This window comes from Rattus rattus, chromosome 5 (genome assembly GCF_011064425.1).
Source record: "Rattus rattus isolate New Zealand chromosome 5, Rrattus_CSIRO_v1, whole genome shotgun sequence".
In the NCBI taxonomy this organism is placed as follows: domain Eukaryota; kingdom Metazoa; phylum Chordata; class Mammalia; order Rodentia; family Muridae; genus Rattus; species Rattus rattus.
This window is the reverse complement of record NC_046158.1, coordinates 13,660,900-13,802,790: the sequence shown is the minus strand read 5'-3', so window position 1 is coordinate 13,802,790 and position 141,891 is coordinate 13,660,900. Positions and strand designations below refer to the sequence as shown.

The 141,891-nt window shown below is 51.1% G+C and overlaps 2 protein-coding genes across 12 annotated transcripts in view; one reads left to right on the top strand and one right to left on the bottom strand.

Moving 5' to 3' along the window:
• Dab2ip (DAB2 interacting protein) overlaps window positions 1-62,621 on the top strand; it is a 170,744-nt gene extending 108,123 nt beyond the window's left edge. For 2 of the 11 annotated variants that reach the window (XM_032903189.1, XM_032903184.1), the window contains exons 4-16: window positions 39,540-39,693; window positions 40,664-40,762; window positions 41,569-42,123; window positions 44,597-44,741; window positions 44,833-44,977; window positions 46,978-47,214; window positions 48,790-48,991; window positions 50,315-50,493; window positions 51,447-52,335; window positions 52,976-53,128; window positions 54,807-55,000; window positions 59,139-59,226; window positions 59,727-62,621. In XM_032903189.1, the coding sequence (XP_032759080.1) occupies window positions 39,540-39,693; window positions 40,664-40,762; window positions 41,569-42,123; window positions 44,597-44,741; window positions 44,833-44,977; window positions 46,978-47,214; window positions 48,790-48,991; window positions 50,315-50,493; window positions 51,447-52,335; window positions 52,976-53,128; window positions 54,807-55,000; window positions 59,139-59,226; window positions 59,727-59,894 (3,208 nt within the window). In that variant the 3' untranslated portion in view covers window positions 59,895-62,621. Of the gene's footprint in view, window positions 1-22,633; window positions 22,830-23,318; window positions 23,807-27,780; window positions 28,592-29,044; window positions 29,113-39,539; window positions 39,694-40,663; window positions 40,763-41,553; window positions 42,124-44,596; window positions 44,742-44,832; window positions 44,978-46,977; window positions 47,215-48,789; window positions 48,992-50,314; window positions 50,494-51,446; window positions 52,336-52,975; window positions 53,129-54,806; window positions 55,001-59,138; window positions 59,227-59,726 lie in introns of those variants that run through there. The other 9 variants (XM_032903183.1, XM_032903192.1, XM_032903191.1 and 6 more) reach the window with 8 other exon arrangements.
• A 19,998-nt stretch (window positions 62,622-82,619) lies between these two features.
• Window positions 82,620-130,302, bottom strand: LOC116901346 (tubulin polyglutamylase TTLL11-like). Its single transcript, XM_032903182.1, has 3 exons — window positions 130,062-130,302; window positions 118,987-119,093; window positions 82,620-83,865 (listed from the first exon to the last, which is right to left on the bottom strand). Exons 1-3 carry the CDS (start codon window positions 130,292-130,294, stop codon window positions 83,606-83,608), a joined length of 600 nt encoding a protein of 199 aa, XP_032759073.1. The 5' UTR covers window positions 130,295-130,302; the 3' UTR covers window positions 82,620-83,605.
• Window positions 130,303-141,891: the final 11,589 nt, after the last annotated feature.

Sequence of the window (141,891 nt, the reverse complement as noted above, 5' to 3'; positions counted from 1 at the left end):
TTTCTTCAGTGATATGGGCCCTTTCCCTAGTCATCCCATGGGAGGGGCACATTCCCTTACCCCAAGCAGAGGCCTAGGTAGTTGCTGTGGCCAAATCCAGCAAGAACTGGCTTCTTGCCCTCAGACCCCTTCAGTACGGAGTCTCCTGTGGTCCCGGAGTAAGGTGAGCCTGGACTTCGTCATGTGCTGTCATCTGTCCCTTGGACGATGTAGATGAGCCATCTTCCTCAGTAGCCCATCGTCACCCTATGTGCCTCTTACCTAAGAAAAACTCAGAGGTGGCTCTCTGTTACACATGGCATGGAAACTGTCCGCCCACCCCTGCCGTGTCTGCTTTCCCATTCCCTCCTGAATTAGAGAGTGGCTGAGCTTCGTGGGCCTGTGGCTGTCCACCCCATGTGCTATTCTGCATGTACTAATATTAAACACTTTTCTTGGAACTTGGGATGGAGGTACTTGTGGAAACCATCACTTATGCACTACAAATCCTGTTTATGCTAGGCAGCTAGTGGGATAAGATCCCAGGAGAGGAAGGAAGAGAATGTCCAACCTGACACCCTTCCTGGGGACTCTGTACGGTCTTAGGCTAAGTGATCCTAATCCTGATTCTGGCAGGATGCCAAGAATGCCTTTGCCCGCTCAAGAGGCCTGCGTGCCTCTGGCTTCTGACAGCCCTTCTGAGGGGTGGGAGCAGGAGGGGTGCTGGTGTGACTAAGCTGACAGTGCTGCGTCCTGAATGGAAATATTTACTATTGCCAGTGGTAACTTTGCATATGCTGAGAGATGGGCCAGTGGACAGCCTCAGGGTCCTGCTCCTTGTACTGTCCCCCAAAAGGTAACCTGGGGGTCTTTTGCTAACCACCTGCTGGCAGTCATGGGTACCTTGGACAGGCTGGAGCAGGGGCTGCAAGTGTCACAGGCATTGGCTTTGAGTTCAGCTTTCTCATCTCTTGGGACCATGGTGTATGTAGTAACTGACATCTTCCACCATCTTACCTGCCAGGGGTGTGGTAGTGCTTCAGTCTCCCTCCTCCTTTTTTTCTAGTGGGAGGCTCACACTGGGGATCTGGGGTGCTCTTCAGACCTCTCTTAACTCCCCCTTCTCTGTTAGCCCCCTTGCCTGCTGTTCTGACCTGTCTTGAGCAAGCAGGGCTCTGCTTGATTGTACAGTCAGCCCAGCCTGGTGGTAAAAGAGCACACTGGGCAGGGGTGTAGATGATACCAGGGTAGCACACGCCCTAATGTGATGTGACATTGTCACAGGGAGTTTTCATGCTGAGGGCAGTGAATTAGTGTAGCCTCTCCCTGTGCCCACTGACTAAGGGGAAGTTAATTTCATTCTCTGTCTTTTTGACATTCATAATCAGAGCGTCGTATTGCAGCTGCAGATTGTTAGCACGTGAAGAATGGCCAAGCCTCAACAATTACTGTTTCTGGCTGGGGAGGAGATTTATTAATGGATTGTTCCTCCCTCCCCCCACCCCCCTTTTCCTTTATGCCTTCTTTCCAGCCCTGGCCCCACCCCATCCCCCACCCTTAGAAGGTAGTCAGAAAACTCAGTTCCAAAAAAAAGTGGCTGGGATGGAGTTTGTCTTAGATGCTCATGCTCCAGGTAGAGGAAGAGTCATCAGATAAAATACAGGTTCTCGGGCCCCACCCAAGACTTGCTGGATGACTCTCTTTATTGGGTAACTGTGTTTCCTCAAAGTCTGAGAACTGTTGCCAAAGTTGAGAACCCCTGTAGAGGGGCAATGGTTGTGACCCAGCTGGTAGCTTATGTAGCATGCCTGGTGCTATGTTTTTGACTCCTCACAGCAAGGGGGAGGGGGTGTGGCTTCCCATTTTACAGATATGTAAAACTAAAGTCCAGTGTGTGTGTGGCCTTATATCACTCTTGAGGGGGGCACCCTGCTCAGGTAATTCATTCATTCCCTGGCCAGAGCCCAGACAGATTTATCCTCATCTGGTCCTGCCATTTGCTTTAAGGCAGTAATGCTTTTTGAAAGAATTTCCCAAACCAGGAGCCCTCTTGTTAGAAAGAAGCTCAGGGTCAACAGATGAGACCAGCACTTGTGGAAGTGTCTCCACAAGGCACTTGCTCTTCTGTTGTGGTGACTTTCTCACACTCGTGTTTGCTATTGGACCCCCACTTTGTTTGGAAAACATAGTTGTGCCAATGCTCTGGGCTGCCTGGAGGGGCTTGGGTGAGCCAGGCATTGAGACCCTGGTCAGCAGGTGAGTAAGCTCAGAGAGGGAGAACAAACCTGGAGCTGTACTTGTCTCTAGCTCCAGGTCCAGTACTGAGCCCTTGCCAGTCACCAGGCTCATTCTTTACTCCATTGTGGTTCTAGGGATGAAGCTGAGGTTCATAGAAGTGACTTCACTCACCATGACAAGTGGCAGCCATGCTATTCAGACCGAGTTCCATTAAGTCAAAAGCTCCTGGGGCAGGACGTGCCAGTGTTTTAGGGCTGGGGGCGTCCTACCCTCACCAGAGAGCTCTTTCAGCACAGCCTGTATAGGGGAGTGTGGCTGCCAGAGTTTGTACCAGCTCACCTATGAATGGTGGGTGAGGGAGAAGGTGAGGGGATCTGGCTTGAGAGGCAAGATCTTGGAATTTGTAGCCGTGGCCCCATACCTCAGGCTCTAGCCCCTATAGTTCCCATGCTACCACATTCTGAGGAGTCATGTGTCTGTCTGAGGCCCCAGTGCCACCTGCTGTTTCCCTCTGAGCCTCAAATTCCTTGTTTTAGCAAAGCAGGCCCAGGATTCCTGGAGGACAGGCACCCTGGAAGGGCCAGCAGGTAAAGTCTTTGCGAGGCTTCGAGGCTTCGGTTCATTGCGTTTAGGTTGTGAAGCCCCTGGAGCTTAATGGACCATTGTAGCTGGGCAGGATGCAGATGTCTGTGACCTTGCTGTCTACACCGCAGGCTTCTCTTGGTGCTGGGATGGCCCCACCCACTACCATCAAGTAGCTATTCAGGATTGGCTATGCTGTTAAGTATCTCTGTGTTTCATCCTTTTGAAGCACATGGATAGGAGCCACTACTATCCCCACCTCACAGTCAGGCCCTGTCTGTAACTTCCTGGTTCTTGTCTTCTTGGGACTGACCGATTAACCGTAGCTGTTGGGGGTGCTAGGTAATTGGCTTTCACAGTACCCCAGTCTGAACATGGATGTGGCTTTGCTTATGCCTTGGGGGATCAGGACAGAGATTATGAAGCTGGTGGGTGTTAGCCTCTTGCTCACTTTACTCTGGGTCTGTAAGAGGGGTGAAGTGCTGAGAGCTCGCCGAGCGGGCTGCAGGCCACAGGCCTGGTCCAGGTTACCTGAGGTGGTCTCACCTTTGCCCTAGAGTTTAGGGCGTGCAGCTTTGGTGCTCTACATAGGGGTCATGAAAACCTACTCCGAGGGATTTCAGAGCCTGTGGCCAGCTGCCTGCAGGGAACTTAGTGACATATACTGTCTCTCCAGACTAGGAGAAGGATCTGCTCTCCTGTCTGCCGATAGGAATGTTTTCCAAACTAAGTTCCAAAGAGTACCATATTCTTTCTGATGGTAATGGGTTGGGGATGAGGGATTTTGTAGCCTAAAGCCATCTGGGGTTCGGGGGTGACCTCAGAATTGGTTCCAGAGGCTCCTAAATATGGGACTACACATTGTCTTCTGCAGGGGACATTTGTTTCTTTCCCTCAAGGGTAGAGCCTTTTGAGAGTTCCTGCAGTAAAACAGCAGTTCTACTTTATCTAATCCTGGGCTTCCTGCCCCCACCCCAACCCCGGAGCAGCTGGAGACATCTGCAGGAGTGTTCTGCAGAACGTCATTTGGTAAACATTAGCTTGAGGTGTTCCCTCTCGGCAGAAGCATGTTTTTAAGACGGAACTTTGGATGCATTCCCTGCCTTTAGGACCTGCAGGAGTGAACATTGCATAATGGCGTTGCTGGCTCAAGTGGCAGGGTGACGTGTTGGAAAAAGTTATTATAAGGTACTCAGAGTTGCTCTTCAAAGCAGTTTCCAAGTCTCGAGTGTGTGTGTGTGTGTGTGTCTGTCTGTCTGTCTGTCTCTCTGTTTTTCAAGAGTTAGTGGCTTGACCAGTTCTAATCTTAGCTAGGATATTGGGAGTTGTTGTCCGTTTTGTGGGCTGAGTGACTCCTCTATACGCAACTGCTGTGGCTCTGGGTCTCCCATCCCCCTCAGGCACTCTCCGTGGAAGGAAGTAGTTGGGCAGAGGTAGTCCACAGATTTGCATAATTGTACTGTCCTCTGAATAATTAATAAAGCACTGTCCTTGCTGGGAGCAAAATCTGCGCCATTATGGATGGGTCTGCCACAAACGGTTTTTCAGGAGCTCTTCCTGAGGATGCAGTGGTTCTTGGCGTCCTTGACCTTTCCAGGAGCCCCTTCTCTAAGAGAAAAATGGGGACACTGTGTGTTTTGGGGAGTTGCCAGTGTTCTAACCAAATGCCCCTCAGGCTGGCCATGCACCTTCTGGGATCCACAAATGGGAGCTTTGGTACATATGGGTTATGTGTTTGTCAGACGTGTGGCAATCTGAGGTGGGGATCTAGCCCCGTTTACTGGAAGCTGAAAGGTACTACTTGCCTATGGCTAGGACAGGGAGGAAGGGAGTCATATCTGCTTTGCATCCTTTTCCTGAATTCCAGTTTCTCAGTTTCTGGACTTCCAAAGTAGCCTGGAGGAGAGTCCTTTTGAGAGTTCCAGGCCTTTTTATTGCCTCTTATTGAAGTGAATGTTCCTTCTGGTATGTGATTTCTTGCTTCTTCCCATTTCTTCCCTAGAAATGGAAGCTGAGGCTTGGAGCTGTCCTGACACGCTGCTGGAATTAGGGAAAGCCTGTTCTCCAAGCCTGGGTCTGCTTCCCTCACTGCCCAGTCTGCAGGTGTAAAAGAGGGACAGGGCTGAGGCAATCTCACTGAACAAGCAGTGAGCCGAGGAAGTCAGTTTCTTTTAAGACATGATTCCTTAACGTGAAGTGCTAATGTGTGTCTGAATCTGCAAGAGGGAGTACAGGCTGCTTTGCCTCCTGCCCACGCTGACTGCACAGCATCTGTCTGCATACCCCTAGAATGAGACACCCTGTTCATAGGGTGCTATACAGCTGAACATGCCAGCCCTGACACACCCCTACTCCTTTTCTGAGCTTGCCTTATATGTGGATAGTATGTTCTCTCTCTCTCTCTCTCTCTCTCTCTCTCTCTCTCTCTCTCTCTCTCTCTCTCTCTGTGTGTGTGTGTGATGAGGTGTGAGAAAGTGCATGTGTGCATACTGGATCATCTACCTTGACTTTCATACCAGGAATCCTCCCATTTTACAGATGAACTAGAAAGGCCCAGAGAGAGAAATTATCACACCCAGAGGCACAGAATTTGCATGTCAAATTTACATTCACCAGCTGGGCCTTGGGCTCTTTCCCTTGCAGCTACCAAGAACCATGTGCTCCCTGGATAAATGTCAGTCTGTTGGCTAGGGTGGGGACCTGTTGCTTCTCCAGCTGTCTTCTCCACTTGTTTGGAGTGTCTAGGGGTGGGAGATTAGGAAAATCTCCGTTTAATAGTTTTCCCACTGTGGGGTTGGCTTTGGCATCTTGTGTCAGTGTGAGCACCAGGCTACCAGATGCTCTGCTTATCTGGCTGTTCCTGACAGTCTACCTCTTCTTCCTCTTGCTTTGGGATTTGGATGGGTCAGGTATTTTGAAATGTCCTAAAACTATGAGGAATTTGTCTGAGACTGTGATGGTGGAGGGAGAGGAGGAGTATCCAGATGGCTTGTCTCCCTTCAACCCTTTCTGATCCTAGAGATTGGACAGGCGGCCTGAAGTGGACATGGGTGGGGATTGTACCGAGGTGGAGGTATGAGTCAGGATTTGGACCAGCTGTTTCATATATCTGGAACTGGAATGGAATTTCCATTCTCATCCTATTGAAAACAAGCAATACCAGGCCTCACTGATGAGCAGAATTCTGCTTTGACACATGGACCTGTGTCTGGACCAGACCCCATTTTCTTGTGTGATGAGACAGGTCCCCTGGGGTTTCGAGGTCTACCTGAGAATTTGTATGTGATCATTCATTCTGTTATTTAGTGGATAATGTTTGAGACCCCAGAATCCTGACGGTAGATCCGCATCAGCACCCCCAGGGTTTACCCCATCATGTAGGAAGAGAAGGACCAAGACAAGCAGGAAATGATGTTTGTGCTGACATTTCTTCCACTTAGAAAATCAATATTCTGTGGTCTGCCTAATTGCTCTGTTGCTGCTAAATGAGTCATTATGGAAGGAAAATAGCAAATGCATTGTGAGATTAATGGGAGAAAATAGTTGGCAAATGACTTTGGTTTGCTTCCGAAACTCTGAGAAGGTGTTACTATGAGAAATCTGGAGAGCCGTGCAAGTCTGTATTCCAGGCCGTGGGGAGTCAGCAGCTATTGGGTGGTGAGGTGTTAGAGGTGCGACAGGTCTAAGATCCCTGCTAGGCCAGGACACCGCAGGGACTGGAGCCTGTACAGCACAGTCACTTTGATGGCCTGGTCTTGAGGGGAGGGTCACTGTTCAGGTACGGTCACTGGTCAGGTGTCAGGCGAGGCTGCGAGATGTCATGGTAGTAAAACTAACCTCAGCCTCTCTCCTAGTGAGGGAGAGAGGCTGGGGTAAAAGTGTCTCACAGGCAAATTACAGTCCTAGTGGCAGAGTTTGATCTGGTGGGAGTGGGGTAGAGACAGTGAGTTAGTTTCTAAAGCTCCCCGGGCAGGTACATGTTATGCCTATTCTGTGGTCTGGATACCAGGGACTGAAAGAATGTGTGACCCTAAACCTTAGACAGCCTAAGAATATACTTCTTGCAATTGTGGAAACCAAGGCCGAAGGCAGCTAAGGACTTGCCGAAAGTCAGATAGCCCCTAAAAGCAGGCTGGGTTTAGACCTGGACCTGTATGCTCCCAGTCCAAAGGGATGCTCCTCTGCTGCAGGAGGCTGGCACCTAGAGTCAGAGCTTCATTCCTGCAATAGGGCTGGCAGCCAGCTGCCTAAGGCTGTTGAGCTGGGGGTCTGAGACTATGCCAGCACAGTGTTGACCTCAGCATCCCCAAGCCAGACTTTTCTTCCTCACTCTGTCTTTAATGGCAGCATGACAGTTTGGTGCTGTTCTAAGTGCTGAGAGTCTTAAAGAATCTTGAAAAGACTGTAAATAATGTGTCTCTCCCTCCTATGAGACCTGTTTACTCCTTTAGTACTCCAGCTCACCTGGGGCTGTTGGTCTGTCTGCAGAGGGGGTGGAGGAGGAGGTGTGGTCAGCTGATCATGGTTGGGGATCTCTGGACTCCCCAAGGTTTCAGAAGTGGCAGCAGCAGATGGGAGAATTGGCCTTTTCTGTGACACCAACTAAGAGATGTTGAGAGTACCAGAGGCCATGCTGCCTGCCCTGTCTTCTGGAGATAGTTGAGTGTCTTCATGCTGGAGAAACTGGGCAAAGAACCCTAGCCCGGAATGGCCAGATCCTTGTGTCTGAGGTCCGCTCTAGTGTGTGTGTTCCCATCAAGTTCTAAGTACTCCAGGGATCTGCTCAAGCATCAAGATCCAGAGAGTAGCCCTGGGTCCCTCCTCTCCACAGTCCAGGCCTCTGGGGCATGGGGAGTGATGGTGTTATATGCTGGTCTTCCTAGATGCAGAATTACCAGTCTACGGACTAACCTAGTGCTGGGTGTGCAGGGCCTGCTTGCCACAGGGAGCCAGGCCTCAGTGTGCCCTGAGGATGCAGGTAGTAGGGCAGAGCCAGGCGGGTCGCTGAGCCTCCGAAGACTCAGGGACTTGCTGGTTATGCTGGCTCCTACGGCTGGCTAGATGCCAAGCAAGTTTCAGCCCCAGCTTGGGTTTGATTAGCCCCAGCTTAGTCTGATTCTTTGTCCCTTGCCCACCATAAACTACAGCCCTCCATGGCTGGAGGCTAGGTGTTTCTGTGGGTTGGTTAAAGAGCCCAGCCAGGGCTCTTCCACTCTCATTTCATTTTCCCAAATCCTGCTTAGTTCTTTGAGTAAATAGCGAAGCAGGGATGGGACGCCCAGCCTTACCCAGCAGTCCGTGTGCTGCCATAGGGACACTGAGGCAGCAGCTAGGAGGGGTGCTTAAGGGCTCCCATCTGGTCTTCTCCTGCCTCTTTGGAGCCAGACCTCTTCCTCTCCTGATGAACACTGACCAAAAGCAGCTTTGAGAGGAGGTCATGGCAGGAGCCTGAAGTGGGAACTGAGGCAGAGGCCATGGAGAATTGGTGCTTACTGACTTGCTCTCTGGTTCATTCAACTTGCTTTTAATTTAACCAAGGACCATACCTGCCCAGGGGTGTCGCTGCCCACAGAGCAGACTGAAGGAGGGAAGCATCATCTTAAGTGAGGCTCCCTGATCCCAAAGATTGTAGGGTGTCAGGTTGACAAAATCTAAGCAGCACAGCCAGCCCCTTGGGATCTCTGTGTGGTGTTTTAAGATTACATAGCAGCTCTGACTCTAGGTACCAACCTCGATGCTCGTCATAGGCTTGTTCTGGCTTTCCATAGTGACAGACTGCCAGAACCCAGGAAGATGTGAAGTGGAAGGCACCCGGTCAAGGCATCACCCAACCACATACATCTATGCGGTGTCTCTCTGGACCATGAGAGGATCTGAGATTCTTTCTTCTCGTTTCTGTTCCAGCCAGGCATCCCATACCCCATGCTATATGTATTAGGTACCCAGCTAAGTCCAGGTAGGCAGTGGCTATCCTCAGACTCTCGTCTCAGGGTGCCCACCTGCGCAGCAGTCAGAGGGGCTGAATTTCTAGTCTCTAAGATTTGCCATGAGTAGAGAACATGAACCCCTTCCCACCCAGTGAGGTCCAGGATACTTGTCGCGGTGGTGTCAGGCAGACTGCTATGGACGCATAGAACAAGCGCTCCTGCGGACTGCTGCTTGTGCTCTCACCTTCTAAAGAGCACCGAGTGGTAGATCCTTCCTAGTGTGCAGCAGTGTGTTCATAGCAGGGACCAGAAGCTTCCTTACTGGCTCAGGGGCCGAGAGACAGTACTCCAGACAGAACCTGAATGCCATGGGCAGTGCTAGTTTGCTGACTTGCCTGAATTTTGGGGCAGGTTCACACAGGGTAGTGGCGCCTGTGTGGCCAGTGTGAGGCTTCTCGGGAGCACTGCATCCTTCTAGTGTAGTTTCAGAGAAAACTGTTACAGCCCTCTGGTTGCCACTCCTGTACATGGGTTCCTGGTTTTGAGGGAGTTTGTGAGTCTGCCCTTGGGTGGGGTCAGTCCAGGTGCACATGTTTCCTACAGCACTTGGAATTAATTCATCTTTCTGTGTCAGGTTAGACTGTACTCTGGACTATAACCACCCCACAGGCCAGTCTGGTTGGGGCCTGTTTTTCCCTCACCCTCTCCTCCCAGCTCTGCTTTTCCCTGCACCTCACTCCCACACCCCAGCAGAGGCAGGCATCCCATGTGGGAGATGTCCTGCCCATGAGCCATGGTCACTAGATTTCTCTGGCTCGGGAGCACCGTAGCTGAGCTTGCTGCTGCTTGTCGCCCAGAGAGAGCATGTGCTAAAGTGCTCTGCCTCTGAAGGCAGACTCTTCAGCTGCCCTGGCAACAGCTCCACACCAGCCTGTAGTGTGGCCACTGAGCATGCCTCCTGACTGGCTGCTTTCTCTGGCTTCTCAGCAGCAGCCTCTCTCAGGCTTCAGGCAAATGGTGAAAGAAAGCTCAGGGGCTTGGGTGCTCAGACTGTGTCTGCCAATGGCCCTCATGCCCTGGCCAGGAACCCACCCCACCCCCACCCCACCCCTGTGCCCTGGGCTTTCTTCTGTATATACTAGGGTGGATCTGCAGGGACAAGGGCTTCAAGGGCTTAACAGGCTTCAGGAACCTCCAGACTCTTCTTGTCTTTGTTGCCCCCCACCTTGTCCCCTAGGCTCCCCTGTTTACTCCTGCAGATAAGGGTCATTGTCAAACCCAGCTCTACCATTTACTGGTAAGATGACGATAATAGAAGTTCTCTACTGAGTCTTGAGAGGAATAGATGAAATTTACAGCAGGGTGCTCGGCATGGAGCAGGTGTTTGAGGCCAGTAAGACACCATCATGCTGTGTCCCCCTCCCTTGTGTCCCCTCTCTCCAGATGCCTTCTGCTCTACCCATCCTTTAAGCCCCGACCCCTTTTACTTAGAGCTTGCTTCCTTGATGCCCCTGCCCAGCCTTTTTAGCTGTTCATTTGAGTCTTTATTGGATCTGCTCCTTGATAGTAGTAGGGCTTCCTAGGACACTTTGGAGTCCAGCTACTCCCCAGCCCTACAGATAGCACTCTGTTCCAATCTGATAGCAACGCTGAGTTATAGGCTGTACAGGTTAGCCCCACCGAGAGGGACACTGGGGCCAGGTGTGGAAGGGATGTGCCCAGTGGAGCGCTCTCGCCTGCTTCTTCCTACTGCTGTCTGGCACAGTGTGACAAGAGTCAGACCAGCTCTCAGGAATCAGAGGTGAGGTGGTGATAGCATTTGAGGTTTGAAAGAAGTAAGTCTCTCAGGTAGCAAAGCACAGACAGGACACTGAGACAGACAGACGGAATCTGGAGCCTTTTGTCTTCTTGAACAGGCTGTGGGAGGTGCAGAGGGAGCTTAGTACTGGGAGAGTGGGAACCAGTTCTAAAGGCAGTAAGCAGGTAAGGAGAAGCAAAGACAGACTAGGGAAGGAAGAGGATGGCCCTTGCAGGCCCCTGTGTGCCAGCTGCTTTGGTTTTGGAATCAGAAGTGTAAGAGGCGAGCTTGCTTCAGTGCTGGGCAGAGTGTGGAGTGCTGGCTGAGCTGTCTCAGATCTCGAGGCTAGTGTAGAAGAGCCTCACTGCTTCAAAACCCTCTGTGGACGCAGCCTGCTGAGGACCGGCTGGCATCTCCGCACAGCTGAGTAGGTAGTCTGTCCTCTTAAGCATGCGTGAGAACTACTGAGGGACCAAGAAAGCATGGCACACAGAGTCCCACAGCACTTCTAGGTCACTGCACAGACGACACAGATGTACACGTGAAACCTTCACATGGGCCTGACCTGCTGAACTAGGCCAGACCCCTGCCCATGACCATTGTCTCTGTAGCTCCTGAAGGGCAGACCTCCCAGAGACAGCCCAAGTGCCGAATGAACACATTCATGGAGCACCTACTGCATGCCATGCATGGTGCCAGGGGCCGGCATAATTAACTTGGCATGGCACTTTATGGTTCCCACAGCTTCTCTGGATCTCGTTAGGAGGTTGAATCTCTCCAGTTGGATATTTATTTTCTTATTTTCCAAGTGAAGAGACTGAAATAAACAGGAGAGTGGCTCTGAGGTAACACCCTCAGCCACCAACAAGAGGACCAAGCCCATCCTGAGCTTTGACCTCTCTCTCAACCTGGGCTGTTGGTATACTCTGGGGACTGGCAGCTGTTTCTTCCCAAACTGCAGGCTGAAATGGAGTTTCAGGAAGCCAGGCCCACAGAGACTTGTTTCCAGGAGAACAGGACTCCTGGGGGCCACAGGAAGCACCTGCCTGGTCCTTGTCTCCACCCAGCAGGAGTTGGTTGTTGGGGACAATTGTCTGTGTTTGGGGCAAGTCTGAGGCAGAAGAACAAAGAGAAGAGCCCTGCCTATGCAGTTCTGACCTTGAAAACCCTGTGGAGTTTCATTTATTGGAAAGAAAGAGGGAAGAATTGGTTACCAGCTTCAAAGAGGGGCAGGCCTCCTGCAGTCGTTGGAAGCCTTGACTTTGTGAGTTCTTGCTGTTGAATTTCTCCTTTTCACTTTGGCTGGGGTCTGTCTGGGCTGCCGGAAGGTGCAGACAGGCCAGCATGACCGCTGCTCACCTGGTCTGGCCACTCAAAGGCCTGACCTTCAGACAAAGATCATACAGTGAATGGTTCCAGATGTAAACAGGCTGAAGGTCACCAGCTCCTGTGTCCACTGTTGGAGAGCCCACCTGTGGGAGGGGCCCAGGGTGAAGTGCATCCGTCCGCACTGGCTGGGGGCCGGACTTTGGCAAGGCAGCAGTGTGGCAATGGGGACATCCTGGGCGTGGTGAAGCAGGCTTGTCTTATTTATATGCTGTCTTCACACACACTGGCGAGGCTTTGTTGTGTGTGGGGGCTGCTGTGCCCCTGGGAGGGGTTGGTCTGTTGTGGGCCCTGCCTTGCCTGTGTGACATAGGAACCCTAGCTGAGGCACTTCCCAGCTGTGGTGACAGTTTCAGCAGTTTGTAGTTGTGTCCTTCTGGGCTCAGAGGCGGCTGCCGGTCTTTGGTGGAAGAACTTTAGGTTTGGAAGAGAAAACTCTAAAGTTGTTTTTTGTGACATTTGAAAATTTCACATCTTTAAATGTTGGCAATTGATTCAAAATTTAAAAATGTCATGTACTGTGTGATTAAACAAAACATGAATGTTGACCAAATACAGCCTGCCCTCCAGTAAGAATCCTTTATGGTATGGCTGGCAGGAGTCCAGGAGGCTGGAAGGCATTAGGCCAGGCCTTCTTGCAGAGGAACAGGGCAGAAACAGTGGAACCCACTCCCATCTATTCAGTAGACTGTGCTTGCCTGCCTGTGGGCTGGCTTGGTCGAAGTGGCGTGCAGTGCTGCCTGAGAGCTTCCAGCCATGTTCACTGCCCCATGGGTACTTTACCAGCCTTGCCACATAAGTAAGGTCCTTTGGCCAGGGAAGGAAGGCGGCTTCAGAGACAACCTGGTGACACCTGCATCATGAGCTTAGGCAGTGGTGCAGCTGCACAGCTGTGGGATGGCACTGTCCACACGTGTTAGCTGCAGTTAGCACTTGCTCTCCTGCCAACAGGGCGGGTCCTTCCTGTGCTGCTAAGGTGGACCTTCACAGGAACCTTGTGCCCTGTTCTCCCCACCCTGCCATTGTAGGTTCCTGCTGCTCAGAGCCTTGGTCACCTCTGGCCTGGCTGAGACCTGTCCAGGCCTGTAGGCATACTTTTCCTTTTTTCTTTCTCCATTGCCTGCCACACCTTCTATGATCTGTGTCTGATTTGATAGAAGATCGCCTGGTGCCTGGTCCTTCAGATTGTCCTCCAGGCTTAAGAAACTTTAATTATTCCTGTATTGTATGCAAAGCCTTAGGGCCAGAGCCAGAGGCAGCTGACCCTCAAGGCATCAGACTAGTGGAGCAGCCAGGCAGCCAGGTTTTCAGCGTCAGTGTGCAGAAGCATGAAGGAGAATGGAGAGCACCCCACCATTGCCCCCATATGGTCTTGAAGGGTCTGCCACCTCCAATGCTGGTATCTGAGATGGGCTCCTGAGCTTCCCAGCCCTGCCTTCTGGGTGCTGACCTGAGGTCGGGCAGAGGTCAGGGGTGATGGGAGCCATATTAGCCAGTTCTTACTCAGAGCACACATCTTGTCCTCCTGTTCTCTTTTTCTACCCCCACTTATCTTTTCAGTGCAGAGATAATTAAAACCAGAAGCACTCAGCACAGATTCCTACCTCACAGAAAACACTGTCCCTGTGCCTGGACCAGATGCCATCCTCCTCCCCTCAGCTTACTTGGTCGAAAGACAGCGCAGTTTGTCCGCCCATCAGTGAGCACTCCTGCCTCACCCACAGCCTACAGCTTATGAGGCAGGGGAAGTTCTAAGTATTCCGGTCCATGGACGAGTGTGTTGGGGGTGAGGTGGGGAGGTCTGGAGCATGGCTTTGGAGCAGTCTCACACAGTCCAAGGCAGGCAGGTTGCCTGTCTCATTGTCTGCTGCAGACAGAACTTCCTCAAGGGATCCTTAGGATTGAATTATTTCTGTTTCTGTTCACCTGTGCGCTGCCCTGGGGACAAGGACAGACCTCAGCTGTGGGCCCTCCCTGTGCTGGTGTGGGAACAGTGCCTGCTGCTCTTGGAGGTTTGTTCTAACACAGCTTTACCCACCAGGGTCTTTGCTGCTACAGAAGGAGGCCAGGCCCAGGCAGGAGCTGGCCTGGGTTTTAGGTGGGCCATAGAGGAAGAGTTTACAGGTTGTGGTTCCCAGGAGTGCCTGGCTCGAGCGCTGGATTAAGACCAGCTGGGTAGGAAGTGGAGCACTGGGCTCTGGGTGGGGAAGTGCCGGGAGGTTCACCTCAGTCATTGCTTGGCCTGAGGCTCTGTAGTCCTGCCTGCCCTGAGTAGAGTTTAAGCTAAGTTCTTTGTCAGATGAAAAGTGTACTAGAGCCCAGCTGGTTCCTAGCGCTCTCTTGAGGGTCAGCCTCATGGCTTTGGGTGTGTGTGTGTGTGTGTGTGTGTGTGTGTGTGTGTGAGAGAGAGAGAGAGAGAGAGAGAGAGAGAGAGAGAGAATTAGGGGTGGCGATGAGGTGTTGGTGGTGATGGATAGTAGGATAAAGAAGAAGTAAATAGAAGATTCGCCTGTGCCTCTAGCTGACCCTAGGGTAGTCTCCCCACTTCCCTCTTATTCTGGTCTTAGCATGAGAGCATGGTTTTGACTATAATTGTTGCTTATTTTTCAAACAAGGTCTCCAATATATCCCAGGGGGCCTCACACTCTCCATCCTCCTGCCTCTGCCTCCAAGTGCTGGGTTTGCAGGTGTGGTCATCACTCCTGGCAACGCTGGATGATATTCTCTTGGAGAACTTGTGAGGGCAACTCCTCTCTATCTTCCCTTGCTCTCAGCTGCACTGGTCCTGGACTCTGCACGGGCAGCTGCATCTGTCTCTGCTGTTCCCACCTCCTCCAACACTGTCCTCTCGGCCTTGTGCTTCATCTCAGTCATATGCTAATCCAAGACTAGAGTTCACATATCTTATTCCCTGAGCCTTTGTGCCTGGCCCACATTTGACCAGGAGCCTGAGAGAATAGACTGTCCTACCCCTTCATGTGCCTCTACCTAGGAGAGGGGCTGGTGTGGAGTCAGTGAATGAACAGCAGTTCATCTCATTTTACCCCGAGATAGACACATGCTCTCTGAATTTTACAGACCAAGAAACTGATTTGAGAGAAGTGGGTTCACTGGACACAGGAGGGTATGAGCAGAGTGTCCTGCTTTTAAAGCTCTGTTTTTAGCCACTAGAAGCCTTTCCTGTCCCCAGCCCCCAGCTGGTCAGACCTGCCTCTTGGACAGATAGGAATGCAAGGGTCCCAGAAGAGGTGGGCGGAGTTTTACCTTGGGAATGTGAAGATGAGGCCAAGGAGGAAGTGATTCTTAAAAAGGTGGGGTTCTGAGCATGCCAACAGGTTGCATGTTAGGGACTTTATTGAGGCTCAGGACTGAGAACTCAGCAGTGGTCCCTAAAATGTCCCCAAGGTACCAGCTACTCTTTAAAAACAAAACAACAAGAAGCTGTAGCTGTATTGCCCACCCTCCTCAGGCTCCCTGTGCTGGCTCTGGCTCCTGGCACATTTTCTGTTTCCCAGAGGAGCTCAGGCCTAGCCAGGCTTCTCAGGGCAGAGAAGTACATGGGTGTGTGTGCGTGTGTGTGTGTGTCCAGCCTTGCTGTTTGCACTGCCCTCACGTCGTCTTAATCAGTCTATTTCTGGGAGCGATGACTTCATCTGCTATGATTCTTGACACAGACATTGTAAGGCAGCCATGGGAAGACTGGGCCTGGCCTGTTCTCCTAATGAGCTTGGTTGGGAGAGCAGTTGGTGGTAATACTCTGACTTGCTGCCTCCAAGACACCCTGCTTCCTGGGGTTGTCCTTAGATCTGGCCCACTGACCTGTAGCAGCTAGTCTACCCATCTAGTACTTCCTGTGGGTGCCCTGTGTGTATTCTGTCAGAGCACTGACTGGGAATTGGGCCCAGCCAAGGTTCCTCCTTGCCATAGGTGTTTGTGTAAACCCCATCTAGGCTGTGGAAGGCATCAGTGTCAGCCTGGACTTCGCCATGGAACCCAGAGCCATACCCTAAATAACTGCAAAGAGGGTGAGCAGGGGCTCGCCCTTAAAACCTTCCAGTGTTTGGTTTTGTTTCCGAGCAAACTCAAAGCTTTGGAGCATATAGGCCAGTGTTCTGTCACTTAGCCACATTCCCGCTCCTTAAAACCAGTGATTCAAATATGTATGAGCTTCTGTCTGCCTTTATGAAGTAAATGTTTGTTAATGAAATTAATAGTATAAGCAGGATTTGAGGAGGGTGGGCAGGCATGGGGAAGGGTTATTTAAACATACTTCAGACAATACTGGTTCTAGCTGCGAAGAGCACATTTGCATATGTAATGACTGCTAATTATAGGTGGCTCAGCTGCTAACAAGCTTGCCTGGCTGCACTACGTTGCTGTAGTCACCCACTCAGGACTCCGGCGTGCTTTTCACTAAAGATAACACAACAGGAAGAATACTACCTATGAGTGTTGATCCCTCGCTATGTGCCAGACATCCTACCAAGCGCTCGGCAGGGATCATCTCGTTTCATCTGTGCAGCACTCTAGTCCCACAGTCTCATGTGCATAGAGCCTGAGACTGAGGCCGAAGCTGAGAGCTGTGAGAACTCCTTCTTTGAGGACACTTGCTCTCTCCTGTCATCTCTAAGCCTTTTCTCTTTCGTGACCCTCTTAGAAGCCCACATTTTGCTAAGGAGGAGGCTGAGATTTGCCTTAGGAGGAAAGTAGGCCCTATATCTTCTAAAGTAAAACCAGGCCAGGCAGATGCCTTCCTCCCTACAGGCTGGAGGTGAGGTGAGGGTGGGGTCAGTCCCTCAGAAGCCCCTCCTAAAGAAGACTGCTTTTAGCTGGAGGAGAAAGAGGAGGAGCTTGCCTCTGAGCTCACTGTAAAGCAGTAAGCCAGTGGGAGGACACTGTCACCGCGATATTAACTCAACACATGAGGTCATTAAGGTAGAGGAGGCCCACAGTGTCTCATGACCAGCTGTAGCTCACCTGGGTCTCACCTGATGGTGTGGAATGGTGCTAGTTTCCTGGTTTCTTCAGTGGCTCCCAGCAAGCACTTCCACATCCCTGAGCCATTCACTTAAGGCATTCCTTTTGGTTGAGAGGTCTGGATTCTCTTGACATAACATTCAACAGCGGTGGGCCTGCATTCCCATGCACCTGACCCTTTCTCCCTGCTGTGTTTCTCCTTATCTATGCTAGTCGTGCTGGAAGGTAGGGAGTGTAGGATTCCCGTTGTTCCAGAGATAAGGAACCCAGCCTCAGAGGCGGCCAACAGGGCTGCCCACAAAGCTGCTGGGGAAGCTGAAATCCATCCTGCTGTCCAGCCCATGTCTCTGCTTTCCAATTGTCCCCACAACCCCCACCGCCCGCCACCAAAGCAAGCAAGCACTTAACCTTTCCCTAGGCTCATGACTCAGAAATAGCCAACAGTGGGGCCAGGAGACAGTTTTGGTCTCCCCTTCTCCATTCCATCCCTCCAAAGCCACTGGGACATGGGGACCTATTCATTTAAACTCAGTCATTCTCTTGAAGACAGAATGGAGCTGAATTGGGTCAATGGCTCTATTTGCTGTGCTCAGCTGTTTCCGCTGAAACACCATCACTACCGGGTCTGCTGCTGGCTCCGTGCCACCAGGCTTGCTGATTGTGGCTCCATAACTTTGGCCATCCTCAGTAAGCCTGACTCTGGCAGAGAGAGATATGTAAATCCACTGACCCAGTGTCATTCAGGTTCCCAAACCATATGACCTTCACCTCCAGGACACAGGTGCCCTGCTTCCAGTGGCAGTTTGTGCAGATGGGGACACTAAAGCTTAGTACTCTCTGGGTACAGTCAGACATAGGTGGTCCTGCAAGCCTCACTCAGGGCACCTACCTCATGGGACTGGGGTGCCCTGGTGCAAACAGGACATGGCATGTCAGTGGCCAGCCTTGGGCTAATTGACTGGGATTGAGTGTCCTGTGTACTAGGAACAGTTTGGAAGGAGTCTTAGGACTCGGGTGAGCTGGGCCACCCACTCCCATGTAACCTATCCCAGTTCCCTGCTCCCAGCACTACAGTGTGCCCGTACTTTTGATAGTCTTTTTGGTGTCAGACCCACACTGGAATCTGACGCAGCCTCTTTGGGGACCATAGCCTGTTATGTTGTTTTAGTCAGCACCAATTTGGTGTACCTTTGCAGAAACTAAGCTGCTAGTTTCCTAAGGGCAGGGGCAGGTGGCTCCTTCATGCTTGGGACCCTAGCTAGGTACCCTGGCAGGTTGTTTGTCTGATGGATCTGTGCACTCATCTATAAAGGGGGGCTGTGCATGGGATGGGTGACAGGTGCTCATACCTCTCTGATGTGTGTCCTGCTTAAGTGGTCAGTGGCAGCTAACAGCAGCACTGTGCATGGTGCCTGTTGCACAGGCTCACAAAGCCCTAGGAAAAAGGCAGGTCCCAGGCTGCCTTTCCACCTCCTGAAGAAGGGCCTGGTGGAGTCCTGGGAGAGACGGTTGCACAGTAACTTTGGCTCCATGTAGCAGCAAGGGGAGCTGGTGGCTGTGGCCTTGCCCTCTTCTGTTTGCCACAGAGCACAGAACTGCTCTGGTTTAGCTCTGACTGACCAGGAGCAGGGCACTGTCTTTTATGGACCCAGCAGTGGTGTCAGGGTGAGTGACTTTTTTATGGCAGCCCCCAGACCTGAGAAGAGAGTAGTGGGATTACCCCATGGCACCCCAGTGGTATTGTTTGTTACTAGTGCTCCCAGGATTGGGGACAAGGACACAGCCTAAGGGATTTGACTTTTAAGAGGCATGTTTGAACTTGGACATGTAGTGATATAAAGTGATGTTTGGGACCCACAGTAGTGGGGTTAGGGACAGGATTTGGGGGCTGGTAACAGCTGACTTAGGGATACAAGTGAGGCACTAGTCAGACTCACGGATGGGGGACCTTGAGCACCGTCTAGTACTCACATAGTCATCAGGAATAGATTATGCCCACCCTGTCCTTTGCCTCGTGGTAACATCCAGTCCTTGGCTCAACATGCATTGCTGCCCAGCTCTTGGCAATGTGACAGCCAAGGAAGGGAAATACTGACCATGTCTCATTGCTTGTTCAAGTAAATTTACTCTGTATTTTCAGAGAGGTGTCACATGGGTGGGAATTTACTCCCACGAAAGGTTTTAATGGAAACATTACATTTAGCGAGCCAACATGTGTTAAAATCTCAGTGGAGGAAAAAGTTCCAGGCTTCTATGCCAGCCACAGTAATCACCACAGAGCCCTGTCTGGAGGTCTGGCAGATGAGGGATGCATCCAGGCTGGTGGGGGCAGAGACAGCAGCCAGAGGCTATGAGCTCTCTGAGCTTATCTGGAGGAGGTGGGGCTTCTCAGCAGGTGGAGAAGAGTAATGGAAGTCAGGGCGTTCCTTAAGCTCCCATAAGGTAAGGGAGTCTAAAGACAGACAGACCATGGGCCCTGGGGTAAGGAGTGCTGGGGAACCCAGAACTCCAGCTCCCATTAGTAATTACCTGTGTGACCTTGGGGATCAGCCCTGTGCCCTCTGCTTCAGCTTCAGTTCAGGCAGATGTTGTGTGGGTGCCCATGCTCACAGCCCGCGGAGGTGTAAGGAGATAATGTATGTAAAATACCTTGCTCTGGGCTTGGCACTGAGTAGGTGCCAGGACACATTTGTGTTTTGTTGGTGATGATAAAGCCGCACATGCATGGATGTGCTCACATAAATTAACAGCTGGGCTGTGTGGAAACTGCTTCCTAGAGTTGGCCCTCAGTCTAGCATCCAGCTTGCATCCTTCCAGTAGCCAAGTGTAGACAGAAAGTGTTTTAAGAGGTCCTTGCCCAGGAACAGCCGAGCCTGCTGATTCCTCTGCAGGGGTTCCTCATTGGTGCTGTCCTGCATGACTTACAGATTCATCCTGAAGTGGTCCCCAGGTTGTGGCAGCGTCTCCCAGAAGGGGTTTCTGACCTTAGAGAGCAGTTCGTGGGAAGAAGAACAGAATAGGTAACTGGACTGCTTACTGTTTTGTTGCTGTGACCAAATGCATGGAATAGCAGAGGAAGGGGTCATGTTCTTGGGTATTGGCCCCCTGATTCTTGACAAGATCAGCTTAGGGATAGAGTCAGGCAGGGGAATGCTGTCCGCTTCATGGCCAGAGAGAAAGCAGAGGGAGGGCAGGTGCAGCGCTACACACAACTTCCTCTTCTTTCTGTAGGCTGCCAGTGGGACGGTTTCCTCTCCCTCTGTGCCTCCTTCTTGGAAATACCCACCTACCCACAGGCGTGCCTCCTCACCAGTCTAATCTACTCATGGTGACAGTGAGAATAAGGCAGGGACGTGCAGGCAAGGCCTCCAAGTGCCTTCACTTCTGCCTCACAAGGAAAGGGAGTTCTTGCGGGTGCTATCCAGTCCTACAGAGAGCCTTACCTGCTTGGTAAGGCCACCTTCAGATGATGCCAGGGCCTTGATCCCAGTGAGAAGACGGGCCTGAAGGGTGTGGAGGGTGTTCATTGTGTATTATGGAGTCCTTAGCCTTGAAACAGAGATGGATAGACGACACCCCCCCACCCACCCCCAGTGAGGACCTGGAGATCAAGAAGTAACATGCAGGCCCATAAGAACCCAAGGTAAGGGGGAGGGGATCGGCATATTCTTGTGGCTGGGGGTGGGGGGGGGAAATGGGGAAGATTTATCTTAAATGGGAGGATCCGAACTGGCCTCTGAAAGGTAGCGTAACCAGTCAGGAGGCTGTGGCTATAAGGAAGGGAAGAGTCTTGAACTGCTAACCTTGGTTGTGAAGGTGAGGCACAAGCTGAGGTAGATGGGGCCTTTTCAGGAAGACTGGGCACTCAGGACTGTTTGTTTTAAGGCCGTGTGCACCTCCAGTTTGGGTTGAGAGGGTGTGGAAGATTCAGCTTCTTCAAGGCTAGATAGCTGTTGAGTATGGGAACCCAACTTAGGACATAGTCCAGCCTCTGTTTTTGTTAGCTGTGACCCCTTCCTGTGGCTGCATCACACAGAGCAAACAGTCGTGCCCGAGGGCCCTGCTTACCACAAGGAGATAGTAGAGCCGGGAGAGGCACATGTGGCACCGTGCATTCATAGTGTCCACAGTAAGCCATGCTTGCGAGCCTGGGGCAGTGGCATTTTGAATTTGAGGCCAGCTTGGGCTACAGATTGAGGTCTTGTCTTAGAACAAAAATATAAGTCCACTGTCGGGAAATGGCTTCCTGCCTGGAAGAAATCTAGGAGGCTTCCAGTTGGAGGAATATTTGAATGAGGCACATCTGCTGTCAGTTGGAGTGGGAAGTGGCTGTCTTGCCTGTCTATTACATGCAGGACCATAAAGCTGGCGGTAGAAGGCCCGGCTTGGAGCCACACCCTGCTGCTTAGAGGATGGACTCCATGGGCTCTGTTTGCTCATTTCCTGTTGGCTTGGCCACTGTGAAACCAGGGGCCCTTTTCTGGTCTCATGTTCTCTGTGAGTAATTTATCACCTCTCCCCTCTAGGAAATGTTACTGAGACTTGGAAACTAGGAGAGCAAACCTAGGCCACAGAGGAAGGCCGCAGCCGGACAGGAAGGAGCCTTCCTTCAGTGTGCTCTGGGGGATGGGCAGGTGCATGTGTGGCCAGTTGGGGTGCTGTTGGGTCAGCATGTCCAGAACACAGCCAGATCTGGGGACCAGATGGAGTAAGGGCCCAAGTACAGCCTCTTCACCAGGCCTGCGCACAGTAGGTGCTGAACACAGTCCAGGCAGACCCTAACTGCCAGGGATGCAACTGGGACTGTGTTGATTACAGGAGACCATGGCCTGGGCAAGGATCTTCCCCATTTCAACTTCATTTTTGTCTCTGTTTTTTTCGGGGACTTGAAGCTCTTGACGTCATGAGCTGTAAGCATAAGCTAGAGGAAGCTCTGGGCGAGCCCTCCTACCTGGTGGCTCTGAGGGAAAGAGGGTTGACCTATTGGTGTCAGAGGTTTGTTTAGCAGGTGGAGCCTGGTTCTGTGGCTTGCTTTTGAGGTATGGGAAAGGGTCATCCAGGCAAAATTGTCTGCTTACTGAGGGTACCTTCCCAGAGCTAGCTGTGTTGTGGTGAGGACTGGGTATTGTATGACCTAATGGCCTAAGGACACATCTCCAAATAGTGGCAGTTGGGCTCCAGCTTCCAGCTTGTCTACCTCTTTTTGACTCTCTCCTTGCCCTGTCGGCCCAGCCAGATACTTTCTGCAGTAGAGAAACCACCCCAAAGGAAGAATTTGCATCTAAGACAGTTGTCTGGGGCTCAGCAGCCTTCTCAGCTGGAGGGCTCCTGACTATGCCCACTGTGTGTGTGGGGAGTGCGGAGTGGGGGGGGGGCAAGTCTCCCCTCTATACTTCTGACCTATGACTATGGACCCCAACCACCACCTCTCCCCCAAGTCCTTCTCCAAACCTTTAGATTGCTTTGTAAAAAATTGGTTTCTGACTGGGAGCAGTGGTGTTGCTAAGAGGGAGGGTGTTTGCCCTAGCTGTGCTGGCTGTGCTGGTGTGAGCCCAGGATGGGCCTGTGTCTCTCTCACCTCCCTCTGCAGTGTCAGTCAAACTATGGTTTTGGAGCTCAGTAGTAGTCGAAGGTGCTGTTGGGATGGACGGGAACCTGGGGGAGTTTGCAAGGCCACGTGGGGACCAAGCCCCAGTTCCCTGGCCGCCGTTTCATCCAAATTATCTCCCATTCACACAGCCTCATCTCTCCCTGCTAGGCCTGCTCTGGAGGGCAGCCACATGTCTCAAGCCAGTTGCAACTGAAGACAGCTGACCTGGGAGGAGAGGGGAGAGGCCCACTCCAGGCTTGGAAGAAGAGAAGGCGGGAACTGCTACTTCTGGCCTGGAGAGAGTTCCCGGGAGCAGTACAGACTGGTGGAAGTTGGACTGCCTGAGGGTGGGGTGAGAGAAGACAGGTCTAGGAATTCCCTCAAATCTCTGATTGCTCCAACTCCTTCTTAATCTAGCTCTGGCTGGCCAGTATCAGACCAGATAGGAAAAATACAGTAATAGATTCCAAATGCCTATCATGCTTCTGCTTTTTGGCAGCTGCCCAGCAAGGTGTTCTGGGCTTACTGGCCTGGACTGGTAAGGTTCTTGAGGAGGGGCAGGTGGGGGTGGGTGGTGGAGGGACTATAGCAAAAAAAAAAAAAAAAAAAGCAGGATGACCTCAGATCCCTGCTATGAAGAAAATGAAGCAGGGTGATAATTGACCTGAGGGAGGAGGGTGGGAGAACCCTCCCCTCCCAAGACTGATCTTTTGATCTGAGACCAGCATCCAACTGGAGCTGCCCTGCATTGGCTAGCACAAAGGCCCAGGGGCGGGACTCCAGAGGGCAGAGCCAGCACTTCAGGGGAGGTGCTAATGGGACTTCTGGGCCAACGTTCCAGCTTCCTGGAGTTGCTCCTGCTAGTCCGGCACTCAGCACCAGCCCTGGAAGGTCCCTGCTGCTACCTAGGAGAAACTGTTTACTTTCAAGAGCACTTCTGACTTCTTGGACTGGAGGCTACTGTATGGAAGACTGTAATTTTCTTTGTTCTCTGGGGAATCTGGAAATCACTAGATGTTGTCGCCTCTGTGTGTTTAAGACATTTTGAGAGTTTCAGCGTGGTGGACACGGACACAGTGTGTGCTCTGTGGTAAGAGGGAACCCTTTGGGTTCACCTCTTAAATGTCCACACTGGCCACTTGGGTCTATACCACCCTTGGGAATGGGCCTCTGTGGCCTTGGACTCCTCGGTGACAACCTTGGCAAGATCCTGTGCTGGTCTGGAGGTGCCACTCTCTGGAAGCCCAGCCATCCTCAGAAGCCTCATCTGGCTCCTGGGCCTCAGATGCCCAGGTCGGCAGAGAGGTCTACACTCCTACCATTGCCAAGGTCTGTGACTGGATGTGCAGGGAAGGAGAAAGAGGGCAGGGCTGGAGGCTGAGGGCTAGTTATCCTTGGAGGTGTGGCTGTAGGAGGAATGGTCGGCAGGTACTGTAAAGGTGAACTGAGACCTAACCCAGATCTCTCCACATACTGCCTGCTTCTGACAGAGAGCTCTGGAGAATAGGCATGGGGCTGGGGTTCCTGGGTAGATGATTCTCGTGCCTTAGGAGTCAAGCCCTGCCCTTGGGGAACAAGGACAGGAAAACCAGCAGGTGAAGCTTGGGGGCACCTGCGAGTTGGCTGCCCCATGCCCTGGCTCTTGATCCTGGCCCAGATAAGCTGCAGGTCAGGAAGGCAACCTCTGAAAAGGGGGTTTTCACCAGCATCTTCCAAGGCTACATACTACCCCAGCCCCTCTGGCTCTCCCTGCCACAGTGTCTTGGAGGCAGATTTAAAAGTCTCTTGTGGTCGCTGTTGGAGGAGAGAAGCTTTACTTGTGAAACTTGTTCTGATGCAAACACTAACAAGAAGTTAAAGGGTTTTCAGAGCAGAGACTCTCCTTTTCCTGCTCGAGCAAAGAACATCAGAACCTAAGACAGAAGTTTGCTTCTCTCTTCTGTAGGTTGAGAGTTAGGACTGACTTTCTCTGAGCACTCTGGCCCTTTCTCCAGCAGCTAGATGGAGCTGCCACATGTGCATCTCATCCCCCGGGAACTGAGCCGCAAGACCTCTGCAGCTCTGCCTTCTCGTCTGAGGGTGGTGGGCTCTGGAGTTCTTGGCTTTCTGAGTTTGGTTCCTTGGCTACTCTGGTAATTGATTTGCATATGGTGGTTCGTAAATCGAGTTTACATCATATTAAACACTCTCTTAGGACACATACGACAGCCATGGCCCATGGCCACACAACTTCCCTTATAGAAGACATAGGTAAAAATAAGTAAGCCACACCTGGCTGCAAGCCCAGGACTGCCTTTGTTTAGCACCTGTGCCTAACCCAGGACCTGACACACAGTTGAGACCTAGTAAATACTTGTTGGCTGAATGAATGCACAAGCTGTTCTGAAACAAGCCAGGGCTTTGCTGAGGAATGATGGAGGCAGGGCAGGACCTGGCCTGGCTAAGAAGTCCAGGAAGGGAGGGTGAATCCAACAGGACAAGAACAGTCTGTTTTGAAAGTGAGATAGAGTAACTCTTATCGCAGGTACAGCATCCCCAAGACTGGTAAGGACACCAAGGCCAGCCCAGACACATGCTGTTAAAAAGTAAAAGGGTTTTAGAGCAGACTTCTGGCCCTCCCAGTTGGAGGAGGGGGTCAGAGATTGCCTAGTCCTACTGCAGTTACCCAGGAGTCACCAGATCTCTGTTGTTGTTTTAGTTGGATTTTACTTAATGTGTGTGAGTGTTTTAGCACATGGTTTATGAAAGTGAATGTCTGTGCACCACGTGCCTGGTGTACACAGTGGTCAGATACCTTGGAACTGCAAAAACAGATGGTTGTGAGCCACCATGTGGGTGCTCGGCGTCGAACCTGGGTCCTGTGCAAGAATGCTGGACCACTGAGTTCGTAACCACTGAGCCAGCCAGCTCTCTAGCCCCCATTGGAAGGTTTTGTTGTTGTTTTGGTTTTTGTCTTCCTAGTGAGCTTTCTGACTTCCTTGTGGAGTGGGGGAGTCTAGTACAGAGAGGCTACTGGCCCTCTGGGCTCCTATAGGAGAGGAAGGGTTGGGGAAAGGGGCCTTTTAGGCCTGAGGTTCTCTGGGGCATGAAGATATTCCTCCTACTTGAGATAGGAGTTGGGAGGATGTGGTGCGGAGTTGGAGTTCGGAGCACACTGGAGTATTTAAAACTCCATGTGGATGACATCACCACAGGGAAGCATCTTGCTTCCAAACCCAGAGCCCTGAAGAGACTGGAGGACAGTTAGGACAAAGGACCCGTGAAGAATGAGGGGTCCCTGGTGTGGGTAAGGGTCTCAGGGTGGTGTTGACTATGGCAACCCAAAGACTGTTGGTCAGAAGCCGGAAGCAGGAAGAGGGGAAGCCTGGTGGCTAGGGGAAGTCTCAAATGATTCCTACCTGTGTACTTCAGGTGACCTAGAGGTCTGACCTTGGTAGACCATCCAGAGAAGTGGTGTCCCTATCCCCCAAATGTCAACAACCTCCCCTCACTGACGCTTCTCTAGCTGTAAGGACCCTGCAGCCCCTGCCCCCTGCCCCCATTCTTTACTTCCGTGCTTTCCCCTGCCCGGATCCAGGCCTCCATCTGGGCCTTCTGGGTTTGTGGCCTCTCAGGGGTCTTTCTCCAAGAGATGTAGACTTCTTTTCCCTAGGAGTGTCCAGCTGAACTTGGGGTCTTCACAGGCTCTGGTTGCTAGCTCCTTTACCTCTGTCTCAAGGCCTTGCTGGTTCTGGGGAGAGTTTAGAATGTGTTTGGTTGTGCACGGTGAGGGACAGCCAGTAGCCTAGTGGGCAACAGGCTATGGCAGGTTCTCCATGCCTGTTGAGACGTCTTGAGTATTTGGGGATCCCATCTGCTTGGTTAGTGCCTTTTGGCATTTGCTTTTCCATTGCTTTCACCTGTGCTGTCCAGGTGAGGCTGTATTACTTAATTTTATACATGAGGAAACTGAGGCACTGGAACGTGAAGGGCTTGCAGTTACTAAGTAAGAAACATGGCAAGAATTGTGGCTGAGGCATAAAGGCCCCAGTCAAGTGCTATGTCTCTTGCTATATTTCAGGACTCAGACATAAGACTGTCCAGGCAGGAACTGTCCAGACTGTCCAGACTGGAGGCCTTCCTGCTACCTTGGACCTGCCCTACATGAAAATCAGAGGCATCAGGCTCCAAGGAGCTGTAGACCTCCAGCTCAGCAAGCAGTGGGGTGTTCGTGTTGAAGGGACCTCTGGCTGTGGGGGAGGCTCTATGCCCCACAGCTCTAGGTTGTTCCTGAGCTTAAGCAGCATTTTATATGTACTAACTAGTTAATCTAAGACCAAAGCCAGGCATGAGATAGGCTCCACCTGGGGAGTTGAAGTACTGTGCTGCCCCAGCCCCCAAAACTCCCAGGCTTAGGGCTCCTTCTTTCCCTCTGCCTACTCAGTGGGCCTCAGTTGGGCTGGACACCAAGCAGGCTTCTTCAAAGGACTTGGCTCCCATCCTCCCTCAGGCCTTACTCTCTCCAGGGAAAGGCATCCTAGTCATCCTGCAAGGGATCCCTGAAAAATCTTTTCCCAGAGGGGAAAAAAGACTTGCCCTGATGACTACCCTGGAAGCTTGTCCCTGATTTGCGCCTCCCAGCATGCCCACCTCTTTGAGCCAGGCTGGAGACCAGCCTTTGCTAGGTGTTCACTGAATGCCAGGCATGTTCTGTGTCCTGGGAAGCAAATGCTGATTTGAAATAGTCCATTTTACAAAGGAGGAAACTGAGGGAGACTCAGAGATGTGTCGGCCTGTTTAAGCGTACGTGGGAGCAAGCGGTACAGCTCAGGTCTGAGTGCAGACAGCTGCAGACCCTCGGGCTTACTTCCAGATTCTATGAGGAGTGAAGTTAGGTCCTCAGGACTGGGCCCTGTGTGGTGTTGGGCTGAGGCTTCCACCTGGCCAAGGGGAGGCATCCAGCAGCCACTAAACCAGACACCCAGGGCCAGAATGGCTCACCCTTCTTGGCTGCCTTCTCAGATCAGGTCTCAGGGTCCAGACGGTCAAACATCTTTCCCTCCCTCTTCCCTTGCTCAAGCTTGGGGGATGCAGAAGAGCCCCCGTTCTGTGGCTCCCCTCCATCCTATGAGCATACTCTGTGTCTGAGTCTTGGCGCTCTCCTCTTGCTCTGTCCACACAACCTGTTTGTGGAGTAACTGGGGGGACTGTGAGGATGTCATGCATCTGCAGAGCCTGCACCCATCCTCTTCCCCTTCACGACTCCTCCTGGCATTCATCTCCTTTGGGGTCTAGTGTAAGGTAGAGGATGTGACAGAAGAGACTCGAGGGTTGTATGGCTCAGCCTGAAAGCCCAGTGGCCAGGCACTGTAGAAACACGATTAGTGCCATCTTGTCTTAGTGGAAGAGAAAGATACTGAAGGATGTGAATCTTGTGGGACCTAAGGCTGGGGTAAGAGAAAGTTGGTCTTTTGGAAGGGAGCTGCTACTGCAGGGGTGGGGGGTCCTCAGCTGACACTGGCCTGTGAGCAGAATTGTGCTGTGGAATCCTGGAGAAGCTGTCTTTCTCTTGACCTCAGCTTGTCCATTTGGGAGTTGGATGCTGGTGCTGCCGTCCTGGGGAGTAAAGCAGGCAGTGCTGGGAGTGCTAAGTCTTGGCCCTGGTAAGCTGTGATTTTCCAGAACTGGCAGTGTTCCCCCCCCATTTATAGTCTCTACATGAGAATTAGTTTTACTGTTTCTGTTTCACATGCTTTGGAACCTTTAAGTGAAATTCAGATTTTGACTCTTAGAAACTTTGCCTGAAGTCTCTGTTAGAAGCCGAAGGCCCATATCTGATGATGACTCATGGGCTGTTTCACTTTTCCTGCTTCCTGTAAAGAAAAAGGGATCTGTAGCTTTAAGGTCTCACAGACTTGGGACACTGGCCCTTTAAGAGAACATTACAGAGAGTTGGAACATTGCTTTTTGTTTAACTAGCTTGCCATGGTTGGTCCCAGTGGGTAGGACTAGAGTGCTGTGTCTAGAACTACAGCACAGAGCTGGACTGAGTTTGACGGGAAACAGCCAGTGGCTAGGTGGCTAGGCTAGCCTCTGTCCCCAGCCTGGTGAAACCAGCAGCTCTGTTCAGGCATGGTGAGTGGCCTTGGTAGAGGCTGAGCAGAAGGGGGCCAGTTAATCCTTCTGGGCCCAGGGAGGGGCTGCTACCAGTACTAGATGGAGTGGTTGTCACAGGTGCCCGGCCTGCGAGGGACTCACGTTTCCAGTAATGACAGCTCTACCCAGACAGTCACTACTAGCACGGAACTTGGAAGCAGTTTGGATAGGTCTGGCTCAAGCAGGAGACCAGCAAGTGGGGGGAATGGTGATGCCGCCACCGCTGCTGCTGCTGTTAGTTCAGGGATGAGGGTGTCAGTGCTGCTCTCTGCAGGCCCCATGGCCTGTGAACAGGGGAAGCAGGAACTGCTTGCAGCATTCTGATCTCTGAGGAGTCTGGCCTTTGCTCTGGTTGTCCAGCTGGGCTGGGTGGAGCTGCGCTTGGGCCTTACCGCCTCCCCTCCAGCAGACTTGCAGTTGCTCACCTCCCTTCTGCCTGACTCCTGTGCTGTCTGGTGCTAAGAGTGTTGGCTACAGCTGGAGAGGTTGTCAGAAACCAGATCTGTTGCTGTGGTAGTCTTCAGGGGGAGCCTTCTTGGTTCTTACTTGTTACTGTACTAGGGGCAGGTAAGACAGCCTGCAAGATGCCCTCACCATGTTCCAGACAGGATCACCAGGTGACAGGCCAGGGCCCTGCTATTACCTCAAGTTCCTATAGTTACTTGACAGTTGATACATTTCAGTACACGGTTTCTGTAGGGTTGGTGAACCCGATGCATCAGCAGACAAGCAGAGAAGAGTTTGGGATTGGAGCTCTTATAACCAAGCCTCCCCTGCCCTGGTGGTGCCTATGAACTGTGACATTGGCTAAAGTCAGTTTTCAGTGTGAATTGGAGAGGCCTATGGAAATGGTAGGATCTATGTTTGATTCTTTCTTCCTCCCTCCCTCCCTCCCTCCCTCCCTCCCCTCCCCCCTCTTTCTTTCTTCATTTTTTTTCTTTCTTTTTACAAAAGCATCTTGCTCTGAAACTTAATTCTCCTGCTTCAGCCTTCTGAGTGCTAGGATTACAAGCATGTGCCACTGTGCTGGACGAGTGACCACTGAACAGGGCTCAGACAGGAAATGAGCAGGCCTACCAGGAGTGGCTCACCATGAGCAAAGGTGAGCTTCCCCATAGAGTGGTTACTGGAAGGGTTGAGCTGGCCCAGTTGCTGGCCTGGTGCACACACACCTGCTTTAAGGGGGTTGGTTTGATCTGCTGGGATACCTTGGACCAGATGGCAAAATGACCAGGCGAGTAGTGTATCCAGCCCCCTAGTGTGGGAAAAAGAGGGACTGTGATGGCCATCTCCAGTCCTCTGTTTCCTTAACCATAGTCAGGTACATCAGAATCAAAAGGGATGTGAAGCCAGTGGTTGGTGTACTTCCTAAGTGCACGGCTTAGCAACAGATGGCTACGTGGGGACTTGAGAGCACCCCCTGCTTTTCTTTGACATGTTTTTTCTCCTGAGGTTCTAGTCTTGCTTGTAGTGTAGGAGCATGGCTTGCTGGTAACTGTCCTCTTACTGATTTGCTACTCATGATGCTCCTGGCTGCCTCCTGCTGTTATAGTTTGAGGCCTGGTAGCTCTGTTGCTCTCTGGAGGTCGGCAGGCTCAAGGATGATATAAAAGGGAGGCATTCAGCTATTATATTTTTGCTCAGAAAGGGTAGGTACCAATGCAGTGTAACCACAGGATAGCCCATTTGATAGGTGAGAAGGCTGGCCCACATTTCCTTTATTCCGCTCCTTCCCCCACTGTGTCTGCTGCTTCTGTCTCCTAGAGGGTGCTGACATGGAACTTGTGTGGCCAAAAAGCCGTCCATCCCTGGTGGTAGCTATACTGCTTAGAGCTGGCAGCTCAGTGTACGTGCTTATTCAACATGTGTCCTCCATAAGTAGAAATCTTTGGGGCTGGAAAGGTGGCTCAGCAGTTAAGAACACTGACTGTTCTTCCAGAGGTCCTGAGTTCAAATCCCAGCAACCACATGGTGGCTCACAACCATCTGTAATGGGATCTGATGGCCTCTTCTGGTGTGTCTGAAGACAGCGACAGTGTATTTATAAATAAATAAATTTTTAAAAAGAAAAAAAAGAAATCTTCAAGATGTCTATCCAAAGTGACCTGTCCTTTTGAGCCTATTTGGACGAGGGGTTCCGCTGTCTGGAATCATTTGTCAGAGAAGGTTTTTTTGGGAGCCTTGCTGTAGGAACAGGGAGGATAGATCTGGACCAAGTAGAGAAAGGCCTTTAGGAATGTCAGTGGACCAGGGAGAAACCAGGAGCAGCAAAGAAGTTGACAGGGAGGCCTAGAAGGCCTAGAATAAGGCAGGGCATGGAGGCCACCAGGGCTGACTACAGGCCTGCAGACCTACAACACGCTGTTGGGTAACTTGTTCAGCAACAACAGGGCCCAAACGGCAACATTTGGCTTACTAGTTTGGCCCAGGTCACAGCATTTTGCTTATTGGTTTTTGTTATTGAACTTTCTATGTGGTAGAGCCTGTCCTTGGGCTCTTGGTCCTGCCTCTGCCTTCCAGGTTCTAGGATTGCATGTGCTTCCATGCCCGAGTCTGATCTGCATGAGATCAGTACGTTTAACCAGTTATCAGAAGGATGACCCAATGGGTTGGAGAGGACAGCAGTCCTCAGGTTAACTGTCACTCTGATGCAAACAGCCAACTGCATAGAGTGGCACCTGGATGGTCTTGGGTAGAGAAGATGAGGCTGTGTGCATTCCCATTTTCCATCATAAGGAAGGACGGCCTCCCAGAGGTGAAGGCCTGTAGACTGAGTTAGTCAAGAGAAGCTGCTTTCTATGGGATGGGAACACTCCCCTTTTAGCTGAGTCTTGATTTTTATTTTATGGTCATTCTCTACAAGCATTCTTATTTTCAGGGCCATGGAGGCTGCTCTGGGAAGTATTTGTGGCAGGGTTGGGAGGCAGTTACTATCCCACACCAGACTAAAGGGACACCTAGGTATGTCCCTGGGCATACCTGTGGTCCACTGAGCTCACTTACAGAGTCAAGAACACCTTGGCAAGGGCCTTGAAATGTCCCTAGACAGTCCAAGGAGATGATGGTGTCACGGCAGGATGACACGCTGAGGTGGCTGGGGTCAAGCTCTAGGTGTCCACTGTGCCATGCAGGGATATTGGACTCTGCCTGGGGATACAGGTGGAGACACTTTCCCTAGGGAGACGAGGCAGGGTGAGAGCTTGGAAATGCCCTACTGCCCTGGTTTCTCCTGGGAACCAGGGGGGGGTGTAGAGCTTAGGTAGCCGGGGCCTTTGGGCCTCAGCTCTCTTTGGAATCGCTCCTCCATCCTGTTCGGTGAGTGTTCTTGGGTTCTCTTTTAAAATTCAGGGCACTTCGCTGTTCCACTGAGGTTTATGAATGTTTAAAAACTGCTTTGTGGTCCCCACAGTAATTTGACAAGTCTGACAGCTGTTGATTAAAAACCCAAAATTATTCAGACTGCAGGGTGATGGGGAGATCAGATGGAACGGTTTCTACTTTTGCCCCATCCCTGGGACTCAAGTAAGCTGTGAAGGCGAATGTGACCTCAGAGGTCTGCAGCCTCTGTTGGGTATGCTGGGTCCTGGGAAGGGTAGGCCGGCTTTCTGAGAGTTGCCTTCTGTACAGGAATGAGATCAACACTGGCCTCAGTCGCCGCCAGGCAGCAGGGAGGCTTTACTGTTCACTGTTGCTAATGGGATCAAGAGTGTAGCCCTAGAACTGGTGACCGTCCGCTGGGTTTACTTTTGGGAGAGATGTAGGACTTTCCTGGTAGCTCAGCACATGAGGAAAGAACCCAGAGAAAAGAGGGAGCTTGCGTACGCTTGACCCAAGGTCTCAGGTTGATTAAGGGTGGAATTAAAATGGGAACCCAGAGCTGCTTGGCCTGGTTCTCTGTCTTGCTGTGTGAGATGAGAGGCTCAGACCTTGCTTTCCCTGAATCTTGGTGTGTGGCAGTTACCACTGAGTTGGGTTCATTGGGCTTGAAGCCCTGCTGTCCTGTCTACTTAGGATGCCACCTTCTGTGTGTGGTTGTGGGAGAAGACTGTGAGATGATGTGTGTACTGGGGTAAGCATTGTCAGCATCCTTTGGACACCACTGGTGCCCGGCCTTAGGTTGTTTGGTAGCCAGTCATGGGCTGTCCTGATTTGGTTGTGTTTTCTTTATATTCTCAGCCCTGTGGTGTGGAGATCTCAGGGGTAGTGTGGAGGCAGGAGGCCAGGGTCCAGTATGTATATGAAGGGAGGTGTCATCCAGGTTCCTGATGAGTCTGCTGGGACCTACTTCAAGTCCTGTATTGGGAGAACTCAGGCCTGAGAAGGACACATTCCTCCAGGCTTTCTTCCCAGGAAATTCCCCAGGCTGACTGGCCAGCCCCTGCCTTTTTAGGATGTTGTTTGTCATTTCAGGACCTAGGGAGCCACCAGGCAGCTGAATTCTCCCTCCCTCAGGCCTGACAGGGCTAAGATGTTCCCAACCAGGCCCGGCACAGCTTATGTCCAGCCCTGGATTCCCAGGAGGTCAGTGCCCTTGTCCTGACATGCTCCAGGACCTGCCTGCTACACAGAGTCCACTGGGCTTTCACTCCAGAGCTGCTCAGGCTTCTCTTGGGTGGACATCAACTCTAGAGACCAAACTTTGCTCATCTCATATTTTTTTTTTCCTCTGTCCTAGGACGGTATGGAATCCCCATGTATACTTTCTTTCCCTTTAAATTCACTAAAGGAAATTTATGGCTTACAACAAGTTTTTAGAGGCATCCTGGGAGTTTAGGCAGCTAAGATTGGTCCTCTTCCTTAGATGAGGAATTAAGGAAGTTGGGTTAGTGAATGAATAGGTAACAGCTTGGGAAATGCCAGAACGGTAGCCTACCCTGGAATCGTCTTCACTCATGTCCTGAAGCCTCCATGGTTGAGAGGTGGGTAAAGGGAGAGGGATGGCCACAAGGGACTGATGGCGATCCTCCACTGACTTGTCCTCATGAGCACACCCCTGTGCTGTCTCATTTGACTTTAGAGTGGCCGCCATGAAAGTTGTGTTTGTTTCCTGCTAATAGATGGGAAGCCGGTCTAGCAGGTTGAATGACTTAGGCACTTAGAGCTGTTTTTATTAGGGATAGACGTGGCTTGCTGCTACTGCTGACAGCTGATACTCGGCTCTTGGTTTTGCTGCCCGCTGGCATTCAGTGGTGTTCCTTCACGTGGCTATGTTTACTCCAGGTTCACTCTCTACCTGTCTGCCCCGTTAGCCAGTTGTGCTGGTACTCCTCCGCCACGTGGCTTTTACAAGTATTTTGTGTGAATGGGCATTTCATGTGCATGCAGATCTAGGTTCTGTGTGTGTGTGTGTGTGTGTGTGTGTGTGTGTGTGTGTGTGTGTGTGTGTGTGTGTGTACACGCAGAGGTCAGAAGAGGGCACTGGATCTACTGAATTGAAGTGACAGATGGTTGTGAACTGCCGTGTGAGTGCTGGGAATTGAGCCCAGGTCCTCTGAAAGAGCAGCCATTGTTCTTCACCTCTGAGGCATCACTCCCATCCTCTGTCTTAAAGGGTCTCCCGGCCTGCTCCTGTCCTCTAACTGCCCCATTTGGAGATGGCCTGCCTGCACTGTGCTGGCTTCTCCCTATCCCAGCCATGCCCTGGGCCACACACAACTGCTTCCTCTATGGCTTTGAGGTTTGGAGGGTGACCTTGAGCCTCCCCCTTACTCAGCTCTTACTGTAAACCCACCTACCCCATAGCCAGTGAGCCTACTCCTGATCAAGTGAGCTTCTCTATTGTCGCAAGTTTTGTTTCCCATTTTTGGGGCACCCTCCTTCATTAAAATAATGGAAAATTTTTGTGTCTTTAACCTTTAAGAGAAAAAGATCAGGGTTGAAACACCACTTGTGGGCTGGCAGGAGGCCGGTGGATAAGGCTTGTGCCCCAGGAACCAGACAATGCCCTGTTGTTCCTGCTTCTGGGCCTTCCAGTAAGCTGCTGTTGGACCAGCTCCCCCTCGCTGTGCCTCCATTTCCTTGGCTGTGGAATGAGGAGCTCACAAAGAGCAGTGAGCCCCGCTCTGGCCCTTGCCCTCCCTAGTGCCCTGTGGCTTCTGTGGGGTGAGTGAAAGGCCAGGTTGGGGCTAGGGCATATACTAACAAAGTCAGCCTTGGGCTCCTCTGAGCTGTAGTGGAATCTCCCACAGTTGCTTGCTCCTACAATAAATTAGGCAAGTTATATTTGCCCTATACTCTTGTATCAGCTGCTGTGGCTTAGTCCTGACAAGACCATGGTGAGAATTACAGAGAGACAGGCAGGAGTGTGGCATGGATAAGCCACAGGCAGCATGGATGTGGGTTGCTTGCCTGGAGACGGGCAGCATGGGCTGGACGTTAAATGATAGGATTTTGTTAGAAATGAAGGAAGAGTGGTAGCAGGTGTCTTGATCTTTTGTCAAAGTGATTTTTGATGTGTGCCTGGCCACTAGCTTGGGACCCGTGGGACTTGATGCACAGGGGCTGTGAGGGGAGAGAAGAGTAAATGGATTGAACCATGCTATGTACAAGAGCAGATTCAGTGGAATGTTCCAGATGGGGATGGCCATTGAGTCACTCCCTTATTCCTTGCAGTCCTGTAGACCCTGGTCAGACCTGCTTAGCAGCAGAGTTCAGTATAGAGCTTACTAGCTTGTGGTCTGACTGGCCCGTGAATGACTGAGGATCTGCTTCCCAGAACCTGTGTGACTCCATTCCATGGGATGTATGGTGACTAGACTTCTGGTTCCTAGAGAGCTACTGTGGGGCTACAGAACTACTAGGTAGATGGACCAAAATATTGCCACAGAAGATTCACTGAGCCCCATAGGGTCCCTTCAGGGTGAGTTTAGAAATTAGCTTTGAACAGGCAAAGAGTATCTTCCTCACCCACTTTTGAGTAATATCTAACACCTCTCCTAGCAAATGGCCCCTCCAGCAGCATCTGAACTGGAGAGGTCTGTTGTGTCTTGGCTGACCTGACCTCCAATCAGATATGGTTGAACTTGACTGCTGGGGTCTTGAGGACTTTGGCCCAAGAACTCTGAGGCTTTGAACACTGGAGCTGAGACAAACACAGCTTACCCACAGGAAGTCCCCCAACTGGCAAAGGAACTACGAGTGATAACCATTGGGAACCACATGGTCTGGCAGATGTCTCTGCTTACTTAGGGGATCTGGGAAAAACTTCATGGAGGAAAGGGCTTGAGGCTGGATGTTGGATTTGGTTGGACCAAGGCAGAGCAGTCGGAAGCCGAGGACACACAGCAGGGGTCCCTGGGGTGGGGCAACCCAGCAGGGGGGCCAGTGAGAAATGGGCCTGGACAGGTGGGACAGGCAGAGGGATGCCAGCCAGCAGCCCAGAGTGTGGGGCCAGGGCTGGAATGGTCTTTAGGGGGACACCTTAATCTCCATCACAACTCACATATCTGGGAAGTAAGTGTGTGCCCCAGTCTGTTGTTCTTCACTTGGGACAATAGTCCCTCCTTTCTCAGATAAGGAAATGGACCGGGGAACACAAGAGTGGGCATCTTGGCCCCTGTTTCTTAGTAGGCTGAGGTCAGCATTGTCTCTCAGGCTTTTGAAGAGTCTATGAGGTGATGTATGTGATGTGGCTGGTATCCCAGGGTTAAGGCTTTTCCTAGGTTACTGGTTCTTCTCTGAAGAGCCAGGCATGTGGCTTGAGACCTGGGCCTGTTATAGACCCCTGACCCAGTTTTTTTGAACATGGTGTAGTTGTACAGTATCTTAGTTGGGGTTTCCATTTGCTGTGAAGAGACACCATGACCATGGCAACTCTTATAAAGGACAACATTTAATTAGGGCTGGCTTACAGGTTCAGAAGTTCAGTCTATTATTGTCATAGGGGAAGCATGACAGTGTCTGGGCAGGCATGGTGCTGGAGTTGCTGAGAATTCTACATCTTGTTCTGAGGGCAAACAGGAGGAGACTGAGCTCCTCAGGCAGCTAGGAGGAGTATTTCAAAGCCCACCCCACAGTGACACACTTCCTCTGAAGCCATATATACCTCTTAATGGTACCACTTCCTATGGACCAAGCACATTCAAATCACACACAATTCCTGTTGTTTTGAGATGTTCCGACCTTGGCTGTGGAGATGGTGCAGGTCCAGCTGGAGGCTGGAGCTGATCCCCAGGTAGACCTCCCAGTTGGAGGGAGGTGTTTTGCCTCCCCTGGTGTCACTTTGCCAAAAGGACTGGGACTGAGATCTCCATGGACTACAGAGGTCAGGGAAGGAAGTCATCATGAGCCTGAGCTAGTGCCTTCCAACTGGCTGCTTTCAGCTTCACCCAGCTTGGTCAGCCGGGGTGGGGAGTAGCAGGCCCTGAGAAGGGGACTGAGCGGGTCTCCCTGCAGGAAGCCTCTGACAGATCAGATAACTTCTTGAGCCTGCTTCTCTTTCTGTAAAGTAGGTGGGTAGGTGAAACTCTTGGCAGGGGCGTGCATGTGCAGCTAAACCAGCTCGGTGTCCAGCCTGTGCTAGTGGGGCATGTTTAAGACTCCTGGGAGTAGAATGGGAGCCAAGTGGGCCAGTGCCTGCGAATCTCCTTCCACCTGAGCATTCCCATAGGGGAAGCTGTGACCACTCACTGACCCCTTGGAGCCAGGGTCATTTGAGGGTGGGAATTTCCTCCCTGACTCAAATCAACTTCTTCATCAACCTTGGCATGTCAGAGGCTGGAGGTGAGAGAGAATTGATCCAACTATGTGTGTGAGTGGAAGGTATGGAAGGGTAATAGACCTAGCTCAGACTGATGGGACAGATGCCCTGAGGTGCTACAGACATAGGGCGGGACTGGCTTCCTGGAGAGGTTGCTCTTAAGCCATGAGATGGTCCTGCTGGATCTAGGACATGATCAAATGACCATTTCCCTCCTGAATTTCTATGCATCTTACCAACTGTGCCCCACAGGCGGACCCTAGTGGGTTGCAACAGACTGAGATTAGTATGTGTCAGAAACCCGGAGATTAGTCTGCAGAGGATGGCAGACTAACTCCAAGCTTAGAGGGAAGGAAGTACAGGTAGATGTTTGGTCCTTCGAGTCTTGCCAGCACCAACCAGGGCTCTGCTATCCAGGAGCAGGTGGCCAAGGAGACCTTGGAGATGTAACCTCTGCTCCGGGTTTTCCCTCATGGAGCAGCCTTTGGGGGAGGTAGGTGAGCCAGGACCGCTCGCTATAGCCAGTTGGGCTGGACTAGGCTAGAAGCCTTAGAGCCCTGAGCGTCCCTTCAGTTCTTTTCCCCAGGAATCTTCCCAGAAGCCCAGGTCAGCTGGAGCGTGTCTGAGATGGTACAGGGAAGAAGAGAGAGGGAGGCAAAGGTTTTAAAGTCGCTGAGTCTGGCCCTGGTTGTTTGGAGTGAGTCTGGCCTGTCAGGATCCTCAGGCTCTCGGTTCTTTTGAGCAGGCCTCAGACTCCTGTCTCCAGCACCAGAGGGTAAACCCAGCACCAACTCCTCCCTTTTCTTGACAGGGCTCCTCATCATCATGTCTGGCTCCCAGCTGAGTCAGAAAGCACCCCGATTTCCCCTTGCTGCTTTACAGCATGGCTGTCAGACCAAAGGGGCACTAGGTCTTGGCTCTTCCCTAGGCCAGGAGGTAGGAGGTGTCTTACATTGAGTTACAAGTCATAAGGGCAGGTGGTTTGTCGGGTTGGCTGCTCACTTAGAGCAGTGGTCAGTGCTGGATGGGGGGTCGGGGCCAGCATTCAGTCTAGAGAAAAGCCCATCTAAACAGCTGGCCTTGTATGGCAGGGCAGGTAGACCATGGTTCACCTTTGTAATGTGGGGTATCCCAGGAGAGGGTGACAGGATGGACCTGTTAAGTCCAGGGGAGAAACAAATTCTCATTTCCCTCCAGAGCCCCAGTTGCCTTGTCAGGTACATGCTGGTGGGCTGCAGGAGGGAAGGTGCCCCAGCACCTCTAGTCCTTGGGTGATGGGGCAGGCTGATCCAGGCATATTCACTGCTGTGCAACCAGTGGGCCCTGGGCCAAGTCACACGTGTGTGTGTGTGTGTGTGTGTGTGTGTGTGTGTGTGTGTGTGTGTGCGTGCGTGCGTGCGCACGCACACTTGCGTGTGAATGCTGAAGTACCATGAAGTGGGCTTTTGGCCAATTTTAGTCCTCAGGAGACCACCTTTTTACTGGATTAGAGAAGCTCTGTGGAAAGGTGGAGTGGGTCTCCTGGGGTTGCCTGGATGGCTCTTCATGCAAGGGTCTGGGGAAATAGAGATGGCTTCCTTGGGGCTGCATAAGAGATGTACAGCATTTCTAAGGCTTAACCTAGCAGAGCCAGTCTGAGCCTGTCTTAACCTGTTACCAGGTGGTATTTTTGTGTCTTGTGTCAAGGCCTGACCGTAACTCAGGTCTCAAAGCCCATGGTACATAGACCCCAACCTAGAGTCCGTGTTTCTGGTGCTGTGTAGAACACTGAGGTCCCTGCTACCCAGAGGCTATGGGAGCTCCCCCTGCCTTGTGTGGGGCTGGCAGGATAGGACAGTGCATGAGAAAGGGCTTTGCTGGCAGTGACATTCTTGGTGAATGTCAGGGCAGAGGGCAGGGCAGGAGAGGCCCTGAAAAACTACTAGGTCACAGCTCTTTCCTGCAAGTTAGTGGCCCTTTAGAGCCTGGTCAGATCCTGCCCCTAACCCAGGTCGACACAGACTCCTCAACAGCTTGCTCTGACAAGGGAGTGCCTTACTCAGACTGCAGTGTGGTAGGTAAGGGAGCTGCCACAGTCCTCCAGACCTGTCTGCTCCTCGACTGCTGTGTGGAACTTGGGAGGAAGGGTTTTTCTGGGAGCAGTGGAGGCAAAGGCAAGGCAAAGGGACAGACCTGTTTAATGCAGGTATTGTCAGGCCCTGTGTACATCCCTGTTGCCCACCTCCGCAGGTCCCATCTGATGCCAAGGCTGAAGGAATCTCGATCACACGAGTCCCTGCTCAGCCCCAGCAGCGCAGTGGAGGCCCTGGACCTCAGCATGGAGGAGGAGGTGCTTATCAAGCCTGTTCACAGCAGCATCCTGGGTCAGGACTACTGCTTCGAGGTGAGTGTCCACCACAGCTCTACCCTGCTCTAATTGGCCAGCTTGCTTGGCAGATTCCTGCAGTGCTCTGTGACCCTGGCAGGACACAGGTCTTTGGGAAGTCTAGAATTTGCTCCAAATGGAGCACACTGTTCCACCCCCACCAATCATACTTTGGGGGGGAACCCACTAGTAAAGGAGTGAATCTAGTAATGACAACCCAGTGGGGTCTAATGTGGCATCCTCTTGGCACATATTCTGTGCCCCTGTATTCTTCTGGGTTAAGACTCAGACTAAGTCAGACTGGCTCTGGACTCAAGTGTCCATATCTGGGACAGGCTGAGAGGGTCGGGGTCTACCTTCTTGCCTCTGCAAAGGCTGCTACAGAATGATGACACCTTCTAGTGCCTGGATATGGGTCTGCTTTCTCCAGTGGAGCCTGTATGTTGCTGGGAGCAGCCTGGTCAGTGAGAGCAATTCTGGCCAAATTCTTCACCCCAGGAAAACATTGGGGTTGTAACTAGGAAGTGAATAGGATTCATACCAGCAGGGGAGGGGAAAGGTGAGTTCTCTTTTCTCTGGACTAACACTTGTTAGCTTTCTATGATGCTGTTATCACTGTTGGTGAACAAAAGGAAACCCCCAGGAGGGATCCGTTTAGGACAGATGTGACCCTTGCTTATCTCTTGGGAACCTATGGTCTGCCTTAAGGAGCCTGTGGTTGGATGTGCATGCATCCTGACTCTCTTAGAAGGAGGGCGGGGATGAGGAAGCAGGACCCAAAGCCCATAGCAGAAGCCTCACTCCTTTCCTACTGCTGACCTGTTGGGATACGGTGGGGTCCAGTGTGCCCCCTGTGGTTCAGGAGGTTTCTGGCAGCTCCTCCTTGCTGCTTCCTGTGGCTGCTGTGCAGTCATGGTGGCCTCGAGCTTTCTGTAACTGTCCAGCCTTATCATGGTCCCTTCCCCTCTAACACCATCTTGTTTGACAGGTAACAACATCATCAGGAAGCAAGTGTTTCTCCTGCCGGTCAGCCGCTGAACGAGATAAGTGGATGGAGAACCTGAGGCGAGCAGTGCACCCCAACAAGGTAGGCAGGCAGGCTCAGCAGGCCCAGGTACCTGCTCTTGTGGATCATGAAAGATGAGGTGAAAACCAGACACGAGGGAACAGAAACCTGAGTAGGGGCAGGGGCAGGGGCAGGGGCAGGGGCAGGGGCGGGGGCAAGTAGACCTGGAAGGAACTGGAGTTGCTGAGCTATGCCAGCTGTTGGGTCCTTCTTCCGACAGCTGAGTTTCTCCCTTTAGAAGTCGGGTCCTGCCCAGAACCACTTCCTCCTAGCCAACTGTGGCACTTCTGTTCTAGTTCCAACATTCACCCTTCTTCACATGGTGCGCCTTGTGTCCTCTTACATTCTACTGTCCCATCTGGTTGGGGCCCTGACTACAATCAAGGCTGTTAGGGCTCCTGTGTCTTATCTTCCCAGAAGACCTGTCCTGGTTACCATGACATCACTAAAGAAGTGGTCTTAGCGTCAGTCATCTCTAAAGTTGCTTTGTAGACCAGGAGACTGAGTAACTGGTACCACAGCCTGTAGAGGAAAGTGCTGTGCTGGCTCCCCCCACCTCCACCCCACCCCATCTCACTCAGAGGCAGGGCTACTTTAGTGCTGCTTTCTAGGAGAGCAAGCCTGGGCCCAGGGGGCTTGTGCTGGTGAGCTAGCTGGTGATCAGTAGAGCGGACTAGTTGAAGCCATATCCATGGGTGTCTCCCCTGTCCTTACTCATGTGCCCGACCACTCAGTTCCTCCTGGATTTTGGAGGGCTCCTAGACTCTGGGCTGGCCAGGTAGATAGATAACAGCCCCAACTGACCACCCCAGATCCCCCTTATGCAGGACAACAGCCGGCGTGTGGAGCACATCCTGAAGCTATGGGTGATTGAGGCCAAGGATCTGCCAGCCAAGAAGAAGTATCTGTGTGAACTGTGCCTGGACGATGTACTGTATGCCCGTACCACGGGCAAGCTCAAGACGGACAATGTCTTCTGGGGAGAGCACTTTGAGTTCCACAACCTGCCGCCCCTGCGCACAGTCACTGTCCACCTGTACCGGGAAACTGACAAGAAGAAGAAAAAGGAACGCAACAGCTACCTGGGCCTGGTGAGCCTGCCTGCTGCCTCTGTGGCTGGGCGGCAGTTTGTGGAGAAGTGGTACCCAGTGGTGACACCTAATCCCAAGGGTGGCAAAGGCCCTGGGCCCATGATCCGAATCAAGGCACGCTACCAGACCATCACCATCTTGCCTATGGAGATGTACAAGGAGTTTGCTGAGCACATCACTAACCACTACCTGGGGCTGTGTGCAGCCCTTGAGCCCATCCTCAGTGCCAAGACCAAGGAGGAGATGGCGTCGGCTCTGGTGCACATCCTGCAGAGCACGGGCAAGGTGAAGGTGAGTATGGCGCCCTGTTGCACAAGACTGGGTTGTCTATTCTTGATGGATCTGTGTTCTACTATAGTCTGCTTCATTTTGGATATAGTATACCCACTTCAGCCACATGGGTCCTTAAAGCTGAGCACTGCGCCATGAGTTGGGGGAACTTTGTACTCGACCAGTGGCAGTGCTGAACCCTGAAGGCATACTGTGCAGCGAACAGATCAGCACGAGTAGTGCTGAGTGGGCTCCCTGCTGTGCCCAAGCTGGTGTGCCTATGCTCTTCCAGCATGTGAACCAAAACCCACATGCCCAGTGAGATAGCAGTTGGCTGGTATTCCCAATAGGTGAGCTACCTTCATGGCCTGGCCACAACCCACACCTTCGTGCATAGCTTTTACACACAGGTGCACGTGTATGCACACTTCCTAAGTATAGACCGCCAGACATGGCCCTGGTGCCTTGTAGAAATTGGGATCAGAGAGCCATGCAGATGGGCTCTGCTTCAGAGCCCTGCTCCTGATACTAATACCACCTTTCAAAGCCTGACGATCTCGAGCATGGTTCAGAAAGGGTGCACCTCGGCTCCACCTAACTGGCTAGAGAACAGAGTGTCTCCAGGAGGCACAGCATCTCCAGTAGTGCATGGTTCTCATGGGCTCTGCTGGTGGGCTAAGATGCTTCCCAGTTACCACTCATTGTTCCTTGGGGATTGCTGTCCACAAAGAGTCAGGGGACGTTACTTGAGCTGTCCTAGCTTTCTACATTATAGTAGACTTGCGGTAACGGGCCAGTGATAGAGTTTGAGAACGAAGGCTTGTATGAGGATGGGAGTGGGGGTCACCCTAAGCTAATGTCCTAAGCCCTCAACCTGTTGTAATCAGGGAGGCCCAAGAAGGGAACTGGGTTTGGATGCTTAGTGGGCAGAGCTCAGTGGTAAGACTCCACGAACCCTTGATCAACTCTTAACCTCTTTCTAGAGGCGCTGGCAGGGGGAGGCTATGGTTGGAAGCCCCTTGTCCTCTGCATCCTCCATTGCCTGCTGGACTGACTGGCCCTGCAGAAGGACAGGGAGGGAAAAGGACTTCCTTAGGGAGAGTGCTGCCTTCCTCCATGTCGTCAGGACCCTCTTCCCCATGTGCCTGCCTTCAGGCTGGCTGGGTAGGTTGCCAGCTAGGCCAACTCTTGAAGTACTGCATGGTTTTTGTTGTTGTAGTCTGGTTTTTACATTTGTTATTATTTATTCTATATGTACAGGTGCTTTGCTTTGCCTGCATGTATGTCTGTGCACCACATACATGACATGCCTACTTCCCACAGAGTTCAGAAGAGAGCTTTGGATCCCAGGGACTAGAGTTAGAGGTGATCGTGAGCCACCATGTGGGTGCTGGGAATCAAAGCTAGATCTGCAGAGCAGCCAGTGCCCTTGGTTGCTGAACCAGCTCTCCAGCCCATGCAGCTGGGCTTTGGTTTGCTGGTGGGAGTGGACTAGAGACTCAGGAGTCTGGAGAGTCAGCTAGAAGGTTCACCCTTCCCTGCTGCTGAGTCCCAAGGGCTGCTAGTGGCTCAGGAAGCTGATGATATGTGAAGTAGCCAAGAGGCTACAGAGGCTGAGGGGTGGGAAGTAACTCTTGTCTCTGGAACAACCTAGAACTAGCAGAGCATTCTTGAGCCAGACAGAACACATGTGGAAGACTGCTTGTGCAATGAGGCACTCTACCCTCCCAAAGGTTATAGCCACACTCTGAGGGTTTTAGACCTGTGTCCTGTCACCTCCTGCCCTCTCTTCAGGTCCTATTTGTGTAAGCTGTGTGCTTTTCCAGCTCCCATCCTAGGATTCCCCCCATTTTCCATGATCTTGGAGGCAGTGCCTAGCCTCAGGTAGCTGTAGGGCCTTAGGCAGGCCGTCTGCTCTATGCCTTGCTTTCCTTCTTCTGCTGCCCATCTCTTGGGATTCATGTCCTTCTCCAGTGCTGAGGTCCAGTGTCTGTCACAGAACTTCAGAAAGATGGTGGCTTTGAATAGAAGTCATGGTGGTGCTTCAGCAGCGATGGCTCCTTCCCTCTGCCCATTGTTTCCAAAGATGTGATCCAGGGGAGCCAACTACAGCTTCCTCTCCGACCCGCCTATCTCTCAGCCCTTCCTTTTGTTGGCCAGTCTGGCCTCCTGGATCAAGGTCTTAATTCTGTATTTCACAGGATCCTCAAAAGTTAGGCACATTGGAATGAGGAGTTTCAAATGCTCAGAAACCCTGGCCTGTGCTGGGCTGCTGGGCCTCTTTTCCTACCCTACAGGCTTGGGGCTTGAGAGGAAGGGAACTACCCTCCTGTCAGGTACCACAGCCAGAGGGAACGGTGTGACTGAGCTCCTCTCCAGTGTTTTCCCATGGTGGGATGCTGCTCATAGTCTGTCCTCTAAGTCAGCCTGGCTGTCCAGCAGCCAAGGACAGTCTCAGCTCAGACTCCACTCTGCTCCCTTCCTGCCTCCCCAGGACTTTCTAACAGACCTGATGATGTCAGAGGTGGACCGCTGTGGGGACAATGAGCACCTCATCTTCCGGGAGAACACACTGGCCACCAAGGCCATCGAGGAATACCTCAAACTCGTGGGCCAGAAGTACCTGCAGGACGCACTAGGTAGTGGGGACATTACCGGGCCAGCAGGTGGCAAGGGCTGGGCAGTGCTCATCAGACCCTCACTGCCTTCTCCATGCTCACCCGACCGCAGGTGAGTTCATCAAAGCCCTGTATGAGTCAGACGAAAATTGTGAAGTGGACCCCAGTAAGTGCTCAGCCGCCGACCTCCCCGAGCACCAGGGCAACCTCAAGATGTGTTGTGAGCTGGCCTTCTGCAAGATCATCAACTCCTACTGGTTAGTGCCACCTGTTGGGAGTTGAGTGCTCCTTGGGGGGCCTGGGCTTTCCCTTCCTTTCGTCTTGACTGTCTTTGTCAGGATGCCTCCCCCCCTGCCCCAGTGCTAGTGTCTGACTCCACTGAGTTGCTGGACAGCCAGGTTCCTGTCATAGTCATACCCCTTTTTGAGTTCTTAAATATAAGAAAGCATCTGTAGGGTGTGTGTGGTCTGGAAATGGCAGTTTGTCCGTACCTGTGACTGGTGAGCACCCTGCACATGTAGAGGCCGATGTCCGTGTGCTGGTGCAACATGGAGCTAGAGCCCTGTTGTCCTGGCGCAGCTCCCATGGCTCCTCACCTGTCTGTCCCTGGAGGTTATCACACTCGAATCAATTGAGCAGGGATGTGTACGAATGCCTAAGCAAGCCCTAGCTAGTCCTCTGACTGAGACAGTAGGAATGAGCCACTCATATTGGGGCCACAGCCGGGGCTGGGATTCATCCCTGGGAAACTTCTCTTAAGGCTAGGTTCCTAGGCTCCTGCTGGCTCCTGAGCTGCATTTATGACACCTTGCTGGCCTGCTGCTAAGCCTGGTTGTGGTTAGCATACATGGTCCTGTCTCTGTAGGCCTTGCTGCCAGCCACAGTGCTGGGCTTGTTTCCATTACCCAGTCACCTGTACCATCAGCTCAGCTCAGAGCTCTGCCTATCCAAGCCACTCCAAAGCTAGCTGTATCTCCACTTTTGTTTGCTTCTTTCTCCCATGCTGTCTCCTTTGGCCTTACATGGTCTGGCCCTAAGGCTTTATACCCCACCCCCACCCCCCACCCCCCGTGGAACCCTTCATGTCACCCAACCATCCATACCCTTGCAGCCAGGAGCACCAGCTCAGATCTGGCACAGGAAGTGTTTGCTTTTTCCAAAGGATACACAGAGGCAAGCCTACTAGATGAGCAGTGGCCTTAGAAAGGGGTCAGTGGCCAGTGCTTGCGATAGTGCCCTCCTGTCCCGGTCCCTCAGCTTGTGTTGCATGAGATATTCCTCTGGGGTAGGGGGACAACTGTAGGGTCTTGAGCACCCTTAGAACACACTGTCATCTCCCTGCTAGGCTGTATTCTCAGCCCTTGCCCTTCATTCCATGGGGAAGACCTTGTGTGGACAGTCTCTGTTTCTTCCTTCTGCATCTGGGACAGGCTTCTCTCCTGGACAAGACGTCAGTAGACGTCACCTGGCTCAAGCATCAGGCTGGAGGGCTGCCTGCCCCTGTTCATAGGCAGCTTTGCTGACTCTGCCTCATTCTGCCACATGCCCTGCCTGCTGGGCTCAGGACAGAGCCAGTGGTATATTAGGTCCAGGGAGCACTGGGTCTGCTCTGCCCTAGGGTGAAAAGGCAGGGAAAGTGGTACCCGCTGGTGCCTTCGTAACTGTCACCCTAGGAAAGTCTTTATTCATCTCCCCAGCGAGTCCACCACAGTGTTCTCACTAGCTGGGGTTACTCCCCTGCTCAGTCATTTTGAGCTCTGTGGAAAGCCCAGATTCCTGTGACATCATTCAGGCAGGGTCTCGATATGAGTCTCGATAGCCTGAAGTGGGAGCCCAAGGAACAGCATCTGTCTGCCCTGTGGTTTTCTTTATGCTTCTGGACCCAGAAGCCTAATGTTGGAGCAGAAAGATGTATTTCTCCTGGGGAAGAGCTGTTGTATTCCAGTTCCGCCAGCCTTCATGCTTAGTGCACTTGGACCCTTCACTGAACCTACCCTGTCTGTTGAGCAGCCTCTCTGCCCACCCTGTGCTGGCTGTGTCCCCCACAGTGTCTTAGAGTGCACGGCAGCACTGCCCAGCACACATCTCTGCCTAGTGGACAGTCATCTGGCTTGGCTGCAGAGCCCTGAGCTCGTTCCACCATCAGCATAGGTCTGGTTTTGGGAATCAGGGTTCCATGTGAGTCAGAAACAGATCTGACCCTGAACTGTCCAAGGCCCCTACCTGACCCTCCAGGCCCATCTTTGTTCCTGTGCAGTGTCTTCCCACGGGAACTTAAAGAGGTGTTCGCCTCGTGGCGGCAGGAGTGTAGCAGCCGCGGCCGGCCTGATATCAGTGAACGACTCATTAGCGCCTCCCTCTTCCTTCGCTTCCTGTGCCCTGCCATCATGTCGCCCTCGCTCTTCAACCTGCTTCAGGAGTATCCTGACGACCGCACAGCTCGCACCCTCACGCTCATCGCCAAAGTCACCCAGAACCTGGCCAACTTTGCCAAGTGAGTGTTTCATCCCATGGGGTTGAAGTAGACAGGGACAGAAACTTGGGGTGTGTGTGCTCTTGACCCAGGCTAGTGCAGTGGGCCTTGGTTTTATCCCTGTCTCCCTCAGCCTCCCCACAGCCACTTGCTTCAGAATAAAACCTCCTCCACAGCCACCCTCCCAGTAGTGCAGTGCCGTTTTGGAATGCTTCTTTGGATTTTAAAGGTGGGAAGACAAGATATTTTTCCCTTCTGCGTATTTGAGTTAACACATTATCATAAAGTGCCATAAGGCTTCGCGTCTGTCTTTGAGCACCGAGCTCCACTTTGTAGGGAATGGCTGATTTCCTGGGTAGCTGGGCACTTGGGTTAATACTGCCAGGATGATTACCTGTAAAGCACATCTGGTGGTTTGGGCTGTGTAAAGTTCTTTTTTTTTTTTTTTTTTTTTTTTAAAGATTTAATCATTTTTTGTGTGAGTTTTTGCCTCCATGTATGTCTTTATACCACATGAGTGCTTGGTGCCCACAGAGGTCAGAAGAGGGCATCAGACTCCCAGAAACCAGATTAGGGATGGCTGTGAAATACTGTGTGGATGTTGGAAATTGAATCTGGGTCCTCTGCCTATGCTCTCAACCACTGAGCATCTCTAAGCCCCTTGGCTGCCAGTTTAGACAGTGTAGATAAAGTGGCAGGGCTGGGTAATCTTGTCATTAGTTCACAGTTGTGGGTCGAGCCCTTTTCTAGGTCTGTCGGCGCTGGGCCTTGACTATGAGTGTGGGAGGCAAGTGCAGTGGAGAGAAGGGTGGGGCCAAGACGATGCCAAAGTCTCAGGAGAGCAAAGGCTTTGGGGAGAAAAGACAGGAAGACCAATCATCTAGCTCAGACAAGAAACAGAAGCTGGCTTGATGGTAAAGCCTGGTACCAAAGGCATCTAGGTCACCAAGACAAAGCTGGGAGAGACAGGAAGTAACTGATGAGGGCTACAGGAACCTGAAGGCCACACGGTACAGAGGTGGACCATACAGCATGGCCCTTACCTCCTCTGGCCTCTGCAGAGGATCTCCACTGAACAAGGTATGACTGGTAAGGAGAGACTGAGGGAGGCTATAGCCAGACTTCAGTTAAAAATGATGGGCACTGGCTAGAGGAGGCAGTGGCCCAGGGACAGATAGTAGGTGACGAGATCAGGTCAGCAGGCCTTGTCATTTGGAGAAAAAGAAGGAGAGCTGACACCACTGCCAAGCCTCTGACTTGTTCGGTGGATAGTGGTCTCTTCCCCTGGGAAAGGGAAATTTGGAGGAGGAGACAGGGCTTGGGGGGTTGTCCCTGATGACCCCAAAACCTCAACTGGGCCAAGTGTGGATCTGAAATTGACCTGTGTACTGGGCTTTCCCGTCTGCAGGAAAAGAGGCAGGGCCCATAAGGGGCAGTGTTAGAGGAAACATGAACACTAGTTACTTTAGTTCCTGCAAAGGGTAGAGTGGTCTTGGCCTTAAGAAGACCCTGGCAACTCAGAACCTTCATTGGCAGCAGCCATGGTGAGGAAGGAGGTGAGATCTGACCTTATCTTGGCTGCCCTTTTCTGTCCAGGTTTGGCAGCAAAGAGGAATACATGTCATTCATGAACCAGTTCCTGGAGCACGAGTGGACCAACATGCAGCGCTTCCTGTTGGAGATCTCCAACCCTGAGACCCTTTCTAACACAGCAGGCTTCGAGGGCTACATAGACCTGGGCCGGGAGCTCTCTAGCTTACACTCTCTGCTCTGGGAAGCTGTCAGCCAGCTTGATCAGGTACCTGTTGCCTGGGTTAAATGGTGTATCTGCCAGATTGGAGGGCTCATCTGCGTGACAGATTCGCTTGTAGTGGGGCTCTCTCTGGATGTTCACTCCCCGGCACTGGGTACTGGGTCCAGGTCCACACCTTTGTGCTCAGCCCTGATAGCCCAAGTACCCAAGCGAAGGCTCACTCACTCCTTACCTCAGTGGGAGAGGAGAGCGGTCCGGCTTAGTTGCTTTACTGAAAGTGCCCTTGCTCTCGGTTTTATAGCTACTGAGAAGGGAAAGATACTGAGGATCCTCCACATGAGAGGTCAGACTGTAGGGGCCTCTGTAGAGCAAGCGCTCACAGCTCAGTGTCCATCTGGCACATTAGCTGTCAGTAGACAGAATTAGGCCCTGCATGCCTGACATTGCTTCAGTTACTTGGCCCAAGCAGCCCTTCACTAGCCTGGAGTCCTGACCTCCAGTGGCTGTAACCCACTATACCCTGCCAGGAACCACCTCTTAACTTGCCTTGCTTTCCAGGGCGCTAGGGGATCACTTTACAAAAGTAATGACTGCTGACCCCAGGCTGGTCTCTGCCCCTTGTCCCCTTGTCCACATTGTGGGCGTCTTCCTACATCACATTACTACCACTGCCTCTAGCCTTTTAGTGCAGGGCAATATCCTGTAGTGGGAACCCTGCATATCTCACCCACTGGTGGACTGGAGTCCCAGCTTCACACTGGCACTCTTGCTGTTGAAATTGCAGGGACACAGTTTTGCTCATGGCTTCCTCCCTCCCTTCATCCGTGAGCCAGTATGCTGGTCACTGTCCCATGGGTCTCAGGACCAGGCAGGAAGTACAGAAAATGATCAGTGTTGTCACAGAGTGATAGGGTGTGACAGGAATGTGAAATGGAACTGTTGCCCCCATGGCTCTGCCATGGGGTTGCCAGCTCTTAACTTGCAGGGCTCTCCACTGCTTGATAGTGTCCCCTGCTTTAGCTCAGCCAGAATCCTCTACACATCCATGCTGTGACAGGGAGGCTCAGAAGGCACTAGGCCCTCTCTTGGGCCTCGGCACTTGTCCTTTCTTGGGCCAGTGCCTATATCTGCAGCTCAGGCATCAGAGGGGCGAGCCCACCCCTTCCATAAAGTAGGCAGTTTGAGGAGCTACCGTAGATGAGACCCAGAGTGTGGGGCAGCTTGAGAGATGAGCTGTCATTTGAGAGGTTGGGGGTTACGACAAGCAGATTTGCCCCACTTTCACAGACTTGCTGGGTCTGGTCGGTGAGAGTCAGGGTTCTGTATTTCTGTGACATAGGTGACAACTGCCTGTTTGCATTTTTGCAGAGCATTGTATCCAAGCTGGGACCCCTGCCTCGTATCCTGAGGGATGTCCACACAGCACTGAGCACTCCAGGCAGTGGGCAGCTCCCTGGCACCAATGACCTGGCCTCCACACCAGGCTCTGGCAGCAGCAGTGTCTCAGCTGGGCTTCAGAAGATGGTGATTGAGAATGATCTCTCTGGGTAAGAGCGGCATGCTGTGCTGGGTGGGGTTGGGCATGCACGCAGCCCAGGCGCAGCCCGGCTGTGATCAAGAAGGAAATGACGCCCATACAAGTACTTGCTCATTGGGGCAGCCTGAGGGATGAGCTGCCGTTTGAGATAAACCTGAGCAGGCTTCTCGTAGGAGGAATGCGTATGCTTTTTGGAAAAGATGCATTTCTGGGAAAGACATTCTTGGGTTCAAGGTTGACCCCAAGCAAAGAGCTGGGAAGCCTGTGTTTAGAGATAATTACTCACCAAAATCCCTGATGTTTCCTTGGGACCTGTGCTTCTTAAAAATTACCCCATCAAGCTGCCCCTGGTGGTGCATGCCTTTAATGCCAGTACTTGGGAGACAGTGGCAGGTGGATTACTGTGCGTGAGGAAGGCTGTGACCTGCAGCAAAGATTCAGACCTGCCTGCTTGTCTCATGCCCTTGACAACTCCTCTGATACCTTGTTTTTTTCCAGGAATGTCAGCCCCCGCCTGCCACTCAAAGAGAGTGGCACAAGGAGGCAGGGCAGGGGAGGGTTCACTAGGTCCCCACTAGAGTTGTGCCAGGCTGGCTAGGAACAGAAGGGGAGGCACAGGGAGCCCCAGGAACTGTGAAAATGGTGATATAATTCAGACCCAAGGATAGCAGAGAGACACCAAGCTATGGGCTTAGGGTTAACCGTGGGGCACTTCTAGACCCTGACAGCCATTGCCCCAAGATGGCACCTGCAAGACTGGTCCCTAAAGAGCAGTTTGGTTGGAACAACCACCTTACCAGTGATCCTGGGACTCTTAGCCCCTCTGACACCCAGCCATGTCTGCAGCCCTGCCTGAAGCTGCTGGGCCCAGCAGATGGTGGTGCTGCTGTTGGTTTGGGCCCATGAGTCTGGACTCACGGTTCTTTTCCCCTTCTTTCCCTGTGTGTGCTTGTCTCCCTGCAGTCTGATAGATTTCACCCGGTTACCGTCTCCAACCCCCGAAAACAAGGACTTGTTTTTTGTCACAAGGTCCTCCGGGGTCCAGCCTTCACCTGCCCGCAGCTCAAGCTACTCAGAAGCCAACGAGCCCGACCTGCAGATGGCCAACGGCAGCAAGAGCCTGTCCATGGTGGACCTCCAGGACGCCCGCACACTGGACGGGGAGGCAGGTTCCCCAGTGGGCCCCGAAGCCCTCCCTGCTGACGGGCAGGTACCTGCAACTCAGCTGGTGGCTGGGTGGCCAGCCCGGGCAGCCCCAGTGAGCCTGGCAGGATTGGCCACAGTGCGGCGGGCAGTGCCAACACCAACCACACCAGGCACCTCCGAGGGTGCACCAGGCCGGCCTCAGTTGTTGGCCCCTCTCTCCTTCCAGAATCCCGTGTACCAGATGGCTGCTGGCCTGCCACTGTCACCCCGTGGCCTTGGTGACTCAGGCTCTGAGGGCCACAGCTCCCTGAGCTCTCACAGCAATAGTGAAGAGCTGGCAGCCGCTGCCAAACTAGGAAGTTTTAGCACTGCTGCTGAGGAGCTGGCACGGCGGCCTGGTGAGCTGGCACGGAGGCAGATGTCACTGACTGAGAAGGGTGGTCAGCCAACAGTGCCGAGGCAAAATAGTGCAGGTCCCCAGCGGAGGATTGACCAGCCGCCACCGCCACCACCGCCACCACCTCCTGCCCCCCGGGGCAGGACACCTCCTACCATGCTGAGCACCCTACAATACCCACGACCCTCAAGTGGAACCCTGGCATCAGCATCACCTGACTGGGCTGGCCCTGGCACCCGACTGCGGCAACAGTCCTCCTCTTCCAAGGGAGACAGCCCAGAGCTGAAGCCCCGCGCCATGCATAAGCAGGTCAGCATCGTGGGTGGGGCTCATGTCAGTCAAGAGTCACAGTCTATCATGCTCTTCCTTGGTCATTTCACCTCACTTGCACCCAGCTGTCATCCCATGCTGAATGGGGCTATCTCCCGCCCCATCCACAGGCCCACCATAGAACTCCTTTTTCTGGATTCGGGACCTCCAAGGCCTTAAGCATAGGCAGGCTCCTTTACCAGTACCCTATGGAGAGGCCGGGCAGGAAACAAGGACTGTTTCTACATCTCTAGTCTGTGCCTAGTAAAGTTCCTCCCAAATCCTGTTGTGCTCTGGCCTCGCGTCCTAAAGCACTCACATAAGCTGAGCCTACTCCTGACATAACTACCAGGAGGGTAACCTATCCCTGCCACCCAAGGGCTTCAGCATGACGGGCTGATGGGCAGCAGGTTGGCCACCTCTTAGCCAGGCTGCCCAGCACCTGAGGGAGCAGATTGCAGTGCTCTGAGCCCACCTGGGCTCTCACCTGGCTCTGCCTGCTATCTAGAAGGCTGATGTCCTTGAGTAGGCACTCAGGCAGCAGAGGTCCTCTCCCTTCCCACCTATGGCTCCCTAGTGGCCATCCCTGCCTTACCATCTCTGCCTCTTCACAGCCCCTCACAGCTATGTTTCATCGTAGGGCCCTTCACCCGTCAGTCCCAATGCCCTGGACCGCACGGCCGCTTGGCTCTTGACCATGAACGCGCAGTTGTTAGAAGACGAGGGTCTGGGCCCAGATCCCCCCCACAGGGATAGGCTAAGGAGTAAGGAGGAGCTCAGCCAAGCAGAAAAGGTAAACCTGGACCTAGACCTGAACCTGGGCTGGGAGGGCAGGGTGGTCTGCCTCCACCAATGCTGGGATGGGGGTCTCTCCAGAGCCCTTAGTGGAACGAACGGCACTGCTCGTTCCTGTCCTGCCACGCCAGTCCCCACTCCCCTGCCATGTGGAGACTGCAGTCAGTCCAACTGGAAGGAAAGCAGCAAGACCTTAGCATGGACCCAAGGTTCTCCTTACAGACTACACATCAGTCACCTGAGAGGCTTGTATGCAGCCTCGGGACACAGGTTGAGGAGACTCCCTTCTGCTCAAGGACATTTAAGGAGCTGAGGCTTGGAAACAAGATGCTAGAGGGGCCACTGGAGACTCTTGGAGAGCCTCAGGAAGAAGGAGCCAGGGCAGGGGTCCTGTGACTGCTAGAAGAGCCACCCACACAGGCTCCCTCCCTTGGTTTAGGCCTGCCTAGGGCTTAGGGAGGAGCAGCATAGTTACCAAGATAAGGGATGAAGCCGTATGGCCAGTGGGATGGATGTCCCTTTCCTCCCAGGGGAGAAGTAGGTTCTAGAAGTTCCAGATCTCACCTCACCATGTATCTGCCATTTATGGGGCAATAGCACACTTCAGCTGCCCTCCCCAATCCCGAGTACCCATGCCGGATACCCTGGCTTCATGGTCAGTTTACCTTTCCCTGCATACCAAACTCCAGGAAGATGGAGTGCCAGAGCACCCCACCACAATCCCTTCTCCTCAGCCTTGAAATCCTAGGACAGCTCTTGCAGCCTCGTGAGCAGCCCCTTGGTCGGGATGGCAATGCCCCCAGTCCCCTACTTGGAGGGAGCCCATCTCCATGCTGCATTTGCTACCCTGCCACCATTCCTGGCTCACTGCATCCGCCTGCTTTCCCCAGTATGTGAAGGGAACCTGGGGACATGGAACATGGTGCTCCCAGAGCCGTGATGAGGAAGACAACAAGGAGGCCTAGCTTCCTGCAAACTCCCTTCCTCCTCCCCTCTCCCCAGAGGCTGAGTCACATCTGGAGCTCCCAAGACACCTTGTTTTGCTTCTCCCCTCCCCCTCACTCCCACTACCACTCAGGTAGCTCCTGGGAGCCTGGGGTTTCATCTCATTGGGCAGTTGCTTCTCATGGGACTTGCCTGAGCCTCATGTTCCTCCTGCAGTGGCTGCCACCCAGCTCTCAGGGCACGGTCAAGTGTCCTCCATACAACCAGGGCTTCCTCTAAAAAGTTCAAGGTTACAGATGTCTCAGCAGTTCAGAGCACTTGTCGCTCTTACAGAGGACTAGGGTTCAGTTCACAGCACCCACATGGGAGCTCACAGCCATCTGAACCCCAGGGATCTGACACCCTCTGCTGAACTCAGGCACATAGAGATACATGTCCCCTGCATGCAGGCAAAACACTCATGCATTTAAAAAAAAAAAAAAAAGCTAAGTTTTAAAAAAAGAAAGTTCAAGTTAAACCCTCGGTCTTTGAGGCGTGGGTTGAGCCCACCCTGCTCCTGACTGTACGGGTTAGACTGGGAGGAGAGGGACAGAGCTCTGGCAGCCACAGAATCGAGTCTTGTCACTGGGCTATTCCCTGTTGGCTCCTGCCTAGCCTGTGCTCCGCTCAGGCTGATGAGGCTATGCTCTCTGTCCCGGGCGCTGGCCCATGGCTCACTGCCCCCCTGGCAGGATCTGGCGGTGCTGCAAGACAAGCTGCGGATCTCCACCAAGAAGCTGGAGGAGTACGAGACCCTGTTCAAGTGCCAGGAGGAGACGACACAGAAGCTGGTGCTCGAGTACCAGGCTCGGCTGGAGGAGGGCGAGGAGCGGCTGCGGCGGCAGCAGGAAGACAAGGACATCCAGATGAAGGGCATCATCAGCAGGTGAGCAGGCCGCCCACGGGCCACGGCCTCCAGCTGTGGGACAGTGGGCACCTGGAAGAAGCTGGTCGTCCGCCGAGCTCTACGGGAATTAGAAAGCTGGGTTTGAGATCTAAGCCAGACAACGAGGAAGCCAATGAAGGCAGGGAGAAGGACAGCATATCTGGGTGTGTGTTCAGGTGTCCGTTGTGGATAGGGAGGAGTTTGGTTCGAAAAGAGAAGTGACTATGCCAATATGGTAGATGGGAGTCTATTGGGTTTCCAATGTCTGGTTTGTTTGAAGAGTTTCTGAGGTCAGTTGCTTCTTCTCTCTCCTCTCTCTCTCTGCCTGGGATGGGATGGGCGTGCTGTCCTTGGTGTCTGCACACAGGCAGTGTAGTATCTCAGCCACCCACTGTGTCCCAGGCCTGGAGCATCTACCTCACAGCGTTGAGCATGGTCATTGGCTGAGACCTGGGACTGAGCAGGCATGAGGTAGACAGGGAACTCCCCCTTAGCCTTCTGTCTTGTCCACAGCACAAGCCTTTCCAGATCACCTGATCTGCCCGCCTGGCGGTTGTTTCCTGTCCTGGGCTTCTGTTCATTACAGATCATTAGCAGAGCACAACCCAGGTGGCCGGACCCCTGTGAACTGCTTGACATCCCACTCTTCTTGGCTCCCCTGGTGCCCGGCCATCTCCCCCTCCTGTGTCCGAGAGTGAGGACATCATGAGGACAGTTAGGTCTAACTCGTCCTTGCTCCTCCTTTGCCTGCCTGCTCGTCTTACTCTGTCCGCTTCTGAGAGTGCCGTGCGGAGCTCTCTAATCAGGACTCTCCTGGTTCCTTTCTGCTGGGTTTTGCTTCACTGACACTTCGTAGTCCTGAGTGGGCGTCCTTTTAGGATGATTATGTACCATTAACAAAGCGGCCTTTATGCTCTTTCCTCCATCTTGCTCTAATGTAGACACTCTTAACTTTCTCTGACTGGGGTTAGCACGGTCTATCACTTTCTGCCCTATATACTTTTAGACCATTGTTTGGTCCATTTCCACTTCCATGACAAAATATCAGCACTCGATCATTATAATACAAGAGAAACAAACTGCTCACAGTTCTGCCGTGTCAGCAGTTTACTGTAGCTCTCCCTCATAGGTACACCTTGGTGCTGTGTCCTTAGAGGCAAGCTCCTTCCAGCTTCTTTGGAAAGAACACTGACCCTGCTCATGAAGACAGAAATATCATGTGACCCAGTCACTTCCCAGAGCACAGCTGGTAACCACGCAGAGGCTAAGTTTCAGGGTCTGCACATTTGAGTGTGGACACAAACTTTCAGACTGAAGTACCCATCTCTGTGCACAAAGTTTATTTTATAGGTTCCGATAGATAGATAGATCTGTTTATTGTCTAACAACTTACACCTTTTAATTGGAGCGTTTAAGCCATTTACTTCTAATGTGATGGTTTTAAGCCTGTTAACCTTGTAGCTGTTTCCTGTTGGTATGTAGCATTAGCGTCTTTCTGACTTCTTGCCTTCCTTGGACCGTGTCTTTTATTCCATAGCATCTCTCTGTTGGCTTCCATGCTGTCTAGCCCCGGTGGCTTTGGGTGTTCGTTGACAGGTCTTCCTCAAAGGGCAGATGACAATCGTGTCAGGCTTTGCAGACTACGTGACCTTACTGCTCCATCTTACCTGCCGTCACAGCCGTGCGATATGAAGCCTTACAGGCGGAGGCGGTGGCTTGATGTGACCCTCCTCTGGCTACAGAGGCAGGGGCATTGCCCTGTCTGTGCTTTGTTTTTATTTTGTTTTGTTTATATAGTCTGCTCTTTCTCACAAGGTTTTAAAGAAGCCTCTCCTGGGCTAGAGCTGTGTTCATTGTTGGAATGTCTGCCTGACATGCACAGTCCCTAAGTTGGCTCCATAATACTAAAAATTTTCTAATTTTATGTGTGACTGGGGAGGGGCTTGTGTGTATATGTGTGCAGGGCTAGGTATGTAGGTATTTAGGCCATAGAACAGCTCTGTGTGTGTGTGTGTGTGTGTGTGTGTGTGTGTGTGTGTGTGTGTGTGTGTGTGTGTGTGAGTGTGTGCGTATGTAGGGATATGTGGGTGTGTGGGTTAGGGGACAGCTTGTATGTATATGTGTGCAGGGCTAGGTGTGTAGGTATTTAGGCCATAGAACAGCTCTGTGTGTGTGTGTGTGTGTGTGTGTGTGTGTGTGTGTGTGTGTGTGTGTGTGTGATTGTATGCTTATGTAGGGATATGTGGGTGTGTAGGTTAGAGGACAGCTTGTATGTATATGTGTGCAGGGCTAGGTGTGTAGGTATTTAGGCCATAGAACAGCTGTGTGTGTGTGTGTGTGTGTGTGTGTGTGTGTGTGTGTGTGTGTGTGTGTGTGTGTGTGTGATTGTATGCTTATGTAGGGATATGTGGGTGTGTAGGTTAGAGGACAGTGTCGGGAGGCTTCTCTTCCCCATGGGTTCTGGGGAAGATTAACCTCGGGTCCCTAAGCTTATGCAGCAATGCCCCTGCTCACTGGGCCATCTGATCTTCCTAATGATTTTTTCATTCAATGTTGTCAATAATTTCATTTTTCAGTTTGACTCTTACGTGCCTGGTGTGGTTTTCTTTGTGTTTCTTGGGTTGACTAATCTTAGATATGTAGGTATGTGACTCTGCTTCCTACTTCTTCCTCTGTGGCTCCTGTCACCTGCCTCAGGTACAGTAGGCTGCTCTATACTGTCTTCCATTTTGTTGTTTTCTTTTTTCCTTCTTTCTCCCTTTTATTTGATTTTATTTTATATGTATGGGGGGTTTGCCTGCATGCAAGTCTGTGTCAGATCTCCTGAGCTGGAGTTCCAGGTGCTTGTGAGCTGCTGGGTGGATGCTGGGAATTGAGTTCAGGTCCTTTGTAAGAGCAGCGGGTATTCATAACCACGGAGCCGTCTGTTAACACACAAACACACACACAAACACAGTCGTTTTCACAGTTCTTTGAGTTTTGTTTTGTATACATTTTTATATTACTGGGTGAGGATTGAACCCAGGGCCTTGGGCAGTTTAGATAGTTCTCTGTCACCGAGTTACACCCCAACCTTTGTACTTAAGACAGTCTCTTAGTAAATTTCCTAAGCTCTCCCTGGACTTGCCCACAGCCTTGAACTTGCAGTGGTCCTCCTGCATCAGTCTCCCAGGTAGCTGGGGTTACAGGCCTGTGTGTAGGCGTGGCTCACATGTCATCTGAAATGGCACACCAGTGTTTGCAGTACCTACAGTTGGTCCTTTCTCCTGCAAGTCTTTAGAGTCTGATTTTCCTCATGCTTACGACTGTCTCTTTGGCCGGTAGACTGCCCTATGGTTACTGCCTCACAGCATCACCTCCTGCCGCCCTTATCTGGCGTCTCCGTCTCTTCTCACTAGTTTTCTCCTGGTTGTTTCCTTACATTTCTGTGTCCTTGGCAGCTTTGGTGGGATGCCAGGCATTTTGGAGCTTTGCTAGGGTGGGACCTGAAGACCTTCAGACTTGGTCTTGGTCTCGGTCTCGTCTGGCTGTTCCATGGTGCAGGTGCCTTCTCAGAATTCTTCATGGCCCCGTATGGCCCATCTTCCCCTGCATCTATCTAGCTTATGGGATGTTCCCAGTTTGCTGGGGTTTTGCCAGGCAGAATTAGGATTCCTACAGAGACTAGAGGGGAATGTTTAGTAGGGTCTGTTTCTGCCTGGCGCTCCTAAAGGTCTCCATCTCGTCTCTCCTGAGCTCCCTCATCACTCGGATGCCAGTGCCCACCACAGCAGCTGTACAGGCTTTCCTTCTAGGCTAGTGTGATGTTCCTGGCGTCCCTGAACCTCGGGCCTTCATAATACCCACACCACCTTGGTGAACATGGTAGGAGGGGTCTATCTAGAGCCTTTCCTAGCGTCTTCATCATATCCCCTGCCACAGATCCTATAACGTGGCATCTCTGGGTCTTGGAAGTGCATTGGAATGGAGATGGCCCCAGAGAGCAGAGCTGCGGGTGGGGAGTTGAGGTCAAATCAGAGTGGTCCAGCTGCGTCCATGTTGGGGACAGTTGAAGGGCCTCCGCTGTTGCCTAGTGTGTCCTTCTATAGCTTAGGGCGTTTTCCTCCTCTGTGCATGGTGACTCTGTCTCTGCTCACAGGTTGATGTCTGTGGAGGAGGAACTGAAGAAGGATCACGCTGAGATGCAAGCGGCCGTAGACTCCAAACAGAAGATCATCGACGCCCAGGTGGGGCTCTGGCCACAGCGATGCAGAGCTTGGGGTAGTGGGAGTGGGACAGCTTCTGGCATCCTCAGTTCCACCTCCGTGTGAACTGTGGACCAAGAACCAAGGTCTCTGTGCTCTGAAGATGCTGACCAGGGACTTGTGGGAGTGGAGTAGGCAGAACTGGGGAGGTAAAAGAAGGCGGGACTCTGGCCCCCAAGCCCCTTCCTCTGAATGCCCCTAGACCTGGCAGGTTGGGCTAGACTGTAAGCTACGAAGCCGAGGAAGGAGCTCTGGCTGTGGCCTGTGAGCCTCAGGTGGCTGTAGCTCGGCCCTAACTTCGAATAAGGTAAGAGGCGGTGATAGCACAGAGCCGTGCCAGCTACTCCATAGCCTGGGGCCTAACACACCTGACAGTTACACAGCCCAGTCTTCCTGCCTCTCCTGCCTGTCACGGTGTTCTCTGCCGGCTACTGCTGGCTCAAGCCCATCCCAAGTGCCACTAACGCCTTCTTTGCCCACAGGAAAAGCGCATTGCCTCGCTGGACGCTGCCAATGCCCGCCTCATGAGTGCCCTCACACAGCTGAAAGAGAGGTACAGCATGCGAGCCCGTAACGGCGTCTCCCCCACCAACCCCACCAAATTGCAGATTACTGAGAACGGCGAGTTCAGAAACAGCAGCAATTGTTAACCTGCCTGAGGAGAGGGGACTGTGGTGGCCCAGGCAGGGTCTCGGTCAGGAGGCTCCCCACAGTTGCAGACTAGCCTGCAGTGGAGGGGGCGCAGGACTGATGGAGCGTGAGACTGAGGGCACAGTGCCCCCCCACCTGAAGTGGGTGTGGGTAGAGGCAGTAGAGACTGCGCTGGGGAGTGGGGACAGCCTGCAGAGAGGCCTGCCTGCCAAGTGTGTCTCTGGTTGTTGGATTTGGTATGTGGCACCTTTTCCTCTTTGACCAGCCAGCCGGTGCATGTACCCCTTACCCTTTGCCATGGAGGGAGCTACCTGGAAAGGGCTCAAGTAAGGTCTAGGGACCACTGCTGTGGGTTTCCCTGGCTCCTGGGACCTGATGGAGTAGTTGGCAGGCAGAGTGGCCCCTGCTTATCTCTGCTCTAGCCTCTGCCACTGCATGCAGCTGCTCAGGGACCCTTCCTGGCGGTGAGGAACTGAAGAACAGAACTTTGGGTCCTGTGCCCGTCCCAGGCTCAACCACCCTCCACTCTCCTTCCCTTCTTTCCTCGCATTGCCAAACAGCACTGCACTTTCTCTGCTGGGCCCTCACATCCAGTGAAGGAGCCACAGCTCCCCACATGTCACCTGTGGTCCTGCCTCATGCTCTTGGAACTCCCAGAGGCCAGAGAGCTGGGCAGGGGTGGCCAGGTTGCACCATGCATTATAGCTGCCTTCTCCAGGGCCCCAGTGTGTCCCGGCACAGTGGCCCTGTGGGGAGAGGCCAGTCGGTGCTCACCCTGCCAAGGTGACCTCTTTTCTCTGATAGTTTAAGAGAACAGTTCTAAGCCCACAGGCCCTGAGAAGGTGGATAACTGTGACTTTTTTTCCTTTCACAGTATGCATTAGAAACAAAAGCCCGCTTGCTCGCTTGCTGGAACACAGGGCCTTTTAAATTGGGCGTGCGCACTGCATGGGAACTAGCGACCCTGGAGGATGGTAGAGTTGCTCCCTCTCCAAGACAGCAGCAGCCTGCACCAGGCCCCGTGTGTGCAGTCGCCTCTCCTCACCCTCCCAGCCCCAGCCAAGGACCCAGGCACTGCAGGCAGGGAGGGGCACACCCCACAGCTGGGGCTGGTTTTCCCCAGCTCTAGGCTGTTCTGTAGCATATCTGACCCTCCCCCTTTGTGGAACAGAGATGGGCAGGAGCTTGGGTCTCTCTTGGATTCCCATCTGTTCCCACACTCTAGATTCCAAGCTCTGGTTCTGAGTCACCTAGGGCAGGAGCCTTTGCCCAGGCAGCAGAATGAGACTAGGCAAAGCTGCACTCAATGCTCCTAGAGACCTCACTAGAAAGGGTGGAGGTGTGGCCTAGCTCTGCTCTACCCCAGACTCAGTCCACGGACAGGCGAGGGTAAAGGGTAGATGCCCTGGACTTTAGCTGTAACCTACAACCCAGTTAGGCTGCAGACCAGTGCTGGGAGAGGGCGTGGCCATCAAGGGTCAGACCTCAGGAAGGAAGGAGGTGGGGCTGAGGTCCTGCCACTGCCTCTTCCTGCCCCACTCCTATCCACACCCCTGCACCTGTGCATTTCAGCAGGGGTGGCCTCTCGGGCAGGGCCTGGCCTGGCCTGGCCTGGGTCTTGCCCTTCCACTGCCCAGGGAGCCCTGTTTTCCTCCCCACCCACACTGTCGCCCATGCCTCGTTAAAGTGACCTCTGTCTGAGCGCCTCCTAGCAATATGGGGAGGTCCCCAGGCCTGGACAGGAGAGCGCAGGGCCAGATGCAATGGCCCCTCTGGCGGGGTTATTAGCTCTCAGGCCGAGAGCCTTATTACCTAGTGCAAAAACTGTAAAAGTGTACAGACTCTCCACAGATTTTTATCTTAATTGCAAGTCTGCCGACTTTTGTAAATGTTCTTGGTGTTTGACTGTAACGGAACTATTTCACCCAAGGGATGTACATAGTCCTTTAGTCCTGGTGCTGCAAGGGCTGGCCAGGACACTGCTCTCCCGGTTGATACAGCCTAGAGAACGGTGCTGGGCAGGACAAAGAGCTCTGCAGTCTAGGTGTCTGTCTGTCTTTTTCCTGCCTGGGGCATTGATTGGTTGGCTTTCAAGCATGCTGTTGAGGTGGGAGGTTGATGGGGTACAGGCCCCAATGGGGCCAGTAGAGCATCCTCCTGCCCCACAGCTTTGGGGCTGAGCTCTGGCCACAGCAAGGGCTGGAATTGCCAGAGGCCCTGCTCTGGGTAGGCCCTGGCCACTGACACCCAGGCTCTGCAGGAGTGAGGGGTCCCTCTCCTGCCAACATAGACACCTGACCTTTTTATTCAACTTGTATGTTAGGGTGAAGGAAACTGCCAAACTTCCTCTGAGCGAAGACTTCTGACTGCCCAGGGGTGGGGGTGGGGACCAGGGCCAGAGCTCCACGTGTGCCCCAGCACCTGCCTGAGGGACACTCCTCCCTCATTCCCGTACGTCTGGGAGCCAGACTGTCCAGGGAACCAGCCCCTCTTTTCTATATACTCAGCCACAAGGCTACCGTCAACCCCACTGTGCCCAGCTCCCCCTTTTGTAAGTATGTGAAAAGGAAAAAGGCAAACGTCGGAGTCAGCCACTTCCCTCCGCCGAGACTTTTAACCCTGTAATAATGTACAGAGAAGTTGTTGGTGTTCGAAGACTCCGTGTGGCTGTGCAATTTCTGTACATTTGCAATTAGAAATATTAAAGATTTATTTAGCTATTTTAAGCCTGACTCTCCTTTTTACAGCTGTGTCCTGGGTTGTTGCCTACAGGTAACAGGATCTTGAGCTAACACTATTGTTCTAGCCATGACCCCTAAGTGGGTGACCTACGGCCACCGCTCCTCTCTGCTGGGAGTGGAGCAGCTGACCTCTCAAAGGCCCTCCTGACCTCCACAGGCCTGGAGCCCCGGTGATTCCTGGGAGCTTGAGCTTCCCACACTTCCTGCTGCAGAGGCTCTGGGTCAGGACGCGTCAGCCCTCTACAGCCTGAGGAGAAAAGGGGAGCTCTGCCCAGGGTTGCCAGTGAGGGAGGCTAAGGTTGGCTGTCCCAACACAGATTCTTCAGAGTCAGATTTTCCTCAGCTAGAAATGAACTTGTCTGAAACCACTTAAGCCATACGTGCTGGGCGAGCGCCTTTGTCCCCAGGCATCTGTCACGTTTGGGAGCCTGTTTTGGTGTGTGATGACCCTGGGTTGAACATGAGGAGTCAAGCTTTACAGGGGCAAGAACACACGCAAGCCCAGAGCATACTGTCAGAAAAATACCCCAGACCCCTACAAAAGAAAAGGAATTGTAGGGTTTTAAGAAGAACTTGTAATAAGCAAGGACAGTCCAGCATCCATCTGTTCTATGGAGAACAGATCTGTCTCTCAGACTGTAACTGAGAAATTACCTACAGTTGGCTATGCTGAGACATAAAGAAAATGTCTACCCCGGGGCCAGTTTAGGCCACAATGGGAAATGGTATCAAACAAACAAACAAACAGATGCACCACCAGGAATCTTCTTTAATGAAACGAGTCTTGAAGTTAAATGAGGACTCTCGATCACATGTGATGTTTCCTCCCAAACATCATTGTATTGACGAGATTAATGTGGGGGGCAATCCAAGCAGATAAGAGAATTGCTTTACTGTCAACTGGAAGCTGATGGGAAAGGTTTGCTTGTTCAGATCCCTTCCCAGAGGATGGGAGCCCCCAAGCCCAGACATACCTGGCCTGGCTTGAAATACTGCACCAGCTCCTGGCAGGGGACTGGCCTGGGGATGTCCGCCACGGGGTATAAGGGGGAAGTGAGCATGTCCTCGATAGCTGCCCCTTGTGCTCATTTAGAGAGGTTTGCCCAGTGAGAAGACTGAGTCACGGCGTCACTGTTCAGAGAAGCCTCTGCTCTGTGTGTACACCCACAGGGAGCACTTGTAGCCCAGGACCCTGAGGCCACTGAAAACTTCCGTCTGTCAGGTAGCGAGTGCCAGCATCGGGAACCAGGGCAGATGACATGCGGACCCAGTGCTGGAAAAGACAGTGGAAAAGAGTGGGGACTGGAAAGTACAGATGAACACAGGCCCCCTGTAGAGGCAGCAGGGATTCTTGTCACACCGTCCTCTCTGTGTAAATGACTGCCACTGCCCCCCCAACCCCCCCCCACACACACACACTGCACTTCTACCAGAGCCATGTGCCCACTTGGTATGGACACTTGAGGATTTCACTCCCATCAAACTTGATTAGTCTGAGATAGAGTTCTTGACCTTGATGCCTCTAAAACTTGTTCCTGTTCTCAGTTTTCACCCCACCCCCCAAAACCGTTTCAACTCTCCTACCGTTTGTTCAAGCCAAGTGCTAAGTGTGATTTCCTTTAAACGTGAGTTCTTGATTCTCAGGCCTTAATGGAAATGCAGATTTAGAACAGTGTCGCTGCTCTGTTCTGAATGAAAAGCAAGCTCTCAATCAGTGCGACCCCGTTCTTTTAAAGAACAGCCAATATATCCCACCACAGGCCAGCACACCCCACTGCCAATGACAGTTTGCTCCGGGGAGGGGGACGGGAACCTAAGCGTTCTGCTTCCTATTCCTTCGCGTTGTTTGAATATTTTACAGCCAGTTTTATTTCTTGTTTGGATACGGAGGAGCCATTTAAAAATAAATAAAACATACCCGATATAATGAAACGCTGTGCAGCCATTAAATTTGTAGAAGGAGAAGTGGCATTGAAGATGTAAATAATGTATTGAGTGTAAACGCTGATAACAGAATTCTATGTCCAGGAGGGTTCTGGTTCAGCTTTAAAACCATGCTCACAAGCACACCTGGGCGGGGAGGTGGTAATTGGTAGGGAAGAACTTGAGTCTGGACACGTGTGAGAGTGGGCTTTGGGGCTGCATGGCCGTTGCTCGGCAACATGGTCTCAGCGTCATGGGGAAGTGCTCCGATCTTAGTTTTGCTGCTGTAAAGTGAAGCGGCAGTGTCTGTACCACAGGGAAGTCTTCAGGGAGGGTGTGCAGCTGAACAGACACGTGGTCCTTATTAGTTCCGTAGGAGTATTGATACGCGTCTTCCAGGGAGGGAGAGACGGACACCGCTCTTGGGTTCGCTGCAGGTCCTGCCCTTGCAGAGGACCTGGATTTGGTTCCTACCGCCCACCTCAAGCACTCGTACCTCCAGTTTCAGAGGATTCAACCCCCTCTCCTGGATTGCGCGCGCGCACACACACACACGGAATTAAAGATAAGTTTTAAAATTTTGTTTGACTTTTGGATGGCTCGAGACAAGGGCTCTCTGTGTAGCCCTGGCTGTCCTGGAATTCCTTCTGTAGACCAGGCTGGACTTGGACTCAGATCTGCCTGTCTCTGCCTCCCGAGTGCTGGAATTAAAGGCGTGACCACTGCACGTGGCTAAAAATAAGATCTTCTTTAAAAAAGAATAATTAAACAATAAAAACCTTAAAGTTATGCCTGGGATCATTAAAGAGATATATATGCTAAGACGTGAATAAAATATTGACCTAGGGTACTGAGTGTGGCCCTTGTTTCTCTCTTGGCTTTCCTCACTTTTTCTTCAACACATTTTTGTGTTTATGATGAAAACCCAATTGAAAAATTACCTGGGGCTCAGTGGTAGAGGACTTGCACTGAAAAAGTCAGTACAATCCCTCTAGGTGAAGCATTAGATCCCCGTCCACTTCCTTAACAGGGAAGGAAGGAAAGGGTGGGTGAAGAAATGGCCTTATGAGCAAAAGGGCAGAAAGAAACTCACTGTGCTTACTGGGGGGCACAGGCAGGGAAACAAAATGGGGGTTTTCTTAACAGTTTCCCATCGCAAAAGTGGTCTTTGCTTAGGGAAGTGGCTGAATACAAATTAAATACACAGGACAGATGGCTGCTTTCCCCAGCGACTGTCAGCGGCTGTCAGGATGGAAGGTGTGGTTGGTGTCGGTGGCGGGAGAGAGGTGGGCATACTGGACATCTCAAATCTGAACAGCCGAGAGAGCGATCGCACCATCTGGATGGAGTAGTTACCAGACCTGTGACCAGGGCGGGTTGCCGCTGGTCAGTGGCACGTGTCACACCAATATCCTGAGCTCGTTACTAGCTGCGGCTGCCCTACACTGTTAGCTGAATTCATACAAAGATGGCCATGTCTTCCACATCCACGTTTAGAATTGACCGCTGTTGGTTTTGTGGCTCCTGGTTGGCATTTATTTCTGGGTGCTTTGAAATATCCAGACAAACAGCCCTTCAAAGGTCCAGCGAGTCAGAAGCCACCTGCGTCTCTGGAGACCTTGTGGTCTGCCCTTTGTCCTGTCCTTCCCACCAGCCAAAAAGCTGGCGCTGAGGGCTAATGAGAGTCCCTGCAGTTATACCTGGGGGGGGGGCACACATCACTGGTGTCTGAAGGTTGGTTTTACACACAGAGAGGGCCATGAGGTCAGGAGACGCCACACTCCTAGAGTCTGTAGGGAGAAGGCCTCAGTCTCAGAAACATCTCTTACAAAATGTTCACAGCTTTCTGCCCTTTCGGGACAGAAAGTAACAATTGCGTGAAAGCATACTATTTTTTTTTTTTTTTTTTGACAACCAAGACTTACACACAAATATAAGATGAACATATGTTTAGTATTTTTTTAATTCACTAATTAATGAGGAAACCAGTCAGTTGTCACAGCCAATTCAGAAGAGAATCCAAAGAGCTGTGCATACAGACAATGGGTAATTCGATCAAAACAAAATTTACAAATACACGCAAAGTCAGTCTGTCTCCGGGGCACTCCAGCAGACACCATTTATTCTGATCTGTGGGACAAAGATCACGTGTTATCATCTCAGAACTTACAGGAAAGAAATTCAGGGCCGTGGAAAAGCAAATTACAGATTCAGGAGACTCATAACTCACCTTGCCTATGTTGAAATCGCACATATTTTCCTAAAACCAGCTTTAAAAACAAAACAAAAACAGAAGTGGGGGTGGGGGGGCTGGAGTGCTTAAAAGCACACACTGCTCTTGCAAAGGACTTGAGTTCAGTTTCCTGTACTGGGTGGCTCAAAACCACCCATAAACTCCAGGGACTCTGATGCCCTCTTCTGGTCTCCATGGGTACCGCTCTTGTACACATACCCACATGCAGACACTTCTACACATAATTAAAAACTATAAGAAAATCAAATACTAAGCAGGAAGAAGTCATGTTGAAAGAGGGTCCACTACCTAAAAGCCCTTTCGGTATAGACATATCTGTTGTTCATAGCTATCAAGATAGCTTTGCTCTTGCCCACACAACCTAATTTTCTATTTTATCATTGCGAGGTAACATCTCACTATGTATGCAGCCACTCAAACTTGAGATCCCCCAACCCCTTCCTCCCAAGTGCGTGAATTACAGGTGCACACCACTGCACTGGGCACAGACTAGTATTGTAAAGGCAAAATTAGAATCATGCTACATACTATATATATGCCTGGTGCCCACATAGGTCAGAAGAGGATTAGGTCCCCTGGAACAGGAATTACACATGGTTTTGAGCTGGGAATCAAACCAAGGTCCCCCAAAAGAACATCCACTCCCCTTACTACTGAGTCATCTCTCTAGCATCTCTCTAGTTTTGGGTTTGGTTTTAAGTTTAAATTATGCATGTGTGTGTGTGTGTGTGTGTGTGTGTGTGTGTGTGTGTGTGCATGTATAACTATGTGTGTTTTGTACATGTGAGGCAAAGATGCTCTTGGAGTTCAGAAAATGGCACAGACGCCCTAGGGCTCGAGTTACAAGCAGATATGAGCTGCCCTGCACCTAACCACTGAGCAGCTCTCCAGCTCCTACCCCACTCTGCACCCTCCCCAGCACCCCTGCCTGGACCCATTTTAGTGTTGTTTTCTGCTCATTGGTTTGTTCTGCAAGGCGTGTTTGGTCATGCCTGCAATCCCAGGACTTGAGAGGTGCAGACTGACAAAAAGGATCCCTGCCCATTTGAGGCTAACCCAGTGGTCTACACAGTGTATGTGACAAACCCCAGGTCAGCCAGGCTTAACAGGACCAAACCCTATCTCAAACAAAACAAAAACAAACAATGCAAAAACAAAAACAAAAACAAAAACAAAAAAAAACAGAACAACAAAAACCATAACCACCACCAACAAAACCCTAAATTAAAATGTTGCCCAGGCTAGCACCACATTCTTGATCCCCCTGCCTTGTCAAGTCCTCCTGAGTACAAGGTGCTGATTAGAAAAGCCCTGTGTTAGACTAACAGGCCTGCTCTTTCCACTTGGCAGTGGGTTGTGGACACTCTACAAATATCACTGCTCACTGCTGCTTTACTTTTTAAAATGATTATACTTGCATGTAGTTCAAACTTTCACGCCTTGAATTCTGAATGATTTTGTTTTGCTTTGGACTTTCACTTTGGTAATAATTTCACACTTTGGGATAAGTTGTTGAAAATCAATCGCAAGAAACACTGCGAAGGTTTTAACCCCAACAGTTTTATCGTTAGAGTTTCAGTCTTTCTGTTTGTCAATCTTTCTGTCTCTGTCTCTCTCTGTCTTGTTCTCGTTCTCTCTCTCTCTCTCTCTCTCTCTCTCTCTCTCTCTCTCTCTCTCTCTCTCTCTCTCTCTCTCTCTCTTCTCCTCCTGAATTCCTTGAAGGCTAGTATCGTGGCTCCCAACCCAGTTTTTCCTTCCCTCAGCTGACCCAGTTATGTCCTTCCATACTCTTTCCCCCTCATGCCCCGCTCTAGGGTTAGGGATTGCATTCGGTTGGTACGTCTCTTCAACCTCTTCTAATCTGGAACTTTCCAGAGGCTTTTCTGGTCTTTCGTAACGATGGCATTTAAGAAAAATACAATCAGCCACTTTCCTGGCTCCTTGTTAAAGCAACACCGATTACAAATGGAAATAGAACTGTGTTTATTTGGCGCGTCTTTAGGACCGGTTTCTGGCTGTCTCGCACCGGGCATATTGAGTCTTCTGAGAGTAACACATTCGGAGGCACACGATGCCCGAGGCTGCCTTTCCTGAGTGGTGTTTCTTTTAGGCTCTTCATCTGGGTTTGCCATTTTCCTTCTCCACTGAGGAGGTGCTGGTTTAGGTTGTAGTTTTGCCTTCGTTTAACTAAGCAGCCTGAGAAGCAGCGCACGGAGGCCATAAAAACGGGGCTTCTGTCAGAGCATCCTGTGGATCGAGCGACTAGGAGTTTCTTGATTGCCTGGCTCTGTGCAGAGACGGCTGGGAAAGGTGCCTTTGCAGCTCTGAGCTTCGCTTAACACTGGGCCTTCCCTCAACAAGGCCCTCCCACCCGTGGGACTGATGCTTTCCTGTTGTTGGGGGATAGAATTCATTCCTCGCTTTTGTTGTGACAGGGTTACCCAGCAGTTCTAGGTGTGGTCCCTGGGAGTCCCTTGAAGACGTGAACTAGCCTGCTGACATACATACCCCAGCGTTGTTTCTGAATGTGTCTTCACTGTCTGACCTGACCTGATATCCGGGTTCCCTCCTTTGTGCCGTCCCCGATCCATTCGGGCAACCTTGGGAAACGGCATTAACTGGCCAAGATCAGGAACATTCTATGTCCTTACACAGACACCTGCTAGAAATTCTGAGTTGGCTCCTCTATCTATAGTTGTGTGGATCTGAATTTACACACACACACACACACACACACACACACACACACACACACACACACACTCACAGAGGAAAGATGGGATCTCAGGGAGATTCCCACTTGATCCTTGGTCTCCATAGAGCAATAGTGAATTTAGCTTCGCATCCACCATACTTGGTCAGCAGCATCTACAGGGAACGTGGAAGCCTCTTCGTGGGTCTCGAAGGTCATCTGTCAGTATCTCACTGCACTGCCCAAAACCATCAGTCACCTTGAGCTGCCTCTCGCCTTTCATAATGTTGAAGATACGTGCGTAAAGTGATCCGGCTCTGCTTGAAGAGATGAAAAATTAGGCCATTAATTATCCCAGCAGAAAAGCAGGCAAGAAGTAGTCGGGAAAAGAGTATATGCCTAGTAGGGCGGCTCACACCCGCCATCCCAGCACTGGGGGGGGGGGGTAGAAGCAGTTCGGGGTCATCCCCAGCTGTGTAGAGAGTTGGAAGACATCCTGGGCTACAGGAGACCCTGTCTCAAGGTAAGCAGACAGCGGCTCATGCCCACTAAGAATTCTAGAACAGCGGATGAAAATAGCAGGCGCGTTGTTTTTGTTTCTGGCTACCCGTGTTTGCGTCCTAGAAGAAAGGAGGGCAACCAAGAGGAGGAAGACGTGAGCTGTTGAACGTTGACACTCACACAGGTCTGGGATTCGTTGGATGGCAGCAGCATGGCTGGGTGTCAGTCTCCGCTTACTCAGTTTCTAAGTTTGTTAGCGTTACATACTTAGCACGTAACACGTGGTGCCTGGTTCATTGTGTGTGTGTGTGTGTGTGTGTGTGTGTGTGTGTGTGTGAGAGAGAGAGAGAGAGAGAGAGAGAGAGAGAGAGAGAGAGAGAGAGAACATACACACAGAGTCACAGAGTATTGGATATCAAACATCAAATTGGTGCTCCAGATCTGCATTCGTAGATTTCACTGTCAGATATCAAACACGTTTGGGAAAACTAGGTCTGTATTGTCCACATATATTTATTTCCACTCCTTAAACAATTTATGTGACAACTCTCTCCGTTGTCCTAGGCACTGTGAGTAGGACAGTGAGGGCTTGAGGCATGAAGGCGGAGCTGCGGACAGTCTCCCCAGGTACAGTCTCCCCAGGTACTGCCCCATTTTACACCCATGACTTGACCAGCCTTGGGCTTGGGTACCTGAACATGGACGGGTAACAGTACTGTGACGGACGTGGAGGGTATCAGTGTAGCCTACAGCTTGGCCTGCCGGTGGGTGTCCGCGGATGTTTGCGTCAGCGTGGGCATGTGTCCCTTTGCAGTGTGGAGAAATGTGATGTGTGTCGTAAGCTGAAGGCAAAAGCCCAGGCCTGAGGCTCCCAGGATTAGCAGGTCCAGCTTAACATAGCGTGGGCTTCAGCGGCTGAAGCCTTTGGCTGGCCCCAGCTATAGGTTCTGCTGTAGCAATGTCTGTGTAGTGGGGACAGAGGCCGAAAGGACTCAAGGACTGGGACAGGCAGACAAGGGTGGCCCTTGGATCTCCCCTGTCACTCCCCTTTTCCTTCTGAGCTGCAGTAGGGAGCGGGTTCAAGATCCTTGAGCTTCTGTTCCCCTGGAGGAGGATTGAAAGAGCGTTCCAAAGAGAGGAGGGGCTGTGTTATCTGTTACAGGAAACAAGTGGTGTAATTGCATTCCAATAAAGCCGGGCCCATTTCAGAGCAGCATGGGGGCTCCTGGGCTCCGAGGGCCATAGAATTCAATATAATATGCTTCAGCCTGTGGACTAATGACTGCTGCTGGATGTCATGTGACCCAGCCTTCCCAAAGATGCCAGGCAGGACCGAAAGCTGGTGTAGATAAATATGTTGGGACCGTGTGTGGAGAGAGGGGAGGAGGGGCACGAAAACAGGTTAGTTTTGAGTCAGGTGAGAGGGGACAAGGATTTCCCGGTGGCCTTAGGGGCCTGGGCAGAAGCCTCTGATCTTGCTGCTGGCCCTGCCTGCTCCGGGGCTGTCACTCCTCCTCATGATCTACCACTTCCTTCTCTGTTCTGAGCATGAGGGTCCCATCTGTTGCATCCTTTCACGCTGCCACAAGTCCCCGTCACCTGGCAGTCACATCCCCCTCGCCTGTGGAGATGACCCTGCAGCTGCAGGCAGCTTCCAACAGGACGGACCGACTGTGTACACAAGGAGCTTCAGTTCGTAAGGGAGTCAGGCTTCATAACTGTGTCCACTTGGTTTCTAAAAAAGCCAGAGTAGGACTAGGTCTGTGCTAGCATGCTTAATCGAGGCCCTAGGTTCGATCCCCAGTAACAGCAGAAAAGACAACAACAAAACTCACAAAAGCACAACAAAGGCTGAAAACTCATTTTTTTTTCTCTCTAAGGATGATGGCCCATGGGTCTCTGTACTCACTTACTCCCTCTCTCACTTTTGTTGAACCCGAATTGTAAGTTTATCTTCAAAGTCACACCCTGACGGCCTTGAGGATGCAATGCTGAGGGGGTAACCTTCTCTAGCATCTGTGAAGCCTGGGCTTCCTCCTGGAGAAGAAACTCCTGCCTGGCCTTCAGCAGGAGGGCCCCTAGGCCTCCAGTCTCGGCCATGCAGGGGCCCCTTCTGGCTGTGCCCACCTGACTCACAGAAGTGCTGTGCTCAGTGCTGTGTTCGCTCAGTGAGAAGGAAGGAGGCCCAGCCCAGCGAGGGGTGAGACTGAGGGAACCAGTGCAGGGCAGGTAGAGACTTGATCTTGCTCCTCAGAGCAAGGAGAGGCCACGGAGCATAGTGAAGTGGGGAGCCTTCCCCTGCAACCTCCCAGCTACTGGGAGAAGAGCAGCAGCCAAGATCAGGGATGGGACAGCAAGAGTCTGCAGTTACCCAGGGGCTCATAGAGACCGCAAAGGGAGAACGGAAACAGTCTCCCTGTGAGGAGGGTCCACGGCTGGAAGCCCCCGCTGTGAAAAGGTCTGGGGTCAACATCCTCTTGACCTCCTGCAAGGTCCACACCAGAGGCCTTTGTATCCACTAACCTCTCACTCCAGTGGGGGCTAGGAGCAGTGGTGGGGAGGCCTCTCTGGATCAAAGGCCTCTAGGCAGCCTAGTAAGGCAGCCCAGGATGGCCCCGGGCAGGACCTGTCTCCTGCATTTCTTAGAATTTATATTTTGTGAAAGTGTTGGTGGGTGTTTACAGCAAAAGATAGCCCTTTGAACAAATGGGCAAATCTGAGTCTCAGAGGGGTTTTTGGGCCTTTGCTTTTGCCCCTGTGTCCACTGAGTTCTGTAGCTGGAAGGTACCTTTGTCCCTCTCGCTCCTGCTTCCTTTCCTTCCCTCTCTCCCCTACACTTCCTAGCATCTCTTCTTGCTGGGAGTGGAGTGGGGTCTTGAAGGGGTGCGCACCTGCGCTGGGGGTGGACATGGAAGAGAATCACCCTGTGTGGGGGACAGGGCTACATGGGGCTTCAGGAGCCACAGGGCAGGAGCAGGAGCCCAGGGATCAGGGTCAGCCTTGCACATCTCACGACTTTTAAGTTGGAGCTTTGCGAGTTCCCGGGAACCACAGCAAAGAAGAGCATTAGGAGCCTAGGGAAACCTTTGGAGCCGGCACCGGAGGGATGAGCAGCAAAGAGGTTCGTGGAATGGCAGAAAGTGTGTGGTATGGCCACGCGGCTCAAGGACTGGAGGAAACTCTGCCCCACTTCAGCTCAGAGGCCGAAGTCACTTTACAACTTCCCAGGGAGCCAAGTGACGGGCTTGGCAGTATAGACAGGCAACGTGGAGGAAAGACCGAGGCGTGAGTCATCTGTCTTGGAGAAGAAGGCTCATGTAGGAGAGGGATTTTGCTGAGCTTTGAGCAAAGGCCAATTCTTTTCATCTGCAAAGAGGTGTTACAAATCTGGAGGGAGCGTGGTGGACCAACAAGCTGAGGTGGGGGCAGCCAGCTGACAGAATGGGACTCACTGATGGCTTTTGACACAGGAGAGTCTTGAAGTGAAAATTGAACCTGTAACGAGCTGCTGCTGTGTTCCCTACCCACGGTTGCGTCCTGACGGTCCACGCCCGCCTGGGGCTTTCGCACAGGTTTAATGCGGCTGAAAAAGTGCCTAACCCCTTTGAAGGTCAACCGGACCACGGTGGTGCAATTTTAAAATGCATGCACCATGTGACCTGGTAGTTCTCCTTGCAAGACACACGATCACCGTACACAAAAGTGAGGATATTTGTGACAACTGTCCCTGTGACACTTAGCAACAGGCCTGGCAGGATATAGATATATTGATTAAGGACCAATGAAGAAAGGAACCGTGTACTATGCAATTATAATATAGATAACATCGATAAAAAGCTAAGACCCACTTCCATGTGTGAATCATGATATAGTGTTATGTATGTAACGGAAAACAGTGTTGGGTTGAAAAAGCAGGATACGAGTCGGTGTGTACAAAACAGAAAAATAGGCACACACACAAACACCATATACCATACACATACATATACACAGAGACCCGTGCACTAAAGACACATATGTATGTATGCACACACATACCCTAAATGTACATACACACACACACAAACACACACATGCACACACATGCACACACACACCTCTAAGAGTTCTCGAATGTGCATGGGCTGCCTAAAAGGACACGTAAACCTGTGGATAGTGGATAGTGGTGAGGGAGGATAAGGGACACCTTGTCACGATTTGCCTTTAGACTGTACTCTTTGCTCTCTTTGCTTTAGCTGTATGTACTATGCTGTCTTTTTGTCAACTTGTCACAGCTAGATTCGAGAAGAGAAAACTCAATTGAGGAAATGTCTCCATCAGATTGGCCTACAGAGCTTTTTTTTTTTTTTTTTATTAATGACAGATGGCAGAAAGGTCCAACTCATTGTGGGTGGGAATACTGGATACTCTTGGGCTGCTGGTCCTGAGCTGTATAAGAAAGCAGGCTGAGCAAGCCAAGGGGGAGCAAGCCAGTAAGCAGCACCCCTCCGTGGCCTCTGTGTCAGCTCCTGTCCCCAGGTTCTTGCTTGAAGTCTTGCCCTGACATTCCTCAGTGGTGCGAATGTATAAAGTCTGAGTTTTTACAAGTTGCAGTTGCCCCCATTCACTGAGCATTTTTGCAGGCTCTAAGGTGTTCCTTTTTTCTTTTCTTTTCTTTTTTTTTTTAAGATTTATTTATTTATTTCATATATATGAGTGCACTGTCACTGTCTTCAGACACACCAGAAGAGGGCATCAGATCTCTTTACAGATGGTTGTGAGCCACCATGTGGCTGCTGGGAATTGAGCTCAGGACCTCTGGAAGAGCAGTCAATGCTCTTAATCGCTTGAGCCATCTCTCCAGCCCCTCTAAGGTTCTTAACAAGACCTTTGTCCTTCTTCTCAGATAAGGGGACACTTCCCAGGCTGCGTGTGAACACAGAAGGAAGTGGACAGAGTGGCACTTGGGGGCAGCAGTTGGGAGCCTACACATCGTGGAGAGAGTCTATTGATGGCAGAGCCAGGGGCCAGGGGCCAGGCTTGGGGACTGAGTCCGTGGGTATCTTAATCCTCTCTGCTAGGAGCTAGAGATTTGCTTACCTGAAGTAATGGGAGCGGTGGCTTTTGTCTGTCTCCTGTCACAGGAGCTCTGCACCCACTGGAGTCAAAGCTTCTCGATGGCCACATAGCAAGTAGGAGACAGTGGCTCTATCTGCTAAGCTGTAAAACAGGAACAAGGCTATTGCATTGCCATGATGTCTGGGTGACTCTTACGTTTCCCCTGTCACAGCCAGGCACAACTGGTTAGTGGACAGGGTTAGCTGGATTGCCGGAACTACCGTAAGCCTGGATTCCCCTTGGCACTCACTTTGCAGCCACGCCCAGCTATTTCTGAAGCCCCTTGGCTGACATCAAGACCTCCATAAGGGGTGACCGCAGGGAGACCTGCGGCCCTCAGGGACTGTGGTGTTCCTGAGAAAGCTTCATGGAGCGGGAAGCTTTTTGCAGACTCTGACGGGCTGCTGTGGAAGGACTTGGCCAGACCCTCACACAGCTCTGATAGTGCCAGAGCTTCGACGCTTCAAACAGCCCATTCATTCAGTTGTTCATTCATTCATTCATTCATTCATTCATTCATTCATTCATAAATAGGGGTGTGTGGCATGGTGCACGTGTGGAGGTCAGAGGACAGGTCACCCATCTGCTTGGCTAGCCGGTTTCTTAATCTATTGAGTCAATTATGTGGGCTCTGGAGGTGCAGATCTGAGGCCAGCTTTGGACTTAGCACAGGGCTACCATGGGCAAGTTACTTCATCTCAGCTTTGTGCCTCAGTTTCCCCAAATGTACACGGGGGGTCGGGTGGGGGTGAAGTTGTGAGTGCAGCCGGTCTTTCACTCCCACGAAATTTCAACCAACAAATAACTCAAACTCGTACCCCAGGTGAGTGTGACTAGTGAGTAGGGATGAGTCTCTCCTGGTTGTCCTCCTACAATGGTTTAACGAGTGTTTCTCCAGCACTTTCACTGAATTAAGGACTGAGTCTAGAGGGGATTTAAAGTATATGGAAAGATGCGTTACATCCTGTCAATAGCTACTTTACATAATCGATTTGAACATCCTTAGAGTTTGGTGACTTCTGGGTCTTAGAATCAGTCAGCTTCGGGTTTCAAGGGACGACTGTCTGGCCGTGACAGGTGTGGATGGGTGTACGAACACATGACCCTGATGGCAGTGGTAGGCAGAGGCTCCGTGCGGTATGGTTCATATGTTAATGTGCATGGGTAGCCTCGTCCAGTTTGTAGAAGGTGATTGGGATCCCACGTTACTCTCTTGAGTGTATCGGACAGTACATTTCCCATCATACCAGCCATTGGATCAGGGCCATGTGACAAGGCGATGACCAAGGCATGTAGGTGGAGACAGAGCTGGCTTTGGCCTGAACAAGATCCCGGTCAGCCTCCTGCCTTGTCTTCTCCAACACAGCTGGAGACCTCTCTGGAGAGGGAAGAAGAGCTCAGGTTGGAAGCAGCTAGAGTCACCCTGGACTGCCACCTCCCTACGAGGTGCGACTCCGTGAGCACAAAGTGAGCCTCCTGGGGAAGCTGCTGACATCTGTGGTCTTGCTTACTTCCGTTCACCTAGCCTGGCTAAAATATGGGTGTAGCACTGTTCAGAACTCAAAATTGACAGGGCTTTTTAAGCGAATACACGAAGCTTCAAGTAAGTGATTATTTCGTTTCTGTGTCAACCTGGGGCCTGCTTTGCCCCAACACAACCATGGGCAGACCCTGTGTCCCCTTGAGGCCAGAAGCTGCTGACTCTGGAAGTGGCTTAGGGCCGGTCCATGGACGTGGTGCATGAGGGGAGCTGCTCATGCAGATCATTTCTGCTTCCAAGCCGACTAGGGTGGCAGACACAGCCTGAGACTTCAAGAGTCCCCAAAAACTGCTCTACCGGGGTAGAGAGAAGCCTGTTTCGATGGACTGACTATTGCCGTCCCATCTCTCCGAAATTCAGCTGGCAAACTCCTCACTCCAGCTGTGACCATATGAGGTGGGCATTTGGGAAGTAATTAGATCAGGGACAAGACGAGCCCTTCTGAAAGGACCCCAGACTATTCTCCCACGCTCCTCCCACCAGGTAAGAGCGCAATAAGAAGGAAGACAGCAGGCTACAGCCTCGAGGGCCCTCATCAGAACTTGACTATGCCGGCATCCTGCGCTTGGATTTCCAGAACAGGAAGAAATAAAATGCCCATTGTTTAGAGACCATTCAGCTTATGGTATTTTTCCTATGGTGAGCTAAATGGATTCAGGAACCCAGCCCATCTGGGGCCAAGCTTCTTCCCCAGGATCTGGCATGGACCAGTTTGGTAACAGCACACCCTAGCCAGCAAGAGACTGGTGCTCCAGGACTCAGTGGTGTAGCTAGAGGTATATAGGTCATGGCTGGACTCCAGTGGCTGGCAGTGAACTTGGATGGGTTCTCCTCCTGCCCCCGCCCCCACCCCCACAGCTTCATAAAAGCCTGGAGTTCACCTCACGGGTAAAAGTTGCAAAGACGAGGAAAGCACCCGAGGCTCAGGCTGTTGGTGTGTCCGCAGGAGCATAGCACGGTGCAGCACCGGCTGTGCTCCCATGGACTCCAGTTTTCAAAGTGGCACCCTAGAGTGTCCTGGGCTGCCTCCACGGTGGCGGGTGGGTATATTTGCTAAAGTATGGGCTAAGAGCTCTTCATGAAGAGGCTTACCTCACACCCCAACCCTGCAAAGTAGGCCGAGAAGATCCCCCTTTAGGCGCCCTCATTTGTAAAAGAATAGCTTACACACGGTTTACAGTGAACCCCTTTATGGGGATGAATGATGCTGGAGCTGCTAGGATTAAAGGCAAATGTGGGGCCTGATCCCCAGGGATGCTCATCAAATGCCCAGGGCTTTGGGGGAAGGCAGCTGGGTGAAGAAAATCTCAATCCCAAGTCTCAAAGCTGTCCCCTGATGCAGAGGACTGGGAAACCATGGTTGCGGCTTTCCTGCCATCTTCTCCACTTGGCTGAGGGACTCCTGGGACAAACCTGGGTCTCTCTAGATGGCAGTGGAGTGACAGCTCTCTTGTCCCTAAAGAGCCATGACCTGTGACAGGAGCCTGGGCCAAGATGGCTGTCAGACTGTTTGAGGACAGGGCATGTGTAGGATCTGAATGTTCTGTGAAATAGTGACCAAAGGACACGGGAGTCGTCAGTGGGCACAGCCTGCCTAAGAGGCTTTCTTCCCTAAGTGGCAGAGGGCTGTGCAAAAACAAAACAAAAAATCCCCCCCCCTCAAAAAAAAAAAAAAAAAAGCCCAATACTTCTCTGAAGCCACTGGGCTGGGGGTGGAGATTTCCAGGGAGCTGGGGGTCTCACTTTATTTTTAACTCTAGGCCATCTGCTTCCTACTTCTCACCGAGTGGGCCACAGTCTGGGAAATATTCAGAGTGAACATATGCTGTACCGGGGGAGGTGCTGGGAAGAGGCTGGGGGTTGGGTGGGGGGAGGGCTGTGTTCTCCGGAGTTGTGGCCACCAGGTATACTGGCCAGCTGGGCTCATGGTGGCCTTCTTGGTGACTCCTCAGCACTTCAGGCTCTGAGGAGGAGCTACATAAAGTGACTTCACATAGAAGGAGCACAGAGAGAACCTCTTAGAGTCTCTGAGAGATGGCCGACTTCTAACAGGGTCCTCCCCGCTAAGAAAGACCGTTCCTCAGGCAGGTTTGGAGGATTTCCCAAATTCCCCCTCTGGCTCCCTCAGGATTTCATAGGTCCCTAGAGTCAATAGCTCTCAAGCAAATATCAACTATAACGGGAGGAAAAAATTGACCCAAAATGAACACATGTTGCCCCCCCTCCCCACCCCAAGCAGGTTTGCTGTGAAAATTTACCACATAAAAGAAATCGTCAATAGCTGTTTATACAATGAGCTGTGGTTAGCAACAACTCGGCCTCATTTTATTACTGCATTTTGTGAAGTTACCAAGACAACTGAAGCTGTAACAGAGCCTTGACTTCACGCGACATGAAAATTTAATAAAGAATTTTGAAAGGCTTTTAAGAGGTGGGAGTGGCAGAGGGAGGTGGACTTGAGGTCTCCACAGACTTCCAGGAGCCTCTCTGGCCAGGGCTCAAAGCCTGCCAACTGAGTTTCCTGGCAGCCATTGACTCCAGCATACGGAGGCCATACCTTTTCTCAACGGACATTTGTGAAGACAGATCCCAGGTGCCAAGTCTCAAGCCAGGCTCTTTGCGACAGTTCTGACGTGATCTCTGCTGCACGGGAGATCGACGAGCGTCAGGGAGGGAAAGTCACCACCTACCCGACAGCCAAGCAAATTCAGAGTCATATCAGACTTCCAGAGAGATAGGGCCTCCGCTGGCTTCTCCATTCTAGTGTGAAATAGGGAAAATACCTCAGTAGCCCAAGTGAGGCCTGGGAGAAGCATGGCGTCCTGGGATCGCAGCCCTGGTCAGATTCAGTGGTCAGATTCATGTTTCCCAGAAGCTTTTTAGGGAGCAAGTTTTGCTGTGCAGGGCTGCAAAGGGCTTGTTTTTCTGTTTTCCAGACCAGACTCAGGAGCATAGAACTTCCAGCAATGAGGAAAATGGCTCTCAGCGTGTGTGCGTGTGTGCATGTGTGCGTGTGTACGTGTATGTGCGCGCTTGTGTGCTCATACATTTGTGTGTGCACACGCATGTGTGTGCTCTCACGTGTGTGAATATATGTGCTGTGTGCATGTTGCCTGCGTGTGTTCTCACATGTGCGTGTGCAAGCATTTTGTGTGTGCACGTGAGCACATGTGGGACTGTGTGTGTGCTTGTGTGTGTGCTGTGTAAATATAAACAGAGGCAGCATGACTTTTGGTCATACAAATGGGAAACTGGGAAGCAGTCCGTTCTGCTGAGTTTCTTTGTCTCGGGGAACAAGAAACAAATACTGCATTGTTTGTGAGAAATAGCGTGTGGGAAGATTTCATCCAGTGAAACGGGAGAGTGACGACATTATCACCGGAGACTTGGTAGGTTTCGGGTCGTGTTGCTCACGGCGAGTTTCTCTCTTCAGGCAAGGGCAGCTCGTTCTCTGCTGCTGGGAACACAGCTCCCAGGTGAGAGCTCATGAGTCCTGGGCTTCAAGAGCAGGCACCCAGCGCCAAGCACTGCCGGCCCAGTTCTCACTCCAGAGCTGACGACTAAAGGACATTAACCAAGGAATGAAGTGGGCACTTTCAGCCATTTTGGAACAATGCCAATCAGAAGGCCAACTCTAGACAGCCAAGGAAAAGCAATGAATGGCTTCAAGTACGCATAGACGTAAGGCAGCCGGGAGGGAGGGAACCAGTCACTCTGGCTTCATTCATCTTGATTGACACTGTTCAAGAAAGCTTTTACTTCTGTCCTGTTACAGTTGCTAGAACCCAGAGGCAAGTGTGAAGGCACGCAGATGTCTCGCCAGTACACGTACTTCTGCGTTTATTGTGCTTGTTGTCTCGCCTAATCGTTCTTCCCAAGACATGGAGAAATGGAATTAGGTGATCGAGGACCTGGAGCTCTTACAGTCTGGGTAATCGAGAACTAAGTCAGAAGGCCCATGTCCCCAGAATTCCCAGGGATGCTCTGATGGAAGGTTCAGCCTCCTGGAAGCATGGGCTACCACGTCTGTCTAACTGGGCTTTGGATGGGTGTGAGGAAGACTGGTGACAGTCCTCCTCTTTACGGTAGCTGGGAGGATCAGACAAGAAGACAGAAACCCTGAGAACATGTTCATTCATACAAGAGAGGAAGTCTTTAGAATAACCTAGAAAGACACGGAATAGTTTTCAAATGCCCGTCCAGCCCTACTCCCTAACTACCTACATGCACGGCAAACTACTTTCTCTGAACAGGTGGTGTGACATAAGGGGGGGAGACAGGGTGGATACCCATAAGGAGTAGGGCCAAGGCCATCCAGCCCAGCAGTTCTTGGAGTCCACAGCTAAAGAAGACGCTACCCCCATCCCCCCAATAGGCTCAGGACTTGAGCTGAAGATCTCATGGAATCTGGCTGTGGAAAGGTTCACGGGTCAGCGAAGTCATTGCCTGTTCATGAGCTCATGGGATCTAGGCTTGTTGCTAGGGCAACAGCAGAGGCCTGACCCTGAAAAGAAGTCGCGGCTGGGTTCCCACAGGTAGTTAGACAAAGAAGGGGGCTTCCTGGGTTCCTGGACATATATGGAAGAAGCTGCCCATTTTGTGAGGGATGGGAATAGGGTGGGGATGGGGCTGTCGCAGCGTGCTTGCCCTGAACCTTGAGAGTTGTTCTCTGTTGGCCAGAGGATCTGACTGGACCAGGTGAAGGTGGCGAGCAGGAAGGGTTTGGTGGGGAGTCTGGAGCAACAGCCCGGCTGAGTCTTCCCACTTATTGTTTTCCTGACAAAGATTCTATGGGTTCTAGGAAGTGGGTGTCAAAACCAGGACTGTGGGGTCCTCATAGAGAAGAAAGGGAGAGCCTTGATCAAAGGGCAGTTTCAGCAAAATTTGAAGGCTCTCTGATGTTCTTGCTCCCGCCAGGATGTCAGGGTCATAGGGTTCTGGGGGCATATCTGAGAGGCACTTGCTTAGATCTGAGCTAGGGAGAAGACATATAATTCCTAAGATAATGTAAAGGCAGACTCCCTTTCCTTCCTTGGGGGATGGAACACAGAGCTACAGGAGGCCCTATTGTGCTGTGATGAAGGATGGGGGCGGGCATCTTGTAGGACCAGCATTTAAACAACTAAACTCAGTGCAGTCCTTGTAGGCTCCCTTCTGGCAAGGGGAGGGCGGTGGGTCTCAGCTCCAGCCTCAGGCAGATGAAAAGCTGACCTTGTCTGAAGGCTGGGATGGATCTCCAGGGCCCTGGTAAAGAAGGGGCCTAGGCCACAGGAAGTCACAGAGGGTGCAGCACTCGCAGAGGCCCCCCTGGGTCTGCCTGGGTTCTCTGGCTCAGTTCCTTCCCTGCTGGGAGCCTCTGCAAGGCTTTCACTTCACTCTTACACCTCTCAAAAAGCAAGAGGCCGGTCCCCAAAGCAAGTAAAGACAGTGGTGCCTCTGGGAAATGGAAGTGGGGCAGAAGTCTGTTAGTGTTCCCTCTCAAAATACAGCAGCCCGAAAATCTATCCAACAGTCCTGGGGCAGGGGCCAACTCGTCAGTGTTGTGAGTGACAGGCTTCTGTAACCATCAAGATGGAGTGGCATCCTGAGGGGATGGAGCCCACCAAGGTCATGTGCAACAGACCACGTGGCTCCATCCCGGGACAGAATGGCTCGGAAACTGTGCAACCACCAGTGGCCTGCGTCCAGAGGACAGGCATGGTGTAGAGGCCGGCTCTCACCATGAGTGCCGTCATTTTTATATGGCTCCAGCGTGGCTGAGTTCAACCTCTTGAAACCATTTTCCCCTGCCCCTCCCCCAGACGCAGCTCCATGCCGGGCGAGCACTTTTTTTTTTTTTTTTTTTTTTTTTGGTTCTTTTTTTTCCGGAGCTGGGATCGAACCCAGGGCCTTGCGCTTCCCTAGGCAAACGCCTACCACTGAGCTAAATCCCCAACCCACGGCGAGCACTTTCTAAAGACTAATTTTGAGAAATGGTGTCAAGTCAAAGCTTTATTTAATAGCTTTCTACAGCTGTACAGCTCGAGGCTGGTTAAAGAATGTACCCACACAGTTCTCACTTGGGACTTGTGTGAAACCCACTTGGCTCCCGAGGAGCGGGAACCGAGGCCTTCCACCTCTGCCCCTCAGAGTGCACATTCAAGAACACTGGTTGTTTTGGTCTAGGCCACACTTGCTCTACACACACTCCTGCTTGTCATTGGGGGCCTTCCATTCTCCCCTCTGAAGCCCCTCCCCTCACTCAGGGCAGACAGCACAGTGCTGGGTACACAGTGGCTCCTGGCCATTGGGTCAGTGCCCCACCTTCGAAGGGGTCCCCTGGAACCTGGACGGGGAGACTGAAGAAGCCCTACTGTGTTATTTCTTAAGTATTTCTTTATTAGTAATAACTCAAACATTGCAGCAACAGGTAGGTTAACAAACAAATGAGGTCAGTCTGTAAAGGACACCTGTGTAGCACATGATCGGGGGGGGGGTGTCCGCCATCTTCATATTTCAACTTCGTTTTGGGGAATGGGCAGAAGGAAAGACATTCGATGATGCTAAGCTCTGAGCAGCAGGCTCTCAGGGCCCAGCAGGCCCCCGTGTGACTGTTCTCCATGCCCACAGATCTCTGCTTAGGATGGTCTGTCCTTCACCCTCGCTCCATTCCCCTGCGGCCCCAAGCACAGCAGAAACTGCCCCAGTTGGTGTTTCCCAGGAGCCCAGAATAGTAGGTGCCATCTGTCACATCTTGGATGTCATATGTCCACTGATGATTCCCAAACAGGGTGAGGTCACCACGAGGTGCTGGGTGGGGAGTGGGCAAGGATTGGCCGTGTGAGGCAAGAGCCCTACAGGACACAGAGAGGACGCACGGGTGATTGCAGCTGGAACCCTAGTGGCTCCCGACAGGTGGGGGGAGCCCGGGGTCCTCAGTCCCCGAGGGCACACCTTCTTCCAGGACGTCAGGACAGAGCGTGTCAGGAGTGAGAGAGTTTGCTAGCCCCGATCACTCGGGGTGCAGAGCTGCCCGCAGCTGAATGGGTTGTGCGGTTCATCTGAGGGGTGTTTCTTTGGTGGGACCGGCCCCGATGGCACAACAAGCGTTTTTCATCCAGCAGGGACAGGTGGTATTCACACAGGTCAATCAAGGACGCCACCTGCTCATGGAGAGGTTGCAGCTTGAACTTCCTCTGGGCCAGGAAGAAGAAAGCTTCAACGAATGCCTGCAGACACATCCCTGTGGGCAAAGAGATGCTGTCAGAGAGCTCGTGGTACCTCAGGGACGCTCAAACCCAAAGCACAACCACTAGCAACAGTCAGGGCCGTCTTCTTACCATACCTCCGTCCTGGAAATGCCACACGAGGCCGGCACGCAGAGGATCTTCCGTGCTCAGGCACCTGCTCTTAAATGGCCCCAGGAAGTAGGTTTTATCTCTCAGAGTTGGGGAAACAGTCTCAGAGCAGTGGGGGAGGTCTGGGTAGAAATGGTGGTGCTTGAATTTAAACCTTGCCCCAAATCTTATTCCTGAGCACCACAATGAAATATGTTCCCGTGAAAACCCTGCTCCTGAACTTTCACCATTAGAGGAATCGTATCAGCTAAATTATCGACAACAGAATGCTCCATTCTGATGTGGTTGTATGCAGTTGACTGTACTTAGGCTTTGCTTCTTGTAAAACTTACCTCACCGAGTGAAATAAGCCCTTTTCTTTGGCCGTCATGTTGTCATGTGAGTCCCCTTCCTCCCCCCCAACACGACAGACACTTGTGCTGAGTGCTTGTTCTCCAGCTGATGGCACTATCTGTGCAGGTTCTAGAAACTTCAGAGGGTCATACCTACTGAAGGCATTTGGTCACTGGGGGCGTACCTTTGAGAACCATATTGGTCCTGGTCTCTCCGCTCTTTCTTTACTTCCTGTCTTCCAAAAGACAAGCTCTGCCACACACTCCTCCTACTACCATGATGCTTTACTCAAGTATACAGGACTAAACACCATGGACGGACCCCTCTGAACCTGGGAGCTGCTCCCTCGAGTGCATCTCAGTCACAGTGACAGGAGAGTAACAAACACACACCAGTGACGATTATGTTCAGGACGCATGGTGTTCCATCCCCACTGAGCCACTGGGACGCTCCTCCTGGACGTATTTCATAAGCTCCTACCTAGTTAGAATTAGACAGGACCCTGCCACACACAGGGTTTTCAGTGCTGGCGGAAGCCTAGGGTGTCAGACGCTGTGAACACTCCACAAACACTCTCTCACAGAGCTATGTCCTGTCCTGGCCCTGCCTACTTCGGCGCCAAGCAACAGAGGAGAATTTAGTGAGGTTTCCGATTTATGGACAAATGAACTCAATGTCCCGCAGGCCTGTGTCTCACACGGCTTGCCACAGTGTGGCCCACTTGTCACAACTGGTCAACTGCTGTGGAAGGCACAGGTGCGCATTTGAGCCCCTTCTTTGCCTTGTGCAGCAGTCCTGTACGCTTTGGCAGATGTGCAAAAGTCAGGCATCTCTGTTTATGACGCACAGAAGTGCTTCACTGCCCTCGAGCTCCCTGGCTTCCGCCCACCGTGCCTCCTGCCCTCAACAACCCTCAGCAAGCCCTGGTCTCTCGCTGTTGCTGGAGGCTGGCCTTTCCCACGGCAGGCAGTGTAGCTTGTAGTCTCTTTAGAGTAGCTCCTCCCACTTAGCAGGTTCCATCATGTTCCATCCATGTTTTCCAGTGGTTTGGTAGCTCCCTTCCCCCTCTTTAAAATGGCTTTTTTAAGGTTTCCATACAAAGTGATGGACTCTTCAGACACAGCTTCTGTTCTTTGGAATGTTTTGTTCTTAGCTGATTTCTCTCCCTGCACCACCCTGGCCCATGCTCCCCCTCCCCCTCTGCTTAGTCCCCTCCCCAGTTCCTTCTTCCTTCTACTTCCCATTCTACTGGTTCTCTTTCCCATTTCCTTCAAGACTCTTCCTTGAGACCCTCTTTCCAGTTCTGTAATGTATAAACACACACATACACACACACATACACACACACACGCACATGTACTCACACATATTTTAGTTTTAAATTTAGACTCTACACGTAAGAGGGAATGTGAGTTCTCTTTCCAAGTCAACTGAATCCTTTTCCTTCAAATGTCCCTGTTTCATTTTTCCCTATCCATCCATCCATCCATCCATCCATCCATCCACCATCCATCCATCCTTCATCCACCCATCATTCATCCATCATCCATCCATCCATCCATCCATCCATCATCTATCCATCATCCATCCATCCGTCCATCATCCATCCATCCATCCATCATCCATCCATCATCCATCAATCATCCATCCATCATCCATCCATCAATCCATCATCCATCCATCCATCCTCCATCCATCATCCATCCATCCATCAGTCATCCATCTGTCATCCATCCATCCATCCATCCATCATCCATCCATCCATCCATCATCCATCCATCCATCCTATCCATCCATCATCCATCCATCCTCCCATCCTCCATCCATCCATCCACCCACCCATCCATCCATCCATCCATCCATCATCCATCCATCCATCATCCATCCATCATCCATCCATCATCCATCCATCCATCCTCCATTCATCATCCATCCATCCATCCATCCATCCATCCATCCATCCATCATCCCTCCATGGGCATCTAGGATGCTTCCATTTATCCACACATCTGTTGACTGATAGTTAGGCCTTGTCCTTTTCCCGACTATTTCAACAGTTTAGTGTGCAGGTACCTCTGTGGTGTTCTGAGTTAAGATCCCTTTGAGCTTGGTTTATGGAAGAATCTCTGTACTGAATGACATGGTGGCTGCCTCAGTTTACCACCACCAGCAGCGAGGAAGGAGCCTCTCTCCAACATCCCCACCAGCATTTGTTGTCCCACTTATTTACTTAGAGACAGGGTCTCACAATGTATCCTTGGATGGCCTGCAACTTCTTTGTAGATCAGGCTGGCCTTGAACTCACAGAGATCCGCCTGCCTCTGCCTCCCAACTCCTGTGCTTAAAAGTGTGCACCACCAATCTGACTGGGGTGAGACAGAATCTCAAAGTAATTTTATTTTCGTTTCCTTATTGTTTTTGTGTACGTTCATGTGTGTTTGTATGAGAGTGTATAATGTAGTATGCAGGTATGTGTGACTGTGAATAGGCATGTACGTAGAGGTCAGAGGTCAACCTTGGTTATTGGTCTTCAGCAACCATTATCATTCATGGTTTATTTTCAAACAGGGTTTCTCACTGGGACTTAGGACTCATAAATTAGGTTACGGTGACTGGCCAGGGATCTGTCTGTCTCTCCCTCCTCAGCTCTGAGATTCTGATCCTGCACCACCATGCTGGATCCTATGGGTGGTGGGAAACCAACTCCAGTCTCTGCATTTCCAATGGCTAAGGAGACCTTGTCAAGTCCTTTACTGGCCATTCATGTTCCTCCTTTTCAGATCTGCCTGTTCAGTTCATCATCCCATTTACTGATTGGATAATTTGGGGCTTGGTGTCTTCATTGTAATTGATACATCTTCGGTATTAGTCTCTGGTCAGCTGTACATAGGCATGGATTCTCTTCTCTCTGGTGACTGTTCCGGGCTAAGCAGAAGCTTCACACTTGCATGGAATCCCAGTGGTCACTTCCCGGGATTATTTCCTGCGCTGTCGGGAGTCCTGTTCAGAAAGTTCTTGCCTGAGCCTTTTCCCTCCAAGCCCTCCTTGGCCTTTCCTTGGCGACACCTACGGCGACTTGCTCAGATTTGTTTTGTGATCCTTTGGCTGCCTTGTGGCTAGTTCATCGATGTCTCCCTGTGACAGGGACCCAGAAGACGCTTAGTAAAGACACAGTGGACTCGTGAGCAGCTTGCTGGCTAGCTGAGTGGGTGGGAGAATGATGTGTCTGTCTGAGGTGGTTTATACATGCTGTTACTGATCCTCCTGGGATCCCGGAGAGGATATTATTATTGCTATACTGTACAGATGAGGAACAAGACAGAGCTAAAGTAACTTCATAAGGTCGCTGACAGAGAAGAGTGCCTTGGCAAATCAGTTTTAAAACCAGCTGTACTGACTCCACATGAAAAGGAACCAGAGGGCCTAGTTCTGTGTGTTCCCTAGGGATTCTCAGGGAGGGAACAAATGTAACCAGAGGCAGTGGGACAAGGTGCAGTAGCTGACAGTGGCCCCGCCTCTGTTGCTCCACACCAGCTGATACTGAGCTGTAACTGTCAACCGGGACCTGAGAACACCTTTGACTTGGTAATGTGAGTGGGGTAAACAATGCTTCGGACTCTTTCCAAACACATCAGCTTTTTCAATTTGCTGCTCTTTCTTATGGTGCCCCTCAAGTCCCTAGCTCCACAGGTGGAGACAGCAAAGAACATGGGAGTCTTGTGGAAAATCCTTTCTATGTAAACAAAAGCCTGCTGTGGACGGACAGGGAAGCAGGAAGCAGAGATATCCCAAATACCAATTCTTGGCTAGGACTTGCTATGCTGTGTGTGTGTGTGTGTGTGTGTGTGTGTGTGTGTGTGTGTGTGTGTGTGTGTACGTGTGCCTGTGTGTGTTCTGTGCATATGACTATGTATGTGACTGTATGTGCATGCGAATGTGTGTGTTACAGTTGGTTGGGTGGAATGATGTCCAACTTTCAGCCAGAGAAAATCAATCACCCTCCAACCTCCTAGCTCTGTGGTCTAAACATTTCTTCTCAAAGCCTGGGCCACCATGGCTCCTATCTGAGACTGTGCATCTCACTGGCCCACCAAAGGCGGTGTCTGAGGCTGTGCGTCTGTGGCATTTGACAAGATAAGGAGCTTGGGCCAGAATGTATTCAGCCACCTCGTCAATCATATCGCTTGCTTGAACTGGCAGTTCTTACGGCCAGTCTTGGTCAATGAAGGAAGCAGCCAGCACTTTACACTCTGGCCCAAGCGTCACAACTCTGAGTACCCCCACTGCCCACACACGGCAGTGCTAATCACCCATGTCTTGTTAAAATGTGGATTCTGGGGTGAGGCCAGAGACGTTTGTGTTGTTGGATCTGGTGGCTGGTGACCTCTGGGCCACACTGAACAGTAGGAGAGAAACATCCAGCATCTTGTAAGTCAGTGGGGATTGCTTTTGCTCCCTTCACTGAAGGCTATGATTCCAGCTGTCATTCACAGAGGGAGTAGGACAAGGAGAAGAGCAGTGGCTGACTTACTTGAATGAGGACATTCGGAAGGAGGAGGGGTGTTTAATTCGATACTCTTGGCTTCTTTTTTGTGCTATTTCCCCATTTCCTAGCGTGAACATGTACACAAAAATATGCCAAAAAATGTATTTTTTGTCTTTTGAAGCAGGTGAGAAAGGGTCTTGCCTTGTAGTCCAGGCTGACCTCAAAATTGTGCAATCCTCCTGCCTCAGTCTCTGAGAGCTGTGGTTGCACATCTGCACCCCCACACTTGACTTGCAATGGGAAACTCTGGTGGACATGAAGGGGTGGCAACAGAGGCACCGACTTCTTAGTGGTGACTCTGAGCTTGAAGCTAGATACATGTGTTGCTTTGAAAACATTGCAAACACACACACACACACACACACACACACACAGAGAGAGAGAGAGAGAGAGAGAGAGAGAGAGAGAGAGAGAGAGAGAGAGAGAGACCAGTTCCCCTTCCCAATTATCCTTGAGGGTGTGTTTCGAGACTCCCCAGAGAATTCCTGAAGCTGAATTCCGATATAAAATACCACACTGCACAGACTCTATTTCCCCCACCTGCCAACACAACACAGCACCAGAATTAATTTATCTCTTCCTTTTTTATCCCCGGTCAGGTAGTCCATATAGCGTGGATACACTGGACAGGGAGAGGATTCACGGTTCTGGTGGGAAGGAACAGGTCATCCTGGGATTCTATCACTTGGTTTGGATACAAAATTCACGACGTAAGAACTGTTTATTTCTGGAACCGTTTTTTAGTATTTTAAGATCGATGTTGATAGCGGGTAACAGAAGTAGGAAGTAGCGCTTTGGATAAGGGGGTCCGCCACCTATGGAAAACTGAAGCGAAGGATCATGGGCCCCAGTGACTCACACAAGTGTGCTGTCCTGACACGTAAGCCAGTAGGGAGGCTCACAGACCTCCCGCACAGACCTGTTCACCCCACAGGACTCTTGGCTCTTCACAACTCAGAAGGGCACGGCCATCGCTGTGGAGTCCCTGCCATGCACTGCCATTTTACCCAAGATCTGAGAGGTACATGACATCCAAGTCAGTCAATAAGTCATAAAGCCACCAGACCCCAGCTCTGCCTATGAGCCCAGGCTACCCCCAAACACACGGCATCCCACTCCCAGGAGAAAAACTGAAAGAGCCGAGCCTGTAGCACATGACTGATGATCCCAGCCTTTGGGAGGCAGAGGCAGGAGGGTTGCTGAGAGTTTAAGGCCAGTCTGGTCTGTCTGGTGCGTCCCAGGCAAAATCTTGTCTCATAAAAGACAGAGTGTGAGAGAGAGAGAGACTAAGAGAGGAAAAATACAATAGAGGGAAAGAAAAAATTAAAGCAAAGTATTAAAGCTTGGGTGAGGGGAGAAGGCCACCTCTGGTTGACCCCAGCCCTGTGGGGCATACCCTATGGAAAGCCATGAAGTCTAGGAGTGGGGCATACCCTGCACAGCACACCAGTCACAGGGGCCTCTGTCCCCTCTTGTTGAAGTACATCAGGAGATTTCTGTTCCTCTTTTTGTCAAGTGGCCCAGAGGAGGAGGACCTGAGCAAAGCCAGCACTCAGCAGACTCCCCAGAACTGAACCTTTTTATGGCTTCAAGAGAGGAAGACTGCAGGGAGGGAGAGAGGAAGACGGCAGGGGTTGCACATGAGAAAATTCACAGTTGGAGTCAGGGTTAGCAGGGAAAGGGTGCTGGGGTTTCCACCAGCAAAGGGGGTGTGGCAAGCCTGGGCTCAGGAGGAGTAGCAATTCCTAGCTGCTGGAAGACCAGTCCTGCTTGGGGCCTTCCTAACCAGCCTGAGAGCAGGCAGAGCCTGTCTTCCTCCTGCCTTACTATTCTTTATATAAAATGCAATGTCAGCTGTAAGTGTAGTGATGCTCAGGCCTATCGACCCCCTAGAGCCCCAAGGTCTTCAAGAAGGTGAGTGTCACTCGTTTGTGATGGCATGAACCAGATTTGCTTGTGCTTTTCTCCTCTCTCTCTCTCTCTCTCTCTCTCTCTCTCTCTCTCTCTCTCTGAATCAGGGTCCCACTCTATGGCCCACTTTGTCCAAGAACTCATTATGTAGCTCATAGCAAGCCTCCTGCCTCAGCCTCCCGAGTCCTGGAACTGCAGGTGTGAGTAGATGCTTTTGCAGGTTTCTGTGCAGCCTTGGGGACTGATATTCTAACGTCAGCACAGTGTTCTGGAAAGGCCAGGTAAGATGCTGCACGCCTGTATCCCCAGTGCTTGGCAGGCTGAAGCTGGAGGCTTGGTTGAGCCCAGGAGTTGCTGGAACAAACAGTCAGGTCCATTAAGATTGTGTCTTAATGTGTCATTTCTCCACCACTCCCTCTTGGACAATGACTTCTCATATTAGCTAGCTCTTACGGAAAATGGATAATAAGAAACTGCCTTTATTTCTCACTCATTTCCTAACAACACCCCCTCCCATAGTCAGGGTTGTGGGAGATAATATATATATATATATATATATATATATATACACATACATACATACATATATATATTATATACATTTATATAAAATACAATTTTATATATATGTATATATATATAATTGATTTAGTAATTAAGTTCATATTCAAAGTACTTCTGACCTCATAAGTACCCACATGGACAGAGCACAGGAATGGGCAGGTAAGAGCGTTAAAGCCATGGGGTAATTACTTACAAGCTAAGCCAAGGCAAGCATCAGACTGTGCATGGTGCAATCACTGTGGACTTCGGAAAAGCAATTTGGCAGAAGCTTAACAGCCATTATACCATTTACCATAGTAGTGACAGACCTACAAATTTCCCAAACAAATGATTCCTTCCAGAAAGAAATACAGTGCCTTCTCTCCTATGGGTGGTTCATTGCCAACTCCCGCACAGGACAGAACTTCCATGGCTTTACAACTTTGTATTTTATAGTGTCCCACGTGCTCACTCTTGATGGTGCTTTCTTCTGCTCCATCCTACCTCTGGCTTTTAACAACCGTGGGTCCCCAGGAGATCTTTGTGTTCTGGGGGCAAGCTTGAGACACAGGCGTTATGATGTTTACAGACAGATAGACACTGACACCATCTGGGACAGCCCCATGAAAATCCCCCTGGGTAAATTTGCAGAGGGGTGATAATGGTATCTTCTGACTAGGGAATCCTGCACTGTTGCCTGGGGAAGGACACTGAAATACAGATAGAGCCCCCCAAGCCAGAGCTCCAATCAGGGAGTCTAAAGCGGGACCTGAGAATCTGTCTTCATAAATTGTGAGGTGCTGCTGAAGGCTTAGGGACCAGGGACCTCATTTGGAGGCAACCCCTCCCCCAACTGAGTCCCGTCTGACTGATCTGAAGTGAGGAGTTTGACTTTGGGCTAAAGACGTTTTTTAAAAAGACGTCTATTTTGAGACATCGATCAGGAGAAACCCAACCTGTTATTTTTAAAGCACAAGGACAGATCTGAGAAACGATGAAATTATTCCAGGGTCATCCTGAACCCTCCCTAGGACTCTGAGAGACTGCACACTCTGGATTCTTGTGTGCTCACGGCCTTACCACTAAGTGGGGAGAGTCCCATGAACCCTCCTGGCCCCCATCCTCATCAGTCTTACTAAGATGTAATAGGCTAGGAAGTTCTAGAAGGCTAAGCCATGGATGGCCCTGTAGACCATGGCAGAAGATGAGAGGCTGTTGTAAAAATATACAAAATAAAAAAAGTATGGCTGTCTTTTATCCCCCACTAGGTCCAGCATCTCAGTGCCCCAAGATATCTTCTGGGTATCTTAATTCTCAGTCATCAAAGCCTCTCACCCACTTTGCTCCATCCCATATCACACCACCGAAGACCTCTCTCTGAGCAGGCTGCAATCTCTCTACTTATCTAGTTCCCAAGGCAGGTTTCCATGCCAGAAACATACATTCCAACTCCATGGTGGCCCAGACCAGCCACTCCACACTCCCTTACACTTAAATCTACACATGAAAGAACACACAACACAATAGCCTTTGGCCCAGTTGATAAGATATAATTGCCCACCTAAACATACAGAACCCAGTACCACCCATCCCTTAAGAACATTCATAACAACCTGTAAATACACAGCGGAATGTTAATGTCACCTTCCATGTTTTCTACCAGCTACTCTCTCTCTCCTCACTTCCATTCCTGTCTCCTCCTCTTCCTTCAAACTCTTCTCCCACTCATCCTTCCTTCTCATCCAATGACAGGCCTCCTTGTATCCTGTTCCTGCCCTCACCTGTATTTTACAAATTAATGGGGAGAAGGTTCTGGTGAAGTCACCTGAGTCCTGAGTATGTGACTAGGCAGCAGGTCCTTGGGGCAGTGGAATTAGCATCAAAATACAGATAACTCCAGGGCAAACCACAACAAGAGGCCAGCGGGAGTTGTGAAGTAATGTGACAGCTGGGTCTCCATGCTGGGACCAGGTGGTATGCGGCTTGTGTGAAAAATGCTGCACCAGTCCAAACGAAGGCGATCGTGGTGCCCTGACTGCTATAGCAATGGGGGTGAAGGTACGAAGGATGGGCAGATTCTGGATAGTCTAAGAATGGCTCCAGTGTGAGCTGAGATCTGCCTAAGGGCTGCATGTAGGTGTGAGGGAAAGGCAAGAGTCCTGATAAAACAGAGCCAGGAGACAGGCCTTCTCTTGGTTTGAAACCTTGTGCGAACAAGATTATCAAGATTATCAGAGGGCCCTGCCAGAGATGCAGTTCTCCGCCCCTTTTACATCAGGAGGTCCTGTCCCAGTGGCTCTGGGAGCCTTTGGGATGGACACTCCAATGTGACTGTGTCTTAAAGGACTCTTCTGGAGGCATAGTGAGGAAGCTCAGAGGACGCTGTCTGGGAGAGCTAGGACGGTATGTACTGGACAGTGAAGAGCCTTGAGGTGCTGAGGAAGCTTTAAAGTCTCACTGCCCACTGTTCTCAGTCGGCCTGGGCTGCCACAGAATTCTACAGATTGGATGACACAGAGCAGTGTCTTATATTTAGAGACCGGAGGTTCCAGCCTAGGGTGCCAGCATGGTCAGGCTCTTGGGAGGCCACCTTCTTACTGTGCCTTCATAGGTCAGGGAACGAGAGGTGGAACCCTTTGCTGTCTTTTCTGATGAGAGAGCTAGCAAAGTTGGAAAGGGGACTCGTTTAACACCACCACTTCTTTAGAAATCTTATCTCATTGGTCCATAATCTGTCCCGAGTGAGGTGGGGGAAGGGTGCTGCGATCCAGTCCACAGCATCAGTTCTGCTGAGGCCACCCTGCCCTGTGAGGACTCTCTCTTCGTATCCCTAAGTCTCTGAGTCCCAGAGCCATTTAGAAAGAAGTTAAAACTACCTCACTGCTCTCCCTGCCCCCTCCAGCTGCCGCAGTGAGGCCTTCGAGGCTGGGCTTGGGCGCTGGAAAAGTCTCACGGCAACAGTGCCTTTAAATGCGTGTTATAGTCAAACTATACAACTTCAGTTCTCGGTTATTGAGTCTTTTTACATGAAAACCCTGAGATAAAAACTGCCTATACGTTCTTCAACCAGATTGTACTACACTCTTATAAAGCAGGTGTTGTTCAAAGCCATTTTACATTCAAGAAGCATGCTAAGGTCACTGCGCTGGCAGGTGTGACCTGAGCCAGCAGCCTCTCGACATCTTTCTCCATTGCTGATTTTAGTCTTTGAACATCTGGCTATATCAGAGTCGCCCCAGGACTGCAAACAAACAACAACAACCAAACAATTAATGAAGAAAAGAAAATTCCAGAAGCAAAACCAGCTTCAGAGTGAGTAAGGGTTGAGTACCATCCATCTCTGCCAGATGTCAAGAAGGAGAGACAAGATGCACCGGTATTTGTGAACATGTTTTCCCCGCACCTGAAGATAAGCTGTAGAGTGGGATTCGAACCGTCATTTGTGTTGACAGATGTCATTGGAGAAAGCAGCCTGTGAAAGTCTCTGATTGCAGACTCACACCTCTCAAGGGAGATGGCCGTTGGATCTTATGATGCAGCCACTGACAGACATGGCCTCGTTCTGTCAATCAGCAGGTGATAGGGGGCCCTCTAGCTCCTGCTGGTACATGGTTCGATCCTCTCACACTCAGAGAGGCATGGGACACGACTGAGTCGAGGGGTGCATGGCAGCTCCCCAGGAAGCCTGCCTTCTGGGCTTAAAGGCAGAAACAAGGCCAAGGGTTTTGTGCTGCTTTCCAGGTCACATGAGGCTCCTTCTTGTCATCTGCTTTCAGAAAAGTGTCCATCTGAGGCCGAGGGACACCAGTGGCCAGGCAGCCAGGCAGGGTGACTCCCCGGCAGAAGAGGAGCAGAACATTTCAGCCCAGACCTATCTCACCGTCAAACCTGCGTCCTTTCCCAACCTAATTAAGCTCTCTCCACATTTGATGGCTATGTATTATTCTACAGTTTCCAGAACACATTTGCATATTTGATGTAATTAAATCCAAATCATTGTTGACAGCCAGCGATATCATCCCACACTAAAGATGAGATTGATTTTTCTCCCCCCTTTCAGTCACTGCCTGCTGTCTTCACAGTATTCAAATCTCTTTCTTCATACTCAACCAGAATGCGAGATTCTGACGCACAGAACGCCTAAGTGCACCTGGGACAAGGCGCACTGTGCACGCACGCACACACACACACACAAACACACACACACACACACACACACACACACACACACACACACACACACTCCTGTTTGGTTTGGGTCATTTCCAGGAAGTAAAGTGGGATGGTTTGCGTCAGAATCACTACAGCCATTCTTCCTTGAACACAACAGTGGCCCCTAGAAGGCTGTCCGCTAGGAGAGAAAGGGCACCAAAGTGGTCTGTAACTTTAATTGTTTTCAAACCCTTACTTTTTATGACGGCTCTTAAATGCTTTGACCTCCCTTTTTGCTCACCGCCCACCATAAAAAAGTAGTAGAGAAAAAAAAGTAGTGGAAAAGGAAGGATACGGGGACGGAGGGAATGAACCTGTTTAGAAAGGTTCTTTGGAGCAACCCCCGTCTGTTTTGTCTGGAAATGGGCAGTTCAGTTCACAGGTCAGCAGCGGTAACTCTCCATTCGCAAACACTCCACAGATACACCAGCAGTCCAGTTCAGTAGAGTGTGGATAGCAAACACATATCGGCAGTGGCCAATCTAGCGGAGACAGCCAGGCCTCAGCCTCAGCACAAGTCAGGTGTTCTTGGCTGTGCCCTCAGTGAAGCAAAGGTCAACAAAGACCAAGAAGTGTTGCACAGCTGTCGGTACCAGCAAGCCCAGCTCAGTCACCATCGCTGTCTGTAGAGCCCTATTCATACCCTCCAAACATCACCCGTCCTCCACAAGTCTTGCCTCAGCCTGTGCCTCTGTCTCAGCTGACATCACTCTGCCAATCAACCTGAGTCTGTGGAAGCAGCCAAAAAGCCACAGCACACCACCCGAAGTTTTTTTGGTAGATTTCTCTCTGTGAAGTTCCGACAAATGCAGCTCAACTACAAAATGTAAGGCGGACCAACATGCTTGTAGTTAGCAAAGAATCCTTCATCATGCGTTCTTTCACGTGCTTGCTTTAGCATAATGTTCCTTCACAAGTCTGCCTTAGCCTTTTACTGGTGTTCACTTCAGCTAAACACGCCTTTACATGCTTGCCCCAGCAAAACACCATCCAACACAACTGACTTTCCAAAGAACCCGTAAGTTTCCACTTCAGCGCTCTATGACCAACTTCTAGCCTTCTCCCTGTTCCTATTGTGCCCAGCAGCCTGGCCTTCAGTTTCATGGACCCATCCCTGTCACCCCAGTCCCTCAGGCCCAGGTAGATCAAATCTAGGCAGTTCCTAAGAGACGGCAGAGGGCTCAGTGACTGACTCCACAGCCCATCGGCCGAGCTGTCAAAGATTCCTTTTCTCTATGCCTAAGTCTCCTCACCTATAAAGAGGGGGCAGCAACATCTTCCCTGAGTGGTTTTTACAAGGAGCTACCCGGATAAAGGGAACAAAAGACTCCAGAAGCTGGCCTTGTGCTTGTCCCTCTGCTCTCCACTTGCATTTTCAGATCCAGCCTGTCTTGCCTGCTTAGAGTGCTAACTCCTGACTCTGGTTTCTCCTTCTCTGGCTGATTACCCTTGTTGGCCTCCCTCCTTGTCTGAGCTTCATGAATCATGAAGTCAGGCCTCCTGACCAGCCTTTCCAGTGGTCTCTATCCATATACACACTTTGCGGCTTTGACCTGGTCACGTCTGTCCTGTGGGCTTTATGTCCCCCTTCAGTAGATGAAGGACTCTAGGAATTGGAGAAATACTGGTAGTTGACTGTATCTTCTGGATGTTTACAATGGTGACTTCATTGTCAACCTGATAGAATCCAGAGTCTCCTGGGCGATGGGCCTCTAGGCATGCCATGGGGAGTTATCTCGACAGCATTAACTAAAGTGGAATGACCCACCCACTGTGGGTGGCACCATTCCCTGTGCCAGGGGTCCTGGGTTGTATAAATGGAATGAGCTGAGATCTGGCATTCATTTGCCTTTTCTGACTGTGGCTGCCACGCAACCAGCTGCTTCGGGCTCCTGCCGCCTTGGACAGTGAGCTACGATCGCCTTTCCCTTCCTTAAGTTGCTCTTCTTATTTTATAATAGGGGCAGAAAAGTAAAACAGGAGATAACTAAAAAAAACCACTGAATGCAATCCTTTGTCAGTTCTGCCTGTTAGGACTCTATCCCAAGCCCTTCCAGTGGTCCCATGGTAGTCCAGAGGCTGTCATGATCTGCCCAGGCACAGCAGCACCCACCATGGGTTGGGCCCACACATCAGTTACATAAGCCTCCCTCCCTCCCCCACCAATGCCCTACAGATTTGCCTATAGTCCAATCCAATCTGATGGCGGCAGTTCCTGATGGCCCTAGCTTGTACCAAACAAACCAAAATTAACCAACATGGGGATAGTGCTGGGGTCCCCACCATTGTCCTTTACTCATTTTCTCTCAACTGGGATGGGGAGGAAACCCCACCCCCACCCCCGAGGCCCAGCCATACAGGGAGAAAAGGGTGAGCAGCCTGCAATATCCCCGCGGCACGCACAGGCACTGCCTACCAGCGTCACGGCAGGAAGATGCCACTACTACCTGTGTCCTTGTCTGGGTAGAGAGATGAGTAAGTGTGGAGACAGAGCCATAAATATCACTATCCCTTGAATCCCATGACACCAATGACAAACAATCAAGGGTGAAAGTAAATATCCCATCTCTCATTAATCACAGGTCACAGGCTGGCCCTGGCAGAGTGACCCAAAGCCCCAGTCTCCTTCCATCTGACATCACCCCTGATTCCACTGTGACAGACTCACTGGGAAGATGGCGCCCCGGAACTGATCATCCTTCCTTTACTGCTGTTCCAGAGATCTCTTACGTGACCAGCGGCTTCATGGATGTTCTGAGGCGCCGTCCTCATTCCTCAGCAAGTTGTCAACATCTCTGGCTTAGAAAAAAATGTCCCAGGCAGCATGTCCCAGGACCTTACACGGCAATTATGCCTCGAAGGAGAGATACAGACATCCAGCACTGCACAGCTACTTAATTCTCAAAATGACATTCTAGGTGGGGGGTGCTTTAGGACCCCCACCCCTTTCCTCTGGTTGTTCCAAGACTTCGGTTTGGGGTTACTTTGTGAGTTGGTGATGGGATTGCAACCCTCAGCCATCCACACAGGTGCAGGTCACTTCCTGGCACCTGCCTGCCTGCCAGAAGGCAGGGGAGAAGGTGCCTGGGGCGAGAGTAGAGATAAAAACCTGTGACTTCTTGTATTGTCCTGTGAGGCTTTGAGTCAGGCTTGTCCTCGCTGACGCTGCCACCAATGGCCATCTAGAAGTGCGTGCCGATTGTCCTCTCTGATATACCCGTGAAACGGAACTCACAGGGTTCTTAGACATCAGTAACGTTTCTGTGCTGAGTACTGTACTTTGCTCTCTTCCTTCTCTCTTCCTTCCCTTCCTTCTTTTTTCTTTCTCTCTTTTTTCTTTTCTTTCCAGACTTTTGCTGTGTAGCCCAGGCTGGCTTCATTCCCACCTTCTTGCTTCAGGCTCCCAAGTGTTCAGGTTCTGAGCATGGACAACTGTTGTGGTTTGCCCTGAAGTTATCTGTATTTTGATGCTAATTCCACTGCCCCAAGGACAGCTGCCTAGTCACGTACTCAGGACTCAGGTGACTGCACCAGAACCTCCCCATTGTAAAATACAGGCAGGTACAGATTGAAGGAGGCCTGTCATTGGAGGAGAAGGAAGGATGGGTGGGAGAGAAGTTTGAAGGAAGAGGAGGAGACTGGGGCAAAAAGGAAGAGAGAAGGGAGAGAGAGGGAGAAGCCATTGCAGGACAATGGAGGCTGACGTAAAGATTCCGCTCTGTGTATTTCCAGGTTGTTATTAATGTTCTCAAGCAATGGATGGTACCAGGCTTTATATGTTTAAGTGGGCAATTATATCTTATCAGTTGGATCTAAGATTATTGTGTTGTGTGTTCTTTTATGTGAGGGTTTGAGTGTAAGAAAGTGTGCGGTGGCTGGAAACACTGGGCCGCCGCGGCAGAGTTGGGCTGTGTTTCCACAGAAATATCTAGCAGATATCTTGGGGCACTGGGGTGTGGACCTAGCAAGGTAAAAGACAATTATACTTTTTTTATTTTTATATTTTTACAACAATAGAGGACACTGAGTCTGTGTACTCTTGACGCCTCCCTGTATCTGCATATACATATTCAGTTAGTTTTTATTTGAGACGGCACAGAACTTCCTAGTGTGTACATACTATGAGCTTTAAAGCCCCTCCCACTATACTTCGAATGTTTCTTTTTTTCTTTTCTTGGTGTTACACTCACATGATGCTGTAACAAACACCTTTGCACACCTATCAGAACACGCCATACTTGAGGGAGCCATGCCTTTCTTCCATGGGACACTTCCGTGTCAATTCCTGCTAGACTCCCCAGGGACTGGGACCCTGAGGGTACAGCAGGGAGACACTGCACAGGAAGATCTTCTTTTTATTTGCTTATTTAGAGACAAGTTCTTGTGTAGCCCATGCTGGTCTCAAACTTGCTAAGTAGTTGAAGACGACCTTGAAATCTATCCCTTGAATGACTGCTCCAGTAAGGGTCTTCTCTGTCAGTCACCAGACAGCCTGGGCCCTCTGCAGTGGGACAGGCTGCCTGTGTTCCATCTGAGGGGGTCCCACCGCCTCGGTCAAACCTCCCAGGGGCAGACTGACTTCCACAGCGTGCCTCTGCAATGCCTTCCTTCCGGGCTCAGGAGAGGACTGCTCTGGGCCACTCCGTTTAGCACAGCGTGCCTCTGCAATGCCTTCCTTCCGGGCTCAGGAGAGGACTGCTCTGGGCCACTCCGTTTAGCACAGCGTGCCTCTGCAATGCCTTCCTTCCCCTTCCACCTTTTCCTCTTCTCAGCTTCCCTCAGCAGCATCCACTCAGTGGCAGCTCCGTATCCCTGCCCTCCTCACACCCCCCCACCCTCATTCGGTTGCCTGGTTCCCTTGTGCTGGGGTCCTGAGGGCTCTCACCCCACTGCTTCTCACTTGTCCCCTTCCCTGTCATCTCCCAGCCATTTATTACCTGAGCTTTAAATACCTTCATTGAGGCAATGCCTTCTAAATTCCTCCCAGCCCTTATCTGCAGTCCACAGGGGTTTTTGCCTCTGGGATACCTCATTAGCATCTCAAAGAATCTGTCCGAGTCTTCCCAATCCTGCCTTTTTACCTTGATAAATGGCACCTCCACCTACCTACTTGCCGGGAGCCAGAAGCCTGGGGTCAGTTTTGAAACTTCTCTCCTTACAACCTCAGTTTCCCGTGACACTTCTGCACGCCAGGTGACACAAACCCTGCTCTCCACCTGCTGGGCTGTGGGACGCCTGCACCCACCTCTCCTCTGCCCTCCTCCCTCCAACACCACCTAACAGAGACCAGGCCAGCCCTGCACCCCCCTGACTGAGACTCTGGAGGGAATCCACACACTTCACTTCCTCTAGGGAGCTCCTGAGACACCCCCCCACCCCCGCCTTCTCCAGCAGCTTGGCGTTCCCTATTCTGTCTCCAGAGCATCCCGGTCACCAACACTCCCCACGACTACAATGCCCATCCCTGCATCTCCCCTGGGCACCCTTTTTTTGTATCCTAGCTCCTAGCTGGTTGCTACAGACCGGCACAACTCCCCGGCCCACCTCCTGTGAGAAACCATTCTCTCTCTCTCACACTCATCGAAAAGTCTTTTCTTTTACAGAATCCTCAAAGATGCTTTGATTATAGGAATGTTTCTGTGTCGCATGTCTGCCTGGCTGCTCTGAGCAACACCTGTGTGACACATAACACAACTGTCATCTCACCTGGGCTATCAGTTACTATTCTCGAAGGCGGGAAGTGCCTCAGGTAGGCTGTGTAGCCAACTTGGCTGGTTCACTGTGGTTCTGTCCTGGTGTGTGTGTGTGTGTGTGTGTGTGTGTGTGTGTGTGTGTGTGTGTGTGTGTGTGTAACCAATGTGTCTGGCCTGGAGAAGACACCTGTGAATTAAGCTTCCTTCCTGATTGACTTTAAGTCACAAGAGGAACCCAAGCCAGGTGGGACAGGGTGTCCCCCTGCAGGGCAGCTGCATAGACTCCACACACCCTTGTGGTGGCCTACATCCCAAAGATGGCCTGTGGTGTTACTTAGCTGCACCTTTGAGAATTTAGAGAAGCTAAGGCTGGGCCTCCGGGGGAGGAGGTGGGAGGGGTGATGTCCACACACTAGGGGACCCAGCCCTTCCCTCAAGGAGACGCCTGAAGCACTCACTCTTCAGAGCCTGCCTGTCACTTGGAGAGGTGAAAAGAGGTAGATCAGTGTCAGAGAGAAGATAGAGCAGTGGGTTTCAACTTGACTCCTGTTCCTAACGAACGTAACATTAGAGCACAAAGGCAGGGAGGAGAAATGCTTTTTTTCTGCCGGAGTTTATTTTTGTCACCCTGTCAGAGAGAAATTGCAGCCCTGGGGGCATTGGAGCTGCATAGAATTACCCAAAACATTAACATGCAAATTGCCTTCTTTAGAGAGGGTAATTTTATTAGTGCACGAAAATCTGAAAAACCAGTTTCTTTCTCTACTGTGCCTGGGAGAAATCCTGTCCTGGGGCTGGTCAGGGCCATTGCACCCGGGAAAGTTAGGGAGAGACTTGAACTTGGTTAGGGTTTGTCAGCGCCTCTAGTCACACACCCTGGTGGCTGCTGGGCGGTGCTGCCCAGGATGGCGAGGGAAGAGAGAGTGACTACCTCGTGATTCACTCAACAGCTTTGCTAAGACAAGAATCAGCACTACGAAGGCCCTGTGCTTCAGAGAGCCCGGTGAGCACCAGGAAACCACTATGGGGCCCAGAAGCCTCTGCTCTGAAAGTCAGGGGCCACCTGTTCCTGTGGCCGCTTAGCACATTTATTCTGGAGCGTATTTATTGCAGGCTCCAAAAGAGAAACTGAATCTGGCAGGAAGGCACTTATGGGTGTCAGAGGAGGAGAAGGGGAAGGGGATGGGAGAGGAGGAGAGGAGAAGATGTCGGGGGCGATGTCAGAGATGGACGCTGCACTCTTAGACAGGAAGGGTTGCACAGGACCTGGTTAAGGCTGTTTAAATGGTTGTGGGAATTCCGGGCGGGCAGAAACATCTGAGCAGAGGGATAGAGATGGGGACCAGAAGACTGTGATAAAGGTGCCCAGGGCAGGGGAAAATGGTGGAGGGGTGGGGGACGGGAATGCAGAGTGTGGACATGGGTCAGCAAAGGTGCCTTCAAAGGCTGCAGTGCCCGCTCTGCTTTGCTCTGAGCTGACCAGGGGTGGGCGACCTGGAGGGCCTGCTAAGAACAGAATGAACCGCGTGCCTCTTGGGATTTTAGGAGGGAGGGGGTTTCCCAGCCCTGGGGTGCCAAAATGACAGAAGGTTCTATGAGGCTGCGATTACATAAGGCTCCCTCCTCTTTTAGAAGCAGGAAAAGCAGGGGCAGAGACGCCCACGACCACCAAGAAGCTGCGGGTGATGTCAGGTCTGCCCCAACAGGAATGCGTACTCTTCCTGGGAGGCTCCACACCCTGCCTCACCCTTACCTGGATGGCAGCTGTATCATATAGCCATGGTGGGGTGCAGGGAGCTGAGAGATTCAGTGGCTGTCTTTACAGAAGCCTGAGGAGAAACGGATTTGCTATTGGCGTTCGGAGCTGAGTACCTCTTTGCTGGGGCTGCCCAGGTCATCATGGGAATCTAGCAGCACCCCAGCCACCGAATGCTAAATGCTGGTGTCAGTTCCGCCCTCAGTGGTGACCAGACATGCTCACATCCCTGAAGAACTCGGGGTACTGGCTTTAAGCCCTGGGACTTTCTGTGGCAGTAACATGTATGCACGCTTGAGAAAAAGACCTTGACACTGAGCTCTCGGCTGGAGACATCGGTCCGGTTGGGACCCCCAAGACTCCAAGTGCAGACTGATCAGATCGCACGTTTGAGTTTTAGGATGCCCAGATTTATCCCAAGATTCCACAGAAAGTCTCTGCCAGTAATGCATGAGACATATTCATGTGACTGCTGGCTGGCGGGAGTTGAGTGTGGGCAAGTTCAGTGAGGGGATGGGGTGGGAGTGGGGAAGGGTTGGGGGTAGGGTAGGGTTGGGGGTGGGGGTGGACCATGCATTCATGGATGAAGCCCCAAGGGCCCCACTGTATCCCAGACTGGCCTTACACTTGTGATCCTCCTGCCTCACCATCTCGGGTGTTTGGGTAACAGGTGTGCACCACCGCGCAAAGCAATTCTCAGTTCGCCACTGTGTCAGGGTTGGCGTCTGTAGGCTATCTTCTCCAGCCGAGCGAAGGCTTTTATTTAATTTTATGTCCATTCATGTTTTTTTTTTTATTTTTTTTTTTTTTGTTTTTTTTTTTTTTTTTTTTTTTTTGCCTGCATTCATGTCTCTGTAAGGGTGTCAGGTCCCCTAGGCCTAGAGTGGGCTGCCATGTGGGTGCTAGGAACTGAATCTGGAAGAGCAGCCAGTGCCCACACCCACTGAGCCACCTCTCCAGTGCTCCCACCCACTGAGCCACCTCTCCAGTGCTCCCACCCACTGAGCCACCTCTCCGGTGCTCCCACCCACTGAGCCATCTCTCCAGTGCTCCCACCCACTGAGCCACCTCTCCGGTCCTCCCACCCACTGAGCCACCTCTCCAGTGCTCCCACCCACTGAGCCATCTCTCCAGTGCTCCCACCCACTGAGCCATCTCTCCAGTGCTCCCACCCACTGAGCCACCTCTCCAGTGCTCCCACCCACTGAGCCACCTCTCCAGTGCTCCCACCCACTGAGCCACCTCTCCGGTGCTCCCACCCACTGAGCCACCTCTCCGGTGCTCCCACCCACTGAGCCACCTCTCCAGTGCTCCCACCCACTGAGCCACCTCTCCAGTGCTCCCACCCACTGAGCCACCTCTCCAGTGCTCCCACCCACTGAGCCACCTCTCCAGTGCTCCCATCCACTGAGCCACCTCTCCAGTCCTCCCACCCACTGAGCCACCTCTCCAGTGCTCCCACCCACTGAGCCACCCTCCAGTGCTCCCATCCACTGAGCCACCCTCCAGTCCTCCCACCCACTGAGCCACCTCTCCAGTGCCCCCACCCACTGAGCCACCTCTCCAATGCTCCCACCCACTGAGCCATCTCTCCAGTCCTCCCACCCACTGAGCCACCTCTCTAGTGCTCCCACCCACTGAGCCAACTCTCCAGTGCTCCCACCCACTGAGCCACCTCTCCAGTGCTCCCACCCACTGAGCCACCTCTCCAGTGCTCCCACCCACTGAGCCACCTCTCCAGTGCTCCCACCCACTGAGCCACCCTTCCAGTGCTCCCACCCACTCCAGTCCTCCCACCCACTGAGCCACCTCTCCAGTGCTCCCACCCACTGAGCCACCTCTCCAGTGCTCCCATCCACTGAGCCACCTCTCCAGTCCTCCCACCCACTGAGCCACCTCTCCAATGCTCCCACCCACTGAGCCACCTCTCCAGTCCTCCCACCCACTGAGCCACCTCTCCAGTGCTCCCAGCCACTGAGCCACCTCTCCAGTGCTCCCACCCACTGAGCCACCTCTCCAGTGCTCCCACCCACTGAGCCACCTCTCCAGTGCTCCCACCCACTGAGCCACCTCTCCAGTGCTCCCACCCACTGAGCCACCTCTCCAGTGCTCCCACCCACTGAGCCACCTCTCCAGTGCTCCCACCCACTGAGCCACCTCTCCAGTGCTCCCACCCACTGAGCCACCTCTCCAGTCCTCCCACCCACTGAGCCACCTCTCCAGTGCTCCCACCCACTGAGCCACCTCTCCAGTGCTCCCACCCACTGAGCCACCTCTCCAGTGCTCCCACCCACTGAGCCACCTCTCCAGTCCTCCCACCCACTGAGCCACCTCTCCAGTGCTCCCACCCACTGAGCCACCTCTCCAGTGCTCCCACCCACTGAGCCACCTCTCCAGTCCTCCCACCCACTGAGCCACCTCTCCAGTGCTCCCACCCACTGAGCCATCTCTCCAGTGCTCCCACCCACTGAGCCACCTCTCCAGTGCTCCCACCCACTGAGCCACCTCTCCAGTGCTCCCACCCACTGAGCCACCTCTCCAGTGCTCCCACCCACTGAGCCACCTCTCCAGTGCTCCCACCCACTGAGCCACCTCTCCAGTGCTCCCACCCACTGAGCCACCTCTCCAGTGCTCCCACCCACTGAGCCACCTCTCCAGTGCTCCCACCCACTGAGCCACCTCTCCAGTGCTCCCACCCACTGAGCCACCTCTCCAGTGCTCCCACCCACTGAGCCACCTCTCCAGTGCTCCCACCCACTGAGCCACCTCTCCAGTGCTCCCACCCACTGAGCCACCTCTCCACTGTCCCCACCCACTGAGCCACCTCTCCAGTGCTCCCACCCACTGAGCCACCTCTCCGGTGCTCCCACCCACTGAGCCACCTCTCCAGTGCTCCCACCCACTGAGCCACCTCTCCAGTCCTGGCTCTGGGTGCCATAAGAAGTCAGGCTGAGCAAGCTTCTAAACAGACCCTCTGTGGCCTCTGCTTCAGCTCCTGCCTCCAGGTGCCTGCCCTGTGTGAGTTCCTGTCCTGACTTCCTTCAGCTGAGGACTGTGAAGTCAAAGCGTAAACCAGATAAACCCTTCCCTCCCCAACTTGCTTTTGGTCATGGTGCTTCTCTATGGCAACAGTAGCCTAGGCTTCAGTAAGGCAGGGCCTCAGCCCCCCTTCCCCCTAGCATATAGGTGGGGGATTATCGGGCTCCATTTAAAGAGAGGCTTTAGAAAAACCCATGGGGGATAGAAAAGTAAAACCAAAGGCACGAGAGGAAACCCGGGCCTCTGGCACCAGCAGCCACAGCACAGTCAACACAGCCTGGGCCCAGGCGAGATAAATATAAAACTCTCAGAAAGGAAGGCTCGCAAGAAAGTTAAAAATATTTTGAACTAAATAAAATTGAAAACAGAACACACTGGAATGTGTGGGACACAGTGTAGTCAGATTTACAGAATCAAATACATGGATTAGGCAAGAAGTTCTGAAAATGGAAAAAAAAACATTTTCAGACTGGGTGTGCTGACTTACGCCCTTAATTTCTGCACTCAGGAAGCAGAGGCACATGTGAATTTGGGGCCAGCCTGGTCTACACAGTGAGTTCCAAGCCAGTCAGGGCTACACAGAGATCCTACCTCATGAGAGAGGGGGAGGGGGCGTTTATTTTAGGAAATGGAAAAAGAGCAAACTCAAAATGGCTAAAGAAATGGTGAAAATCAGAAAACAGATCGATGAAATTAGACAGGAAATCAATAAGAAAATCAATAAAACCAAGGAGTTTATCCTTGGGGGGGGGGGATCAATAGAACTGATAAACCTCTAGCCAGCCTAACTGAGGAGAAAAAGGAGATCATTAACTACTAATCATACATTACTAATATCAGCAACTCAAGATTTCTAATGTTAGTATCAGAAGTGTCCTCCTGACCCCAGGACTGTCTTAGGGTCCTGGAATATCATGGATGACATCTATGTCCATGAGTCTAGTAATTTAGATGAAATGAACCAGTTCCTTCAAAGATACAGTTTACCAAAATTTACATAAGGAAACCTAATAGCTACTAGAGAAAATCGGTAAATAATTAAAAGCTTCCCCCCCCCAAAAAAAAACCAAAAAAAGCACCAGGCCCCGAAGGGCTCACCAGTGAGTTCTCCCAGATGTTTTAAAGGAAATGGAGCTAAGTCACCTTAGACTGTTCTAGAATATAGACAGAGCACAGGTTGTTCAGGTGCGTGCTATTTAGCATCCCAGGAGCTCCTGGTTTTCGTTGTTCTTACTTCAGTTTAATTCCCTTGTGGTCTGAGAGCACCTTATCTAATTCTCTGCTTTCTGATGCTGCAGGCCTGTAATCCCAGCTTCCCAGATGCTTTAAGGCTAGTTTAGTCTGGGCAACTCAGTGAGAGTCTGTCTTATAAGAGAAAACAAAATGGGGGTGTGTGGGGGGTGCAGCTCTGCTGTAGAGAATTTGTTTAGTATGTAGGAAGCAGGCCCTGGATTCAATCTCTAGTCTTGGAAAAAAATACACACACACACACACACACACACACACACACACACACACACATTAATGGTGGTTTTACAGCTTACAGCACAGCAGTTTGGTGAATATTCCATAAGAATGGAGAAGAATGTGTATTCCGGTCTTACTGCATGAAGCTTGTTAAACACATCCACCAGATCAAGCCCATGGACCAAGAGTTTGGTCCCCCTGTATCCTGACCTGCTTCCTGAGCACCTTCCCCGTCAGTCGCAGATGGGGCTGCGAATGTTCCTCACTGCTGTTGGCTGCATTCATGTGTGGCTAGAGGACTGACCCCGTGCTTTCTGCTTGTCTTTATCCCTGGCCATTTCCCTTGTTCTAGAGCCTGCTCTGTCCAGAACTGACAAAGGCACACCATCCCAGATTTGGTTTGTGTGAGCATATATATGTCTGTCTTCATCTCTTTCCTTGACTCTTTCCTCATTTTAAGGTTTAAATGGATTTTCATTAATAATATAGAGTTGTCTTATATTTTATTTTGAATTATCATCACGATCATCATGACCTTCATCATTTTCATCATGATCTTGTTCTTGTTCTTATTCTTCTTCTTGTTCTTGTTCTTCTTGTTCTTGTTCTTCTTGTTCTTGTTCTTCTTGTTCTTCTTGTTCTTCTTCTTGTTCTTGTTCTTGTTCTTGTTCTTGTTCTTGTTCTTGTTCTTCTTCTTCTTCTTCTTCTTCTTCTTCTTCTTCTTCTTCTTCTTCTTTCTCCTCCTCCTCCTCCTCCTCTTCTTCCTCTTCCTCCTCCTCTTCCTCCTCCCCCTCCCCTCTCCTTCCTCTTCTCTTTTTAAAGACAGTGAACCATAGGTGTGTGACACCATGCTAGCCTAGCTTAAGATGTATGTTTAGTTAATTACTCCATTTTAAAATACCAATAAGTCACTTCATAGAGAAAGAAAAAAATCTAGGTGACTTTGCTCTGAATTTTTTGCTACAACTCCAAGAGCGAAATCTATTAAAGAAAAAAAAAAAAAGAAACAAGGAAAGTTGAACTTTTTTTTTCTAATTAAAAAATTCTGTTTTGATAAAGATATTATTTTAAAAATGGGGTTGGGAGTATAGATCAGCAGGTGAGCACTTGCCTAACAGGTACAAGATCTCAAGTTCAAACCCAACATGGGAGAGGATAAAATACAGCGATGCTAAGAGACAAGTCATAAACTGGAAAAATACTTTCTGAATACATAAACAATGAAAAACTTGTGTCTACAACATGTAAAGAACTCTTAAAACTCAACGATGAAAAACTAATTCAAATTTTAAGAAAGGACCAAAGATCTGGAGATGCCCCCCTCCCCGAAGAATGCATACAAAAGGCAAAGGAGCATGTGAAAATGTGCTCAATATTAAAAATGTGTACTGAATTTTAAAGTGAAACAGCGAGGCCTGTGTCACTGCATATCCGAGGAGAGGAAAGTTCCCTGACGTCCCTTGTGTTGACAATGATGCAGAATAACAGTTGGGAGTGCAAATGGCATTGCCACAGACTCTTTTTGTAAGACTAAAACTAAGTATCATGTGCATTCGTCAAGATTTTCCAGAGAGCTAGGACCCGCAGGCAGGAGGGAGGAGGGCACTTGGACAGACACATGGACAGACAGATGGATAACAGTAGATTAATCTAGATAGAGGAAAGGGAACTTAGTAGGGATTGCAGTCATACAAATATGGCGGCAGACTCTCTGAGACCTCTGAACCAGGGAAATGATTGTAAACTCTCACCGTAAAGCCAAGGGCAAGAACATGTGGAACAAATCAGTGCTCTAAGGTCAGGAGCCCAAGATCCTGGGAGTTCTGATGTCTCAGAGAGGATGCGAACCAAAGTGAGAGAGCTTTCCCTGCCTTCCAAAGGTTACACTTGGTCTGGAGAGATGGCTCAGGGGTTAAGAGCACTGACTGCTGTTCTAGAGGTCCTGAGTTCAATTCCTGGCAATCACATGGTGGCTCACAGCCATCTGTAATGGGATCTGATCCCCTGCTATCATGTTAGTATGGAGGACAACTTGCAGGAGTAAGTTTTCTCTTTCTACCTCGTGGGTCCCAGAGGTTGAATTCAGGCCATTAGACTTGGCAGTAAGCCACTCACCACCACCCCCCATTTTTTATTCTTCCTGGGTCCCCAGCTGATTGGGTGGGACCTGCTCCCATCCAGGGTGGACCTTCCCACTCAGTCCACTGACTCACGTGCTAATCTCTGGAAACACCTCCCAGACGCATCTGTAATGGATGCCTTCCCAGCTCTCTAGGGTTCCTTAGACTAGTCAGGTTGACAGCCGAAATTAATCATCACAGCCATATGGTCTAACAGCTACACTGATGGGTATTTGTCTATCCATGTAAAAAACTATGTCCACACAAAACCTGTGCATGAATATTTATAGTTAATTCACCCCTCACTACTAAACAGTGACGCAATCAAGATACCCTTTACAAGGTAAATACACTCGCGAATCGTGATTGTGCCCGTCTAATGGATGGCTGTTCAGAGATTCAAATAACGAACTGTCAAGGAATAAAAAGGCATAGAGGATCTTAAAGGCACAGTGCTGGTGTTGGAAGCCAGTCTGAACAGGCTAGGCACACGGTGATCGCAGCAGCCACGACATTCTGGAAAGAGCAGAGTTACATGGAGTCTCGGCAGTTGTCAAGGGCTCTGGGAATGTGTGTGGGGCAGGGAGCGGGGAGGAAAATGGTAAACAGGGCACAGAGAGGCTAGGGCAGTACAGCCCTCTTGAGCAAAACACAGGGCTGATAGTTAGGGGCCCTCCTCACGCAGTTGTTAGGACGCATAGAATGTGGGCTGGGTAGAGCTGGCTCAGCAGCTAAGAGCGCCAGCTGCTCTTCCAGAGGACCTGGGCTTGATTTGCAGCACCTGTTTGGCTGTCACCACCATTTAGGTCTGATACCCCCTTCTGGTCTCCATAGGGATCAGGCTCTCACGCCATACGTCCAGGTAAAACACCCATACATGTAAGATACAGAAATAAGGGATTAAAAGAATAAAAAGATTTAAAAGGAGGAACCTTCATAGAATGTGAAACACCGAGAGGGCGAACCATGACGTGCAGCCTGAGCTTTATCACCGTAGAATAGTGGAGTTAGTACAAAGAGGCTTGTTCTTCAGTACTTGGGGGCCTGGGTATGAGGAAAGGGAGGGGAGTCTCTGGCCCGTCTGCTCTGTGCTTGTCGAGCCTGGCTCATGTTAGATAAATGTCGCTCACACTGGGGCAGATGACTTGTGGTCAGGTTAGGGTGTGGCCCGTGGCAGAATCTTTGCTTAGACCTAGTGGGTCTAGAAGCCGCTATGGAGTAGCCGGGTGTCTGGGGAGGCAGCTCCTCAGCTGTCCGGCCCTTCTTCTCCAGCTTTGAACAGAAAAGAGGAATCCCAGCCCACAGCACAGTTGGGCGCATACCAGAGAACATTTTTTATTTGTCACAGTAACACCAGTGCAAACATTCCACTGGCTTCTCTGGGACTGGCAAGTGACAAATGAGGAGGTGCTTGGAAAGGAGCCCTCATAGTTGAGTGCTTTCTAGATGTCTGCCATTGTCGCCAGTGGCCTTTGCCAAGACCAGGAACCAGATTGTTGTCACACCAGACACTGCTATCCCAGCTCCCACACTGAGGACATGTGGGGGTGGGGTGGGACTGGTGCTCATGCCTTTCAGGGTCTGGGAACTGAACTCAGGCTCCTTCCTTGCCATCCTCGATGGCCCACGTGAGTGGTCTCTGTTCTCCATGGCCTGCGTGTGTGATCTCTGTCCATGAGAGGCTTCTCAACTCTCCGCCTCTTGGAACTTCAGTTTCCTCCTCTGGAAGGAGCCTCCTGGGAATCCTCACAGCTTGGAAAGCTCACAGCTTGGAATCCATATTCTCATTTCCACAGCACACCTCTAACGGGAGTGATGCCAGGTGGCTGGGAAGAGGACGAAAACACATCAGATACCACCATCCCCAGGTAGATGTCAAGGGCCCTGTTGCAGAGGCTGCGGAGGCCCCCAGAAGAGAGGTGACTCCTCTCAGCACTCCGCTCTCTGACAGTCACTTGGCCCATGACGCTGAGCGCTGCTGCGGTGGCAGTCCCCAGAGGAGCCAGAGGCAGTGGGTGTAAGGCGTAGGGAGGTGGTGAGAGGCAGTCAGCTTTCTCCCTTCTGCCTAGTTCTGGTGCTCTGATGCAATGTTTCCCTTTTTGCCTAGGTGACTGAGGATGAGGGAGGCCGGAGACAGTGGGTAACAGGACACATGACTGGGTGAGCGACTCACAGTGCACCCTGTGTCCTGCAGGCCTTGAAGACACACGTCTGAGCCAGGGGGAAGCTGGCATTCTCCTTGCTTTTATTAAGAATAATTTAGCTATTTTGTGAGTCTGTTGGACATCTATCCAGAGAGAGCCATCTGATGTTGAGGTAACTTCAAGGTTGAAGAAAGCGGTCGGTCCCAGGACACCTCCCGGTGGTGCTTTGTGATTCTGGCCTAGGGGTGGGGCAGCCATGTATATGCATAAGGGAAGTCTTGCTAAACATGCCGAGTAAAAATACTTTTAAATATTTCAGTACATCACCGACTAAACTGCGTTTCGGTAGGATCGCGTTCCAGCTGAAGAGAGTCCAGGCGTCACATGATTTGCATAAGTCGACTGAGGAAATTTGGTGAGAGACAGCAGGGAGCTGCAGACGCCCACAGGATGAGCTGGCTGGCAGGGTCTGGTCCGTGCTGCACATGTGTGTGGAGCATCAACCATGCGCCAGGCACAGCAGTAGGCTTCGGTAGGACAGAAGAACCGCAGTTGTAGCTGGTTGGTTTAACCTGACAGCAGGTACTGCACGAAGGCTGCGTAACCACACGCACCAGCTGTGACGAGCGGATAAGAGGGATCCCAGCATAGCCTGGCGCCGAGGTGGGCCCTGGCTTTGTGCATGACAGGAGGGGGATCTCTGGGACAGGCAAGGACTCTGGTGAAGAACTCTGAGGTGGCTGGCACTCTGCCTAGAGTGAGGGAGTACCCCCTCCCCAGAAGTGTAATGCCGCAGGGAGCTAGACAGGAACATGGCTGACTTCCTTGTTTGAGCAGAAGGCAGTGTGAGGCCACCTAAGTGAGAGGCCTGGACGCTTGTCAGCCATTGAAAACGCCCACTGCAGCCTGCCCCACCCTTCTGAGCAGACTACTCTAGGGAAGCCTTTCTTCCTACTTGTCTCCCTAACACCTCAGGGGCCTGAAAGGAGCAGGCGCCTTGGAGAGGGTTCCTGAGGGGCACGCTACGTCCGAATGGCAGCGGGTTAGTTTCTGAGCACAGAGGCAGACCCGGTTGGCAGCTTCGCTCCGTGATATTTTTTGCCTGTGAGGTAGGCACCAGGATCCTGCTCACTTCACAGATGTTGAACAAGGGTTGGAGGAAGTCAGGGAGCTTGCTCCGGGACACCTAGCTGGCAAGTTATCAAGCCCAGGGTGAATGCCCATTTGTCTGACTCTGTAGCCCAGTGGCTCTGAGTAGATTGTCGCTCAAGGGCTGAAGAGAAGGCTCGGAGATTTAGAGCACCTGCTGCTCTTGCAGAGGACTAGGTGTGATTGCCAGCCTCCACGTGGCAGCTCTCCACTACCTGTAACTTGCTCCAGTTTTAGGGGAGCCAATTCCCAGTTCTGACCTCTGCAGAAACCAGGGACACACACCGTGTACATACCTATACACAGGCAAAACATCCATACACATAAAATAAAACGAATAGGTCTAAAAAAGGAGAATGATAGCCACTCACACCCAGGGCTGCCTGAAGGGTGCACTCAGGGACTCAGAAGGGGGTGAAAATTGTGTATTTGGTAAAAAGGTCCCTAGCATACTACATCAGCTATTAAACTGTGCATTCTTAGATTTCCCCCTCTAAGACTCAGGGAGGATCTTTGCTGGTATGCATGTATGTGTGTGTGTGTGTGTATGTATGTATGTATGTGTATATGAGTGCACATGTACATGTATGTGTATATGTGTGTATGTGTGTATGTGTGCATGCATGTATGAATGTATGTGTGTATGTGTGTATGTATGCATATGTGTGCACATGTACATGCATGTATATATGTGTGTATGTGTGCATGTATGTATGAAAGTATGTGTGCATGTGTGTATGTGTGTATGTATGCATATATGTGTGCACATGTACATGTATGCATGTGTACACGTGTATATGTGTGCATGTATCTGTGCATGTATGTGTATGTATGTATGTGTGTATGTGTGCATGTATGTGTGCATGTATGTGGGTATATATGTATGTATGTTTGCATGTATGTATGTATGTATGTATGTATGTATGTATTACATTTTATTAAGATAGGGTTTCCCTGTTTATCACAGGCTGGGATTCAGGTGTGTGCTGCTAGGCCTGGCATAGTACGTTCTTTTTTTTTTTTGGAGCTGGGGACTGAACCCAGGGCCTTGCGCTTGCTAGGCAAGCGCTCTACCACTGAGCTAAATCCCCAACCCCTGGCATAGTACGTTCTTAAACAGGAAACAGATTGTGTTAGAGGGTGGATGCCCAGCTGCTGGGACCCAGTGCTCCCAGGCAGGTGAACTGTGGCTCCAGCGATGTGGATGCATTTTATTGCCCTATCTGCATGCTGCCGTCCTCTCTCACCACAGAGATGCACCGTCAGGTTCTGTAATTGTGAGTGCAGTTGATGTGAAATCGTTGCATCTCCATCCACGGATGCTTCCTCACTTGGTGCTGGCTGAGGAGAAGGCTGCGGCATCCCAGCCTGGCTGAGACTTTTGTATTCTGCTGGAAATTCTAAGCTTGGAAATTAAAATCCGTCATTTGGGGAGAAAAAGAGACAATTACACTGGCAAGCTGGAGAGTGTGAGCTGCACACTGCTAAGTTCCACCCAGCTCCTGAGCAGACTTTGACATTCAGAGAGAATATTTACAGAGGAGAATCCAGGGCGCAGACTCCGTGGTGGGGAAGGACGGTAGCCGGCCAAGGTGGGGAGCCGCATGTTTGAGGATGTTACTGTGAAGGTTTAGCTCTGTTTGGGGTGAAGAGTCTTCTGGATGTTTACTCCATTACTAAAAATAGCTCATTACGGGGGCTGGGGTGATCGCTTACTGGGTAAAATGTTTGCTTTGCCAGCAGGAGATCTTTGAGTTTGATCCTGCAGACTGCATCTCAAACAAACAAACAAACAAACAAACAAACAAACAACCTACCAGGAGGTGGCATACACTTGTGGTCCCAGTGAGGGAGGAAGAGATTGACAGAGAGCTGGGGCCTGCTGGTCAGCTTATTCTAACCTGTCCCTAGACATGCAGGTACACTGTGGTCTGAAAATCAAGGTGGTGTAGGCTTGAAGGATGACAGAGAGGTTCTCTTTTGCTCTTTATGTTCATGTGCATACAGAGCACCCCAGCTGCCCACCTAGTACACAACCAATACACAACACACGCACACACACACACACACACACACACACTACATATATAATATACAACACACATAGATAATGCACAATACATACACATGCATACACACACACTACATATATAATATACAACACACACAGCCAACACACAACATACACACACAGCCAATACACAACACACACACACATATGCTACAATATACAATATATAACATACACACAACCAATACACAACACACACACACATGCACGCACACACACACTACATAACACATACCTGTACACAGGTGCTAATACCTACTCCAAAGGCCAGATAAGAGCAGGGTGGGCATGGACACGACAGAGGTGACTCAGTGTTCACAGACATTGCTAAGGCCATTTCCGCACACCAGACACCCAACAGAGAGATGGCTTGAGGGTTATTACATCTCCTCACAGAAAGTGGCTTTTTCCAAGCCATGTTTCCAGCACTCCTTTTCTTCTCCTCCACATCAGTAGCTGGGTCACCTGAGGTAGGGGACCTTTGTTCCCAAGCCTCAAGTGCCAGAGATGTGGACTGAGCCCAGCCTCACTGAGTCTGGGTGGGCTCTGGGGTAAAGAGAGGATCTGATAGGACTTGGGCACCCACTGTGGGTGCTGGGATAGAGGGCGACCCTGTGTCACTCACTGGGCTGGCATCTCACGCTGACCCTGTCCGTGAGGCTGGGCTCCCATGGGCTGTGGTTCTCTCACTCATAACTCTCTGTTTTGAGTGTGTGGTATCCTTAGGGTCATTTGTCAACTTACTAAATACTAGCCAGGACACATAGACACAGGCACACACAGGGACACACAGACACACAGAGAGACCAGGACATACAGAAGTACGCTGGCCAGCATATAACTGGAGCGGAAGAAAGCCTGAAGATTGCTTGCTTCACAAGAGCAAGGGAAGGGGAAGGAACCACAGAGCCGGACAGATGGGAAAGAGGGAGGGAGGGAGGGGGGGAGGGAGAACGGGGGAGGAAGGGAACTGAGAGAGGCAGGGAAGAAGGGGGGGAGGACAGACAGAAGGACTCACTCACTCTCTGGCACTTCTGCTGCTTTCTGGCAAAAGCAAGAACCACAGCTAAGCACAGGTTTCTGCCGCTCTCTGGGAGCCTGCGGATGGCCCTTGTCAGGCAGCTGGCTTTAGCTGTCCCTTCCTGCTCAGAGTCAGGGGTGCTGGGCAACCTTGAGGAGAAGGCAATAATGGCCTAGCTGGCAGCTGCTGGAGATAACAGGGGTTCCATCTCCACCCTCACAGAGGAGCTCCCATTCCTGGCCTGAAAGCCCAACCTATTTCCCAGGCCCCCCGGCCACTTCTTTCCGGCAACAATGGAAACAGGACAATGAAGTCCAGGGAAGAGGGTGGGGAGCTGGGAGCTGGGAAGGACATCTCCCGCTCACACATTCCAGTTGTGCCCCTCCAGTAGGTTCTGTGCTGGATGAGGTGACTTTTCGGATGGACGCAATCTTGATGTATGATATTTACATGTTCACGGGACACAGCGTGCTGCTCAGTACGTGTGAGCATGACATCACGTTTGGGTGATGAGTATCTGTCAGGTTAACATGTCACTTCTCTGTTGTGAGGACCGCACAGTCCTCTCTTTCAACTCTTCGAAACATACAGTGTTCTTGTCAGCACAGCCCCTGCCTCTGCATCACCTCTGACTCCTGACACACAAGCCCTGTCTCCTCCCCCGGTCATTCAGGGAACAGACATCGCTTCTAGGTTAGAGACAGTACTCGGGGTAGCCGAGGCCCTAGTTCAAATCTTGCCTTTGCCACTCATTGGCTATGAAACTGAAGTCCCTTTTGCTCTCGGAACCTCAGGGTCGTCATCTGCAAAGCTACGAGAAGAAACCACACTACACACGCTCACGAGACAGTCTCCGAACATCCCACTTGACCTATAGCTACTGTTTTGGGTACAGACAGATGCAGAAGTTTGGGGATCCCAGACCCAGCTTCACTTGTGCTAAATATAAGAATATTTCTCATCTAATTGGCTTGCTCAGCAAAGTAGAGAGACCCTGGCGGACCCCAGAAGCCCTTCGCAGACTTGATATTGTGGTCACCCTCCCTCTCCCTTCCATTCATGGAGAGCGATTTTAGAAGCAAACAGAACATGCAAAGCTATTCGGGATGAACAATGGACCAGATGGTAACGTTGGTCGGAAGCAATAGACATGATAAATAGCTTCCTGCTGCAACTCCTGATCAATTTCAATATTTAATAATTCCATTGCCACCCCCACCCACTCATCTGGCCCCCTCCACAGATTCCTGTGACAACACCCAGCTTTGAGGAACAAGCACTTCTTCCCTTTCTGGGTGTCAGCAAATATGATGACAATGCAGCTCAATTGCCACGTGGGCTCACTCGGTCCTCAATGCGGTAATTAACCTGCCAACGTGTTCTCGGGACAGGGAGGCTAGAAGGCCCTGCCAGCAGAAGTAGGCTCACCTGGTTGGTTCGATGACTGCTGACATCTTGCTACTCCCTTACCTCCCACCCCTGCCACAATAATGGGTAGGAGGATTTGACCCAGGCAGGAAGCCCAGGTCTACCATTCATTGCCTCTCAGCCTCAGTTTTATCCTCTGTACAATGGATGCAATCAGACCTGTTTCCAGAATGGTAGCTGGTGTCGCACAAAGCATGCAGCAGTGCTTGGCATGGAGGCAATGCCACCAAGTGGTATCAGGTAACATTGTTATCAAACACGGTGCTAGACAGCGGATGGATTTCTGAGTCAGTGCTATGCAGGATGGGCTGGCTGCACCCTCGTGGTTGGCATTTCTAGCCCACGTTGGGGTGTGGGATGGTCACATAGCCTCTCCAGAGAGTCTCGACAGCAGTAAGACAGAAAGAATCCACTAATAGGACTAACCACCCTGAATATGCAATGACTCCAAATGCACTAGTAGCCACTGGCGTATGAGCCCCCAGGGCCGTCTGGAGAACACAGGGCCTTAGTTTTACAGCTGAGACGCCCTGGGGTTGGAGGTGACGTGCCTTTGAGGCAACTGTGGCAGGACATGGTAAAACCAGTTCTCATCCAGATCCCTCAGCTTCTGACTTCAGGTCCTCCATCCAACCCCAGCAGGTGTGGCCCTTCCGTGTCTGGGGGGTGACAGCATGGCAGAGGGAAGGGGAGGATGGTGCCTGTGTACACCCTGTTCACCATCACCTTGTAACCTCCGCCACTGGAGCCCTGGTCTGTGGAATGAGGCCCCTAATGCCTCTGTGCTGGATCACGGGGACACTGAGTGAGAGACACTTTGCGACTTTGTGATTACCTGTTCAAAAGTCAGCTACGCTTACTACACTGCTCGGAGGATGGGGATGGGAAAGGAAACCCGCCCACTCGAAGGTAGGTTCTCCTGGCGTAAGAATCAAAAAGACAAAGAACAAAGCATGGGCTATCACAGTTCCAGCCTTTGGTGTGCCGTTCGATGTCTACCACAACCCTATCTCCTTGACCATTTTGCTCTACTCCTTTGGAGCTGGTTGGGGGTAGCCTGGGCTCGGCGGCCTTTTCAGGTGTTCATGTAGAAGTAGACCTACACTCCTGCCTAGGTCCATCCTCTTCCTGGACACTGGTTTATGCAACAGGCTCCTCCTCTAGAGGTCCTTTGTCCTCCTGGGAGGAAGAACACCCTTCCTGGTGCACCCCCGACCCCTGCTACATCAGCATCACTTCTCACGGGGATCTCAACTCCACAGAGCTCCTTCCAGGCAAGAGCCAAACTCTCAAGTCCACCCACGGCCTGGCTGCTGTGTGCTGAGCAAGCAAGCGGGGTCACAGAGGAACAGGTGAAGAGCAGCTTACATACGGTAGTGATTAAGTAAAAGTGGGGAGGCTAAGAGTGGGACTGGGGTTTGGGGAGAGGTTGCCCAGCCTTGGTAGCAGACAGTGCCTCAGGGTTTAAATCCCACTCCATTCCTCACCCCTCTCCTCGCCTCCATAACATAAAAGGACAGAAGACGCACAGAGGCCCTCCCCGTGCCTGTCAGGCAAGGCAGCCATCGGGTACCTGTGTCCCGCTGGTCCAGAGCCATCGAGTTCCACCTCCTTGTGATGTCGATGTAGAGGATGTCAACCGCCGCCATGGATAGGCTGCTGCTGCTCAGCTTGCAGTTCCTGCCGTGACAGGGAAGAAGGCGTGTTACTCCACGGTGGGCACGTCCTCAGTTCTCTTTTCCCCTCAGGCTGAGGCGGACTGAACATTTGTGCACCTCTGGAAATCCACAGTAGGTCTTTGGAGATGAAGAGCTCATGTGGGTGGGGCCCTAGCAGATCAATTAGTGCCCCGTACAAAGACACTAAAGGGAGGAGAGCTTGCACACTTTCCTGCTTCTTACCACAGAGAAAGCAGCCATGATCGAGCCAGGAGCGAGCCCTTGGCAGGCACCTACGTGCCAGCATTTCAGCCCTGACCTCCCAACCTCTAGATTGAGAGAAGTGAGCCTCCATTGTTTAAGCCACTCCAGCTGTTCCAATGGGGAACTTGTCTTTGCTCAGCTCGATGTACTTCCAGAATTCCTGGAGGTTGGCAGAGGGACAGTGGGAAGAAGGTTTCAGGTGGGAACTGGGGATAGAGGCTGTGGCTTTAGTCTGGAGCTAATGAGAGGGCAGTAGAGACAGTCATTCTTGAGTGGCTCTGCCAGTGAATGCCAATGAAAATTGTGCCTGGGCAGGCCACTCCCCTTGCTGCCCTCGGGACTTTAGTGTTTTCTTTTTGTCAGCTGGATCTCATACAGCCTGGAAGTCCCTGTCCACTCCCAAACAGAAACCAGACTCTTTGTGATGGTTTGTGTATGGTTGGCCCAGGGAGTGGCAATATTTTGGAGGTGTGACCTAGTTGGAGTAGGTGTGTCACTGTGAGTGTGGGCTTTAAGACCCTCGTCCTAGCTACCCGGAAGTCAGTCTTCTCCTAGCAGACTTCAGATGAAGATGTAGAACTCTTAGCTCCTCTTGTACCATGTCTGCCTGGATGCTGCCCTGCTCCTGACTTGAAGATGATGGACTGAACCTCTGACCCTGTAAGCCAGGCCCAATTAAACGTTGTCCTTATAAGAGTTGACTTGGTCATGGTGTCTGCTCACAGCAGTGAAACCCTAACTAAGATATTCTTTTCTTTTTCTTCTTATTTTAATTTTTATACTAGAGTTTCAAATAGCCCAGGTTAGCCTCAAACTCACTGTAAGACTGAGGATGATCCTCCTGCCTCCACCTCCTGAGTACTGGGATTGTACTTGTTATGTTGTTGTTTTGTTTTTTGTTAATTTGTCTATTTTCATCTCTTTATTGAATCTTTGTGAATTTCACAACATGCATTCTAATCCCAGTTCCGCTCCTATCCTGTCATATCTGCTCCCTGCCTTGCAATCTCCCCCTCGAACAAAACAAAAACAAACAAACACACAAATCATCTTTTGTGAAGCCTGCAGTATAGCACAGTGTCACAACGTGTCACACACTATATTCTTTTGCCCGAACAGCTTTACTTGCAAACGTTCACTGCAATGACTCAGACTGTTTCGAGGCCTCTGGCTTCTGCTACACCCATTGATACTGGATCCCCACTGCGACTCCTCTCTGATACCCTGTTGTTGCTCTGTGTCATGGAGATCTGCAGCTTTGGATCTCAGGACTGGCCCCATCAGGGGCCCCATCAGTTCATAGGTGGAGTAGACGTTGGAGTGGGCCAACCTAGAGCCCTAGATCTGGGTCTGGGCGGAAGCAGAGTCAGTCAGCCTGCCAGCTCTCCCGCACCTTCAACACCAAGGCCAGCTCTCTGGCTCTCACAGCCTTGGGGGCCAGCTCACTCTCACTCCTGCAACCAGAGCTCTGACTGCCCTGGGATGGAACCCTGGGTCTCATACTTGCTAAGTAACAGTTCTACCGGTGAAGCCACACCCTAGCTTCAGGAACCGCATGGCCAAGAAATACTCTTATGTATGTGTCTTCATCTTCTTATGAATCGTAACCAACTCTGCCCTCTCCTGCCACTGCAAGGCAGCTGCCCGTGTCACGTTTGCTTGACCTGGTAATGAGAGCTCACCACCGAAGCAGATGAAGCCATCACTGTGGTGTGGGAGACTTTCTTCCTGGATCTCACCAGATGAATCCTTGAATCCTTGACATGACAACAAGAGGCTTGATGTCTCTTTACTTCACCTCTCTTAACTTGTCAGTTTCATATAAGTCCGGAATCAGCCACACACAGGCCCAGATTTGCAGAGTAGAAAACACAGGCTGGGCCCACTTCACTGGAGAGGCCCTTCCATACCTTGCTGCATGCTTCTCTATCTGGAGGCATGAGGAGGGTGGATGCTCCTGGTGCTCTCTTTGCTTAGGTGTAGGGAGTCTGAGGTCAGCAATGGTCCTTTCTGTCGAAGCCACAAAGGTGGCCTTTGAGGTCCCCTCCCTTCCACAGACTTATTTGGTCTGGAAAAGTGGGTGGGTGAACAGCAGCTAGATGCTTGGCTGTGGGCCAGCTGCTGAGGATGCGAGAGATCCTAGAGTCCTGAGGGGATCGAGTCCTCACTGTCTCACTTTCCACTTCCTCCCAAGCCACGACCAAGCTTTTATCACCCCTTTGAGGTAATGAGACCCAGGTCGAAAGGACAGAGCCTAGGGCAGCCATTGGCCTGTCTGCCTCCCCTACCTTTCCACCCCGCCCCTCGATATGATTGTTCTGGAAGGCAGGATTTACCTAGGAGTCCTGGAGACTGGACCATGGGCCAGCTGCTGGGATGTCGTGGTTATATCTCACACTCTTTGGACAGTTCTGGCGTATCACATCCGCGAGCCCAGCTGATGATAAAGTGCTTCTCTGATGTCCTATTTGTCATTATTCCCTGTGTGAGAGTTCCCATGGGTGTCGGACTGGTGAGGTTTTGATTGGCAAGCATGATTGGCACCCAGAGGCCCCTCTCCAAATCCAGGTCCACTCCTTAACCACGGTGGCTGTGAGTATGCCCAGCATGGTGTCCGGATGAGGCCATTGCTCCTCTGCCCTGGCACACTTGCTTGCCCCTCCCTCCCCTCCCTTCTTCCCACCCGTCTGCATTTTCCAGACCATCAATTCCCGTCCTGCTCCGTATTTCAATCACGAGCTGCCACGGCACACTTCAAAGCACATCAGCGCACAGTTATTGAGCCTCAGTAACAACATGTCAGCAGACGCCGGGCTTTTCCTGTCACCTGTCACCCAGATGGCTATCTCTATTGGTTTCTGCTGGGGGACAGTGCTCCGGTCTCTTGAGTTGCACTGTCAATGTATGTTGCTAATTTCCAAGGCTTCATTAAGAAAAGCCAATTGCCTTCCCCAAGTGGCCACGCCTGCGTCCTCAGGACTGGCTACCCGCTTCCCGAAAGGATGGAGTGCAGCCCGGCTTGCTCCATGGGTTAACGAAGGATAAAACCGGAAACTGAACTGACCACTGGTATATAGTTATTTTTTTTTTCCTGACAGGAAGAAAATAGAAGTGTCAAACCTTTAGCAGAAGCCGTAATTTACCAGGGAGAATTCTCCATTTATCCCCTTTCCAAGGTAACCCATCCTCCCCGGCAATACTGCCAAATGCAGCTGATTACGATGTCTTCAGTCAGAGCAGAGAAGGGATGGTCTGTGTTAGCTGCAGCAGGTGGGAAGTGCTTTCAGAGAATTTGGATTCTGTGGGTATTTCTCGGGCACTATCCATTTGCAAGGTCCTTTCTTGCCCCAAGGTCTCAGAATCCTTATAGGCGCATGTGAGGGAGGAATCCCTGGTCTCCTTTTAGTGTGTGTGTGTGTGTGTGTGTGTGTGTGTGTGTGTGTGTGTGTGTAGGTTGAGGCACAGAGAATCACTACTTGCTGGAGATCCCAGGGCACACTCTGCACCCCATCTCCCCTTGGAGACAGAGGAGCAGGCAGAGGATCTATGTCCCAGCAAAGGGTTCTGGGAGGAGCTTAGGACCAAGAGACAAAGGCTCAGTTTAAATTGGGGAGTTTTGGGACAGAAGGCTTCGGGGAGATAAGCGGGGCCTCTCGAAGGCAGGGTCTCCCAGGTTTGTCGTTTGGTTACCAGGCATTCTCCATGAGCTCAAATAGAGTCTTTAGAAATGAGGGTTAATTGCCTAGCCACTAAATACAGAGCTTATCTTCTCCTCCGTGGGCAGCAGTATTTAGGGCCCAGTGACAGGGGCGGCACAGCTCTCAGGGGCTTGTGAACCAGACACGGCATGTGACAGCCAGCCACCATGGAGCTCGATCTCCCCTTAAGCCCCAGACACAGTCTGTCCAACGAATGGGTCGAAGGGAAAGTTCTTTAGTGGAGAGAACTCAGAGAAGTGGGGCATGTGAGAAGCTAGACATTTTCTAGAAAAAGGATGAAGGTTTGGGGTCTTGGCTTTGCCGAGTGTCCTTGGGCACATCACAGGAGTTCTTGATTGCTCGTCTGGATGTCGGTTACCCACCAGACTTCACCCTGGCGGTGATGCTCCCTGCCCAGCGCGTGGGGAGAAGCTGATGACAATGAAAGCCTTCCCCAGTGGTGGAGAATCGGTTGAAAAAACGGATCGCTGTGTGTTTCTTGTTTTTTCTTTTCTTATCTTTTTTTTTTTTTCTGGAATGGAAGGGATCTGAGTGCACATGATGGGAGAGAATCGCAAATCATTCAAGCTCATTAGGAGCCTGAGTAGAACGGGATTTGAAATGATCATTCCACTTCTTCCTAACTGCCGATGGCTCCTGGGAAATTTAGGGACCAACTTTTTCCACTCCACAAAATCCTATTTATAGAATTTCTTTTATGTTCATCCTTCTCTGTGGAGAAGAGAGAGAGCAGCTCCCCCACCCCCAGAGAGGTTTCTGTAAGGTAAAAGGTATTCAAACAGTCATGTTTATTTATTATAAAAGGTGGGGCAGCATTTGGGAGTCAGGGAATGAGGTGTCCGTGCTTTAAACCATCCATGTTTCTCAAGGCTGTGGAGAAGAAGTGCACAGACTTCTGGGAAGCAGTGGCCACAGAGGGACAGTTTAAAGTCACCAAGGGGTTAATGATGGAGGGGAAACTATCTCCTTATGCTTCTATCCTAGAACATTCGGACAGACCGTGCCTCTCGGAGAGAAACCCCCACCACTCTCTATTACGAAGCACATTAATATCTCCGTACAGTAAGGGGAGGTGGGAGACGAGAAAGGGAAGAATGTGTCCTTTGGTTCAAAAGAAGACACTGGATCAGAAGCAGCGAGAGGAGAGTGGTGGAGCAGGGTTTTAAAGCATGGTCTTGTGGTGCAGGGGCTGCGGTTTCCCTGGAAGGAGCCTGACTGGGGCCAACTGTTGATTCCCCAGTTGTGTCTGGTGGAAAATGCAGGGAGTTATGGGAACAGTGTCCTCCATGAATTACATCTGATGTCTCCTGCCCCCAACTAGTGATCTATTGGTGGGCGCCTCGTACAGATACATATCTCTCAAGGAAGGCTTCCAAGCTGAAGTATCCATCAGACTGTTTTTATTTTCAAGAGAAATAGAAGCCTCCACACCCTGGCAATTATTATAAAATGAATTTTCCAGAAATAAAAAAGTAAATAAAAGGCGGAGCTCAATTCGTGGCGACGATGTATGTGACTATCACGCGGCTCCTGAGAAGATGGTGCTCTGGGCTGGTTAGAGTGTCTAGACAAGAGAATGACAGTTCGTTATTTCTCATTCTTGGAGGAAGAGAGAAGTGGAAGATGGCCGGGTGGGCATTAGCATAATTCGCTCTGAAAACTGCTGATCTACGCTGCAAGTTCTGAGAGACGGACACCGAAAATAAATCCAGGCGACCGTTTATTATTTCCTTCCCTTCAAGGAATGTGGAGAGAAAAGGAGTGGGTAGCAGATATGAAGGGCGAGTTCAACTTCGGGCGTCTGTGTGGGAGCCGTGAGGGAAGCGTGCACCGTGCTGGGAATATGCCTGCTTCGAAGTGCTCCTCTGAAGGGCACTTGGTTCAATTCGGCATATGGCATAAATATTATTAATTCATAACGAAGTAACATTTAAACCGGAGTGGAAAGGAGAGAGATAGAGAACAGTCGTTAGCAGGTGGTGAAATTTAATCCACAAGACTGAACATACCCAGATAAATTGGAAAGCGGAGAATTATCATATTTTGCTATTAAGTTGCCATTGGGGTTTCTTGGGACGCCTTTAAGGAAGCGTCTGTTACCTAGTGCAGCGTTTCACCACTTCCCCCAGCATCCTTGATTAGGGCAGGCGTTTGCTGGGTCGCCTTGTTCTTTGGGTCCATCTGCTTGAGCTGCCTCTTGGCCACCTGAAGATGCTCTTTTCCTGTCACATTCTGCCGCAGCTCACTGATGGCCTGGGCTGGCTGGGGATGGGTAGTGGTGGCTGCAGAACCTAACGGTCCCTAATCTTGAAAAAATCGGTTTTTCATGCAAATGCCGCTTGCTGATGACGGAGAGAGAATCACAAAGCCTGTCGAGTCCAGGTAGCTTTGCAAGGATATTTTTGCACAGGCCCATTCTGACCTGAGAGCTATTTAGAAACATTCTTAATTCTATTTTCTCTTCAGTATTGTGTGAAACGTGGGGTTTTTCTTACAGGCGCGGTCCTAGGCTTTCAAACAAGTGTTACTGCCTCTGTGGGCAGTCCTGCTTTGATGGGATCCACACGTGGTTAAATCCATTCTTCCAATACAGAGATTTTACATAAAAATAAAGAGTGCATCGCTTCTTTGGGAGAGGCCCAAAGCTCTGGTGACATTAAGTGTGCTAGTGACGGTTCCCCAAGCAGTTGAGACTGGGAGCTGCCGAGTGTCTCCAGATCTCCTCCTTGTCTTGAGCAAAATTTCCTCAGAAGTGGCCAAGAAGCCTTCTAGAACCTCAACCAGTTCACAGAGCCTCAGATCCAGTGCAGCCTGAATCACACACCTTCCTTGACCTCTCAGCTTGGGCCACACGACATCCTTCTGCTGGCTGTCCCTGCTGCCTTGGTGACATGTTTGTCTACTGCTCAGTCAGTAGTAGGGCAAACCTTGCCTCCTCCAGGAGGCCACCGTGGATCCCAGCAGAAGGATAAAAGTTCGCCGTTCTTATTTCTAGCTCTCGGTTCTGTTCGCAGCTCCAGCCAGGGAGCGCTTGGTCACAGCCTTGGACTTTGCCAAAGGCTGGCTGTAGTGGAAAGTCCCATACGCTGTTAGTCAGGGAGACCCAGGGGAAGGAAGGGCTTCTTCAGCTTGTCTTTGAACATGCTAGGCAGCTTCTTGGGAAGAGATGGGTGTGGGGCAGATGTCACAGGACCTGTGTTCCTCACGTATTCTGACAGCTCCACAGATGAAGCTCAGCTAGTCCTTCAGTCCTTCAGGCGTTCAGTGGAGGCTTCTGTGGCATGGTGCAGAAGCTGGGCAGGTCCTGAGGGTTCTTGCCTTTGTTCCAGGAAGTCTAAGCCATGGACACGTCATGCAAATGAAGTCACCTTCGTGTCCACCTCATTTCTGTCCTCTGTCCTTCCACAAGCCCTCAGATTAGGGTCCTTCATGTCCCACAGCTCAAATAAGAATCACCAAGAGGTAGAGGATGCCTTGCTATTGTCTTTCTCACTGTGATGAGACAGCAGCATTTATACACTTTAAAACACACACACACACACACACACACACACACACACACACACACACACACACACACAGCCTCTAGGAGCCAGCAAGATGGCTCAGAGGATAAGGATGCTTGCCACTAAGCCAGACAACCTGAGTTCGATCTCTAGAATCCACGTTAGAAGGAGAGAACTGACTCCTGAAAGCTGTCCTCTGACCTCCACAGGCATGCTGTGGTGTATGTGCACCTAAACTCTCACACACACAGAAATGAACGAACGAATAGGGATACTACAAAGTCGATTTCCTGGCTTCCCATGTAACTAGAAGTAGCCAGCAAGATGGAGACGTAAAATCATTGCCTATAGCATCCAGAATATCTGTTCAGGACTTTAATTCACCCACTACTACTAGAGATCAGTGCTACCACTCCCTTCCTCCTTCCAGTGTAGGACTCAGCCACGGTGGCTAGATTTTGAGCATCCATCTTGTGACCGTAAGGTAACCCTGAAGCCGTCAGAATAGACTTAGCATAGGGTAAGCAGAAGTTAGGTGGGACACTTGTGAGTCACTGACCAGCCCGAGAGCCCTGCTGCTGGCTCTTGGGTCTAAGTCACTTGAAGGCAGCAGCATCCTCTGATGAGCATCCAAAGCAAAGCCCAAGAAGAGGCAAAGACTCTCATTGGGCAAACAGCCCCCTTGATCTAGGCCTTGGGCCGGGTGTTTTATGATCCATCATACCCCAGACTGATAATACCACGCAAGGCAGGAATGTTGCTCACATGAAGGAAGTGGGACTTAGAGACTAATGGATTTTTCCAAAGCCACACAGCCAATAAACAATATATATGCTCAGTTGCAAAGCCAGGACTAGTAGACCCTAAAGCCTATGCCATCCCTTCCCCCAAACTCCCGCCTTTGAAACTAATGCAATGCCCTTTTCGAGCACCCTGCACCCAGAGCTTCAGGTTTTCTAACTTGAGAACAAAGACTTGGGTCTGCCATCTTACCAAGAACACCAGATGACTGGTGGCAGGCTCTGTAAACTCCGTCTGGAGAAACCTTGGGCAAAACATGGCTTCCAACTCTCTGCATCTAATTATTTGCCTTAGTGAAGTGGCTTTGAGATGCAGGGTAAGGATGTTAAAACCAAGGACAAGAGGGGACAGCAATGCTGAGGGCTGTCAGAGACGTTTCCTTTTGAGGTGGCAGTGCCACTGAGAACTGCAAATGAGCTGTTCCCTGCTGGAGTCAGATCATGTTTGTTGAAGTGATCTAGGGTCAGCGGTTTGGCATAGCTGTCAGGTTTGTACCAGAGCCTGTGCAGGCACTGGCCGTGTGTGTGTGTGTGTGTGTGTGTGTGTGTGTGTGTGTGTGTGTGTGTGTGTGTGTGTGTGTGAGAGAGAGAGAGAGAGAGAGAGAGAGAGAGAGATTATAGAATATATAAATTTTTATAACATTCTTTAACCATTGTAGAAAAAACTAACATTCATCAATCATTTGCCGTATACTAGATGTTTCTCTGTTGTCCTGATTAATCCTATACACAAAACACACACGAAACAACACACACACACACACACACACACACACACACACACACACACACTATAAAATAAATACTCCTCCCCAGGTCTGTAGGATAAAGACCCCATGGGTCCAGGGATAGAATGAGCTTGCCCTGGGTCTTTATGGCTGGTGCGCTCTCCTGTGTTGCCCCACAGTGTTCCGAAGGATGGAGGCAAATTGAATGAACCATAAAAGACAGGCAATGAGAGGCAACTGCTCACTTTGTAGCTTATAGCAAAAACCCCTTTCTTGTTTTCTGTTTTACCTTGAAAATTCATGCAAGTTTTGTTCAGCATGCATTATAAACATGTTATTTTAAAATCAGAACACATGTACTATATAATTTACCAGATTAATTATTGAAGTTTTTACTCCAGAAACTCTGTGGAGTGAGACGCCTTTGTGAACTCAGCCACAGCCAGGTTATTCCTACTGGGAAAACACGTGCTAAGCAGCGTAAGGCTGGTTGGAGCCCAAGAGCAATTACTCGTAGGTGTTCAAGGACCTGGTTCAGGGTAACTGCTACATTAGAATAGGGTTTGAGGATGTCGTCTGTGCTAGCTCTGCTCTGTTAATGTAATAAAACCCTCTGACTGAAAGCGACTCAGGGAAGAGAAGGGTTCATTTCCTCTTACACTTCCATCATTGCGGGAAGTCAGGGCAGGAACTCAAGGACCTTGATGTAGAAAACATGGAGGAATGCTGCTTGCTGGCTTTCTTCCTGGCTTGCTCACAGGTTCTAGCTTTTGAATACAGCCTAGGGCCACCTGCCTGGGAATGCTGTCCCCCACGGTGTGCCAGGCTCTCCCGCATGGATTGAGAGTCAAGACAGCCCTCCACAGACACGTCTACAGGCCAATCTGGGGACTTTCCTCTCAGGGGACTTCGGGTTGGGTCAAGTTGATTAGCCAAGGCATCCCCAGAGGACTCCTGTGTTGGAAGCATGGACCTCATGCTGCTGAGGGGGTGGCATGTTTTGGAGGCTGAGCCTGTAGATCTTTAGGTCACTGGGCATTTGCCCGTGGAGGGCACTAGTTCTTGTGGGAACCTGTGTTGTTTTAAGAATGAGCCTGACTCTTACCTGCTTTCTGGCATCCGTCCACTCTGAACATGTTCTCCTTCTCCTGCACATGCTTCCCCATGATATTATCTGCCATTAGACTCTTACCAAAGATCTAATAATGGGGCTACTCGATCCGAGACTAAGCTGCTACCTAAAACTGCCCTAAGTTATATAAACCCCCTTTCTTTGTAAAGTTATCCAACTTCAGGTTTTGTGTCATAACAATAGAAAATGACTATTATGGTAGCACACATCTTATTGGTGTGTATGGATATGTGGGAGTGGGTGGGAACATGTGTCTATGGAGCCTAGAGGTTGATTTTGAGTGTCTCCCTCTACTGTATTCTACCTTATTTTCGAGGCAGGCTCTTTACTGAAGCTGGAATTTTGTACTTTTTGCTAGATTAGCTTGCTAGCCAGCTCCTGTCTTACCCTGTTTTTCCCATCTCTGGTGCTGGAGTTACTATTGCGTGCTGCCATGTCTGGTTGTTATGTGGGCACTGGGGATGTGAACTCAGGTCCTCGTGCTTGTGTATCAAGAGTCATCTCCTACTGAGTCGTCTCTCAGCTCCACAACTGCTTGTTTGTAACAATGAACCTATGGTTTAAGTGTCATGGTCATAATGTTCATCGACTCATTTTACAAGAAGATCACACACACACACACACACACACACACACACACACACACACACACACACAAGCACGCACACAAGGATGAACACTATAGGATCAGGGCAGCCCTGAGATGACTACAGCCTCAAACAGGGTACCGATTCGACACCATGGTCTCCCAAGAGCAGCCATGGGCCATATAGCCACCCAGAGGAGTGACTGGGCTCCACCCTCTCCAAAACTCAAGCTGGAGGAAGCTGGTCTCACTAACCTTATGAAGGTCCGAAAGCCAGTTGGTCCCAACTTCATTGTCCCCTTGATTCCCAGGAATCGGATGAACAAATTGGCCATCCTGTCCACCAGGCGTAGGTAATTGAACTGCTTGGCATACTTGGGGAACACCTGCTTGAGGCAAATGGAGGGCAGATGGGCTTCAGGGTTGGGCTCGAAGTCTCCGGCCAGGTCACAGCTCAGATCTTCCTTTGCAGCGAAAGGCCTATCCATCTGCTGAGACCTGAAAATCACAAGACACTCATGACTACTGCCGACCTCCAGGGCTTGCTTCCTTCCCTTGGGATGGCATTTACACACTAGGAAACTGGCTTCTAGAAGTGGCCTGTCAATGCCCACACAGCTCCTACAGAGTGAAGCCAAGGCTTGAACCCAGGGCAGAGCTAGGACTGGAAACACTGTCTTCCTCTGTCCCGCCGGCCTGGCTTCCAAGATGGGAGACCTCCTCCACTCTGCTCATGATTCAAGGGAATGCTCAATTGTGAGCAGCCTGGGTCTGACTTCAAACTCCTACTTACAGGTAGTAATTGAATAATTAAGAAATAGAAAAATCTCACTGAGATTTTTTGGAAAGGATCCATAGGCACAGCTCAGTGAACAACTTGGGAAGAAACCTCCATTCCCTGGTCCCAGGGACACAGGTGCCTTTCTGTCTTAACTGCTTGCTTGGAGCTCGCACAGGAACATGACGAGAGTTTTGTGGCTCCTTAGCCTGTGCGTTTTATTCTGAAGTTATTCCGATAATCAAGAAAATGAGCAGGTAGAGAGTTTTACCTTCCCACCATGACACAGCACTTTCCCTCACTCACAGTCTGTGTCCCCATCTCCTTGGTGTGTCGCTGCCAGACATCAACCAGTTACCCAGGTGGGAAGGTTCAGAATGAATGCCAACTCTTCCTCTGTCTCCACAGTCAGTGCTATCACTCTAGTTCCCAAGTCTGGCCCACAGGCCAGCGCTCTCCCAGTCTTCCCTGCTTGGACCAGAGCATGTGTCTTAGTTACGATTCTATTTCAGTGCAGAGACACCCTGGCCACAGCAACTCTTATAAAGGAAAGCACTTGACTGGGGCTGGCTTACAGATCAGAGTTTTAGTCCATTATCATCATGGCAGGAAGCAAGACAACATGCAGGCAGACATGGTGCTAGAGAAGTAGCTGAGATTTCTACATCTGGATCAGCAGGCAGCAAGGAGAGAGAGAGCGGGTGACACTGGGCCTGGCTTGAGCTTCAGAGACTTCCAAGTCCAACCCCCAGTGACACACCCAGCAAGGTCACACTTTTTAACAGTGCCCCTGTGGGCTTATGTGGCCATTTTCATTCAAGCCACCATGCCATATTTCTGGCTTTGCCCTTCCCATCCTCCATGAGGGCACCTGAGTGGTTTTCATCTTATTTAATTTCAATCTTGAGACAAGGTCTCACTGTGTAGCCCTGGCTGGCTCCAAGCTTACCATGTAGCTAACTTAGGCTGTCCTAGAATTTGCAACCCTTCGGTTGCTTTCTCCCAAATGCTGGAACTGTGGGCATGTGCCACCACGTGCAGCCCCATGGCAACTGCGTATCTTATTGGGCTACTTCCTCTCTGACTTTGCTTTAGATGCTGGCCTCTCTACGAGGGCTTCATCCTGGCATTCCTGGTTTCTTCCCAGGCTCCCTGGTTTCTGTTCCCTACTGGCTAGGCCCTTCCAGGCTTTGAATGCTATCCCTCTACCTTGCTGTCTATCAGCCGGGTCTGGGACCCAAGGGTCCCTGCTCTTGAGTTCCCAGCTCCCCCTCTCACTCACTGCCTCTCTACCCTCTCCTGGCTCCCATCCCTCCCAGAACTAGAACCAAGATAACTGCCCGCCTTCTGTAAAATTCCTAAGACCACACCTTGGATACACTGGGAATGGTCAGTAAATCTCATGAAGATCTGAGCCAGGGAAATTCGGTGCACATCTCAGACTTATAGGCTCTATCCAGACTACTTCTGATGTCTCCTTGGCCACACCAACGATATTCTTTCCCATCCCATTCTGTTCCTTGGACACATCTGTCTGTTCCCTATGTACTGCAGTGGGTCACAGGGCAGCCCCTCAGAGTTCTGTGAGCTCACTGAAGGCATGGGCCAATTCCTGTCTGTAGTATATGGTTTGTGTTAGGATCCTGAGTGCAGGGAATGGGCAGTTTTTATTAAATTTGTTGCACTGTGGGGTGGGTTGAATGAAAATGGCACCATAGGGAATTGGCACTATTAGGAGGTATGGTCTTGTTGGAATAGATGTAGCCTTGTTGGAGGATGTGTGTCAATGGGTATGGGCTTTGAGGATTCAGAAGCCCAAGCCAGGCCAGATCTCTCTCTCTCTCTCTCTCTCTCTCTCTCTCTCTCTCTCTCTCTCTCTCTCTCTCTCTCTCTTTCTCTCAACTCTCTCTCTCTCTCCTTGCTGTCTACAGATCCAGGTGTAGAACTCTCAGTTATCTCTGATCTGCCTGGGTGCCCCCATGCTTCCCATCAGCATGATGATGGACTTAAACTCTGAGCTGTAAGCTAGACACAATTAAATGTTTTCCTTTACTAGAACTACCATGGTCATGGCGTCTCTTCACGGGAATAGAACCCTGACTAAAGCACTTTGGGAGTATGCTTTTAATAATGGCATAAACTGACAAGCAGGATGACAAAGCCATGGTGCTCTCTGTCCCATTAAGTACCTGGAAATGGCTTGGGAGGCAAACATCTTGTTGGAAACCTCTGCCTGAGTGGTCCCAGTCTCGTACCAGCCCAAGGAGTTAACCACCAGGAAGACATGAGTAGAAGGTTCCAGAAGGCCCAGTCACAGCTTCTTAACTCTGGACTTGAAGTGAGGCAGGCAGGAGAACAGAACCAGGACCCAGTAAAGGAAAATCTCTTTAAAGTTCAATGGTATGGAGGGTCTGGGATGCAACGTGCTCCCTCCTGCACGAGCAGACCCGATTCTTCGGGAGAGCTGGATATTCCTGGGAGGTGCAGATTCCCTTTAGCAGAACCGGCTTTGTCACTGAAACCTTGAACTTCAGACAGTAAATAAATAAAAGCCGGGTGGCGATTTTTCAAAAGGAATGAAGTGTTTTCCCTGAGACAGTTACAGAAAGAGAAACAAAGGGGGAGGGGTGTAAACTGACACTCTCACCAGAAACCAGCTCTTAAATTGCAGACTAAGGGTCTGTGGCTGACATTAGAAGTGCCCTGAAAGTTTAAGGGAAAGACTGGGAGGTGTGTGGTGTGGCTGCTGGATGGAAGGAAACAGCTCAGAGGAGGACTCAGTCAGCACGCCCGCCCCGAGGGAGGGAGTCATCTCCTGTGCGCTCCATGCACCTCTAAGGAGAAGCCTGTGACTACAGCCTAACCTTAATCTCTGAGCAAATCAGGATTACAAATCAGTTCTCTAGGACGTTATAGTTCACATGGGGGTGGGAGGGGCACAGAATTCTGAATACTATTGTTTAGATTTTTAAAAAGATTTTTGTTTAAAATTCATTGCCTTTTATTTTTTAAAAGCAAGGTCTAGTGAAAAAAGCTGAGGGTGTACTTGAACTTGGGATCCCCCTGCTCTCCGCCTCCCCACTGCTGGGATTCCAGGCGTGCATTATCTCATCCAGTTTTATGTGGTGCTGGGATCAAACTCAGGGCCTTCTGCATGCTCTCTGCCGACTGAGCCGAGCCGTATCTGCAGCTGGGAGCTTTGTGTTTTAGAGAACAACTGCAGAGCTTGGGAGAGAAGTATAAAGGAATCAAAATGACTCCTAATCCCACAATTTAAATGTAGACAATGGCAATGTGTAGATGTCTGTATTAGTGTTAGGGTGACAGAACTTGTGATTTAAGCTCTTTTTGCACACCTCAGGAGTATCTTTCACGGACGTACACAGTCTGTATTAAGCAGATCTCTAACGTAGTTAACAGTTCCTCCTCGGTTCCTTCTCTAGACTTAGCGGCCACACGGTTTGCTGTCTGCAGAGCCACACGTGTTCAGCCTCCTCCCCAGGCCATGCGCCTCCTCTCCCAAGTGTCGGTGCTGTGCTGTGTTAGCTGTGAGAGGCTTTGGGGATGGCTCCACCCAGGGATCTTTTGCTGTTGTTCTTGTGAGGAACATACACAGAAGCGGCTATTTAAGTCATTTTAAAGTGTGCAGTTGAGCGGTGTATAGGAGGTTTTCCTGAGGCTTTATCACCATGGCTGCCATCTAGTTCCAGAACATTTCACAACAATGTCATTTCGGAGAAGGAATCTAAGCCCAGGTAGACAAGATTGACCCTGCTTAGCTGCAGGGCTGTTCCAAGCAGTACGTGGAAGGTGGGAGCCTTCCTCTGACCTGCCTTGCTGATGGGGACCTCACCACCTCCTTCCAGCATGCTCAGCTAGACATGTCTTCCCCACGTGACTCTGGAGGGCTGTGTCGCCTTCCGGGGACACCTCTGTGGCGTCCTGCCTCTCGCACTGCCCAGCCCTCTGAGGCTTTGTGTGCCTCCGGATGGCTGCCCACTCATGTCCCTTCCCCGGGCCCGGAACCACAGCTTCCGGGTGGGGGGAGCGGTTTTCCTCACCTGGGACGCAGTAACGATGCAGCTGATGTAGGAGAGGAAATAAAAGGATGAGCAATGGCGGCTTTACTGGAGATAATTGCAATTACCACACTGAGACCCAAGCCATCCCAGATACCGTAAAACCCTGTTTTTATTTAATAGCATTTTAATGGAAATGTGGGGCTTTTGGAATAAAAGTGACTGGTAAAGAAAACATAAATCAAGCTTACTAGCCCGCCGAGATCGTTTCTGGGGAAAAAAATCATGAATTTGGTACATCCTCGATTCATTAAAACAGGAAAAAGAGTCCTGGAATGTTTTTACCTATTATCATTTCTCAAAGTGCAATTCGTTTTCATTAAAACTCTCGTGAGAAACCACCCATCTCTATTTTGCCTGGAGACTTTACTGCTGAAAAGTCACCATGCGTGACTGGGGATCCTTCTACGTGTCAATGGCCAGTTTACCTCAGTTATCTCCTTTGTCTCTGAAGTAGGTGGGAACCATCCCCCAACCCCCTCACCCCCTCACCCCCTCACCCCCAGGGCAGCCAGGTGACACTTGCCCAGGTCACTAGATCAGCTGGGGGATTAGCATTGGTAGTGGGGCCCCGCCTCCCTCATGCCTCCGAAGCTGAGCTCACTATATGGCCCTGACACTTATTTGATTCAAATCAAACCAGAGACTTTTCTTCTTCTGTATACACGGGCCTGGAGATTAACAAAAGTGGGAGATGCATGTGGCAAGATCAAATTCCAGTTCCACAGGGGTTGCTTAAGTTCTCTCTAGAGGAATAATCTCCATCTCTTGTCAAGTACGCCTTCAACCATTTCCCATTTCTCAGAGTTATCCTACATACTGGTTTTTTCCGGGCGCCTGGGATATACAGGTGGGGTGGACAGGCAGAGTCCCTGCTGCCCAGAGGCGTGTGACTGAATGGGGACAGAGAGAGAGTGGTCTGCACACGAGTTGGACCACACTGGTAATGTCCTGTCCTGTCCAGTCACGTCACCGCTCCTTCGGCAGACACTCCTTAGGCAACGTGGGTTCTGACTTCTAGAGACATTTGTTGGATTGAGTAGTGTGGGAGAACGTGGGAGGTTTTAATGCAAGGGAGGCAGGATCAGAACTGACCACAGTGAAGGCAAACAGCTATTAGCACAAATTATTGATAGAGAAAGAGATTAGAAAACTCCTGGAATACTCTAGGATCCCAGGGAGTCCAACCTTTGGGCTTCTCTGAGCCACATGGGATAAGAAGGACTTGTCTTCGGGCACACTTTAAATCTAAGTTGTTCAGCTCATGGCCCTTCTAGGCTTTGAGTGTGTGTGTGTGTGTGTGTGTGTGTGTGTGTGTGTGTGTTTAATTTTTATGACTTTGTGACTTTTGTGACATGATGCTACATCTACAAAGTTCATGCTTGAGACTCACATAATAGTTCCAGAAAGATGAACATGATCTCCTGATGACTTAAGTAAGTTTAGTTTTGTGTCAGGCCACATCCATAGGCTGCACAGAGCCCTTAGGCCATGAGTTGGAAACCCCTGATACATCAGTCATCCTGAAAGTGGGGTCCTTGCAGTTGCTGAGTCCGTGTTTGCTGGGACTTGATAGAAATGCACACTCGTGGATGCTAGCCCTGCCATAGAGGCTTTGCATGGGCTGGACCAATACTCTGGGAGCTTCGGTCTCAGGGTAGAGTCCATGACTCTATCTAGACAGCAGGAGACGAGGTCTATCTAAAACATGGCCACTGGATAATCATGGAAGCAGGGAGCTCCTTGGGCAGACTGAAAACTGAGGACAAGGAGGCAGAGAACAGCCAGGTTCCATGCTCCTGGCAAAGGTCTGGCCAGACAGGATGCCCTGGGGCATGGGGGTCTTACCAGACAGAGGGATGCAAGCAGACCTCTTTCCCTGCTGTTTGCCATGGCTCATCCATCACTAGATTTCAAGTGCGTACGTAGCACACCATTGTCAATGAAGAAATGCTAACCACGCACCACAGAGCGCCTTAAATTAGGACCGCAGCTAATTTAAAGTGTCTCAGGATGAAGTTGCTAAAAATAAATGTTAACTTTCAGAGAGCCCAGCTCTGTCACTTGACAAATCTCTGCCTTGACAGAGCCCCATTGGCTTGATGGGTGATGTAATGCAATTTGAAGAAAAGGCATAGACTACGGATGAACCAGGCAGATCAGGCGGGTGTTCCCAAGAGATGAGGACAGAACTTAGAGAAGCCTCTGCTTGATACATTCAAGTCCACTCAGGAGCCAGAGCCAGGTAGAGGATGCTCCTACCTGTCCCTCTTCACGCACTGGCCCTTCCCCATCCCACTCCCTGAACCCATGCCTGGCCACTCCCACCTCACTTGATCACTTTCTTCTGAGGAAGGTGTAGCCTCACCAGCAGCAGGCACACTGGATGCCATTACTGGTGGCCAGTATCTCAGCAGGTTTTAAGTATATACGCTACGTAAAATCTTACGAGCTGGATGTTACATTCCTTACGTTAGAGAAAGGGGAACCAAGACACAGGAAGACAAAGAAATTCACGGTGGAGCTAGGATAGAAAAAAAATGCACGTGTATCTATGTAGGTATACTTGCATGCAGAACTAGATTCCATATGAGAAAAAATATGATACTTTAGTCTCCATTTTAGATATGAGGGAAATGTGTTTAGAAAAGCTGACTACTTTGCAAAAGTCTCTCTGTTATTAAATTTGAGCCCAGAGCTGTTGAGGTTCAAAACCGGGCACTGTCCCTTCATTTTCTCAGCTTGTCGTCATTGTGCTGCTCAGCTCATGTTCTCCTCGGTTATGGTCGTGGAGAGAATCTCTTACTTTATGGGGTAAGAAAGGCTTAAAGGGACGAGGGTGGGCACAGCCTGTGCTAGCCAAAGTGGGGCTTTTGCTTAAGGTCTAAATTCAGGCTTTCTGTGAAATGCCAAGGAGAACTGTAGAGGCTCCTCTGTGACTTCAGTGTGACTTCTGGGCAATCTGTGGCTTCTCGGTGACTTCAGTGTGACTCCTGGGAGCCTCGACCGCTCAGCTGGATGAAGTTGCTCCATTTTGCTTGCCAAGCAGATCAGCATGCTACTCTACCATCCAGGGCTCTTGTAACTCCTGACACAGAATGTCTGTGGAACGCGAAGGGGCGAGGAAGCCAGAGGCAGCAGCCCCATCTCTGTCCCTGCTGTGGGAGGCTCCACAGAGCCATGACCTGAATGGGCTGCTTGAGTGTTTTCTCGCTTGGTCAGGCAATGAATCGGCAGAAGGACAAACTCGAGGACACAATATTATGGCTGCTTCCTCAGACCTGAAGGGGAGTCTTTTTAGAGCTGGAGAGCCCTTTCGGGGTCGCTGGGCCCAGTCCTCTCATTTTCGGTTTCCAGATGAAGGATCTGACAGCTCATTTTCTACCGGCTTCCCAGTGAACTTCTTTGTTGGCAGAGTACTCTCTGTGTCATGTGCCTCCCTCTCGTCTCTTTTTCTATATCGCAGCACGGTCAGTAGACGCAATGTTCTGTGTACAGCGCTCAGGGAGCCCTGGGACCGAGGCGCCTCACTGGAGGGACATGGGGCCCGGTGTCCTGGATGGTTTAGGGCACAGATGTGGAGATTGGTAAATCAAGGAACAGTCGAATCAGCTCTGCTGCTTGAAACCATGTGACCTTAGGCAAGTCCTGTAACCCCAAAGCCTTATGTAAGACAGAAATAACGGTCCCTGACCCACAGGCCTGATGTAAGTAGCAGTAATCAGACAGAATGGAGCGTGTGCTGAGCACAGTGCCTCGACACCAGTCAGCTACTTCTGTCACGGTCACCTGGTGCCTCTTCATCTCCAAGGACTCCCCATCTACTCACCAGACAACCCTGGAGAGGCGGATGGTCACCAGGGAGATTCCAGGGGGATTTGGGCTTCTCCTCCGTCCCCACTTGACATAACTGGACACAGGTTTGTTCCCCACTGCTCCAGCCACTGGGAGAGTCACATGCCAGGCTGCCTAGGTCAGTGAAGCCTGCCCTCTTGTCCTAGCCTAGGTCGTGCTCTATGGGGACTCAATGAACGACTAACCGCACCTTACCTTACATTTCAATTCTGGTTCAGGATTACTGACATCATAAAAATCCCGTGCTGATGAAGGCATTGCTCCGCCCCCACCCCACACTCAAAACAGCAACACAGGAGTTAGAGGACACCAGCAATGATTTGCCTCTGTTTCTGACGGAACTTAGGGAAGAGGCCAAGTCTTTGCTTAAGGGGAGACAGTGAGAGTCAGAGGCAAGGCCCAATCTCCACAGTCCTTTAAATGAACAAAGGGCTGGGGGATTCATCCCAGTGAGCTTGATCACTGGGACTGCCACAATTCCAAATGAAGTCTGGGTTCTTTGGGCAGGAGGGATGGTGACGATTCCCTGGCTTTGGAACGCAGAGAAAGTTCCAGAGTCTGAGCTTGCCTTGAACGGTGTCCTGTCCTGGGGCACACTGAGCCTCATGTCGCTGCTCACTGCCTGCCCCTTCTCCACACTTACATTCCCTCCCTTGGCAAACGCATTCCCCCAGTCACTCATGCTTCTCTATAACTCCACAACTTTTGGGGGTAAAAATCATTTCTTCATCCATAACCTTCCAGATTTATACATCGACATCCTCTTTCCTATTGTCATAGTCTTTTGTTTTCTTGAGACAGGGTTTCTCTGTGTTGTCCTGGCTGTCCTGAATCTCAGTCTGTAGACCAGGCTGGCCTCAAACTCAGAGATTCACCTGCCTTTGCCTCCCGAGTGCTGGGATTAGAGCGTGTGCCACTGTGCCTTATTCATGATCGCATTCTTGATTGATCACTACCAACTCTGTCATCTTCATGATCGACATAAGTATCATCCCACCATCTTCTTCTCCATCATCACCGACATCATCCCCATCTCCATCGCCACTGTCCACGTATTCATCACCATCCAGCCCATCCCCATCATCATGATCACGGCCACCACCGCCATCACGTCGTCTTCATCATTAGCATCATGACATCGTCCTCACCATCACCTCCATATTCATCGCCGTCTGCATGATCATAATTTACATCCCCATTACCATTTCCCCATCATTAGCACCGTCACTACCATCCTCCAGACCATAATCATGATGGTCACCGCCACCATCATTATCATCATCTTCACAGTCATCGCCATCATCACCCTCGTCATTTGCATCGCTGCCATTGTCAATATTAATCCTAACCTCATTAGTCATGAGAGTCACTGAGAACTTAGTCTCTGATCTACAGGATGCAAAAAACACAGTATACTCGATTTTTTCTTCAAAGAACTTATCACGCTTAAATTACTATTTTTCTAATTGTCTGTGGAGTACCTGTTTGTTTGTTTCCCTGAAAAATTCCAGAAGGGCAGGCCCTATAGTGGCTTAATCTACGACTAAGCCTATGACATCCACACAGCCTCGCTGTGCACATATCTTGTGCTGAGTATAGTTACCACGTGAGCGAGTTCTCCTAACACTCTAATTAACTAGACACAATGACTATCCCGAGTTTATATCTGGTGACCCTGCAGCGTAAGGAAGGAGAACTAGCCTCAAGACGAGGCAGGAATTGGACCTCTATGCCATACTCCATATTCCCAACTCCTACATGCCTCTGCTTCCGATTGCCAGAACGGACCTTTTTTTCTTCTTCTCTCTTAGTCACTGCAAGCTCCTGCATGCATTCCAGGAGAATGGAAACTTCCTAGTGCCTTCCGAGAGACTGTGTGACAATTGTAATCAGTGGTTGTATCAGCCCACTTCGCCACCTCCAGAATTAGCAGAAAAGGCCAACGTGAGCTTTCAGTGTGCGGCTCTGCTAATGAAGGGATCCCCATAATTACACACTCAGCGCAAGGCTGAAACACAAAACACTGTAGTATTTAAACACAGCTCTGCATCAAAGCACGGGCGGCACGAGTGTGGGGTAGATGGGGACAGCATGTGTAGATGGCACTCTGCTGAGACTGCTTTCTTTTTGGCATCTATTGTCACCCAAGCCCAGTTCATTGTCTTAGGAGCTCCTAAATCTCTGTTGGCCGCTGTGTGTTCCAGGAGCCCTGATTCAGTGATTTCATAGGACTCTACCAGGCCGGAGAGTGGCTCGGCAGACTTCCAGTCAAATCTGTTCACTGCTTGAGTTGCCTGAGGCGTCTCTCAGCCTCCTGGTAGCCGCACACCTGCCTCAACCCTGAAAGACAGGTGTTGAATCCCATACCACCTTTCCCCAGTGACAATGGGACTCACAGCACTGGCGCCCATTTCCCCGGTAAGTCACTACTCAGTAGGAGTCTATGTGAGGGAGCCCTTATGGGATGAACCCTTCTCAGGCAAGGTCGTCCTCTGCCTGTGTTTGCATTGGTCCTGCTCTAGTAGACCAGCAATTCCACCACATGCTAACCGTCAATCTTGGGGCCTCCGGATACACACCTCGTGCCCAGGGCTGGATGCAGCGCCTGGGTCTGGGAGACTGAGGCCCTGTGTACCTTTCATCCCCAGTTAGGATTTGATGCTGTTGGTCCTTTGCAGCTCATCTTAGAAGCCAGCCACAAGCTCTTTCCCTCCCTCCCACTCAGAAGTATGCTTCCTGCATTTCCCATGGTACTGCTTGGAGGAATGTATCATCTTCTGAAGACTGCATCGTGGCTGTTTCTCCCGAGAGACTGCTGGAAATGAACTGATTTGTGTTCCCCTTGTCACTTGCATTTCTGACATGTTGTGAGAAAGGCCTGATGGTGAAGGCCTGCGTACGCAGTGTGCTCTTGAGCACAGATAACAGGAAGAATGGTGTGACGTTTGCTGGATGTCCTCTTCAGGGAAGCGCTCGGCTTCTTCTTCTTCTTCTTCTTCTTTTTTTTTTTTTTTTTAATTTTTTTTATTAACTTGAGTATTTCTTATTTACATTTCGAGTGTTATTCCCTTTCCCAGTTTCCGGGCCAACATCCCCCCAATCCCTCCCCCTCCCCTTCTTTATGGGCTTCCCCTCCCCATCCTCCCCCCCTTGCTTCCCTCCCCCCAACAATCACATTCACTGGGGGTTCAGTCTTAGCAGGACCCAGGGCTTCCCCTTCCACTGGTGCTCTTACTAGGATATTCATTGCTACCTATGAGGTCAGAGTCCAGGGTCAGTCCATGTATAGTCTTTAGGTAGTGGCTTAGTCCCTGGAAGCTCTGGTTGCTTGGCATTGTTGTTCATATGGGGTCTCGAGCCCCTTCAAGCTCTT

What these genes read in the sequence shown, in the direction of transcription:
- LOC116901346 (XM_032903182.1), bottom strand. Translation starts at nt 130,294, where the DNA reads ATGGATAGGCCTTTCGCTGCAAAGGAAGATCTGAGCTGTGACCTGGCC. An exon ending in GGCTTTCGGACCTTCATAAG is followed by an intron (nt 119,094 to 130,061) that starts GTTAGTGAGACC and finishes CTGTCACGGCAG; the next exon opens with GAACTGCAAGCTGAGCAGCA. An exon ending in TCTGGACCAGCGGGACACAG is followed by an intron (nt 83,866 to 118,986) that starts GTACCCGATGGC and finishes CTTTGCCCACAG; the next exon opens with GGATGTGTCTGCAGGCATTC.